Source organism: Dermochelys coriacea, chromosome 5 (genome assembly GCF_009764565.3).
Source record: "Dermochelys coriacea isolate rDerCor1 chromosome 5, rDerCor1.pri.v4, whole genome shotgun sequence".
Classification (NCBI taxonomy): Eukaryota; Metazoa; Chordata; order Testudines; family Dermochelyidae; genus Dermochelys; species Dermochelys coriacea.
The window spans coordinates 81,090,452-81,234,630 of NC_050072.1; the positions used below are offsets into that span (position 1 = coordinate 81,090,452).

Genomic DNA, 144,179 nt, shown 5'->3' on the forward strand with positions numbered 1-144,179 from the left:
GGAGATTTATATACACACACAGAGAACATGAAACAATGGGTTTTATCATACACACTGTAAGGAGAAAGAAAAGGAGTACTTGTAGCACCTTAGAGACTAACAAATTTATTAGAGCATAAGCTTTCGTGAGCTACAGCTCACTTCATCGGATGCATTTGGTGGAAAAATGGGAGACAGGCCAGTCCTTGCTTACAGACAGCCCCCCAATCTGAAGCAAATACTCATCAGCAACCACACAACAGAACCACTAAGCCAGGAACCTATCCTTGCAACAAAGCCCGTGGCCAACTCTGTCCACATATCTATTCAGAGGACACCATCATAGGGCCTAATCTCATCAGCCACACTATCAAAGGCTCGTTCACCTGAGCATCTACCAATGTGATGTATGCCATCATGTGCCAGCAATGCCCCTCTGCCATGTATGTTGGTCAAAGTGGACAGTCTCTACGTAAAAGAATAAATGGACACAAATCAGACGTCAAGAATTATAACATTCAAAAACCAGTTGGAGAACACTTCAATCTCTCTGGTCACACGATTACAGACCTGAGAGTGGCTATCCATCAACAAAATAACTTCAAAAATAGACCCCAATGAGAGACTGCTGAATTGGAATTAATTTGCAAACTGGATACAATTAACTTAGGCTTGAATAGAGACTGGGAGTGTATGAGTCATTACATAAAGTAAAACTATTTCCCCATGTTATTTCTCCCCCCCCCCCCCACCTCACCTCCCCACTGTTCCTCAGATTTTTTTGTTAACTGCTGGAAATGGCTCACCTTGATTATCACCACAAAAGGTTGTCCTCCTTCCCCCCCTCCTTCCTGCTGGTAATAGCTCATCTTAAGTGATCACTCTCCTTACAATGTGTATGATAAAACCCATTGTTTCATGTTCTCTGTGTGTGTATATAAATCTCCCCACTGTATTTTCCACCGAATGCATCCGATGAAGTGAGCTGTAGCTCACGAAAGCTTATGCTCAAATAAATTTGTTAGTCTCTAAGGTGCCACCAGTACTCCTTTTCTTTTTTGCGAATACAGACTAACACGGCTGCTACTCTGAAACATGCCATTACATGATGTAATTGAATAGGACTCTTTCATTTGACTGTTTATCAGATCCTACCTGTATTTTATCATCTTCCATCCTCTCATCCTCACTCAGACAAAGAATCTCCATTAATAGATCCTCCCCTAAGGGATGTCTCTCTCCGAACCACCTTCTTCTCCACACCTTTTGGCTTTCCCCCACCCCTTAGTTTTAAAACTGCTCTACAACCTTTTTAATTAAGTGCCAGCAAACCGGGTCCATTTTCATTTAAGTGGAGCCCTGTATAGGCTCCCCCTTTCCCCAAAAGTTTCCCCAGTTCCTAATAAATCTAAACCCCTCCTCCCTACACCATCATCTCATCCACGTATTGAGACTCTGCATTTCTGCCTAACTGGCCCTACGCGTGGAACTGGAAGCATTTCAGAGAATGCTATCATAGAGCTTCTGGACTTCAATCTCTTATTTAGCAGCCTAAATTTGGCCTCCAGGACCTCTCTCCTATCCTTCCCTCTGTCATTGGTACCTAGATGTACCACAACCACTGGCTCCTCTCCAGCATTACACATAAGTCTATCTAGACGTCTCCAGAGAGCCGCAGCCTTTGCACCAGGTGGGCAAGTCACCATGCGGTTCTCCCAGTCATCACAAACCCAGCTATGTTTCTAATGATCGAATTCCCCACAATTATTACCTGTTTCTTCCTAATACTTGGAGTTCCCTCCCCTGGAGAGGTATCCTCAGTTTTTAATTTATGCAAGTGCAACAAGAAAAACAGCATCACATTCATATTCCTGATCTTGATTCCCTACCTTTCCATTTGTCATCCCTTCCTATTAGACTCCATAGCTGTATATATTATACAGACCAAAAATAAAGGAACCTAAGGAGTATTGTGAAAAATACAATAAAAACATTATAGTCAAATAAAAGACTGGGAGGGAGGAAGCTACTTGATATGACTAAACACTGATTAAATGATCATTTTCCCCAAAAAAATTATGGAAAACCAAAAAAATTTCAGCCTTGTGGTTTATTTCTTATCTCCTCAAAGGAAGTTTTAGTTTTGATAACTACCAAGCTTCTTGTACATTTACAAATTTGGAGACATGTAGATTTAGGACCAAATCCTACTTACACAAGATGTTCCATCGAATTATTGGAATTAGTAATACAAGCAAGGTAAGCATGATTTAGCCTTTGCTAAACATCATGCAAAGTGCTAACCCTTTCCTGTATGGTACAGCATTATTGCGGCCCGTCACAAGTTCTGAAAACTGAAGCAAGCATTTATGTAAAGAAAAAAAAAAAAAGAAAAAAAAGAAAGGACAAACAACCAGGTGTAACTTTGTCCTAAATGTCTTGTCTTCAGACCTTACAGTGACAAGCAAATTCTTTTTTTAGTTTATTTTTGTTGGTATAGAAAATCAGAAATTAAAAGGAGCCTGCAAGATGGGGCCATTAAAGGAATTACATTGCCCAATGAATACCATTTAGCTTAGAATCAGTGCTAGTACTATTAATTTCTACCTTTTTAATACACACTTTAGCTAGCACACGACCCATACTGTGTAACAGCAGTTACACCCCAGGGACTTGAGATTAACAGCATGTGCTACGAGTGGTTTATTTTACAATTGCTGTGAAATAAAAGCTGATGGAAATGAGCCACTGGTGAATTACTTTGCCAGAAAAATCAACAATATTTTTATCACTGTGGAAAAGCTTACTTTTTCTTTCTTGGTTTAAAAAAAAAAAAGGATTGTTTTCTTTATTGTTAACAGAAGGATATAGTTAAGGGGAAAGTGTAGGAGATAGGAGAAAAAGATATTAGTCAATCTTGCAGTTCATTGTTTTTTTGCAGCTTATCTGAATAAATTTTACCAACTAAATCTCTAGGTCACAGTTAATTAAAACATAATTTGGGCATAAAAAGCAACAGACTCAAATGGAATGAAAGTTATTTTCCAGATAAACTATAGTCCGTCAGCTCTTTCTTCTCATTAAAGAAACATTAAAGCAGCTGCTATGCCAGTAATATTTCCAGAGTGCTGAAGAGGGGAAAAAAATAAAATCTCAAAGCAGATGTGTATACATGCCTATGCGTGGGGTGGGTGTTATATACACACACACACACACACACACACACACACACACACATCCCGATGAAGTGAGCTTATGAAAGCTTATGCTCAAATAAATTAGTCTCTAACAAAGGAGTGCCACAAGTACTCCTTTTCATTACTAAGGGGCTTCTGCTGCTCCCATCCAAGTCAACAGTCAAACTCCCACAGACATCAATAGGAGCAGGAATTGGCCCTAATATGTAAAGAGTCCCTGAAATTGATGAAAATGGACATTTCAGTTAGGGAAATTTAACAAAACTCTCTCATACAGGAATAGTGCTTTAACCTTCAAAGATGTTTTACGCAACAGAGGTCCCATTTGACTGTCTCTGTGGCTGCTCATCGAAAGAAATATCCTGTGTCATTTTTCTAAAAGACTAGGGGATAGTCCTAGTTTCCTGTCCAACATTTTCAAGTAGATTTGATTAACTAAGGCTACATGGTCATAAACTGAATTCTTAACATTGACTATGCTTGCTTAAACAGTCATTGCACTAACAATTGCTTTGAAAAATATTCTGAGATATTCAGAATATGAAAGGCATTGTAAAACTGACCAAATCTGGTAATCTGAATTTACCATACTTTTCACAGTACAGCTTAATGGACCACTTCAGGGATGGCTGTCTATGTTAGTAAGACTTCTGGTTCATAACGAACAAAGCAGCACATATCTTAAGTCATTAGAGGATATTTCCTGTTAGTTTTATGCAGGCAGCAGGCTAGATGTATCATTTTTATTTGTGAATTTTTTTAAAAAAGTGTTGTTTCAAGATTTTGAAGACAGCAGTTGGCTGTACTTCTGAGTTCATTTAAAACTAGCTAAAATGCTTTGAGTTCTCTCTCGGAGGAAGACGCTTTTCAGGGACTATATTTTCCTCATGTCTTTAAAAGGAAGGTACTCAGATACTACAGTGATGGGTGGCATTATAATATCCTAAGACAGATGTTGATATGAATTCAGGCTTCAGCACAGGTGGCTCCTACTTGCAGCAATGAATGGGTATTAATGCGATAAACTAAAAGAAAGATCAAAGTCTGGAAGAAGAAGCAAACAGCTCGTATGGAAGTATGTTAATTTGAGTACCTTGATTCTCGTCATAGAGATAAGGTAAAGCTCAAATCAAACCCCATTCATAACAAGAAGAAATGTTTCCAAAGAAGCCAGTTTTTTCAAAAGTAAAAAGAAAAGCAAATATAAAGAGCTTGGTGTCCGGGTACACCACCGATACAGCACGGTCATTTTGCTGCATCATGTTCAGCTTGTATACATCTGAATCTCATTGAGTTTCCAAAAGTGCTGAGCGGAAATGGATAAGCACAAAAGCACACAGGTCATATAAATTCTATTCTCTACAGACATTGGCAAGGTAGATTTAAGTGTACACAGGTCACATTTCTTTGATGGTGTATTCCAAATCTACAGAGTTTCATGAAAGAGGGATTCTTGTTATATATGTCCATTACAAGCAGACAATGTCAGTTTTCCTAACTAGTGGAGTAAAAAACCGCTAGGAGAGAGAGAGAGAGAGAGAGTGTGTGTGTGAGAAAACTGAAGCAGACTAGATGTCAAAGTAAATGAAATTAGATTTAAGTTGTATTGAGCATAGCAAATCCCACAGTGGGGACGGCTGAAAGATATTCTGTTATCTCACATTATCTTGCAGCTAATCCATTGGAACCTCTATGTAATATAAAATATCATCTCAGGAAAAAGGGGGGAGGGGACTCTTCTTGTAAAATACATGCAGGTGAAGAGACATTTAACTTTAAAGTATGTTGAAATTTTGAAGCAACACTTCATGAATCCTGACATCGATTTTTGTGCTAAACTTGGTAGTAATGCCTATCTCATTATAACAGTAAGGATAAGATTTCACTGGCACAGAAGAAGTCCGGACGTTCAGAATTAAGGTTATAGAAATAAGCCATTGAAACCCCTGTAAACAGGAGCTAGGAATTAAAGTAGCATATCCCACAAACATGGAAAGAAGTAAATTCTGGTAAGAAACAGTCAACTTCAAAAAGCATGTGTTCCACAGATGTCTTCATTTTTCTGGTCTTCTATCCAAACACTATTCATTAGTAAATTCATGCTTCATAAGTGACTGTTGTGCACAGTTAATTTGATGCTTGCAGTTGTGGAAAACATCCAACTAACAGCTAGAAATTCAAGTATCCACAGATAGCATAGGCAGCAGTAACTCATACCTTCTCACAGATCCCAGCCAATATAGTTCAACAGTGACCTGATGTGGAAGAATAGTTAACTTTCAATGCCTGTTTGCCAAGTTTGCCAAACAATGCCAAGTGTCATGGTGTTTTTTGTGAAGCAGACAACTAAAAACAAAAAACAGGCACTCATGTACACTAGCTGTAAAGATAACTGATTAAAACTAAAGATTTTAATCTTCACCTTCATCAGCAAAAAGAGCCTTTTCAGGATTTGCACATCTTGGCCGTAGCTGCCTGTTGCCACTGATTGAAATACTAGGGAGGCACTGAAATGCCTGAGGAGGTCAGCAGCTCCCAGTGAGGTCCTTAAAAATTAAGTTATTCTACAAGCAAATTGGCACAGAGCTCAGTCATTTAAGCACTTCAGGATTAAAGCTTTATGCACATAAACCTTGAAGAGTTTACTGATTTACCTCTAAGTCAGTTTACCTCTATACATTCTGAGGAATCCTTGGTCACAGCAACAGGACTGCCCACCTGCACATCAACTCTTTTCTAGGAACTCCTGCATATAAAAACTTTATGCCCCAGGGACTTAAGTGGTGCATAGGTCTTGTGCTGGTCCTACTGCATAGGGGTAAATTTCACCCTCATTATTTTAAGATTTATACATGAATTCCTAAAAGCCTTCTGCTTAGAAAATTTGATGTGCTCAGCACAAATTTTCTTGTGCCAAGCCAATTTTAAGTGTCCATGCTCAGATTTCTTTTTAAATAAAAAAAGAAAAACAAAAAAAATCTCATTAACTTGCAATTGAGGTTTCTGTAGCGAATACAGGAAAACATTCATATATATCAAAAATGTTACAGCTAAAATGATTACGTGCACCTTGAAACATGGAAAGGGGCTGTCAAGATAATTTACATAATTATATTCAAGTTTGTCCAGTTAACAGAAATATTGACAGGTGAAAATTAATCACTCATTTCACATAAAAACCTAGTTCTGAATCATATGAAAGACTAACAGTTTTTCAATATATGCCACACCAATAATTATAGAATTTACGTAGCCCATGATATGTATATTTTACTCATGTGCATGGTGAAAGAGTTCATTGGTGTATCTTGTAGTTTAAAGAAAAGGCTGTCATTGCAATGAGTATAGTGATTTTTTACATGTAAAGATGGCTGATAACTGAACGTACAAACTGTATGGATAGTGGAATGCATATGTAAATGATTTTATCTAGTCATTGCTATTATTTTTAAGTAGTATCACCTAAATTTCATCCCCATCCTGCCAAATTTCCTTTTAAAGAAAAGTGTTTTTGTTCTTCCCTACCAACAAATGGTTCTTCTGAGCCAGCCTGAGATCAATGTCAAACATGCTCTTGCCTATCCTCCCTCTTGTTTCTCTTGGTACTTACATCTGCTTCCTATCCCTTCCATTTCAGCTTTGCTGATGCTTTTTTTCATAATACACTTTTAGTCTGTCGGCCTGTGTCTTTTCTTAACTTATGCACACAAGTACTAATTTAACTTTGTCTGAAAGCAATTGGGGTAAAATTTTCTAAAGCTCGTAAATCTGTTGATTTTCAGTTGGAATTGGGATCCTAAGTCAATTAGGAGTTTTGATAATTTTACCACGGGACTTACAGTTTTCAAAAAAGTGCCCAAGTTCAGGTATCTTATAGGGGCCTGATTTTCAGAAAGTGTTGAGCATCCACACTTACGAAACCCAGGTACTTTTGAGATGTCTCAGGTTTGGCACCAAAAAGCTGAAACAGCCAAAAATTACTAGCCACTTTTGAAAATTTGGGCTTATATTTTTTAACTTTCAAATGGACAAGAAATAAAAGTTTCTGGCTAGAACACTGGTGAACCAGAATTGGCTTGAGTTTGACCAACATATTCTTCTCTAATGAACCTGGTTTCTGCTTTCCTAACTATCCTCCCACAAAAACCAGCAACACACCCAAAGAAATATTTTTTTCTAGATGAGATGGACAAAGATTAGATTTATCACAACATGGAGCTAAACATGACTTTTCATACCTAAATGAATCCAGAACAGGATTACCCAGATCAACAGAGCATTAGAGCAAAATAGACTGGAATTGACCTCAATAGACTTTTAATCAGTTTTTTCCTTGTATATCACACCTAAACTAGGTTTCTAATAATCCAGAACCAATAAAGGAGAGTAATAACGCAAGGTATATATTAGAGAAATCTGTTAAAGGCAGTCCTTTGCTTGTCACACCAAGAGGGCTTGTTAAAATTGTGTATCATAACCACCAAAAAATTAGCATCAACCACCTTATTTTTACAGCTCACAAATTGAAGAGGAAAACAGTCACACACTTTCAAGAAACATTAAGAATTTATTTTATGAAAATCACTTTCTGGACAAAGACTCAGAACATATATGGTCGGTTGCTTTCTTTACAAATAAGTTTTTGTAGCACTTTTTAGTCTGCCTGGGTCTTAACTATCTTTAGTAATTTTGTATCATTGTATCAAATTTTGCCACCTCACTGTTTACCCCTTTTTCCAGATCATTTATGAATATGTTGAATAGAACTGGTCCCAGAACAGACTCCTCGGGGATGCCACTATCCATTCTGAAAACTGACCTTTTATACCTACCCTTTGCTTCCTATCTTTTAACCAGTTACCAATCCATGACAGCACCTTCCCTCTTATCCTGTGGCAGCTTACTTTGCATAAGAGCCTTTGGTGAAGGACCTTGCCAAAGGCTTTCTGAAAATCTAAGTACACTATATCTACTGGATCCCCTTCATCCACATGCTTGTTGATGCCCTCAAAGAATTCTAGTAGATTGGTGAGGCATGATTTCCCTTTACTGAAACCATGTTGACTTTTCCTCAATAAATTATGTTCATCTATATATCTCACAATATTGTTCTTTATTATAGTTTCAACCAACCAGTTTGCCCAATACTGAAGTCAGGCTTACAGGCCTGTAATTGCTGGGCTCACCTCTGGAGCCCATTTTAAAAACTGGCGTCACACTACCTATCCTCCAGTCATCTGGTACAGAAGCTGATTTAAATGATAGGTTACAGACCTCAGTTAGTAGTTCTGCAATTTCACATTCGAGTTCTTCGGAACTCTTGGGTGAATACCATCTGGTCCTGGTGACTTATTGCAGTTTAATTTATCAATTTGTTCCAAAACCTCCTCGAATGATACCTCAATCTGGGACAGTTCCTCAGATCTGTCACCTAAAAAGAATGGCTCAGGCTTGGGAATCTCTCTCACCCCCTCAGTTGTGAAGACCGATACAAAGAATTCATTTAGTTTCTCCGCAATGGCCTTATCATCCTTGAGTGCTCCTTTAGCACCTCAATCATCCAGTGACCCCACTGGTTGTTTAGCAGCCTTCCTGCTTCTGTTGTACTTTTTATGCTATTGTTTTTGAGTCTGACTAACTGTTCCTCAAATTCTTTTTTGGTCTTCCTAATTGTATTTTTACGCTTCATTAGCTCCTTTCTATTTTCCTCACTAGGATTTAACTTCCATCTTTTTTAAAAGGATGCTTTTTACCTCTCACTGCTTCTTTTACTTTGTTGTTTAGCCATGGTGGCTCTTTTTTGGTTCTCTTACTATGTTTTTTAATTTGGGGTATACATTAAAGTTGAGCCTCTATTATGGTGTTTTTAAAAAGTTTCCACACAGCTTGCAGAGATTTCACTTTTGGCACTGTACCCTGTAATTTCTGTTTAACTAACCTCCTCATTTTTGTGTAGTTCCCCTTTCTGAAATTAAATGCTACAGTGTTGGGATGCTGTGGTGTTTTTCCTGCCACGGGGATGTTAAATTTAATTACATTATGGTCACTATTACCAAGTGGTCCAGCTTTATTCACCTCTTGGACCAGATCCTGTGCTCCATTTAGGACTAAGTCAAGAACTGTCTCTTCTTTGGTGGGTTCCAGGACCAGCTGCTCCAAGAATTTAATGTGTCAAGAAACTATCTCTGCATCCCGTCCTGAGGTGACATGTACCCAGTCAATATGGGGATAATTGAAATCCCGCATTATTATTAATTGTTATTATTATTAAGTTTATTTTATTAGTCTCTCTAATATCCCTAAGCATTTCACAGTCACTATCACCATCCTGGTCAGGTAGTCAGTAATATATCCCTACCGCTATATTCTTATTATTAGAGCATGGAATTTCTATCCATAGAGATTCTATGGTACAGTTTGATTCATTTATCATTTTTACTTCATTTGATTCTATGCTTTCTTTCACATATAATGCCACTCTCCCACCAGCATGACCTGTTCTGGCCTTCCAATATATTTTGTATCTTGGTATTACTGTATCACATTGATTATCCTCATTCCACCAAGTTTCTGTAATGCCAATTTAATCAATATCCTCATTTAAATACAAGGCACTCTAGTTCACCCATTTTATTATTTAGACTTCTGGTATGGTATATAGGCACTTTAAAAACTTGTTTCCTTTTAGCTGTCTGCCATTACACAATGTAATTGAATTGGACTCTTTTATTTGACTGTTTCTGATCAGAGCCTGCCTGTATTTTATCATTTTCCATCCTCTCATCCTCACTAGGACAGCGATTCTCTATTAATAGATCTTCCCCTAAGGGATGTCTGAACCATGTGTTCCACCGCACCTGTCGGCTTTCCCCCAACCCTTAGTTTAAAATCTGCTCTACGACCTTTTTAAAGTTAAGTGCCAGCAATCTGCTTCCATTTTGGTTTAGGTGGAGCCCATCCTTCCTGTATAAACTCCCCCTTTCCCAACAGTTTCCCCAATTCTTAATAAATCTACACCCCTCCTCCCTACACCATTGTCTTATCCACACACTGAGACGCCGCAGTTCTGCCTGTCTAACTGGCCCTGTGCATGGAACTGGGAACATCTCAGAGAATGCTACCATAGATGTCCTGGACTTCAATCTCTTACCTAACAGACCCGTTTTCCTCATCTATTTATACTTCAAACTCATTAGGGCAGGGACTGTCTTCAACAATGTATGTACAGCACACGGCACAATGGAGGCCCAATTTGTGGTGAGGTCTCTTATCAATAGCGCAATACAAATAAAAAGAAGATGATTAGGTCTAGGAATTTCAGTTTGGCCCAGAGGTGAATAAGGAGCCAAGGAAGTATCTGAGCAGTCCCTAAAGTTTGCTGTATAACTGAAAGTGTTTAGTGTTTCTTCAAGCTGAATCAATGTTAGCCTGTGGCAAAGTGAAACATTTCTCACATTTTTTAATTCCAATGAAAAACAGTTGAATCTAATGTGATTGTGCATTGATATACTTAGCAATGAGACTGCTGCAGCATTTTATTATCTTGGCAATAAGCCTGATAAGATACTATGACAGCAATAGATACACTCTGCTCTGGTTCTTTTTTATGTATTCCCTCTATTAACAAAAATCAAAACAAATGTGTTTCCAAATTATGGTGTAAGCCATTAAGGTGATCCAAAGGGGTGCCTGCAGCCATGACAGCTTGTACTGTGATCTTGTCAGATCTCAAAACTTAAGTATTGGACTGGGACAGGAAACACCCTCCCCCCCACACACACATGGAAATCAGTAGGTGCTTCAGGAAATGGGGATGGTAATTCAGTGGGTGATGGTCTTCTTCCTAATTTTGTTAAACTAATACCTCAGCATTAAACCAGTATCTCCACAAGGAGTTAGAGAACACTGTGCAGTTGCAAGTGTGATTTTCCTGGAGTGGTATAAAACCAATGTCCTGACTAACTGGGTCACAAAAGATCCCATGGCAGTTCTGGCAGGGGAAGCGGGTCTAGCCTCAATGTCCTGGTCAATTTTCATCTTGGATACTTGCAATATCTTAAACTATAGCCCCTGGAGTTTTAGTTGGACCCATGATTCTTCCCCCCCCCTTTTTTTTTAACCTAAATTGTTTTGTATTATATTACCATTTGCTCTTAAATGCTTGCCATGTTTCATTCCAGATATGTCTGCATTTCAATATGGGAAGCAGAGGTCGTACATAGGAATTACACACATCTTCTGTGCCCTAGTAACATAAGAAGCTTAATGTTTCTATTATTTCTAAATTACTGAACCTTCAATTAACGATTCACATGCAATGAAAGTAATATAACAATTTTTATGTATGTATTTGCTTTCCATAGGACTGTCAACTAGCAGGTATATTCTGTATTTTATACCACACTTTATACAGAAGGAATACTGAAACAACAAATTTAGCTAAGTGTTTTCAGTTTCATCAGAGAAACAGAAATAAAAGCCTGTATATTTGAAGGTTTTCATAAGAGTAGTTACAAGCTCTTTGCAATACTTTATAATACGCTGAATAACTTTAATCAACTGAGTCTCACCCTCCATCTTTGACTTTTTTTTTTGTTTTAGTCACTTTGAGATTTAAAACAGCAGCCAGATATATAGACTTTCATTTATCAGCTGCTTATGAGACCTGGAATGAGGAAAAAAAGTCAGCAGATATTGAAGATTGGGGAGGTGGGGGAGATCCTAGACTGTTACATTTTTATCATGCAGAGGTTTTGCAGTGCCTCATTATAAATTCAAGCTAATGCACCCCCACCCCCTTCTTCCAGCACCCCTCTTATATTGTCACCAATACAAAAGGAAAGGAGCTGAGCTGTTTTTGTCAGTTCATTGAGCAATTTAATTCTCACAAGTGACAGTTTAGAAAAAAATGCAGCCACACTGTTTGGTGAAGATCATGACAGAGATTAAGCAAGGAGAGTATTTCATATGGCTGCATAAGCATGAATGGGAACTTTATGTAATAGGGAATACAACAAGTAATCTTGTAGGCCTGAAATGTAAAAATGATATGGAGCTTGTGAAATGTATTCTAATATACTGAAGCACAGTGACAGATGATGTTAATGTACAACCAGAAGCATGAAAGTAATCTCATCCTGAAAACAGAACATTCTTACTTATGGGAATGTTTCAGGCATGCTTCTATTAAACATTAAACAAACATAATGAGGTTTGTTTAAAATTGTACTTGCCTCCTATAGACTGCTAGTGCTTTTGCAGTATTGCTTTCAGTTTCACTGGAGTGCTATTGATCTAGATTAACCGTTTACTCATTCGTGTGTGCTTATATGTGAAGTGAAGTTATAACCTTTTGTTCAGTTCCCAAGGGTTATTTTATTATCTCAAGTCCTCCCGGCTGCTGAAAACTTTGTGGTTTCAGATCACAGGAATAGAGCTTCATTTGGCTATTTCACAACAGTGCATATGCTGTAGAATGCTGGGATGGTTTTCTGCTCAAGCAAAAAGCAAGACCTACTATTTGCACTGTAACAGCATGGCACCCACTTCTCACAAGCACCCTCTTATGGTCAAGTGCCTCTAATCTAAAAAATCCCAGGCCTGGTATCAGGCTGTACCCCTGGAGCTTCCTCCCTGGCCTGGAGACAATGGTTTGCCGTCTCTGGTATGGTCTTGCTCCAGCTTTCTACCTTGGCCACTAAGGAGTTCAGATCCTCTTCTGGGGGTTTATTGCTGACCAACAGCAGGACAGTTTCCCAGTGGCCTATGCAGGGGACCAAGGCCTGCCCATTATTCCAGATTCCAGCCCAGGGATCCTAAGAGTACCAGCCACACACCACCATTCCCCTTTATCTAAACTGCTTTCAATTCCCTGGGCCATTTCCCTACAGCTCCAGCCTTCATTGATGTTTCACCCTGAGCTCTGAGCTCTTCAGTGTTCAGGCCCAGCAGTCAGCCAGGAGCAGTTTCTTGCTTCCCGACCAGCACTTAGCTGTCCATGGTGCTGCAGTTCCCTTTGGCCAGTCAGGCGCACCATCTGCTCTCCTCCAGCTCCAGCAAGGAACTGCCTGTGGTCTGCAGATCAGCTCCTTTTGATGTGACCCTAATTGGCTGCCTCTGTGATTGGCTGCTTCCTGTGCAGTCTCTCTAGGCTGTTCAGAGGACTTAGCTCCACTGCTGCTTTCCTGGGACAGGTGTGGCAGGACCCTGAGGCCTCCAGCAGGGGCCTCTGCGCTTAGTCCACCTCGTCACGTGCACACCACTTTAATAGCTCTGAAATCAATGCTTAGTTACCATCAATGTTTTGGAATACACCTCTACTTGACTTTTATCTAGAATATATTATTTTTAACCTACATTTTTGACATGGACATAGAAACAATAAAACACTATAGTATGATAAAGTTGTGTCCTTCAAAATTAATTTTAAACTATTACCCAAATGGGGTCACTATTCCAAGCTACCCAGCAGGGTTGTTCCAGTGCAGTCCTCAATTCCTTGAGTACTATAAACTTAACAGTAAGTGTAAAGGTCATGCCCCTTCTATACACAGTCAGGCCTGCCAAGGAGTCTGATTGGAAGCAACATTCCTGACTCCCTCCACAAAAGAGGTAAGAGAGGAGATCATGGCATCCACATGCCATGAGAGACAGTGGCTTACCCCCTTATCTTGCATTGCTTTGTGTAGGACCAGTGCCCAGGCAGGGTAATGAGCTACATGGACCTCAGTCAGATCCTTTCTAACTACACTGGACCTGCCAAATTTGTGACAATTGTAATTTCAATCCCAAAGACCAGACATCCAGGACACAGGGTAGAAAGTGAACACCCAAACAACAATCTGCCTATCATGCCATAGAGTAACAATCCCTTCCAGACCCCCAAACTGGCAATCAGCCTAGCCCCCAGCATCTAAGGAGATCCAGAAACTAGATTAAAGTTGAGAAGTGTATTACTGAAACCGGGAACCCAATACAGATTCTCACCAAGACTGGAAACAGTAGCAACCTTCCAACCCTTCCAGGCAGGAGCCACTCACCCAGCTCCTTTACCACCTCCACCACCCAATAATACCAGTGGAGGCAGAGAGGCTCCAGTGCTGAAAAAACAGCATGCAATATCTTCCCTCCCTCTTGTAATGCAATAAAGGCAATTGGGAGAGATGGGAGAGTGGAAAAGTGGAGGCAGCACATATAAACTCTGCCCTAGCTGCTCCTTGATGAGCTCTCTTCCCCTTCTACCCAAAGGATGTCTTCACTGCTCTTGGCCCCATCAAATGTGCAACCCAGCTAGCAAATTGAGCATTTGTTCAAAAAATTGATCATATGAAATACCATAGATGGTAGGTCATCAGGAAAGGCAACAGGAATCCATAGACTTGTAAGTCTACGGATGTGTGTTCTGAAAAGCATTTCAATGTTTAAGTGATTGCAGCTCTTCTGGCTATTTTACAAAGATAACTGTCTTCTTCACCTCAGTAATCTGTTTTGCTGGCCAAGACAGGTTGCAACAATACCAGGTGTGCAGGTCTCCCACACATCTAAACAGAACCTTAACATCAATACCAAAACTTTGACTTTTGTTAGAATACCTTAGCTTGTATTAAATACATTTCATATTATACTGTCTCACACTGCATGGCAGTTACAATAATGAAAGTATTTTCACAATGTGAGGCCACTAAGAAAGCCCATTATGAAGTGTTGGTTATTCAGTAGGTAATCTTCATTCTGGGTCAATACTCAGCCAACACGCCATCGCTATAGAAAGCTGCACTATGCTTCTGGAGGGTGCAGTCATAAAAACCAAGACATAAAATCAAGGTCACAACTATTGCTGAAAAAGGTATTGGCATCAAAACTCAAAAAACAAACCAAGCCTTGAGTTGGAGATTCACAAACCCCAGCTCACTTAAAAATTCTGCAAATAAGGTTGTTCCTTAGGGCCTGATCCAGTGTCCACTGAATACAATTAAGAGTAGAATTCAATGTGTCACTATTTTTCTTAACTACATGACAGCTATACACTTGCAAGCTGTGGTGGCATTTCTACATTTAACTTTCAGACCAAGCAGTCAAAACCAATTTTAAATGTATTTTTAAAATTAATAGAAAATAAAGCAAGCCTGAAGTGTTACACCTAGTGATTTTATTCCAGATTAAAACAGAATTCTCCAAGAGCACATTGATGGCAAAAACCTTCTAACTACAAGGCAAGATAGTAAACAAGGCTGGTTGGAAAAAAAGACAGTCTTTTTATTCAGATTCTGGAAGGCCTAACGGCCACCCAGCAAGGAGCCTTATTATTCCTGCTGTTCTCCAATAGACCCAGGTGACAGGAAATCAAAAGGTCAGTGAGTAGTATCTAAGGGGAGGGGAAGAAATAAGATGCTGCCTCTATCTTAACAGGTTTCAGAGTAGCAACCGTGTTAGTCTGTATTTGCAAAAAAGAAAAGGAGTACTTGTGGCACCTTAGAGACTAACACATTTATTTGAGCATAAGCTTTTGTGAGCTACAGCTCACTTTGTTAGTCTCTAAGGTGCCAAAAGTACTCCTTTTCTTTTTTGTCTCTATCTTGACATCTTTTAGACGTGTAAAATTTAATGTTGGTTTGCATTATTTGGATGGTAATTACACAGAAAATGAATGATAAACATGTGATAATGAGATAAGGTAACACAAAGTGTGCCCCTCAATAATGCAGTCATAAGGAGAAGAGTTTGAAACAAGTACTCTGAAAAGAAGTTATCAAAAATGTCAGGATTTAAAGAACACAATGAAAAGGATTGTTGTGTTTTGTGTGTGCTGTAATGCTGATGTTATTTACACTAGGTTACCAGTTGACAGTAAGTCAGCATGGTGACAAAACAATAGCTTATGTAAAACAGCCATTTAGCCATGTATTTGGGTTACATCCGATGAAGTGAGCTGTAGCTCATGAAAGCTTATGCTCAAATAACTTTGTTAATCTAAGGTGCCACAAGTACTCCTTTTCTTTTTACAAATTTTAAAATGTTGCAGATTAACTTATTTTTAGTATCATTGAATGACAAAAGCCACTTATGACAAAACCCACACACTTTTTTTTAAAATAAAAGACAATAGATGTGATCAGTTATAAGGAAAAAAACTATATGACAGCATTTACTGCTTAAAACATAGGAACCCTCATTTAATAAGCTACAGCAACAATTTATTGGTTTTTCCTCTCCCATTGATTTGAATGACCAAACTCCAATTGACTTCAGTGGAGGCACTATAGGATCCTTTTATGTAGGAAAAAAAACTATTGAACCTGAATGCTAGATCTATTTCTGACTGTTGAGAAGAGAAGTCATGCATCTTGGAAAGCTTAAAAAAAAAAAAGATAGAGGAGTTCCTAGTCACTTTGCAGCTATCGCATTTCTTGGTGGTGTGCTCTATGCACCCTTGAGTGATAAGGGCATTGAAACAGTGCTTTCTAACCTAAAATATAATAAATTGGGTAGATCCTCAGCTGTTGTAAATCAGCAAAATTCTGTTGACAGGGCTATACTGAGGACTTGTCTACACTAACTTTTAGTTCATGGCAAACTGAAATGTGAATCTACACTGTATTAGCCTGACATACACTGTCCATCTGGACACTGCTGACATGCATTACCAATTAATATGCTTTGATCTAGTCCTCTTTGAAACAGGACTAGATCAAAGTACATTAAGAAACTGGTAATTCATGTCATCAGGGTCCAGATGAAACAGTTAAGTGTCAGGTCAGATTCACACTCCAGCTTGTGGTGAATTAAATGTTCATGTAGACAAGCCCTCATTACACCAGTTTAGGATCTGGATAACCAGTGTGTGTAAGAAAGGGAACTGTTTTGTCAGTTAAGCATCTCATGGGCAATTACTACAGACCTAGGTATTTTTCCAATTTAAATGAAGAAACTGTAACGGATTTAATAAAATCATTACACAGAATTTTATTTTCAAACTTGGATATTCATTTCCTTTTCTTTCCAGTTTTGTTCATTGTAATGATGACATGCCAATGTAAACTAAGGGCTATTTTCCCCCTCTCTGAGTTTTAGGTGGCTGGATCCATGAAGTCAATGATCCATGGACCCTGCCCCCATTAAGTCCCTTTCACTAGTATATTTGGAGATATGCTACCCTGTTCAATACACAACACACCTTATATAGCTGTTCTGCCCATAAATCATCTTGTGCAGCCCCAAAAGAGAGCTTAAGTGATATGGAGTGTCTTCTGCTGGCCCATCACAGCAGCATTAATTTCACCCTGGGTATCTGATCCCAGCAAGTATTCCAAATGCAATTCTCCATAAGGGCGTGGGGGGAATCAAAAGCATACATCAGAAGTGTCTAATAACAAAAAGCATGCCAAATTAGGGAGAAAATTTAGAGGCCAGTTTGGCATTTCTGTGAAAAGTGTGCCCCTTCATGAATATTTTGATATCAAAGCCCAGTCTAGGTTATCCATTTGACTTAGTAAGGAGAAAAGGTTTTTTAGGTTGGCTATAGCTGATCATCTAAAATAGGATGAATCTGGAGCTAAACGATATCATTTCTTTCAGTGTTACCTTTCTTCATCTACCAAAACTGTATCCCTTACACATCTTAAAATTCCTTTACAATCAACAGCTATATTTAAAAACTATTAAATAGCTTCTACAAAACAATACAGGAGTGTGACACTTCACGGTCATCCCAGACCTGTAAGGAGTTGTGTGACCACCTGCCCTGCAATGCTGATGCCTTAAGTACTATGTTGCTGTGGCTCACAGCCCTGGCACCAATAGCCACCCAACATACATATAGGTCACACACCAGTCACTTTTTGCAGGATGATCCCAACCACCTCCCAGTCCTGAACTTCCCCAAAACCATCTGCCCTGCAGTGTCTAGCCCTCTCCTGGAATGCCCACAGAAGTTAAGTTTGTTGCTCTTTAAAAGAGCAACAAACTGGCCTGTTAGCCTAACTGGGCTAACTTCAATCATTGCACTGAATTGGTTAATAAAAAGTGAAAACAATTTTATTAAACAAAAAGTCGTAGGTTTAAGTAATACCAAGTATAAGGAATAAAGATAGAAAGAGTTCCAACCACACACAAGTAAAGATATGCTTCTAAGATGCACAGTTTTAGCAAGTTACAATCTTTTCCTAAGAAGGTTTCTCTCTATACTCAGTTCCTAGAGACTTCAAACCCCCTTTGGTTGAAGGGCCAAGCATTCTGTGATTTCAAGAGATCTGGCCCCTTGAAACTCCCCCAGTGATGGACATCTCTCCCCTTTCTTTTTATAGCCAAGTAACCCTTTGAAGTGTGTTTTTTTTTTAGAAGTAAGCCCAGATAAAGTTCCTTTTTCCAGCTGGGTGTGGACGCCAGGCTGTCTGGTGCAGACTTCATGCTGTCTTCTCCTCTGCTGGTGACTTTTAACAATGTAAATTATCTCTTCCTGCAACCTCTGATACAAATGAAGGGCCTGTTGAATTTGGCTACACCTGGTTTGGGATGGAGGCCTCTTTTTTTTTTTTTGTCGGATGACATGTTTATTATCTTGCTTGGACGTTAAACACCTTTTAGTCACAGACTTTAAAGGATAAATATCAGTGAGTATCTATAATTGCTCATACAGAGTTAATGCATACATTTCACAATGATATCAATCACCAGTGTGTGATTGGCTTTTTCTAAATTACCTTTCTCAACATACTTTTATAATACAGCAGTATTACGTATACAACCAGTTGATTCAATTGCCATCATTTGAGGTTCAGATCCCCACTCACTAAGTTGATGGCTTTGTTTACCTTTTATGGAAGTGTACCTTCATTGTCTCTGCCTGATGAACAGGCTGGTCCGACAAGCAAATACACATTCGTTTGTCTAAGGCAAAACGTGCCTATGAATTGCTTGCCAAACACATTTTAAGAACATAATCCTAGCATATATTTATAACTTTGTACGCACCCTGTACATTCATCATGCAAGAATATTAATGATCTGTGAATTATTAGTTTTCCCACTGCAAACTTTTTGGTATAGACCAGGGGTCTCAAACATGCAGCCCGCCAAGATCCCCGCGCACTCCCCTCCCAGAGTTATTTCCTGCAGGCCGCCAAGCTCCCCTCCCCCTGCTCCCCCTGTCCCCAGTGCGCCACGTCCCCACTCCTCTACCTACCTCCGGGCACTTAGCACTCTCCAGGAGGGATGGGGGAGGAGCTGCGTGCTCAGGGGAGAAAGCGGATAAGAGGCAGGGTGGGGGCGTGGATTTGGGAAAGGGGTTGGAATGGGGCGGGGAAGGGGTGGGAAGAGGTGGGGCAGGGCCACAGGGGGTGGAGGGTGTCATGATGCGGCCCTCGGGCCAATGTACTAGTCCTCATGTGGCTCTCCTAGTAATTCGAGTTTGAGATCCCTGGTATAGACCATGACAGTGTTGGATGTCCTGAGTATGTCAGGCCCGATAAGAGTTGCTGGCAGAGTAGTGAACCCCCAACAAGCCTCTGTCACAGTGAATGAGTGAGAGGCTCAAACACACAGCGCAATGGCAAGAACATAGGTTATGATTGTTACCATGGGTTTATTTTGTGGGAAAATTAGTCAAGTAAGAAAGCAGCAGCAGCTGCCGCAAAGCCTTTTTCAGAAACAATGTAATCCATGTTAGCAAATACTTGTCAGTCAAAAAAAGCAAATCAAGACACTTTGCAAGTTGAAATTTCACATTAGACAGCCTCTTAGTTATTCCAGATGCCAACATATTCTAATTCAAATATGCAGGACAAAATGCCAAGACACAAGAGCTTGATTCTGCAAGGAGATAAGCACTTTCAGAGGATTCAGTGGAATCAATAGCTCTCAGCAGCTTTCTAATGATGCTTAGCATCTTTCAGGACTGGGTACTTGTAGTGAGGCGGTGTGGTCCCTTCCGGACACTGGAGTGGGCGGAGCTAGGGAGCTCTGAGACCGCCCCTCAGAGGGTCAGGCGGTGCCCTGGAAATATAAAGGCTCGACCTCGGAACTCACTGGGAAGACTGCCATGGGGAGGCCAGATGCCTCTGACCTGTCCTGTGCCCACCAACTGGAGGAATTGCCAGGCCTTTCCTGCACCAGCTACCCAGAGGAGTTGCCGAGCCTGTCCTGTACCAGCTACCCGAAGAAGTTGCCGGGTCTGCCTCTCGCCAACTACCCCGAGGAACCCATGGTGATGGACCCCCCGGAGGACACCACCGTGACCCAGGTACCACCAGAGGGGGAGTCTGGAAGTAGCCCGGGGGCTACCCCTAGTCTGGCTGCAATACTGCCAGAGCCCATGTCGGTGTGTTGCAGTCAGGATCCCCACTGACACAGCAGTGGGTCTTCTGCCGCTGCTAGGGCCCTGGGCTGGGACGGCCTGCGTCCCCCCTGCAACCCAACTCACGGGTGGCAGTCTCCCGCTGTTCCAGGTCCTTTGGAGGCCTGAGCTTTTTGCTACTGTTTGTACTGCTACTGCTCAGCCCCTGCCTGAGGGCCTGAGCGCCTGACTCATTGTTGCCCTACCCTGACCAAGGGCCTGGGCTTACTATGCTTATTTCAGTTGCCTCAAGGGCCGCAGAGGGAGACTCCCGTGGCTGGACCACAAGACATTAATAGTGTGTCGTGAGGTGGTGTGGTCCCCCGCCACCCCAGACCACTGCACAAGCAGATTTTCCATTTTAAAATTATATATCTCCACTAAGTCACAGTGTGATGTATGATGGGGTTTGCTACTTTGACAGCCCTTCCTACATTAATGATCCTTGCTTATTGGGACTGTGCCATATTATGATTTAATACTCTTTGGCAGTGGTTAATATATGCGTCTGCATTGTATATCATATTCTAAGTTGTGGAAATCCACTGCCTGTTTTCTCAAAGTGGAAAAAAAAAAACATTCTGAATAGACTCCATTCTAAACTTAAGGTAGTTCAACAGTTTTAATCTTTTCTTTTGTATCCCAGAGCATCTTTACAAACACAGGGAGGAGTAGAGTGTTGCTGTTCCCAGCCATTGCTTGTTCCTCCATTCAACCTGGCCTGGTCATGTCTCTGTATACAATGTCCCGATCACTCAACCAATGGTCACCCTCTAGGTCAGACTGACCTTGATTATGTTTTCATTATTTTCTTTAGCACTATATTATCTGTTTGTATTTTGCAGTGTCCTCACCATCTGAATCTTTTCGATAGCAGCAAATCCTGAACCTTGATTTCACATCCAATTCTCTTAATTTCAGAAAATGGAAGGTGTGACATGGAATCATTTTAAGACAAATTAAGAACAAGTCCACTATCTCCATCTTTTGTGATGCCTTTTTCATTTAACGTCGCTGCTTCCAGACCAGAATAATACTGTTAGTACACTGGTTTGGTATTTTTTCCACTTTGGTATCAAATGTAATATTTTTATCAGTCCATAATTTTATCAATTTCTATGCAGTATTTGTAGCTAAAGCACAGCTCCTTTTAATCACATCCTTGATGGAACTATCAGCACAGATCAAATTTCATAGGTACACAAGATTCTACTTCTGATCATTCTTCACCAGTGCTGCATTTCAACACTTTGTTGTCACTTTTCCAAGACGCAAGCTTTGTCTTCTAGACAGTTACTGAGAATTCAAGTGAACTAGACAAATTTTCCAAGGTAGCAAAGAGCATCATTAATTCAAACCTCTGCCATTTGTACCATGTCTGTATAAATGAAGGATTTTAAATTCTAGATCATCTAGCTTATCTAACTTTTTAATGTCTGGTTTAGGAATATAATGAAAACCATTGGTGATTCCATGCCCCCTTGTCTTATACCAAATTTTGATTGGAACCAGTTGCTTAATGTTCTACCAATTCTTTTGGCATTACAGGAGTCTTCAAACACAACTTTTATAGTTCCAGTTATCCTCTCTGAAACACTATCTACTTTTACTAATTTGCATAAAGCTTCTCTCCAAACCAAATCAAAGTAAATGAAAACAGCAACTTCTTTAGTCCTCCCCACCCCACCCCCCACCATCAGATGTCAGTGCATGAATATCAGGTCGATGCAACTTAAGCCTGGTCTGAAGCTGCACACACGGTTCCTCATCTACTTCTTCTAAAACTGGTCTTAATCTGTTGACAATTACTTTCATCATGATTGTTCCTTATACAGATAAGAAGCTTATCCCACTAGTTATTCAGTTAGCAGGATCTCCTTTCTTCAGGATTGGCACAACTACCACCTTCAGCCAGTCATCTTGCTCCCAACTTTCTTGTTTAATTTTTCTTAATGCTTTGATAGCACTTGTCTCGCCAGCTTTTGGCAGCTCAGCCATTATATTGTCTGTTCCTGCAGCTTTCCCACTTTAAACAGCTTCATTGCTCTTTCTATTTCCTCTTCTGATGATGGTTCAGTGCTGATATCCATTCTGCCTTGCAATCTGTCCTGTTCATCTTGTATGACTAGACTGCTTGCATTTGGAGGATTCCGCACTCTCGAAATCCTCCTTTCATACTCCCAGCACCTCACCTCCTTGGCAGTTGTCATCACTTCACCAGTAAGCTTTAAAAAAAAACAAAACAAAAACAAAACAAAAAAAACACGACTTGCTTCATTTTCCTGCTTGTTTTCATACAGCTTAACCTTTATATAATCAATCGCTTTCGTCTTTTGTTTTCTTGTTTTGTTGACAGGGGCGCCATTTCAGCTTTTGGTAGAGTGGACAACTTTAACCAAGATTCCAGGGGCTATAGTACTGACACAAATAAATTTTAAAAAAAACAACCAGCTAACCACCACCACTATCAGGCAGACTAACTACTTTAAACCTTGTGGTACTTCAACAATTTGGATGATGCACAGGAACAATATTTTATTGCACCCTAACTCAAAGATTGTTTCATAGTACCCCACAACTGCAGCACTTTCCATAGCAGCAGTTTTTGTATTCTTACTGCACTTACTGATTTAAATTCCAAATTTAGTAGAAGTGTAATATATACCCGAGGGTCATTAAAGAGGTCAAAATATAAAATAAAATCTTGTAGCAGTAAGATCAAAAGTAAAAATGAAATAAGATGGATCATATTCTGTTCTCATTTACACATCCAGAATAATAATAATGTGGTCAATTTGGTTTTTGACCATCTGGTGAATTCCATTGTGCATGTCTGTGAGGAAACCAAAGTTTCCATTAATCAGACTGTGCATCTCACAGCAAGTTCTTAACCTTTCCCCTTTATCGTTTGCCATTCCGATACGATGTGGTCCAACACTATTCATTAGTTTAACATGTCCACTCCCAATCTTTGCATTAATATCTCCCATTATCAGGATCATATGATTGAGAATCTCATGTTCAGTGCTATCCAACTATCCCCCCTGCCTCTTCCGCTGCTTTTATTGGTGTGGAAGAACAGATCACACTTCTGCATAATGACAGGTTTCAGGGTAGCAGCTGTGTTAGTCTGTATCCACAGAAAGAAAAGCAGGACTTGTGGCACCTTAGAGACTAACACATTTATTTGAGCATAAGTTTTCGTGAGCTACAGCTCACTTCATAGTTAATTGTAGGCCATAGTAAAAACTTTGCTATTACAATCCATTCAGACACCAGTTTACACTGAAATAACTCTTCTTTTGTCCACTGCTGTAGTAATCTCATCTCTGCGTTTCACTTGTCCACAGGAATGTCCAAAGTTAAGTTCAATTTCCAACTGTCAATTAGTCTACATCCAGCCAATGTGTTTTCCGTATGTCAGCAAAGGAAACGTGTAACCTCTTTAATTCTTTTTCTACCAGCTCAGTCTGGCCTGTACCAAATAAAGTCCTAACATCCCAGCTCACAATGTGTAATATGTTTAGAAGTTACCAGAAATCCATGACCATATCCATTTGTGAGGCTTGATTGACCTGGGTCAAAATCTGTATAAATCAGTGTGGCTTGCGGTACTATTTCTATAACAAGTAAGTGTTGGATGTAATGGCTAGTTAAACCAATTCACCTTATCCAGCTCATGGAAATGCTATGTCAGCCTGCTGGCCTACTAGCAACAGGTGTCAGCAGTTCCACCCTAGAGAAAGAGGAGATTGATTAGGTTTGCCCCCTAACCAAGCATTTGCACATAACAGGACTCCGTACCTTTATATATTATTTCTACCTTCAGATTATGTCCCCCAGCTGCTTCCTTTCCCCAACCACCACCACCACCCTATCTTAGAGGGATTATTATTTATTTGCATCATCACACCACAGAGCCCCACTGATAGACTTGTACACCTTGCACTAGATGCTGTACAAACATAGAACAAAAAGATGCTCCCTCCCCCAGGTTCCAGTACCTCTTCACCACAATTTCCTGTGTACCAGTTAGTTGAACTGAAATCTGAATTACACAAAACATTGCTTTCAGATGAGTGGTTAAGTGTATTAGGACTAAATACAAAGATACAAGCAGATCATGTGTTAGAGGAGACCAGCATTCATGGGGGCTAACAAACAAATAAACAGTCAGAGCTGCTCAAAATTATGAAGGCAACTAATTAGTTGCAGTCTGAGCACACTCATGAGGAACAATATCAGTACATGAAAAACAAGTTGGTGGAAAGCAGAGAGACATTACAAAATCTTGATCATTCAAAGAAATTAATACAACAGAAGGTACAACTGACAGCACAAACAGGTTTGCTATGAAAAATATTGGGTAACATCACAGACTAATTGAAGTTAGTGTCAAAGTTCCCATTGACTTCAGTGGTGCCAGGATTTCACCCATGATAATAAATATTTTTTTAAAAAACAAAACAATTAGGTGCATGTGTGTGTGTGCGCACGCGCAAGTGTGCATGCGAACAAATTTCCTCAGGTACTATATCTGGTATTTTGGGAAGGAATTTGTTGTGCAAATTGCTGCCAGGCACGCCAGCTAGACCAAGTATATTTCTGCTTCTCAACATGATGCTAGTGAACTAAAAGCAGGAACTAAGTCACTCGAAAGGTTATTTCATATACAAGCGAGCCCATTGGCAGTTTCTCTCCTTTACATTGGAAGTCTCACAGAGAAAGTGCTGCAGAGGCTCCAGCAGATGTACTGAACTGTGCAGGCTCCTGCCACTAATTTTGTTTTTCAGTTATTTTGCTGAAGAAAGCACTGACTGTTCGGGAGTTTTATAACAAGTCAAGCTTTCTGACAATATTTATATTTTTTCTTTCCTGAAAACAAGTTTGACTACACAAATCCTGACAGGTTTCAGAGTAGCAGCTGTGTTAGTCTGTATTCGCAAAAAGAAAAGGAGTACTTGTGGCACCTTAGAGACTAACGAATTTATTAGAGCATAAGCTTTCGTGAGCTACAGCTCACTTCATCGGATGCATTTGGTGGAAAAATAAAAAAAGTTTTTTTTTCTACCAAATGCATCCGATGAAGTGAGCTGTAGCTCACGAAAGCTTATGCTCTAATAAATTCATTAGTCTCTAAGGTGCCACAAGTACTCCTTTTCTTTTTTCAGATATTCTTGTTAACTGCTGGAAATAGTCTACCTTGCTTGTCACCAGGAAAGGTTTTCCTCCTTTCCCCTCCCTGCTGCTGGTGATGGCTTATCTTAAGTGATCACTCTCCTTACAGTGTGTATAAACCCATTGTTTCATGTTCTCTGTGTGTGTATATCAATCTCCCCTCTGTTTTTTCCACCAAATGCATCGGATGAAGTGAGCTGTAGCTCACGAAAGCTTATGCTCTAATAAATTTGTTAGTCTCTAAGGTGCCACAAGTACTCCTTTTCTTTTTACACAAATCCTAGGTATGTTTTCCTGAAAAGTGGGCATAGACATACAGCTGTGCATCTTGCTGCTATTAAAGATTCCCCCACCTCCCAATTACTGTATTTAACAGTCTCCACTATTAAGTTTCAGAACAAATCATGCCAGCTGGCATGATTTTTCTTTTTACCTTTAAAACCAGCCTTACTGGAAAATTATAGAAAAGGGTGTATTGTAAGAGGATAAATCTACATTCTGACTTGAAATAGCCCTGCTATTTCAGTCTCAGGCCTCTCCAGTGAGATGATTTTGTAGTTAATTGGTAACCTCAAGTGTACACGTTTATGCTTCCTTCCCACAAAACCCATGCTATCATCCTCCAATGCAGACTGTTAGACTCCCAATCCAATCTTGGCCCACTGGATTCCTCTAAACCAATGCCCTACTGTTGTAATACTTTGTTTTGCCTGCGCTGATAGGCCTCATGCTTTGATTACTCCTATACAGCAGCAGGTACAAAGAATGATTCACTTGTGCTGAGGTTTACTCCTATACAGATAGCCATAAAGAAAAGGAGTACTGGTGGCACCTTAGAGACTAACAAATTTATTAGAGCATAAGCTTTCGTGAGCTACAGCTCACTTCATCGGATGCATTTGGTGGAAAAAACAGAGGAGAGATTTATATACACACACACACACAGAGAACATGAAACAATGGGTTTATCATACACACTGTAAGGAGAGTGATCACTTAAGATAAGCCATCACCAGCAGCAGGGGGGGGAAAGGAGGAAAACCTTTCATGGTGACAAGCAAGGTAGGCTAATTCCAGCAGTTAACAAGAATATCAGAGGAACAGTGGGGGGTGGGGTGGGAGGGAGAAATACCATGGGGAAATAGTTTTACTTTGTGTAATGACTCATCCATTCCCAGTCTCTATTCAAGCCTAAGTTAATTGTATCCAGTTTGCAAATTAATTCCAATTCAGCAGTCTCTCGTTGGAGTCTGTTTTTGAAGCTTTTTTGTTGAAGTATAGCCACTCTTAGGTCTGTGATCGAGTGACCAGAGAGATTGAAGTGTTCTCCAACTGGTTTTTGAATGTTATAATTCTTGACGTCTGATTTGTGTCCATTCATTCTTTTACGTAGAGACTGTCCAGTTTGGCCAATGTACATGGCAGAGGGGCATTGCTGGCACATGATGGCATATATCACATTGGTAGATGTGCAGGTGAACGAGCCTCTGATAGTGTGGCTGATGTGATTAGGCCCTATGATGGTATCCCCTGAATAGATATGTGGACAGAGTTGGCAACGGGCTTTGTTGCAAGGATAGGTTCCTGGGTTAGTGGTTCTGTTGTGTGGTGTGTGGTTGCTGGTGAGTATTTGCTTCAGATTGGGGGGCTGTCTGTAAGCAAGGACTGGTCTGTCTCCCAAGATCTGTGAGAGTGATGGCTCGTCCTTCAGGATAGGTTGTAGATCCTTGATGATGCGTTGGAGAGGTTTTAGTTGGGGGCTGAAGGTGATGGCTAGTGGCGTTCTGTTGTTTTCTTTGTTGGGCCTGTCCTGTAGTAGGTGACTTCTGGGTACTCTTCTGGCTCTGTCAATCTGTTTCTTCACTTCAGCAGGTGGGTATTGTAGTTGTAGGAATGCATGATAGAGATCTTGTAGGTGTTTGTCTCTGTCTGAGGGGTTGGAGCAAATGCGGTTATATCGTAGCGCTTGGCTGTAGACAATGGATCGAGTGGTATGATCTGGATGAAAGCTAGAGGCATGTAGGTAGGAATAGCGGTCAGTAGGTTTCCGATATAGGGTGGTGGTTATGTGACCATCGCTTATTAGCACCGTAGTGTCCAGGAAGTAGATCTCTTGTGTGGACTGTTCCAGGCTGAGGTTGATGGTGGGATGGAAATTGTTGAAATCATGGTGGAATTCCTCAAGAGCTTGTTTTCCATGGCTCCAGATGATGAAGATGTCATCAATGTAGCGCAAATAGAGTAGGGGCATTAGGGGACGAGAGCTGAGGAAGCGTTGTTCTGTCAGCCATAAAAATGTTGGCATACTGTGGGGCCATGCGGGTACCCATCGCAGTGCCGCTGATTTGAAGGTATACATTGTCACCAAATGTGAAATAGGTATGGGTCAGGACAAAGTCACAAAGTTCAGCCACCAGGTTAGCCGTGACAGTATCGGGGATACTGTTCCTGACGGCTCGTAGACCATCTTTGTGTGGAATGTTGGTGTAGAGGGCTTCTACATCCATAGTGGCTAGGATGGTGTTTTTAGGAAGATCACCAATGGACTGTAGTTTCCTCAGGAAATCGGTGGTGTCTTGAAGATAGCTGGGAGTGCTGGTAACGAAGGGCCTGAGGAGGGAGTCTACATAGCCAGACAATCCTGCTGCCAGGGTGCCAATGCCTGAGATGATGGGGCATCCAGGATTTCCAGGTTTATGGATCTTGGGTAGCAGATAGAATACCCCAGGTCGGGGCTCCAGGGGTGTGTCTGTGCGGATTTGTTCTTGTGCTTTTTCAGGGAGTTTCTTGAGCAAATGCTGTAGTTTCTTTTGGTAACTCTCAGTGGGATCAGAGGGTAATGGCTTGTAGAAAGTGGTGTTGGAGAGCTGCCTAGTAGCATCCCACCATCAACCTCAGCCTGGACCAGTCCACACAAGAGATCCACTTCCTGGACACTACGGTGCTAATAAGCAATGGTCACATAAACACCACCCTATATCGGAAACCTACTGACCGCTATTCCTACCTACATGCCTCTAGCTTTCATCCAGATCATACCACTCGATCCATTGTCTACAGCCAAGCGCTACGATATAACCGCATTTGCTCCAACCCCTCAGACAGAGACAAACACCTACAAGATCTCTATCATGCATTCCTACAACTACAATACCCACCTGCTGAAGTGAAGAAACAGATTGACAGAGCCAGAAGAGTACCCAGAAGTCACCTACTACAGGACAGGCCCAACAAAGAAAACAACAGAACGCCACTAGCCATCACCTTCAGCCCCCAACTAAAACCTCTCCAACGCATCATCAAGGATCTACAACCTATCCTGAAGGACGAGCCATCACTCTCACAGATCTTGGGAGACAGACCAGTCCTTGCTTACAGACAGCCCCCCAATCTGAAGCAAATACTCACCAGCAACCACACACCACACAACAGAACCACTAACCCAGGAACCTATCCTTGCAACAAAGCCCGTTGCCAACTCTGTCCACATATCTATTCAGGGGATACCATCATAGGGCCTAATCACATCAGCCACACTATCAGAGGCTCGTTCACCTGCGCATCTACCAATGTGATATATGCCATCATGTGCCAGCAATACCCCTCTGCCATGTAGATTGGCCAAACTGGACAGTCTCTACGTAAAAGAATGAATGGACACAAATCAGACGTCAAGAATTATAACATTCAAAAACCAGTTGGAGAACACTTCAATCTCTCTGGTCACTCGATCACAGATCTTAGAGTGGCTATACTTCAACAAAAAAGCTTCAAAAACAGACTCCAACGAGAGACTGCTGAATTGGAATTAATTTGCAAACTGGATACAATTAACTTAGGCTTGAATAGAGACTGGGAATGGATGAGTCATTACACAAAGTAAAACTATTTCCCCATGGTATTTCTCCCTCCCACCCCACCCCCCACTGTTCCTCTGATATTCTTGTTAACTGCTGGAATTAGCCTACCTTGCTTGTCACCATGAAAGGTTTTCCTCCTTTCCCCCCCCTGCTGCTGGTGATGGCTTATCTTAAGTGATCACTCTCCTTACAGTGTGTATGATAAACCCATTGTTTCATGTTCTCTGTGTGTGTGTGTATATAAATCTCTCCTCTGTTTTTTCCACCAAATGCATCCGATGAAGTGAGCTGTAGCTCACGAAAGCTTATGCTCTAATAAATTTGTTAGTCTCTAAGGTGCCACCAGTACTCCTTTTCTTTTTGCGAATACAGACTAACACGGCTGCTACTCTGAAACAGATAGCCATGAAAGTTTATGCAACACTGATGTCCTATTTTGAAGGCTTAGTAAGAACCTCAGTGTTTGGACCTTTTCTGGCTATTTGCAGACAACATTTACTCTTAGGTTGAAAACTCTTTACTAGTTATATTATCAGTTTCTAAAAGAAGTGCAGTACTGCTGACCAGGAGCATTTCTACAAAAAGTTAAGTGCTTACACATTCAGATAAGCAGAGGTAACAACATCTGGTCACTCCCAATAAGTTTACAATTTTCACTACTATTCTGTCCTATCCCTACCTCTTACTCCATGGGAGTCTATCAGATTCACTGTTGGGCTTTGGGTTGCTATTTAGTTTGAATGTCATGATACTCTGGGCCTTGTTAGTAATGCACCCTAGACTGCATATTGGACCACGGACAGGAGTACTTGGATCAATTTCCAAGGACCCTTTTACACATCAATTTGGCTAACTAGCAATAACTTTAAAACATCTCCCAATAATACATATTAACCCGTTCAACTAAAAAAGACTCAAAAATGGCTTTTATAGTTCTTGCAGAGTAAACTTTAAAAATAGGCTTTGAAAGTATAGCTTTAGAAGAAAGAACTCCATAAAAGCAGAGAAGAAAGTCAAAGGAAAAAAATCTCTCATATTTGCCAAATATTTTCACTGTCTGAGTACCAATGGACCATTAAGCTCGACATGGCAGCTGGAGGATTCAAAATTCAGTGGCTAAGAATTGAAGAGCTTCTGGGCTTCCCTCCTAGGAAAGGATTTTTCTGCTTGCAGAAGAGGCCCAAAGCCACACAATTAGATCTGGGTGAATAAAAAAGCTGTCAAACATTTATTTGATCATTTGTAAAATGTTTTCTTCTTCTGTAAAATTGATCCATTACAGTAGGTAAGAAAGTAACAGACACGTGTGTACAACAACACATTGTAGCTGGACATGAAGCTGTGCAAAGTCAACCTCTTTAATCCAAGAATAACATGTCAAGTTCATACACCTTCTTTTACAAAGATACCCAAAGCATTATGTTATGTAATACCATTGCAAATGTGTCATTTTCCCCATAAGAATCAGGCCAATATACTCTTGCATTTCTGTCTGCTCTGTTTATTTTAGTCACTAACACATACATGCTTCTCTACCTTATCAACCAACCACGACATGCTTAGAACAAAATTGTGTCTAATGTCTGACAGATGTCAGTAGTTTAACTGAAAACATTTGTATTTTGCTTTTGGAACTGTACAAAAATGTCATTAAAAAGTGATGATGAACCAAATTTTACACAACTGTGCAGCCTCTCCCTGACACCCAAGGTCTCACATGGTAGGAAGCCCATTATTTCAAAACCTTCCAGTCATTACAACATTCAGCACTTAAGTCCATTAAGACAGAAATAGCAGATAAGCATAAAGTAAAGCTGACAAACTGTTTAATAATGTCTTGCAATCCCAGCCACATTTGAAAATCTACCGGGGAACCACAGGGAACTTTCCATGCTAGCAAAAGAGAAAAGTGAATTGCTTTAAGACTGAACTGGTGAAAGAGCAAATGAAGGTTTTGTATACAGCAGAAAAGGCAGATACGCTTTATTGCTACAGTAGTTTTATATTGCCATTATTAGTATCCAAGGTAAAAATAAGGATGGGATAGTATACAAGAAAACTCCTGTTAATAATCACACACTAGTAAGTCAGTTTCTGCTAATCATGTCTTCAGATAGACAAGGTGAGTCAGGTATTATCTTTTATTGGACCAGTTTCTGTTGGTGACACTCACAAGCTTTCAAGATTGCAGATCTCTTCTTCAGGTCTGGAAAACACACTCTGTCACAGCTAAATACAAGGTGAACAGAATGTTTAGCATACGTAGTTAAATGCATTTAAAGGGACCATTCAAAGTGAAGCGGCTCATTAACCCCTCTCTAGTCAAGGGGGGGAAAGGGTGAATAGGTTATAAATTATTGTAATAAACCATAAATTCAGTGTCTCTAATCAGTCCATGATTTTTAGTGTTGAGCAAAGTTATGAGTTTAAGCTCCCAGGCTCATCTTTTCAATGTGTTGTCCTCTAAACAAACCTGCACAAGGACCGAGAGCTCAGATATAGAGTGATTGCTTTGTGAAAACTGTGCATCCACATGACATGGTGTTTTTGTCTTATGTTATTTTTCTGTGAGGGTTCATTCAAGAGCGTAGTGATTGTCTCGTTGCACCCACAGTTATTATGGTAGTTAGTGCACTGGAAAAGGTACACCATATGTTGTGATAGGCATGTGTAGAACCAATGGATCTTGAAAGGTGTGTTGCAGGGTTGTTGAACATTGAAACCCTGGAGATATGTCTGCAGGTTTTGCACCTGCTGTTCTAGAAGGGTGTCCTGGTCTATGGAGACTTCTGTGAGGAGTTTGCTTCTGATGAGCTTCCCCACAGACCAGGACACACCAACTCAGAGGCACCAGACCCTTCCAGAACAGGTGCAAAAAGAACTATCAGAAAATATTACATTCCCGTAAGTAAAATGGTTATGACTCATGATTGACTCAAATCAATCACTTGGTAAGACTGCAATTTTAATGTTCACAAAGAGAACAAAGATTATTTTGACATCAGAAGTCAATAAGCAGTCCATAGCAGTTATGGACTTCTTACATCAAGCTTTAGAAAGAGCTACTCAGAAAAAAAAATTCACACGTGTGTGTGATTTTTTTTATTATATATTTGATATATATTAGTTCTGGGAGAGTCCCATTCTTTATGAATGAATGATAGAATGCCTTTTAGAAAAAAAAAGATTTTAAAAGTAGTGGAGTAGTTGCTTTATGTTGATTCTGCATTCAACCAGGAATGCTTTTGAATGAATGTAAGCCACCACACTAATTTAGTATACTTCTGACTATTTTTGTGCAAGTAATGGATGTATTAATATACAAGCTATTTTTAAAATTAGGAATTTGTCTCTAAAGTTGACTACACACCTCAGATATACGCTAGCCTGTGTATGTTTTTGATCCATACATCTGATGATTAATCACCAGAAGTCCATATTAGTCATGGGAAAGCCTCACAAGACTTAAAGCTGATTCAGGTATCCAAGAGTTCAGATGTTTATTAGAACAATTTCAGTCCCCAATCCAACTGAGATTCCCTACCTTCTTCACAAAATTCTTCCAATGACCAGCTCTGCTTTTCCCTGTTTTTCATGCAAACATCATCTTGCTCCTACATCAGTTTTTAATCTTACGAGCAGTAACTTTTCTGAAAAGTAGTTCATTTGGGATATAATTGCCAGGGAAGTACCATATCATATGCAAGAATGAATGGAGCATTGGCAATAGTACCAGTGGAAAGGGAATCAATTTCAATTATCCACCTACTCCAAGCAGGAGAAGGAAAGTGGCCACTCCCCCAACAACCTGGACTGGAGTGTATTGCATAGTGATGGAAGCTTCCATGTCAATTTAACAACAGTTCTGAAAGATCAGTGTGGAGGATGAACACACACTCAGGCCAGCACTTATCGGGTCATACTAGTTCACCCCCTCTAAGTACCTCTCTGCTTATGGTTATCTGATGAACTTGAAGCTCATGGATTCATCTGCTGAAGTGTATATTAGTAATATGGGCGATGTACATGATGCAATTAGTCATAATGAAATGGCCAAGTTGAGAGAACTGCTAAGCACTGCAAGCCACAGCTAGCTCACACGCAACTCTTGGTGGGAGGAGTACAACTATTGTCATTATTGATTCATCTGCCTAAAAGTTCACTTTTAGCACCAGGAATGCAGCATATTTTATATGAATTTAACCAGATTTAGAAAAAGATTGTTTCTCCACCTAAACAGCTGCTTCTTGATTAATTTGTTTTCTTTCAGAAATTGGTCTGTCTTTCTATGGGGGAGGTGGCAAAGTCTTTGGATGACAGAGCATTTTATTGTAGTTTGTTTTTTTAAAAACAAACTACATTTTCTTAGCAGGGTAAATAGTTTACAAGACCAAACAATACAGTGCACCATCACCCAGCTCCCCTGCTGATGAGAACAGTGTGTCTCAAAAATAAGGAGCACCTTGTAAAGTTGGGCAAACCAGAGCTACTACAGCTATGTCAGAAAATAATTTTATGAAAGAAAAGAGCTCCGCAGGTAAAACTTGCTTTATAGGAAGTTCTTCTTTACAGAAAGTTGCCACTATGTGTCACTTTCTCCTTATCTTTGGAGCAGCTCCACCTTATTTACATGTGAACAGACCTTGGTCTGATCCAGGAGGACAAACTGATCTGTTTTATTAATTTAGGTAAACTATATAGGCCAAAAGAGTCAACGGTGTTAACGTGACACTGTCACTGTCCAACACTGAACCATTTTCCCCTATATATATACACACATACACACATATACACACACAATTATACGAGAGACCTACATTATACAAGGATGTGTGTCTTTCTAAAACACTGGCCACTACACCCAAGACAAAATACAGCATGTGAGCTGGCTTATCATCTGATGTAATAATTGGGCCTGTAAATTTACCCTAATTATGAGCCTAACTGTAGAAAAGTGACAAAAAGTTTATTAAAAAGTGTCATAACAACCTTTATCAATAATTGTTGATGGGAAAAGGTGCAATAGGGATACAGACAATCAGTCTAAACAAAAAAGGTCTACTGCTATAATTCAGGACTATGAATCATATCTGGTAAACAAGAGAAGTACGGACTGGAAATCAGTGGACCAAAATTGCTGGAAGTTATCTTGTTCACCAGTGAGGCTTAACACAGGGACATACTATTCCACTCATCATTTTTTTTTTGGAGTCCTTAAAAGTAAAGACTTTGCAGAAGCTAATACAACAATTGCTGACTGAAAGAATGGGAAGGAGTGAGCTTCACCTACATAGCTGCTACTCCACCATCTTTTCTCAGAGCCTGAGAACCACCATGATATCATTGGGGCTTGTGAGAAGTCCTGGGCATGACAAAAACACCATGTCTCTGTAGAATCTGCTTTAGCCATCCGAGACTGTCTTTTGCAAAACTGCTGAGTATGACTGAACAGGCAAACTAAAAGCAATACACTAAACAACCTGATGCAGGTACAAGTTTGCCAGATCTCAGAGGGCTGATTATACTATGTGCTCTGTGTGCGTTTTTCCAGCAATAAAATTGCAAGTGAAGTCAACACCAGAGACTGAAGCTGCATTATCTTCACTGTACTTTTCTTTCTGTCCTGTGTACGTTTGTCTTGTTTTGTCTTCTAGGAAGTGAGACTCAACAAGTGCAGCTCAACTTTTTTTTTCCCCCATTATTACTATCTTTAATACCATATAAAAGACTGTCAAACAGTGGGTTTTTCCCCTTATAAAAAAATATCTCTAAACTAAACTAAAGGAAAAGGGAACAATGGATATTGTTAAAATGAAAACCTTAATGTTTTACTTTTCAAATGCTGTAGCCTTTTTAACTTTTGTATCTTGGTTTCTTTGCGAAGGTATTAATCAGGCCTGGGTGTCTGTATACCAAGCCCCAAAACCTTGTTTAAAACTGTTTATTCCTGACTCTACAAATCAATCGGCATATGCCCTGAAGCATGATGTTTAATGGCCTGTAACAGTGTGGTACAGTATAACGTTGACCCATCCTGTTAGTAAGTGATGGAGCTATGCAAGAGTGATTGATTAGATACTCAGACTCATTGTAGCAAGTGTGGCTTATTAACTCCATTTTAGAGAGAAGGGAGATGACAATGACCCTGACTTCCAAGTTATAAAATATAGCCATAGAAATATAGCCATATTTCTTAGAAATATTTAGTTCAGGAAATCATAGTAAAAACTAGAGACTGACCAAGATTAAAAAAGCTGCTCTATGCAGGTACTCAAAAGGTACCTTTCCAGCTAGCTAGCTCACTGAGTATTCAGCAAATATTCAATACTCTACATATTACCTCCACCCCAAAACACTCACAGTTTAGGAATGTGTGGGCATTGATATAGCAGTGTAGAGGTGGTCACAGGAAATCCCAGAAACACAGAAAATATAGGTATAGACCTTTCCTTCTGTTATCATTAAAGGAGACAGCCAGTAGCAAATGAAGGCTGGTTCAGGGTGCTAGTCGGGGGTCCATTCCCAGCTTTGTCACATACTTCCTGTGTGACACCTTAGGCAAGTCACTTAAGCCTCTCTGGGCCTCTAGTTACCCCTCTATAAGATGGAGATAATAGTACTACTCTACCTCACAAATGTGAGAAGGGATAAACTACATTGAAGTGCTCAGATTCTTCAGTAATATGAGCCACATAGAATCCTAGGATTGAAAGGGACCTCGAGAGGTTTTCTAATCCAGTCCCCTGAAAGGGACTATCTTTGACAGGTATTTGTCTAATGTCTCTTAAAAATGCCCAATGATGGAGATTCTACAACCTCTCTAGGCAATTTATTCCAGTGCGTAAGCACCCTGACAGGAAGTTTTTCATAATGTCCAACCCAAACTGCCCTTGCTGCAATTTAAGCCCATCGCTTCTTGTCCTATCCTCAGAGGTTAAAGAAAATATTTTTTCTCCCTCCTCCTTGTAACAACCTTTTATGTACCTCAGTCTTCTCTTCTCTAAAACAAATCCAGTTTTTTCAATCTTCCCTCATAATTCATGTTTTCTAGACCTTTAATCATGTTGCTCTTCTCTGGACTTTCTTCAGTTTGTCCACATCTTTCCTGAAATGTGGTGCCCAGGACTGGACACACTACTCCAGCTGAAACCTAATCAGCACCGGACAGAGCTAGGGTTGCCACGTGTCTAATCGCACAAAACCACACACCCTTGCCCCGCCGTTTCCCTGGAGCCCTGCCCATTCTCCAAGGCCCAGCCCCCTGCTCACTCCATCCCCCTTCCCTCTGTCACTCGTTCTCTGCCACCCTCACTCACTTTCACCGCGCTGGGGAAGGGGTTAGGGTGTGGGCTCTGGGGTGGGGCTAAGGGGTTTGAGGTGCAGGAGGGGAGATCTGGGCTGGGGCCGAGGGGGCTCAGAGCTGGGGTGGGGTGCAGGTTCTGGAGGAAGTTCCAGCATGGGACAGGGGTTGGGGTGCAGGACAGGGTTCAGGATAGGGGCTCCGGCCAGGCAGCACTTACCTCAGGCAGCTCCCAGTCAGTGGCACAGTGGGGCTAAGGAAGGCCCCCAGAAGTGGCCAGCATGTCCCTGCAGCCCCTAGGCAGAGGGGCCAGGGGGCTCTGTTCGCTGCCCACCCCCAAGGCACTACCCCCACAGTTCCCGTTGGCCACAGTTCTTGGCCAATCCGAGCTGGCGCTCAGTCCCCATGCTCACCCCTGTGCCTAGGAGCCAGACATTCCAGCTGCTTCCGGGAGCCACACAGAGCCAGAGTAGGCAGGGAGCCTGCCTTAGCCCCGATGCACCGCCGACCATTTTAACAGCGCCGCTAGGGTCCCTTTTTTGACCGGGTGTTCCGGTTGAAAACCAGACACCTGGCAACGCAAGGTAGAGCAGAGGCATTACTTCTGGTCTTGCTTACAGCACTCCTGCTAATACATCCCAGAATGATGTTTGCTCTTTTTTGCACAACAGCGTTACACTGTTGACTCATATTTAGCTTTGATCCACTATGACCCCCAGATTCTTTTCTGTGGTACTCCTTCATAGGCTGTCATTTCCCATTTTTTGGGTGTGCACCTGATTGTTCCTTCTTAAGTGGAGTACTTTGCATTTGTCCTTCTTGAATTTAATCCTATTTACTTCAGACCATTTCTCCAGTTTGTTCAGATCATTTTGAACTTTAATCTTATCCTTCAAAGCACTTGCAACTCCTCCCAGCTTGGTATCATCTGCAAACTTTATAAGTGTACTCTATATGCCATTATCTAAATCATTAATGAAGATATTGATGGACCCAGACCCAGAGCTGATTCCTGTGGGACTGCACTCAATATATCCTTCCAACTTGACCATGAACAACTGATAACTACTCTAGGAACAGTTTTCCAACCAGTTATGCCAGTTCCAACTGATGGTGGAGAAGCCTGGGAAAACAGAGAAGAGGGAAGGAAAGAACCAAGGAAATTTAACATTTATAATTGGCAGTTGTTTTACTGAGGGCGGGGGTATGCAGTGGGGAGAATGCACAAACAAGATATTTACTGACAAAGTGATTAAAAATTAAACAAAAATGAAAAGTCTAAAAGACAAAAGGATCTAGAAAAAATGCTTACTGTAGTTTAAGGTGTAGCAAACACTAAATGCTTTGGAGAACTGATTTAAAATGGGGGATTACTAAATTTAAGAGAGATATGAAAAGCAAATTTTTACATTTTAGTACACAGATTCAAGCTAATTTTTTCCATTTTACTGTATTAAATTAGCACCTGTATAGCAGTTTCTTTAAACTTTAAAGAATTGCGGGGACCCAAGATCTAAAATGATCATTTCCTACATTTATGTGCTACCTCCAAAAGCATGTAGCTAGCAAGTTTCAGCAGCACAATGACAAATATATTCCCAGAGTCATGTTTAATTCAACCATAAAAGACTGCAACCACTTAACACCACCATGCAAAAAAAATCTGATTTGTGCTCAGTCATTAGGAAGGAATTCAGACACCAGCCAATAGGGAGTTGCTGGCAGTGTCCTGAGCTATGTGAATACTTATTCCATTATTTGTTTCTGTTCACAAATTAATTTGTGGAGATCAATCACACAATGTACTGGTTGTCTGGCAGAGCAGCATATATTTAAACAGTTAGTGCTTCATTTCAGTTTAAAAGGACTCACACAAGGATTGCAGGGTGAAGGCTTCCAGAGCCATATTCATCTCATTTGTTTTGGTTCACATTGGGTTCTGCAATCTTTGCTTGGTTCATTTGCTGAGTTTTGCTTCGAGTTTCAGATGTGAACAAAGCAAAGCAAAGCTAATCCTATATCTTGTAGGGCCCTAACCATTCCCTCCCCACCTGGGATCAAATCCTTTTACCTCCAAGTAGACAGGATGCCCTTAGTCATTGCCTGTTTACCTCTGTCTTTCAGGCACTTTCCCTTATGCTTTTGTAAGACTGAAATCTGATGCCCTCATACATGAACCAGGAAGCCCAGAGTGGGACCAAAGCCATCCAGACATTTCCCTTTATTGGTAGAATTTACAAGCAAGCAGCATAGCTCTTTGGGGCAGAGACCCTCTTTGTTCTCTGTTTGTACAGCATCTAGCACAATGTGGTCACAGTCCATGATAAATGAATAATAATGGGTTTGAGGGAATCCATCTGAGCCAAATTTTCAGTTTGTAATAAATCCTGAAGCCAGTCAAGCATCTCATGATTTCATCCACCAACGTTTACACAGCTCTATCATGTTCACAAATAAATGCAAGAGGTTCTTAAATTAGCAGCAGTACCCACATCTATTGATGTGTTAGTTATATTAGTAGACAAGCCCCAAGAAATATGGGTTCTATATAAAACTGGTTGAAAATTTTATAATGGAACAGTTTTCCATCAAATCAGCATTTTCTTACAAAAATCAAAATGTGTTATGGAAATGCATTGATTTTGTTTCAATTAGAGCAAAGCATTTCATTTGGACTTTATCATTTTGTTGGGGACACCAGGCATGGCCACTAGGTAACTCAAGGGGATGGAAGACCCCTCGCTCTAGGCCCAGATGGCCCCCCCTTCCCTTTTCTGCCCGGAGACACTCACAGCGGTCACGCTGAGAAGTTTGCAACAGTGTATTGCAGGCGCAGACTGGCTGGAGCAAGATTAGGTCAAGCAGGACAGGAATGTTAGATAATGCTGAACAAACAACTCCATATATGGGGGAATAGATAAGAGGAAAAAGGGGAACTGGCTGGTATACCGGATTGGCTATATGGATACTCAGGGCAGCTTGCTATTGGGTAAGTATGCTAAAGAATGAATGTATAAAATATGTGTAACTGCTTGCACTGGTGTGCAGGATTTGAGATTGTCGTCTCCCTGTACCGCTTGAAGCTTCAAATAAAACTTTTCTACTTCTCCACCCCGTTGTGATTATTGGGTGACGCGCACCGGGCAACGAATCCAGCTGTTGCTTGCCTCGGGCATTTTGTGCCAGCAACAGTTTTTGGTGTCCCTGGGTGGGCTAGAGACTACAACACAAGCCTTGCCCGGATCCCTTGCGGGGACCGGCAGGTGAGGATTCCAACCGACGCCCAGTGCACACCGGTGTGATTCCCGGGGGCCTCGGAGGGGCATAGCCCAACCGGCCCCGTAGGGCACAACGGTGCAATGCGCCTGATAAGTGGAGAAGTGCCGCGGGCGATGGTGGGGAACCGGTCCTTCGGATAAGGTAGGAACCTTTTGAAATCCGGATTGTCTGCTTTGTTTTGAACCTGGGGATGCCCAGAGTTACTCTGTAGGCATGTAACAGGGACAGAGCTCAGGAGGGAGAGCACAGTGTATGCCCCTAGAGTGTATCCTAGCAAATTGGAAGGTAATTGGATCGGATCAGATGACTAAGAATAAATTAAAATGATACTGTACAGTTGACTGGCCTCAATATCAACTAGAGGACCAGGAGCGGTGGCCACCAGGAGGGTCAATTAATTACAATCCGATCCTCCAGTTACTTTTGTTCTGTCAGCGAACGGGGAAATGGAATGAACATCTGTATGCGCACTTGCTTTTGGCTTTGTGTAATCGATCCGATGTCTTACAGCGATGTAATTTGACTCCGACTGGTTCGGTAGTGGCTAATGTTAGTCCCCAGATCCCCACCTCAACTGTGATGGCAGGTCCGGTGTCCCCTTCGGCCCCCATGCCCCCACCTGATAGGGCCCCTACAGTGGGCTTATATCCTTTACTTACTGAAACTAAGATCTCCCGTACTGGCACAGGTGAGCGTTCGGCCACGACTATGCAGGTCTATACCCATGTGCCCTTTAACCCTATGGATTTGGCTGCTTTCAAAGTACAGGCAGGGGAGTTTTCCACCAACCCGAGTAGGTTTATTTCAGTTTTTGAGGGCTGCCTTAGCAGCTATAAGCTGGATTGGGACAATTGCAACGTCCTCCTGTGCACCTTATTGTCTGAGGTCAAACGACAACAGGTCATGTCCAAGGCAAGGGAGGAGGCACAGAGACGGTACGACCAGGATTGTAATAATGTCCCTGTCCCGGATGAGCAGGTCCCCTGAGTAGACCCCAGGTGGAACCCAAATGATTCTGCGGGTATGACACGGCTTACCACCTAGAAGCAGTTGCTTTTGCATGGACTCCGTCACTCGGCTGTCCGACATAATAATTGGGCAAAACCATATGAGGTAATGCAGGATCTAAAGGAAAGCCCAGGGGCCTTCCTACAGCGTATTCGGGATGCTATTTGACAGAACACCAATGCAGACCCTGATGATCAGGAAACTGAGGCAATCATTAAGGGAATTTTCACGAGCAGAGCAGCCCCTGATATTAAGAGAAAGTTACAGAAAAAAAGAGGCTCTAATGGGCATGACCATGGCACAAATCTTAGAGACTGCAAACCGAGCTTATAGTCTAAGGGAGGCAGAAAAGGAGAAAAAGCAAGTTAGAATGATGGTAGTGGCAGTGCAAGCCGGCACTACGGGAAGTGGCTGGGGAGGAAGGGGCCGTGGACGCAGACGTCCAGGCCCGCAGGAGAGATGACTGGGTCGCAACCAGTGTGCCTTGTGTAGACAAGAGGGACACTGGAAGAATGAGTGCCCAGAGAGGAATGGAAAGGGGGGGCGCCCCTATGATGGCAATGGAGGAACAGGAATAGGGGTGTCAGGGGGGACGGACTGCCCTGCCCCCGGAACCCCGAGTAAAGATGCAGGTGGGAAGTTCGGAAATAGACTTTTTAGTGGACTCTGGAGCGGCACGAACTGCCGTGAATCGACCCCTTCAGTTGCTGGTAGCAGACTCCCTTACCTGGTGGGCACCACAGGCAGAGGCACCAAGTGCCCAGGGTATGCCCCAGCAGAATGCGCTTTGGGAAATATGACTATATCCCACAAACTGGTCTGTCTCCCCGAGTGCCCGACGCCTCTGCTGGGACGGGATCTGCTTTGTCTCCTAGGCGCCACCTTGCAGTTTCCTCCAGACGAAATAACCCTTACCCTACCCCCTGAGAATGCATGGATCATGACCCTAACAGTTGAGCCCTCAGCTGTGCAAGCCCCAGAATGGAGCCTGTGGGAAGACCAGGTGTACCCTCTAGTGTGGGCAGCGGGGGTCCCAGGAAAAGCTACCCATCAAGTCCCTGTTAAGGTTCAGCTCCTGCCAGGAAAAGGCCCAGTGCGAGTTAAACGGTATCCAATTGCGAGGGAAGACAGAGAAGGTTTACAGAACACTATAGATCGGTTCTTAACATATGGAATCTTCTGGGAATGCCAGTCAGCCTGGAACACTCCCATCCTGCCCATACGAAAACCTGATGGCACGTATCGCTTGGTACAGGATCTGAGGGCGGTTAATGAACGGGTTAAAACTCTGCACCCCCTGGTTCCGAATCCATATACCTTACTGGCTTCTGTAGGAGGCCAGTATACCCATTTTTCGGTCCTCGATTTGAAAGATGCTTTCTTCGCTATTCCCGTAGATACCTCGTCCAAGAAATCTTTTCTTTCGAGTGGGAGGACACAAAAAGGGTTAAAAAGCAACTATGCTGGACAATATTGGCCCAGGGATTTAAAAATTCCCCCACCCTTTTTGGCCAGGCTTTGGCCTGGGATCTGGAGGAGTGGAACAATGAGGAGGGGGCTCTTCTTCTTCAATATGTACATGATTTGTTAATTGCTACAGTGGGCCTAACCCCATGCCTCAAAGCCACTGAGTCTCCTGAATTTTATTGGCTTCCAAGGATATCCGGTATCGAGAAGCAAGGCTCAAATTGCCCTCCCAATGGTACAATTCCTGGGGTTCCACATAAGGCAGGGGGAGCATCAGCTTTCCAATGAGAGGAAGGAGGCTGTCTGCCAGATTCCCAGTCCCATTAATCGTAAACGCCTCAGAGCCTTCCTGGGCATGGCGAGGTTCTGTTGGATATGGATCCCGGAATTTGGACTGTGGGCTAGACCCCTGTATGATTGTGTAAAAGGAGCAGATCATGACCCCTTCTTTTGGGCCCCAGAGGCAGACAGAGCATTTAAAATCTTGAAAAGGAAGCTGATGGAAGCTCCGGCTCTGGGCCTCCCGGATCTCACTAAGCTGTTTCAGTTGTATGTACATGAACGAAAGGAGGTGGGCCCTAGGAGTGCTCACACAGTTGTTGGGAGCATGGAAACGTCCCGTGGCCTATTTCTCTAAGCAGCTAGACCAAGTGGCAAAGGGACGGCCAGCATGCCTGCGGGCAGTTGCAGCCACAGCCCTGATGCTGGCTGAAGCTGAGAAACTAACTTTGGGAGGGACAATACAGATATATACCCCTCATATGGTCTGAGCCTTATTGGATGCAAAGGGAGGCCTTTGGCTCACCCAGGCTCAGATGGCTAAGTACCAGGCTAAACTTCTAGAGAACTCTGAAGTCACCTTACAGTCTTGCCCCTCCCTTAACCCCACCACCCTCTTACCGGAGACTGAGGAACAGGAACATAATTGTTTAGAGATCATAGATGCCCAATACTCTAGCCGTCCAGATTTAAAAGATATACCCCTCCTAAATGCAGATCATGAGTGGTATACTGATGGTAGCAGCACTGTGATAAATGGGCAAAGGAGGGCGGGCTATGCTGTCATAACCCTCCATGACACTGTGGAAGCCAAGGGTTTGCCCACTGGGACCTCTGCCCAGCTGGCTGAACTAGTCGCCCTGACCCGTGCGCTTGAACTGCCAAAAGGAAAGCGGGTCAATGTTTTTACCAATTCAAAATATGCTTTTGGAGTGCTACATGCTCATGCTGGCTTATGGAAGCAAAGGGGAATGCTGACAGCTCAAGGCTCCACAGTCAAGAACGGGCCCCAAATCCTCCGGCTCCTAGAAGCCATACAACTCCCTCGGAAGTGACGGTGGTACACTGTAAAGCCCATCAAAGGGAAGATCAAGATGTGGCCAGGGGTAACACCCCGGCAGATAGAGAGGCTCAGCATGCTGCCACCCCGATATCCCCTCAGACTGAGAATGCCCATATGCATGCTCTTATCCCATCCATGAGGGAGCTTCCGACCCCCCTCCCCCAGTACTCTGGAGAGGAGAGACAGCTAACCGACAAACTCGGTCTCCAGGAAAAGGAGGGATGGCTCCATTCCCCGGAAGGGAAGGTCTTTCTACCGAAGGGCCTGATCCAGCCAGTGTTACAGAAATTACATCAAACCACTCATGCTGGCAGGGCAACTCTTATCCAACTGATGGGAAAATACTTTATAACTTCTGGACTCTGACCCCTGGCTACCCAGGTACAGGCGGACTGTTTAGTCTGCCAAAAGAATAACCCCCAACCAGGACATCCAGGGCCACCCGCTGCTCTGGAACCCACTCCGGGCCCCGGACGGGTGTGGCAAATAGATTTTACTGAGTTTCCTCGGACTCAAGGGTACAAATATCTCCTTGTCTTAGTGGATCGATTCAGCGGATGGCCAGAAGCCTTCCCATGCCGCAATTGCACTGCCAGGACGGTGGCCCTTAAGTTCGTTAAGGAGGTCATTCCTCGCTTCGGACTTCCCCAGTGGATGGAATCTGACAACGGGACACATTTCACATCAAAGATCGTCCAAAGCATCTCGAATGCCTTGCAGATCCCCTGGAAACTCCATACGCCCTGGAGACCACAAGCCAGCGGCGTAGTGGAGCATACGAATCAGACCATTAAACGACATCTTTCAAAAGTGTGCCAAGAAGCCTCCCTGCGATGGTCTGATGCCTTACCCCTCGTCCTGCTCCACATCCGTGCTCTCCCAAAGGGTAGATTAGGGCTTAGTCCCTTTGAAATTATGTTTGGGAGGTATGGCCTATGAATGGCACACCGGTTCTGTCAGGTGAGTGGGAGCTGGGTAATGGTTTTTTGTCTCAGTATGTGTGTTCCCTGTCTGCTGTTCTCTTGTCTCTTCACAGGTATACTAAAGACTCCCAGCCTCTTCCCTTAGACTCTCCCGTCCACTCCTTACAGCCCGGCGACTCTGTGCTTGTTCGCACCTGGAAAGACGAGCCTCTCCAGGAAAAGTGGAAAGGACCCTACATCGTCCTACTGATTTCCCATACGGTGGCAAAGGTCGAGGGACACAAGAACTGGATCCATCACTTGCGTCTGAAGGCAGTACCCACCCCTTCATCAGCAGAGCAGTGGACCGTCGACCCCGTTGACTCCTCATCTAGTGACTAGATCTCGGGCTAAAGTTACTGTTTAAGAGACACAAACAGCGGGCACCTTAGCGCCAAAGCGGGCCCACTCAAAAACTGGAAACCCTGGATCGGGAGGACCCCGGTAATAATTAATTGTGTAACCCTGTTATTTTCTATGCTGTTATTTTTAAACTGTGCATATTGGGAACATAATTCCTTTGTTTTACTCGCACACCATGTTGCTACTTTAACAAACCAAACTGATTGCTGGGTGTGTACTCCGACTCCACTTTCCGCCAGAACAGGAGTGCCCCTTGTCATGCTGCCCTTAACCCTAGTAGAATTAACCACCACCAAAGAGCAGGAAAGTAGAAATTGAACGGACTCACCGTTCTGGGATAAGATCTCTTTGCAGCAAGCTACATACCAGGATCAGGAGTATTCAGTTGCAGTACTCACTGAGGGAGTGTTCTGTTTTACCCAAAACCAACCTGATCACTATAGGCATCCTGTGGGAAGGAGCTCCTGTGTTATTACACAGTGGGTCGATGGATATTGGATAAAAACCGAGAGGGGAGGTCAACAGTGTGGATGTAATGGTTCCTCCCCTTTTGGGGAAACTCTTACGAATGATCCTTCCACAAAAGGAGGGTCAGGAAATATAAATTGCCATTCAGTTAATATTTCCACTATAGCAGGCCAATGGTGGGTTTGCAGCGATCCTTATGGTGAGTGCAATTTGAACAGCACTATTAGGAATACCCCCCCTTATACCCCTCGGGAGAATGGGAAGCCCCCCTGGGGGCATATGAATTGTTTGGAAAAGCGGCCTTAAATATCCCAGGAATCCCTCTAAGAAACAGTCCTTACTGGGCCCTACAGGGTCACTATTTTGTATGTGGCCAAAAGGCTTACAAGGTATTGCCAGCCAATTGGACAGGTAGCTGTTATATAGCTTATGGAGTTCCTCATCTTTCAATAACCACCACACTGCCCTAAGGAAAGATTAGGAATACCAGAGATACCTCTGTTGAGCCACGAGAAGAGATCCTGCGGCAACTCAATGCAGCCTTGGAGGGCAATGCTAAGAATCCCCTCGCAACTGAAAAGCTTATAGGGAGCTCCATACTGGGAATTGTGCCACTGATTACCGGGCCAGCCATAGCATGCATAGGCCGCTATATTGTAAGGCTTCAAATGGTGCTTGAAAAAGTAGCCTTAGAATTAGAGGACTCGATTTGTGATCTAGGGTCAGCAGTAGTAACATTAAATAAGGAGGTACAGCAGCTCAGAACGTATTCCCTCCAGAACAGGCTGGCCTTGGACTACCTTTTGGCATCCCAACGGGGTGTTTGTGCCCTTCTCAGGTCCCAATGTTGTGTATATGTAAATAACAGCAGTTATGAGATTTATGATAAGGTGGTACAGACTGAGGCCCATGCCCGAGCCGGAGCACAGGCTGCTTACACTGCCCCCGAGAGTGATTGGTTGCAAACCTTGTTTTCAGGCTGGGGTTTGTCATCTTGGCTTGGTGGTTTATTTAGTCTGTTGAAAAATTTTCTTCCTGTCTTAATCGTACTGATGGTGTTATGTTGTGCAATATCATGTGTCAGAGCCCTTTTAAAAAACATGGTAATGCATTCCCTTCAGGGCTACCACAAAGTGCTTATGCAAAGTCCCCTTATAAAAAGATAAGGGCCCAAGTGAGAAAACTCAGAGACAAGGCTGTTGAGTATTCTCAAAGGAGGGAGTTGTTGGGGACACTGGGCATGGCCACTAAGTAACTCAAGGGGATGGAAGACCACGAGTGTCGATGAAGCCCCCTCGCTCTAGGCCCAGATGGCCCCCCCTTCCCTTTTCTGCCCGGAGACACTCACAGCGGTCACGCTGAGAAGTTTGCAACAGTGTATTGCAGGCGCAAACTGGCTGGAGCAAGATTAGGTCAAGCAGGACAGGAATGTTAGATAATGCTGAACAAACAACTCCATATATGGGGGAATAGATGATAAGAGGAAAAAGGGGAACTGGCTGGTATACCGGATTGGCTATATGGATACTCAGGGCAGCTTGCTATTGGATAAGTATACTAAAGAATGAATGTATAAAATATGTGTAACTGCTTGCACTGGTGTGTGGGATTTGAGATTGTTGTCTCCCTGTACCGCTTGAAGCTTCAAATAAACTTTTCTACTTCTCCACCTCTTTGTGATTATTGGGCGGCGCACACCGGGCAGCGAATTCAGCTGTTGCTTGCCTCGGGCATTTTGTGCCAGCAACAATTTCATCTCTTATAGTAGAAGTTCTAATATTGCTTTGGTAACGTTGGCTAGATATTATTGAAAAATTTTGTTTCAAAACTTTCTGCAAAATTGTGAATGTTTGATTTTTCATTCCAATTCAGGATAAAAGGACATTTTAAAATGTCTCTGTTTCCTACAGAAGAGAAATTCGACGTTTCAACCACCTCTAGTTATACAGTTGACGACAAAGTTCATTAAATTTTCAGAATCCAAATGTGAGCCTGCCCTCTCTTCTGGTGTATGTTCTATGAAGGACCAATCTCTGAAGAAAGCTTGATTGTTACTTCCCAAATATGGGTTCCCATTGCACAGGTTCTTCTAAGATTAGCTGTGTGGAAGCAGCCAACCTCTTTACATCATGCAGATTTGTTGCTGGAGCACATGGCTCATCATAGTCCTGCCTCTTCCTCATGGGCACTGCAGATTGTGAGCTTTATTGAGCACAAGGGAGCCAATGTTTCATTTCAAACTGGAAGACATAAATATGGCTGCTTTAGGTGGGTTGGCATTGCTGCTCAAACTATTATCTATCAGCCCTAATCAGTACCTAGGGAGAAACCAGTGTCATCTGTAGACAACCTATACTTGAAGAAAAATATGTGGACCAGTGAAAAGGCCTTTGATGGCTTGAGTTTTTAGAACTGCTCCTTTTAAAGGTGACCAGCAGTTAGTTAATGAATTAGGAAAGCAGCAAAATAATCCAGATTCAGAGTAAACTCAGGATGCTTGCTGTCCAGACTACAGACGATGGATTGCTATGGAAGCTGAAACTCGCTGTCAAGAAATGGTTGCAGTCCTAACTGTACATGTCCTCATATCAGCAAAAGAGACACACTGCTATTACACAGTCTGCCCAAAAGGTCTTAGGAGACTGCCAACCAAAAGAATAAAATGTATGTGATTGAGAAGAGTGCATTTGTCAAGCAAATATTTCACTGTTGTAGCAGTTCTGCAGAGTAAGTGACAATATATCAAATCAACTTGAAATATGTGAAGTGCTTTCATACATTGAGACAGATATTGTAACTGTATGCATTATGTCTGGGGGACCATACAATATTAAATTTATGAATGGTTTCATTGTAGGCTGTGGACTGTATGCCACTCCAGGGTGCAGGAGGATCGCCCAAGCTCCTCCAGGAACTAAAAGCAGTGGGAGGTGATTGAGGCTAGTCACTAAAATGATACACAACCCCAGAAAGGTGTAAGCCTCCTAGGGTGGCTTACATTTTCTTGTTCAAACTAGGTTTTCCAGAGACCCACAGACAAAAAGCACTTTTGGTATTAAAAAAAAAATAAGTGTAAACTGACACAGGCCCTTTTTTAAAATCAGGAAACTGACATGACCTTTTATCCAAGGGACCCCCAGCTCTTGCAAAAAGATTCGAAGGACTTTGGCTTACTAGGGTCACATAAGACTGATGTGTGACCTCTGATGAGCATTTAGCATGATTATGTTTTCTCTGTAATACATTCGTTCTAAGGGCAAAAGTATTTTGCTTTGTGAAGGCTCATTGGTAACTGATATATGCTGTTGCAGCCCTGGAGAAAGGTTAACCACAGGTGCTGGACATTGGTCAGACCTGCTAGGGAAATCATAGTGAAGTGCAGGGGCACTGCAAGCCTAAACCCTGGTCTGAAGGGAGAGAGAGGTTGGTCTCAGTCTGAGAGAAGTAAAGGCTAGGAAGCCTGAAACTTAAGTGGATGCCTTCGAGGAAAACCAGGAGTCAAGAGTGCAGTTAACCCTGAAACTGCAACACACTGAAGGGAGTTGGTGAGGGCTGGTGGGTTCTGATATTTTCTATAGATATCTTATCTGTTCACCCTCTGGGAACTGGTGTGTGTTTTGTAATTCTCTGCAGAGGAATGGTATTTCTAGGAATTACATGCAGCATCAGAAACATTGATTGGGATGAAGTCACAATAGCCTCACTCCAGAAACACTTCAAACTACAAACTTACACAACTTTCTTCATCCTGGAGGCTAGGGAAGGCTAGCTAAAGTCAACTGACAGATTTCTTTTATTTTTCACACTCCAAAAGTACACTGGTATTAGGACTGCAAGTGAGTGTCTTATATTATTACCACCAGATTAGGTTAGTTTGTCACCTTGATTGATCGGTCCAACAGCCCTCACAGAGAGAGTGCCAATCACAACACATCATTCGTGTTGTTCTAGCCATTCCTTCAGCCACCCTCTGGCCAAGCTGTCAGTGGCACCAGATACCCGATCGGTGTAGCACATTGCAGACCAGAACCACTGAGTTCAAGTGATCTGCCAGCCTCAGCCTCCCAAGTAGTTGGGATTACAAGTGCATGCCACAACACCCGACTCCAGATTAGGCAGTAAAACAAAAAGGAATGGAGAGAATAATCATCCTTTTTAAAAAAAAATTATATTATATATTATTATATTATATATTATATTATATTTTATCTACACACACACACACACACACGCTTCTAATTTGTATTAAAATTAAAACTTAAGCTTTACTAAATACAGTTACTGAAAACATCTGCACCCACCAACATCTTTTTCTACTACTAAAAAAGAAAATGGTATAAGCCCAAAGCATACGCTTAACAAGGAGTTTTGTATGAAAAAATGGCATACTTCAAGTGAGGAGCTTTGAGAGTTGTCTGGTAAAAAATTGCCGTGCTTTTATGTTAAAAGAAAAAGGTGGAATCTTTTCAACAGCTGAATCTGAAAAGCTGTTTACCAGTTGTTGCTGCATCAAATATATTCAAAGTGCATCATATAACCATTAATTGGGTTTGAATCATTCCAGTGTGCATTTGCTGTGACAACAGCATTCGCTTTACAGATCATCCCTGTGTTTATAGAAGAGCTGAAAAATTAACATTTCCTGCTTTTGTCAAACTGAAGCATATTTCAATAGGTCTCAGAAAACATCTAAAGGATTCTTGCATCCTGAGATCATCTGGCTATTATGTTTTCAAGTGTTGTCTCTTCCTGAGCTATAAAACAGACATAGATAAGTGATGGCAGATTCTTTGTAAAACAACAAAAAATTCTGAGAATTTATTACCACACTTTACCGTTTGTGTCAAATATGCACCACATAGACTAGTAATCTCTACAGGCATTTCAAACTTGCACATTATTAACTACAAAGAAAAATGTGCATCTTAGAATAAAGATTCTAGTCTTGTATTTTTAGAATATTGATACCATCCAATTTTAATTTTTTTGAGATTTAATTTTTCTCCTTTCTCAAGGGGTTTTATTTGAGCGAGACCCAGATCAGAAAGAAATAAAGAAAAATATATGGTACGGGCAGGATGAGGCTTAGACAGATGACTTTTTTAACATTGATCATTTTAAGTGAAGTTAAAAAAAAAAACAATTGAGACAAACCAATAAAGTTTGTTTCATCGGTGTTTACAGGCAAAAAATATTGGAGTTGGAGTTGGGCAGGAATTTTTTTAAGACTACTTTTTTCAATAGGATAAATGCAGATTTGTTGAACCCTAAACTTTTTGTGGAAACTTATCACTTTTGACAAAAGTTTTCTTTGGGAAGCTCTCTCAGATCTATAACAGAATTTCTGTGAAAAACAGAAGGAAAAAATCCCATAAAGGTTGCAGGATCTCATCAAGAGGTCACTCTTCAATGGCCCAGTGATCTTCAGCTTTGATAAACTTTCACAGTGGACAGACTGAAAGCAGTCTTTTGCAAGATTTTGAATTGTACAAAGCTCCACCAGGAAACTGGAGATATTCAGGTGTCTTTAATTTATGCTATGGGGAAGCAGACAGAGCATTAAAGGATATTATCATGAACATATTGGTTGTGTCTCTCTCTGAGAAGTAAGCTCTGTAGTGAGTCTATATCGGATACACAAGCCTGACCTGCCAGTACAGCCCTTCAACCTACTGTGTACAAGTAGTACATAACACTTACGTGGTTAGGGCACTCCCCTGAGATATGGGCAACAGATTCAGCTCCTTTCTCTGCCTGATTCTAGATCTCCCATACCTCAGGAAAGAACCCTAGAAACTGGGCTAGAGAGTCAGCCTCTTTCTCTGTATAAATATTCATTGTGCCACAAAGTCAAACGGCTCCAAAAAGAAGGAAGACGGAAGATGGGGGGGAAGAGGAAAGAGTGATTCTATAGCCTGGTGTTTAGACCATTTACCTGGGATGTGAGAGATTTCAGTTTGAATCCCTATTCTCAGTCAAGCACATGATAGACAAGTGCCCTAGCCAGAGGGCTGTTTGCCATTCTGGGGTCTCTTCCCCTCTACCAAGTTTTATTTTTGGCTTTTTTTTATTCCAATGCAAAACAAAAAAACAAATGCTGAAACTTCAAAGTTTCTCACTAAATGGAATTTTTGTTTTCCAGCCAGCTTTACTACGTGTGTGTGTGCGCGCACGTACACACACAGAGTTTCAGGGTCCACGCTCAGCAGTGAAATGAGCTTTATGTTCATCTTTGAGTCCAACACTGATTGAGTATTTATTAGTATTATTATTAGTTGTACTCACAGTAGCAGCTGGCTAAGATTCTCTTGAAATCAGTGTGAATAGTACTATTCATTTACTAAAGGATCAGTGCTTGTCCATAAGATGACTATAAAAAAGCAGTTACAGAGCCAAGAAATTGTTTGTGATACATGGCCAAAAGAAAGTGACAAGAATGTTATAGAACCATTAGGTGATCTTTGTGCATATTCATTTACACTCTTCCAAAAATCCTCCACATTTTCTGCACGCATCAGTGCCTTCCTGACAGACAGTCCTTTTCATATTAGAAAAAGCAATATGCAATGCCAATGTGAAAATAACGACCCAGTATTAGACTGAAGTATTCAAGTATTAGAAGTATCTTTTATTTATAAAAATAACATGCTATATTTTCATAAATAAGGGGGTAATTATTGCCAAGTTGACTGAGCATAGGGCTAAGATTTAAGAGACATTGGTTTTCTTCTGGGTTTTACCACTGACTTGCTGTGGGACCTTGGAAAAGTAGGCTATGCCTCAGGTTACCCATTAGAAAGTGAGATCACAACATTTATCCATTTTTACAAAATGTTTCGAGAGCTACAGACAAGAAGTGCTATATGAGTGCACATTACTTCCACAATAGCTCTAGTTACTATCTAGTTACTCATTAGATATAAATGGGCCTAGTCTTGGACTTCAGTGAGAATACTCATGCGATTGTTACCAATGTGAGTAGAAATTTTAGGATTGAAACCCAACAGAATATGGATTTTTTTAAGTAAAAAAGTAAAAATCCATTCCAGAAGCCAACAATAGTGACCACTTCAAGTCATAGCCATTACATTTGATTTATATCAAATAGGTTAAGGGACCGATTCTGCCAGTCTTATTCATGTTTAGTAGTACCTTACTTCTTGCAGTGTACTACTCAGGGCAAGAAAGGTTGGCAAAACCTGGCCTTAATGATCAACTTAAATATAACTGATTTCAAGTGGTTGCTTTTCAAATTCTTGCACATGAAGAGTCAATGTATGACTAAATTTTTGCACTTCAAAGACTATAGGCCAGAAATCATAGCGTAAATTTGCATAGCCCAATTGACTTTTACTAAGCAATATTATTTACAGTTGCAAAGTACCCATATTTTCAGCTGCGACCTTCAGTTTTACACCCACACAATTTTTAAGCAAGTGTTGTCCCTTCAAAAATGAATGCAGAAGGGATTTTTCACATGCCAAAAGGCACTAGTGTGTGGACAGCTGAGTTGTGTTATGTACACAAAATAATTAAGTGTATTTTTGAGTACCCAGATTTTTGTGCATTCTTGCAGATGAAAAGTCAGAGTGACTGAAAATTTGACCCTGATTAGCTACAAATAGCACAAGTAATTGTTTCTCATAAAGTTACTCTGAGTAAGCACAGTATGAGGTTTTACATAATTTAGCTATGTGAACTGCAAGTCTTCAAGACATGATTTGGTAAGAAACTCATGCAAGATGTTCTGTACCAAAATTACCTAATGATTTGTATTGGACTACACTGCATGAATATTAACCAGCTGGTCCTTTTCCAATATAAACTTTTTAGTTCACTAAACCTAAGAGAAAAAATTAAATTAGTCATTATGATATACATTTTCAACACAGAGGGTGATGAATAAGAAGTCCAATTACTGAGAATTTAAGTTGTAGAGTTGGTCTAATTCCCAAAGAAACAGAAAATTTATCATAGACACTTTAAAAGTTAATGGATTTCTTATTGGTACAGCTCGACTGTGTTATCTTCTATGATGTATAATGAGCTACTCATTCTTCAAGTAAAAGGTGCTCTCTTTCTTTCTATTGAAAGCCACCTGATTCAGCACATTTATTAGAAACACCACAATGACTATACTATGACCTTTAAAATAAACCATTAGACTAAATTTCCCAAAAGAAGTTGCCACTTTTTGCTGTGCACTAAATATAGTAGCTAGTCTTTTATACTTTGCTTCCGAAATACACATTTAATTTAGATTTGGTAAAGCAAGTTATTGTACAGTCAAAAATCCCATGCGATTGGAAATTTATTTACAGATTAACTACTGAACAGCACCAGTACAATGTTTAATATATTTCTTACAGTAAGCCTCAATAGCTTAATAATTCTATTTAATTGCATGAATATATTAAAACTAATCCATGTGTACAGGTTTCAGAGTAGCTGCCTTCTTAGTCTGTATTCGAAAAAAAAAAAAAAAAAAGAGGAGTACTTGTGCCACCTTAGAGACTAACAAATTTATTTGAGCATAAACTATTGCGCTATGCTCAAATAAATTTGTTAGCCTCTAAGGTACCACAAGTACTTCTTTTCTTTTTCCATATGTGTACATTATTTGAAGACCAAAATTTAGCGTAATTCTGTTTACTGTACCTAGAAAAAATTAAGACTTTTTTTGCACACAAAGCATATGCAGTTTAGTTTAGCAACTGATGGTACTACAGAATAGAAATTCAAGTCCAATATATTCTCTGGTCCAGCAAACTGATGTAACGCAATGAAGAAAAGTTAAACCTAAAATGGCCTCCCATTCCTTTGGCAAATAAAGCTTTTATCAAATAACATCACTCGTTTCTTCATGTCAGCTCTGATATTGAATGACAAACTTACTCCTATACCATTATATATTAAGCATGGTACTATATTTTCAATTGCTTTGTGGAATTTTAGGTAGAGTTATTAGAACTGGAAAAATGCAGGATATTGTGAAGGAACATATGTTTTGTGGTACAGGAGCACCAAAAGCAGAGCATAGACGCAACAGACTACTGCTCAGAAAAACTAACCAAAACCTCCCTCTGTTAATGTAAGTAAACCATAAAAATTGCTTGAACAGAGATGGCCCAAAATGATACATCAGCTGCCTCTTGTATCTGATATTTTATTGTATTCGCCACCAAACTCAGTTCATTTCTGCATTTCAGACCTAATTCTTGAGAGACAATTGCTCCCAAATCACACTGGTTGCAAAATGAGTTGCATGTGTTCAATACCAGGTAAGGCCCCTGCTTCATAAAAGCTTCCTACAGTACTCAAAAAGAACCCTTGTGGTGGCTGGGTGCAGCTCAGTCCCATACCAAGTATAGTATAGGTTCTTTAGGACGTGGGGGATTGTGGAGCAGATGGGGCCCGGGACAGATTTAGACATGAACACCATGGTGAAAGTGTTAAAAGTGGTGTTATAATGTAAGTGATCAGTAACTCCCTTGTACCATTAGTATTGCCTGTCTATGTTTTACTTGTGGAGTAATATAAACAAGCAGTATTTTCTCAAGTACTATACTGAACAAGTAGATTAATTCTCACTATGGTTATATTTTGTGCCTACTGCACAAAGGCAACTAGTTAAGCTGGCCAAGACTAAAAAGGCTAATAGCAATTAATATATTTACATCATTTCTCATTGTCCTCCTATAACTTTTTACCTTAAATATTCTTTTGTAACTACTTATTGGTTTATAGAAAATGGAAGCTAAGATTTGTTCTATACTGTATCTGTTGAGAACAAAAGGAATAATTGTGAAACTATGAAATGGGGACCTCCTCTCGGGTGAAATCTTCTTCCCACTGAAGTCAGCTCACCTTCTGTGAAATTAAACTTGATTCATAACAGGAGCAGGTCAAGCATTTCTGCTGTTCCAGTGTTACTAACCACAGAAAAGGTAGTAGCTACTATTAGTGCCACAGCTACATAACAAAGGCACTAAACTTAATCACCAAATTACATTAATTTTCTGTGAATGTAGAAAAAAATTATAAATATTTGTTCAAATTCAAGAGCCAAAAAACACTAATTTCAGTAATTTTTAAGAACTTGTTAAGTTCAGCCTAGTCTTTTAAGGTCCCACTGCACAGCCAGTTAGTAAATCCAAAATAGTCATAATTTACTCACTTGCCCCTGAGATGAGCCATTTGAGGAGCACAGAAGGATAAGCTGTCTTTAGTATGACCATCTTTTTAAATTCTCAGAACTAAGGATCCTATTAGTAAAAAAGGGATGAGATGTTATTGAATAATGTGCTTGATTCATATTCACAAAAGGGAATGGGGAGGATAAAAAGGGGCAGAAAGAGCGGCCCCATGCAGTTCCTTTTGTAGGAACACATTGGTATCAGTGACACTACTAGACACAACGTGGTTACAAGCAGCACAAACCTTTTATGCATGATAACTTCATTGTTACAGAAAGCCTAACCTGTTACTATGACAGCATGCTTTGACTATGACTTTCATAGAGGATAAATCATTTCAATTTAGTCTGTCCAGTTGCTCTGTTATTAAAGCTGACAAGGAAGCAACAGCGAGCATCACTAGAGAAATCACAGCAATATACATCTGTCACATCATAATATGGCAGGATCAGAGATCATCCAGGGGTGTCATAATTGTAATTTCAGAAACCCAAATACTGTTTATGCAATAACATCCACCTGTATCTCTTTAGCTTGTATTTCCAATTTGCTGCCTGTTTGCATCTATTCAGAAATGAAGTATTGCATGTCATTAAATACAGTGTAAATAAGTTAGGCCTGACTGTGAAATATCAGCATGAAATGAGAAACTACAAGGTAAACTCCAGTGGTTGGCATGGCAAGTCCTTCTATTTTACAGCTTGACTGTGGTCTATGAAGCACAGCCGGAATACTGTAATGAGTGTTATGGAGCTTTATGGAGATTTAGAGAACAGGCTGTCCCAGCAACAAATGGAAACATAGCCATGGAAAAGAAAGGCCTTTATTATTTTAGTTTTATGAAGAATTACACGATCATTTGAAAGATAGCAGTGAATGCTTAATTCACCTCTCTAGTGATGTTCACACTTCTAATTTCTGGGTTCATCTTAAAAATGCCAACAAGGGGATCTTATGACCTCTAGGATGGCTGAATAGAAGGAAAGAGATGCAGGAAAGGAGGGGAAATGTCACTGAATGTTGTTTTGTGACTGGTGTTACAGGGAAAAAGCAGTCCTTCTGCATCTACATATACAAGTCCAAATGGCTCCTTTGCTTTCATCTACAAGCCATCTTATTCATGCCAATAATGTTCCTAAGATTTTAAAATAAATTTTACACACAGTATAACCATGAAACTGTTCTTTCTGTCATTGACATACACTAGTTTTCCCCACTTGCTCCACTGTCTTAATAAATGGTGACAATCCTGATCCTAAGCATATGCCACTATTACTGATAGAAGGATAAGAGTGGTGACAAACTTATAACAAAACCATTTCTAGGGAGTGAACGCAATCAATAATAAACCCATTCTAGTGGTGAAGGAATTCAAAGCTACTGGACATCATCTAAAAGTTAGGAAACCAGAAGTAAGTTGGGCTGGAGACAATGGAGGCCAAGTTTGTACATTGGCTTCAGGAAATGTTGAAAGAGACCATGGAATATGGTAGAGGGAGGGAGGTGTTATCAAGATCAGCCAAAGAACCAAGGCATATTGGGAGAGAGAGATTTTTCCATCCCTAAAACATTGAGGGCTTAATTGACAGCAGAGGGTATTATGCAGGCCCTCCACACTAGGTAAGTTTTACCAATAGACTACATACTACTAGTACTCCCATTCTGCACGACTGTACTTTATCTTATCACATTGTACACAAGCTACAGTCCATATTGCACACAAGTGACCAGAAAAAATGAAAAAACTTGCGCTTGCTAGCTTTTGATGCTTTATTATAGCTTCCCAGAATGTTACCCGACAGAGTATATCTGACATCCTTTATTCATCAGTTAGGTATTTCTACTGCTTTTATCACTATAGCATTTAAACCACCACCAAGATGCTAGACAAATCCCCTTTGACTCTACAGCTCCAGGCCATTATGGTTCATTCTGTATTTCTCAAGTTTTTACTACATTGTGGAATCTTTTCATGATATACTGTACATCAAGGATGTATAATGGGGTGTTGGAGTGTCTCCTCCTGGAAGTGCCATGTAGATCATTATAAATCTTTGGATTCAGAGTCTACTTCTTATAAATTTGGGCAAAGGGGATAAAATTATGTCCCTCATTCTTGGTACGTCGCAGGTAACTACACATTGATGCCCATGATATGACTGCTTTGACAAATTGACATTAAAGTAGAGATTGTGTCTCAGCTGTCCAATTCCTGGATATACTCCTTTGTAGATTTAGAAAAGTACTGTAGTGTAATATTCTTTGTCCTTGCATCCTTTCATACAAGGGTCTCAAAGCCTGACACCAACTAGTCCTTAAATCAACCTCATAACACTCCTAGAGGTTAAGTATCATAGCTAGTCTACACCAGGTAGACAAACACTGAACGGTGGTTACATGCTGTGACAACAATCAAATCGCTTAAGTTGAAAAAAGTGGAGATTAAAACCAAGTTTTCTTAACTCTCTCACTACAACTCTGATCACTACAGCACATGCCTTCCAAAACTAGTACTCTTTTATTCTGACTTGGAATAGGTCGATAATGTACATGATTTGGATTTGGCAGTTTTATTTCTACCTATCCTATGACAGTTCCAATGGGGATTTTTTTAAAGATACTTTAACAGTCGTATGCTCATATATTGATGTTGAACAGTTTCCAATGGCATATATGTATTTAAAAACAACAAAAAATACCCTATCCCTGTGCATAATTAGGGTAAAATTACTTTTCTAGCATAAGCACAATCAATCAGCACTAGGTATATTAAAAAAACTAAACAGCAGACATATGAAGTTACAACAATTACACTGACAAATTCCAACAGTATGAAGTAGTATTTACAGTACTCTCCTAAGCAGAGTTCAACTCTTGTAACACAATTCTGAGGTTAGGGAAACTGACATGACACCTTCTCAAGGAAAGGAGACTGTAAGGTTAATAGATTCCAAATGTTTGAAATGCAAGATGTTTTCACTGTGACACTATCCCGCTTTCCACTGTTATTTTTAGCCCGTCCTAAAACATGACACGATGCACAAAGGCAAGTACTGTATTTTTATAGCCAAAACTTGTCTGTGTAGATAAACATGTGATGAATTAACATCAGTAAAGAGGTAAAATATCCTTGTTTAATTCATTTTAAAAAGGAAGAACTGTAATGATTTTTTAAAAATTAAGAAAAATGACAAAGTGGAGTCTGTTGTTCAAAAACCAGAAGTAAAGAAGTCTTGACTAAGTCCACTAATTTCATGTGAGACAGACTGCCATTTAAAATTAAATTGCTTTCCCTGTAAATGTTCAAAGTTAGGGAACTCAAAAAGCCCAGTTAAAAAATAAAATAAAATATATGAATCAAAGCAATACAAAAACTTTTATCATGTAACATCTCTTTTCTAAGTGCATTGTGTGCATATTTTCAATTTTATCTGCACACATATTTTAGAGTCTTTAAATGCAAGAATTCTTTTTAAAATATGCCAAATGAATATTCCCCCTTGTCGCTTGTTTACCAAGGATGTGCTATTTCATGATCATAACCAAAATTTCCTTAAAATATTATTTTCCATAAAAATGGATTGTTATAGCAGCATACATATTTTATACTGCCTCTCTGCTCAGAAAGCTACTGGTAGGATTACTATTCTTTCCTGTGACCAAATATACACATTCAGCTACTAGAGACAAGCCATCTTTCCATGTCCTCTTAAAAAAAAAAAATCTAGTGGTTAACAAAACTTTAGGAGCATACGCAGGTTTAAATGGCAGCATTCTGTATGTGGTTTACATGCACAATGCCATTAGATTTCTACAGTTGAGTGCACATTTACTACAATTGCCCTTCTGCTCTCTGATCTCCACGACAACCCCCCATTTCAGTTACTTATTATTTTGCCAAACCTTAACTGCTAGGGCTGAAGTTTTCCATGCTAAGAAACAACATGTGATCATATAACAGTTAAGACTACTACCATAATCCACAAGGGAGCTGGAGTTAAAGATTTCATACAACCTTAATTCTGTCACTTCCTAACATTTGAGTTTTTGGCTTTGCATTTGTAATTCTTTTAGTGCATCTTATTTTGTATGGAATATTATTCTGTATGTAAACTACACTACAATGGTCATTACTGATACTGTCCACTTTTATAGCAACTTCCATCTAAGAGCTCAAAGTGCCATGCAGACACTAATGAATTAAATCTCATGACATACTGAGGTAGGTTCATATTATTTTTCCTTTTTACAGAAGGGTAAACTGGTTAAATCTATACCAGACCAAGTAATAGAATCCAAGTTCCCAGACTACAAGACCATGCTTTCTTCTCTGTGATGTTTACATATAAACATGCTCAGATACAGCTACAACACTGAAAAAGAACTTTCAGATAGTAATTTCCTTTAATTTAAAATACTCCCCCCCCCACGTCATCAAAAAAGCAATGGTAAGAGACCTTCAGAATGCACGTGTTGGAGTAGTTGAAGGTTTTATTCATTCCTTATTCTAAGAAAGAAGCTAAAACATTTGTGCACTAGAAACTCCCATTGACTTCAGTAGAGTTGTTTTGTGAAGAAAGGATATGGGACCAGGCCCTTAATTTGGAGAGGGCTAATCATTAATATATTCTGTATACCTCATTCCCATATGGGACTTTAAAAGCATGGCCTACAAATATAAGTGTATATACAACTTTCTGAGAGCAGCTTACTCCAATACACAATTCTTACACAGAATTTCCACACACAAAACCCCAGATGTATGTTTAGACAAAGCACAAATGAATTTTGTTCACAATTTAGGTTCATAAAGTGTGCAAAAGTGACTGAAAATGTGCATGTGTAACTGATTTGCACAAAAAAAAAGTGTACGCACAAATGGAGGTCAAGAAGGGACCCTTTTCAGAGTTCAACCCAGGAGAGAGAGGCAACTGAAGCTGATAGCCATTATGATGAATAGAGCATGTGGTGTCCAAAGTGTGGTTTTATTAAATATTTTAACTGCTTAGCAATTTGTTTTTACAAGTTTAAATCTTCTATGGAGCACTGCAAACATGCAATGCCTAGATGTTTTTCTTGGACTTATGGAAGAGATGATGAGCATCATTAACTGGGTTTCTTTTTCACATGTGCATTTGTTTTTAACATGTGTTTTCTATATATTTTATTTTGTTTAATATCTCCTTGAATCTGACAAATGATTGAATTAAAGGTCTGAACTGTTTCAAAATGATGGAGGTTCAAAGGAATCCAGAACTAATCGAAACTGACTTCAGACATTTGTAAGCGAAGGAAAGAAATTTTTGTTTTGCAGTTTCTTTTGCAAAACTGCAACTCAAAGAAACAAATCTAAGTTAATGATGGAAACAGATGGAATGTACACTATATACTTACTTTATGTAATACACTGAGCAGAGTTAACCTCTAACATAAAAATATCAATGAAAGTATATAACAGATATAAATGTGCAATAGTCCCAGGTTTATTCAGCTTAACAATAATTAGAACAATGTCTCGGTCATCTCCATTTTCCACCCAGAAAGGAAAAAAATAAAGTTTAAGTCTTAAGTGTGCTATATGATGCTATGTCAGCTGCACAAGAGCCACTAATCTAATGTAATAAATCAATGTATTGCTATGCTGGGTAATGCAAAGGGAACGTGCTCCCAATGGAGGATATCCAACTCCTGCCTCCTTTTGGATATCTTCAGAGCCAACTGCTCATAGACCACCAAGCTATTTTATGCTTGCCTTTGGGTTGAAGATTATAGGTTTACCCAGGCCTTTAATATGATTTGTCTATGTTAGGTTGAGGATAGACACTGAAATCCACCAGTAAATCAAAGCACTGAAAAGATTGCCAGTTTAAAAAATGAATAAAATAAAAGCACTTAATTGTTCTCACTGTTTCTAGTTTAAATGTTCCAGCCTGCAGATGGAAGAAATGAAGTACAATAGTAGTCTGCATATTGAATTACCTATTTTAATATTAGCATTTAGCATTATTCAGAAACACACCACACACACATTTTTGTCCATTTTCATATAATTGGTAGATATTTTACTTTGGAAAGGGTTAAGTTCCCCCCACCACCTATATGAGTAAACTCATTTTCCTTTTGTATATAAATAGAAACTACTCAACTATAAATGAGAATAAGACTGCCCAAAAAAAAATAATAGACTACTGCGGTAGGGGAAAGGGAAAAGAAGCTTTTCTTAATCCGTATTGCACAGAATGAGCAAAGATATTTAAAAGCCTGCCTCACTTTTTATGCCCAGAAATACTGGGAACAGAGTTTTGAGTGCAGTTTTGTATCTAAAATTATTTATTGACACACTATCACTACAACAACAGAGTTTCCTGGTTGTGGATGAACAGAGGCACTCAGACATCTCAGTGCTGTTAATAGTACCTGAAATTATGCTTGCAATTTGCAGGTGCAAATAAAGGGAGGAGCTGATCTCAAAATCAGGCATCATATTATTTGCATTAAGATAAAGGGCCTGTTATACTAAGCATTGTACATACACATCTTGAGACACATTCTCCACATTCTCTTGTATTCTCTATATACAAGCCATTTTACAGAAGAAGTCACACAGGCAGTCTGACAGAGCCAGGGACTGAACCCAGATTTCTCAAGTCCCAGCTCCAAGGCCTTAACCATAAAGCTATTTTTCCATCCATACCAATAGGATGAATAGAAATTTTGTGGAAGTTTGTTGTCAATGAAATACCTTTGTTTATTATTTTTTTCCAACCTAAATAATTTCAGCCAGCTCTAAACTCAAGAACAGTTTCCCACTCCATCTTGTAGATTTATATAATCTTGGACAAAATTCATCTGGATTGAAAGCCAATTTAGTCAACTCAAAAGATTAAATTTTCACAACTTCTTGTTGGCTTTCTTTATAAATAGGCTAAATGTTTAACAAATTTAAAATTTAAACAGAACGTTCCGTTCATTTTTGAAATGCAGTCTGTGGGTCATTGTTTTCAATAAACTGATTTCTAATCCCAATTGTCCACCATGAAGTTAAGTTTTATAACATTGGCACTGCCTATGATAAGGTTGTGTAATGTGAGCTAAGAATAGGTATGAAATGATCCTTAAAATTAAGCAAAGTCATGTGATAATTATACATAGCCTTCAAACCATGCTTTATGATTTTGAACTTCAAGATATTTTTTTGGTTTAAGATGACTGATCATTCCCATATTATAAACTCTCTCTCAGGTTTGAGGAATACTCATGATGGGTCAAGGATATCTGTATTTTGATTTTGCTTTAAAATAAAATTCTGATTTTCCCCCCACTCTCGATGTATTTTAAGATTAAAATGAAGTTAATAGCGTATGGAAATTAAGATTGGATTATATTGTTGTTCGCACAAGAATTCTTTTGATGCCTAAATTCTCTCATTTTGGGTGTTGGCTTTGTATGTCAATATCTTCAATGAAGTTTAGAACAGATCAATTTGGCCCTGTATATTCATGGCTCTGGTACCTTTTGTAGTCATATATTAAAGGCTAAAGCCATCTTTGCCTTTTGGTGAGCATAACTGCAATGGGTAGAAGGCAATGTATATTCAGTCAAACACATAGGGTTTCAATAAGATAATGGTTTACTGCAATCAGAATCCCAAGTATGATCATTACATCAATCAGCCTTAACCACCTGGAAAACCACTAGACTGTTCTTAGATCCAATTTGCTTTAGTCTGTATGACATGAAAAAGCTATTTTGTTTTGATATTTATAACTCATTTTCATGAACTATTCCACTCCAACTCATTTTCATTCTCAGTTTTTCCTCCAGGAATGAAGTATGGGAAGAACTGTGTGGTTCAGTTATATTTCCAAGTCTATTTGGTGGAATACTTGGATACAAAAAGGGCCTTTCCCACTGGGGTTTTAGATCATCTGAATGTCATAACTGTGGTAGATCATTTTTTTAAACCTTAAATGAGATGAGTATAATTTAAGTAGACAAAAAGCAAACCACTAATTGTCAAAAGACAATAAAATTCTGTTTTGGTAGGTTTCCCAACACACACACACACACACACACACACACACACACTTTCTGTTTTTAAAGTATCATTCACATTCTGGTTGTCATGCATAAACGAACACATCAAGTTAGAGACAAAATACTGGCATTCCACAAAAAGGTTTACAATTACAAATATTAAGCCAGAACAGCTGTGTTGACTTGGAATCCCTTTTTAGCCAGAGAAACTGACAGAATCTTACAATGGGACATTTGCATCTTTAACATCTTAAAGAGAATATTTCTCTAATTTCACACACTTTTTTTGTTGCTGTTGATGACAGTTTTATTGATTTTAAAAAGAAACAGACAAAGGAACAAAACGCATTCACATATCCATACTTCATCTTAGTACCTTCATTTCTGCTATTTTCCCACTGAAATTTCTGACATAGCCATGTGAAGTGGAATGTTACTTTGGGTCTGGGTAACACTTGCTTTTTCTTATCTGAAAGGGAAAGTGGATAATTATAAAAGGGAGGAATTCATGCTGGGAAATTTATGTTTTGGTTTAGACCAAGGAAGTTTTCATTTATTTATTGTTAAGCAGTCCCTAAAATGAAACTATTGGGGATTGGGCACTTCTCTTTCCTTGCTATCTACTGATGGATAAAAGAGGAATGAACTATTCTGAGATGCACAGCATACATACACACCATGGAAAATTGGACACACAGAAGCGTCATGACCTTCCCCACTCAATCTATGCATATGAGGGAGGAAAAAGGGATACAAAAGGGATAGCAGGAGCAAAGCAGCAGCAGGAGGGTTTCTCCTCCACTCGATGCTTCTCCTCAACTGCAAGGCTATATATGATGGGGGTGCGCAGAGGGAAAGGGAGATAAGTGGTCTAACAAGGGGTGGGGTAAAATCGAAACAGAACAGGCCAAGCACTATTGCATCAGTCACCACCCTGATCACCTTTTATATACGTTGCACCTAGAGCTGGCAACAAACAAACAAAAAAAATGGTGACAGCTTTTATGAAAAGTTTGTCTCCCACTGAAGAAATCTGAAAATAGTCATATTTTGCAATGCATTCTAGTTCCAACCTGCTCTTCCCTCTTCACCACATCTATTTGTCTTTTTAGATTTCAAGTTCTTCGGTGCAGGGACTGTTTTCCTTACATGTGTCTTAACACCTGGCAGATATGGAGTGCTACTACCCTACTAAATAATTAGAGCAGGTAAAGAAAACAGGATTTTTCTTTATATTATATTGAAATTCACAAATAAACTAAAAGCAATAGGAGCATGCTGATGTGTTTTCACAAGTAAATAAGCCTAATCCAGTATCTAACAAGGAGTTTCTCAATACATGCTTTGAAATGGAAATGTATGTGATTATTGTGTGATTATTCAAAATTCAAGTTTTAATTGGACACAAGTCACATGATCTTTCTATTCTGACTGGAAAAGTAATTTAAAATCAGGTTTTCAGTGAGAGCAGTCCAGATTAAAATTTTGAAATTTGCTTACCATGACTTCAAATGAATTTCCTATCTGCAAATTCCTTTCCAAAAATATTCCTGATGAAAGCATACAAAAGGAGAATAAGCACATAAAGTCAACTGATTAAAAACTCTGAACACATCTTTGTGAAAAATTGTTGGCAGTGTTCACCCAGCTCTACATGATTTTGATTATAACACTTCTGCCACCCTGGTGTCAACAAGATGAAATGCAATGTTCAAATTTCAAATAGCACTCAGGTCAATGAAGAAGAAGATGAAGATGTGTTTAGCAGATAAAACAAAGAACAAATGGGAGGCCAGATTAGATTACTGCCTGTCAGCAGTGCTAGGCAGTGATTGTCTGCCAGCTGTGGTCACACTAACTACAAACAGCTTACAGTACCAAACCATTACATATATGCCTTGCCAAGACTGCTTGTCAGCTGTACAACTGGCCATTTCCTGCCAACATAGTTCACAGTCTCTCCTCATTTAACAGTTGCCTTGTATTTGCTGACACAGAAAAATGTCCCTCTTTTAACCTTTACACTACGAACTCAAGTAGGTTCCCTACATTAAAAGTGGGAAGGCACTGAAGTATACTTTGGACTTGTCACAAAGTAATGACCTCACTTTGGGGGAGGCCATTCACAATGTCACACATGTGGTGTTGGGTAGTTATACGTTGCAAGCCACTTTTTCAGTCTAATTGGCTGAAATAGCACCATGTGACCATATCTGGCGCACCTTATTGGTGAAATTAGGCTGCTCTTTACAGAAGCATGACTAATAGATTAACATGTGCTCAGAGACATTTTGTTTCCAGAAAACAAAATGGTCAATGGTATAGTGCAAATAATTTTCATGCCACATTATATAGGATGCATATCCTAATTATAGTGCAGCCAGTAGTGATGGATAAACCTGAAATAGTTGTTTTAGATCAGCCTCACTGTTTGGATGCCTATCCTGTGTTTATGCAGCTATCTTAACATTTCACTAATTCTCCTGTCCTCCCATTCCTGTCCTAAGCCCTGCCAACCAGACCCTTCCTTCTATCTTAATGCCCACTTGACTCCTGCTTCCTACATTCTGCTAGTTACCATGATCACAAAAGAGATGCCCCCAGCACACTACTCCTCCACCACATGATCTTCAATAGGCCCCAGATCCCTTGCAGCAGATTCTGCTAGATATGCCTCTCTGAAAAATCTCCAGAACAGGGTCAATAAAACCAGAACCATTATTCTAATTGCTGTCAACTCTGAAGGTTCAGATAGAATGAGAGCTACATCCAAGACACCACTGCATTCAGCTCTGCTTTTGCAGAGCCAAAAATTAAAGCACCTTTTGCAAAACTAGAACCATATCTTTTCCCCCATTTCTGTCCTTAAACCCAACACCTTTTGGACTGTTTTGTGGTGGAAATCCAAGAATAAAGGGATTATAAAGGACATGGAAATGAAGAAAGAAGTCCAATGAAGGCTGTGTTTAAGGCTATAGCCTGAGAGTCTGGACATGTAAGTTCAATTCCTGCTATTCCAAGATATCTTGTGTGATCTTGGACACTGTGGTGGGGTGGTGAGACACTGGCATGGCGCCTCCTGCAGGTTGTCCAGGGAATTAGCTCTTTCCAGCTTCAGAGCGCCCTCCGCTAGTCGATGTTTTGCCCACCGCTGGCCCCCGTGTCCCTCCGAGACCCCGGTGCCCTTCATGGTTAGGGTTCTGCCCCCTGGCATTACTCCCTCAGTCTGGATCTCACCTCCTAGGGGAACCCCCCAACCCCTATCTCTCCCTTGCCTCAGTGGCTACTGCTAGTCTCCATCTAGCCCCTGCTCCCTGGGGCAGACTGCAGTCTATAAACCACTCATCATTGGCAAAGGGGGGTTTGGATCTGCTGCCTCTGCCAATCTCTGGGCTGCCCCTCTGAGCCCCAGTACCCTTTGTGGGCCCTTAACTCGGCCTGCAGCCTGGGGTTTTGCTAGGCTGGAGCTCCCAGCTCCCTCCTTCTCCAGCACTGCTCTGCTCCACTGTAGGTACCCTCCTCAGCTTCCCAGGCAGCCAGGTTCTTCCCTCTCTAGAGCCAGAGAGAGACAGTGTCAACTTCTGGCCCATTGCCCTCTTGTAAGGGCCAGCTGGGCCCTGATTAAGTGGACCACAGCTGTGGCTGCTTCCCTAACCAGCCTAGCTTCCCTTGCTGCAGCCCTCTCTGGGGATGCTTTATCCTATTCTGGCAGGAGCGGGGTGACCACCCTGCTACAGACACATTGCTTATCTCTGTCGTCGGTTACCCATCTGTAAAATGGAGAAAACAATATTCCCCTACCTCACAGGGTTGTTGTGAGAATAAATATATTAACAAGTATGGGGTACTCACATATTACAGTGATGAAGGCTAAATAAATACCTAAGACAGATAGGAAGAAGGGATTTTGAGTTAGGAAGATGGGGAGAGGGGAAATCCAGATCCGAACTGATGTGAACACTGAAAAAGGATGCAGGTTTGGCAAGGAAGGAAAGTAAAGATTCAGCAGATTGAGCTAAATGGAAGGAATAAAAGGTGACAGACTGTGGTTCCTGAAAACTACCTGACTGGTAGGAATGGTCCAATTGTTTCTGGAACCACACCACTACCTGAGCTAAGGGGAAGGAATGAAAGGTGACAAGAGATTATAGTGATTTTTTTTAAACTAAACAAAGCTCCAACATCCTATGGCATCACATCTGCTTCACCTAAGCAGGATTTTCCATTAGTGTTTGTTTCATTTGGATAAATCTCTATATGAGGACCAGTTATTTATTCCGGTCTCAGAGTGTCAATCTTAGCATGCCATTGCCCCATGTGAAACAATAAATGTATATTAAAAAAAAGCTGCCCTCAGATTTCCAAAGCCCATACAAATCACATGGTTAACCCAATCACGTCAACCTTACTGCACTCATGGAAAATGTGCCTCTTTTTCTGCTGTGCTAACACAAAAGACAGCAAAACCACACAACAAAATCTCAAATACAAATTTGAGAATTTATGAAAATAGCAAAAAAGCTTTGACTGGACAACAGGCATGTTATTTTCTTCTTCTCATTCCAAAGCACCTTGACACAGACAGGGAGCTGAACATCATCACCATTCATTCCTGTCCATGACTTGTTCCTCCTTTATCCCAGCCTGGTCATGTCCATGAATACAATGTCCCACCATCTAGTAGTGATCAGACTCTAGGTCAGACTGACCTTGGCTGAGGACACCAAAGACAATTATGCAAACTATCATCCATTTGTATTCTACAGAGTCCCCACCACTATAACCTTTTCAATTGCTGCCAATTCCACTCTAGTCTACTTGCCTTTCAAAGCTAACAAGCTTAGATTTCTCAGATTTGAAATCAGTTTTCTCCTTCTCCTAGACTGGCTTGCCTAAAGAGGCAAAGCAAGCCCTGTCTGCTCCCATTTGAAAATCAGTCTTTCCTCTTCTAGAGAGTTGTTTCATGGCACCACATTCCATAATATTAGTTGCAACCCTTTATGGTTTCCACAAGATGGACTACCTGCATCCACCATGCAGGGAACATGCCTCTGTATTGTTGTATCCCAGAGAGACCAACTGCTATTTTCAGTATTAAAATAGCTTGCCATGATCTGAAGACTCAAAATATTTTTGATCCATCAAAAGAAATGTTATATTTTCACATTTCAGCTTATGACTCAATTCCCACCAGAATGTGCAATATTCATGCAAGCTACTGACACACCAAAAAAGATTTGCTTTTTTAATTCAGATGTCTGCAAGTCACCTTTAGCCTGCATGAGAGCAGTTTACCTCTGTTCAGATTCAAAGAAACACAACCTTCTTTCCCCCCCATAAACCTCACTCTACAAGTCAAAGCTATATAATAATATCTTTCTTCTCTTTCAAGATACAATACATTTTTTTTCCAGTGGAAGAAAAGGTAAATTGGACAGTCAAAAAGAGACTATTGAAAAGGAAGGAAGGAAAACTGGACATTATGTAGAAAGATGTACTACATTATCCATAAAAAGAAAAGGAGTACTTGTGGCACCTTAGAGACTAACAAATTTATTAGAGCATAAGCTTTCGTGAGCTACAGCTCACTTCATGGGCCATGTGTCAACGAAATGAATGAAGAATCACATATTTATCCATTTGTTCTTCTCAGATAAGTACCCCAAAGCCATATATTTTGCCTTATACTGTAACATGTTAGAGCTTGAGTAGCATCCATATTGTCAAATGTTATAGCAGTTCCTAATAATTCCTAGAGCTGGTTGGAAAACCCAAGTTTCCCCAATGGAAGACCTTTGACATTTTTCTACTGAATATTTTAAGGTTTTCTATAGGGGTTTTTGTTTCAAATAGAAAGTCTTCATAGAATAACAGAAACATAGGGGGTGACTCAAGAGGTCATCTAGTCTACTCTCTCACGCTGAGGCAGGATTAAGTATACCAAGACCATCCCTGACATAATTTGGTCTTTTACATTTTTTTCCTTTTCATTTTGAAACATCTTTCCAAACTGGGGGGGAGGGAGGGAGGGAAATGGTTTCATTTCAACCTAATTTTTTTGTGATTTCCAAACCCTAAATTTTTATTTTGCCCATCTACTCCAATATTTTCCTTCCCCTTTTTTAAACTGGACTGTGTGCATTCATCAAAACCCAAAGTTTTGCTTGGATGGGAGAAAAATCAACTGATAAAACCACATTTTCCAACAGGAAAGTTTTTTGTGTAGCCAGGGTCAGGGAGGTGAGAGCCAGGGAGGGGGCACAGGGAGAACAGTTGGGCTCCCAGCAGGGAGCTGAGCAACCTGGTACTCAGGCCCTTCCCACTGTCCCTCTTCGGTCAGTAGAAGCGCTCCTGGTAAGGAGAGGCATCACTGGCAAAAGAGGGAGTGGGGACATTAGCCACCACAGTAATTACGGGAGTGGCTGTAAGTCGACCTAACATAGATCAATTTAGGACTGTAGTGTAGACATGCCCTTAGAGAAATTAACCTCGCAGTCTTCTCAAACCCCAATCCCAAAAGACACTACAAAGTGTGGAATTTCTAAATTAAGGTTTTATTTAGAGATTCCCGACATGCAAAATTAAACTCAAAGGACCTTAATTCAGTGCCATCACCCTACTGAGCATATCTAACCCACACTAAGGGTTTGTCTACAATGAGCGTTTGTTTACGGCAAGTAAGGTGTGAATCTACCCTGCACTAGCCTGCCATGAACTGCCTGTGTGGACTCTACTGATGCATATTCACAGTTGATTAGTGCACTTTGGCCTAGTCCCATTTCAAACCAAACTAGATCAAATGACACAAATTGTTAATGAGTGTCAGTAGAGTGTACAGGGACAGTTCATTTGCTGCAGATTATCGTGGGGTAAATTCATACCTCAGCTTGCCATAAACGAAATGCAGACAAAATCCAACACATTTGTTCTTGGTCCCTCTGGATGGCTGGACCACTCTCATACACACAGTTTTAGGGTTAGAGTTGGTTAGAAATTTTCCAGTGGAACATTTTTGTTGGAGAATGTTGTTGTGTCAAAATCTAAATGGTTTATGGAAGGGTGTCAATTTGTGACATTTCATTTAGAAAAGAAAATCAGAATTGAGCATTTCAGAATGGAACATGTCAATTTTTCATTTCAAAATGTTTCGATTTTTATATTAGATTTCTAAAAGTCAAAGTCAAAATTAAATGTTTTGATCAACCCCAAACAAAATTGTTTAGGGAATTTAGGTTTGCAGGAAATTTTGAAATTTCCCACAAAATGGAAATCCCAAATTTTACCCTGCACTATTATGAATCTTTAAGCTAATGAAATTGACCTTTTAGCTCAAGTACTAGATGCACATTTCTATAAATCCAGAGGTCCCAGATTCAATCCCCCATTTATAAACCCGGGTACTCCCATCAAAAACCTGATTGCTCATCCAGTCAGTAAACAAAAACATACCATGACCTATATATGTCAAATCAAAACTCATCAAAAGCTCATAATTTTAACATTGTATACCTCACAATGAGATGCTACTAGAGAAGTCATAGATCAGTGCTTTGTTTGCTGAACATGTACAAATATTTTGAATTATGATTACATTGTTACAGAAGTACTCTATTTTTGTTTATAACTAATAGATAAGGTTCCAGGAGATGGCCCAAAAATATTCAGCATAGTTTCTAGGTTTTGTCAAATCAATAAAAATGTAGAGTTGTGCACTGCAAAATGGCTTCCCCGGCAACTATTTACAAACAGTTGAGAAATCAGCTATGTGTTCATGATTTTAAAACACTAAAAAGAAGCAAAATTCAAAAAATAACATGTAAAACAATTCACTTAACTCCAGTGTTTCAGAATACATGAAGTTTCCTTAATATGTGGAATTCTACGATATTTGCAATTTGCTTAGTTTCTCTTTTCCTCCAACTCTTTCTGCTGTTTCATATTGAATGGTTGCAAACAAAAGCTTATTCACACAATTGTTGACACATGGCGTCTGGTTACACAGACATATCCCATGATAAAGTGGGAAATAAAGCCAACATCTCTTCTCTTTGATATTTGCTATGATTTTTTTTTAAAATGTTGTGGGTGAATTCAGTGCTCATAAAAGCGAGGGACTCAGAGCTGCCTAAATCCACTTGGTGTGGGTAAGCACGATGCTAGCTTCTATATGAAATGCAGCCAACGAACATCAGTTCTGACTTCCAGCAACTCCCACCACTCTGGTCCTTAGCCACTCTTGATCAGACTGCCAATTGTGTCAAACAACATACTGGAGAAGAGTGAACAGCCTATTGTTAGAATTCCAATTATGTTTATATTTGGTATCCTCAGTCATATGGCATTTGAAGCCCTGAATACAAATATCATTCAAATTCAAAAAACTGTCTTCCCTTCCCTCAGATATTCTCAACTAGTTTAGGTTCTCACCCCTTTCTATCCTTTGTTTTCTTTCCAGGGGAAGGCAGAGGGGGAATAAATAGACTTTTTGTTTCCTCATTCCAGGCTTTCCAGGGATGGACATTCCTTCCCTCCTTATTAGGAATGTTTGGGCAGCTTGCTTCCAAACTCCCCGCCTTGGCATCCTGTAGAGGACAAGAAACCTGCTAGCTTAACCACTTTTTTTTTTTAAATATCAGGAACAGTCTTCTAGTGACTAGTCTTCCTAGACATATGGTACATTTAGAGACACTGGTCCAACTAGCAATCCTGTTAAGATCAGGTGGGAAATACGGTAGTTTCCATCTGCCTGCATGCCACAAGCCATTTCTGAATTAAAAAGGAGTGAGGAGAACAGAGCCTGTTGAGACAGATGAGGAGAGGAGGAGTCAGGACTGCTTAAACAGGTTTTTGCTTGGCCCCTGCAAAGGTCAAAAAGAGATCAGCATTTCCAATGAGATCCTCTACTCCACCCTGTCCATGGAGGCCTGGGGAGGGAGTTCCAGCCCAGGAGGCTTCACTTCCATTGAGAAGAGGATCAGTAATGAAAGTATTGCTCACAAGGGATGGCTGAAGGGACCCGAGGTCAGCAAGAGGGGAGTACCTGACTTGCACCAGGTACTGGTCTGGTGCTGTCAACAGTTGAGGGTGATAAGAAAAAAACATATTTTGCTCCTGAATACTCCCTAAATTATAATGTATTCTGCTTCCTGATTATTGGAGAAAACCAGTGTACTAGCCACTTGAGAGAAAGGCACAAAAATAAGGTTCTTGGTATGAAGCATTTATATATACACTAATTTTTATGCTCTTCAGCAAATGTAATATTTGATTTGTCCCTCCAAACTCTGTAGTATTTTTGTAGTGTGAAATAATTTTACTGCTATTTCAACTTGTCCACATTTCATCCAACTGCATTTTTCTTTTGTACAACCAGGAAGAAAAACATTGAGTAGCTGAATGATTTACAGAAAATTGTGGGTAGAAAATAATCCATTTTGTGGCACAATTGATATTTTAAAATTCCCACTTCTCCTGTAAGTAATTTTTCACCCTGGTCTTTTCTGCTAGAAAAAATGTTCTTGAAAATAGAGATGAGAGAAAAGCCAGACCCATATATTCAGTTTTCCTCCACAACCTTATCTTTTAGAGGTTCAGATAACATAGAACTTATATCTGAAACACCGTGCTGTTGGTTCTGAAAAATTACAGCCACCTTTCTTTTACCTGTCTCTGCTTTCAAAGCCTTTCTGATGGATTGAGTCAAATAAATATTTTTTACATTAGTAAAGGGCAAATGGTAAATTTCCTGAAACATTTGCCAGCATAAATTGATGGGTTTTCTCTGTCCTCCTGCAGTTCACAATACTACACAATACTGTGTAAATTCAATTAGGTTGGTTAAAGGCATTTCTCTTGCTATAAACACTTTTCACTTGTGGAAACATCTGTAGCTCAAACAAGATTATATGCAATTGGTATTTATGGAAAGTCTGAGCATATCAGAAATTAAATTTCAAGTGCTCAGAGTTGCATTTTTAAAAGGTTTGACTTCCTATATAAAAGGAAATTTGCTGACTGAAAATAGTTCCCATCTGACAGCTGTTTAATGGCCTATGTGAAATAAACTGATAATCTCAGTCCATTCCTAGAGGACAGCTATCCATATCCTGAAAACCACCATCACAACCAATAGAAGGACAGATTGTATAATCTGCACAATGGTCTATTTACTGGGGTAGTGAGTGGAGTGCATCATCATCCTCCCAGGTAGAATCTTTTGGATAATGCATCACTCTCCTGTACTGGCTAGCTGGGGAGAAAAGGCCTTGCATCCTATCCACTTCTTACCAGATGGTTTCTTGAACCTCTGCCCCTTAAATGGAACCTTGCTGACAGCCACACCAAGGACTGGGAAGCCTGCAGTGTTGCTCACCTTGCAGTATGCAGGAAGCGATGATGTCTTACTATAGGACAGTCCAATTTAGCACCTCTCATGAGCGTTGAGCTTACTTGCAAGAGGCAAGGGAGAAAAACCTCAGTTGTTCTACAGTTAGTTAAATCTAATACACAAGGTAGATTTTTGCATTAATTTTCTTAAGTAGAAATACAAAGAAGAAAATAAATGCAGAAATGAAATGCTTAGAGATGAGGAAACTACATTTCAAACATCTGAATATAGAATTTATAAAAGGAAAATTACAATAACTATTTCAAAAATACCTACATTTGGATGGGAAAATAGTTATGGCCTTCAATGAAAAAAATGCCACAATTTGCACTCCCTTTGTCTATTAGTAAATAGGTACAGAACATGGCAAGGAACAGGGGATTTGTACAGGTAGGACACATTACAACTTTCTTTTGTTAATCTCTAAATCTGTCCCAAGGCACTCATCTTGTCTTAAGCCCCACACCTCCAGATTCACCCAGACATTTTTCGCAAAAAGAAAAGGAGTACTTGTGGCACCTTAGAGACTAACAAATTTATTAGAGCATAAGCTTTCGTGAGCTACATGCATCCGATGAAGTGAGCTGTAGCTCACGAAAGCTTATGCTCTAATAAATTTGTTAGTCTCTAAGGTGCCACAAGTACTCCTTTTCTTTTTGCGAATACAGACTAACACGGCTGCTACTCTGAAACCAGATATTTTTAAATCCAATATAGTATGTGCCGCATGAACAATTCCTCTTCCCCCATTCATATGAGCATATGACAGCTTCTGTTTTGGCAAACCTTCAAGTGGGATAATTCAAAGAAGGCTTAGTTAGTGATTTTAGCTTTCTGAAATGAAGTGTACTCACTCTACGACACTTCCTCCAACACTGATAACCACTTCTGCGGACTAAGACATTTGTGTAGATCATTTCTGAATAAAAAAGGGATATGAAATTTGAAAGGTATTCTGCTTCTAACAATGGAGAAAATCTTGAAAACCAATACAAGATTTTGTCTGTAAGTATGGATTCCCCCTTACATCTTGCAGTACAAAGCTCATCTAAATATATTGCAGTTTGCTACCAGAGACAACAGCAACAAGCATGACAGAATTATGAACTCTTCTGTATTGTACTTTTGATATTACCCCCCTAACAATAACCTGGCCCATGAAGTTACAGTAAAAACAGAGCAAGGAGGAAATATGAGTAGCTTTGATCTATGCATCTGTGAAAACTGATGTGTTCCAAGTTGAAGACTCTGGAACTAATTCCCCTCTTACACTTTGTGAAACCCACTTGAATTACTACATCTCATATGCAGCTGGAGTAAGAGGTTGCATTTGTGTGTGGCAGGGCATAATTACACCTACTGTTCCCAAACCAAACATTAACTTTTTATTTACCATTCAGTTTCCCAGTCTTTATCTCTGAAACGAAATAGAGGGTTGACTCAGACTGAAGAGCTGGAATCCAAATTTTTATTTCCATTTTTGCTGCTGCTAGTTTCAAATCAAAAGCAAACAGCCTCTAGCCTGAAAATTCGAAGTAGGGCATTTGCCAAGATGAAAGACAGTTTTACACCTGTCAAAAATCTGTCATTCAGCAGAACAAAAAGTGTAAAATAAACTTAGGTGAACAGTAGCCAATATCTGGCAAAAGCCCATTTTCCCAAAACTTTGCTAATAGTAAAGGTTTTTCATTCATGCTTATACTGCTAACAGACTTCCTTATGTCAGTCTGTGGGTAACACAGCTTGATTCTTGAAACTAAGGGGAAAAAGGGTGAGGCAGGGAAGATTAAAGAATTGCACCCCATGTAGACAGTTGTCTGCCTACTTGTCCTTTCATCAATGGTCCTTTTCCTCAACTCTCTGCCTTTCAAACTGGGTGCTTACAAGTACATACGGCACAGACATTTCTTTCCAGTCATTGCATGGTTATTTTGCCACAGTTTCACACAGCAGATGTTCCAAGAGTGTACTGTGTACTCTTCTTTCTTCTGACACTTTTTTCCTTTTTACACAGTTAAACAGTGGATTGTACTACCATTATCTTTTTGATCGATAGGAGGGGGAACGATCCCATACTCATAAGAGTTTTCTTCCCAGCTACTCAGCAGTAATGCTTCTTCTTCCTTGCCTACTTCTTCAGAAATAGCACTGTGGTTAGTGGTTGAAGAAGAAGGAAAAAAAAAGTGTTTCCATCTTTTGGGGATTAGAAAACCCTTTAGATTTCTATATGTCAATTCAGATATGTAAATCAGAAATGGACCTGAACAACTAAAAAGTGGACATAACAGACTTTTAAACTTAAGAGAAATAGCACTTTACTTGATATTTTCAAACTTGTGTGATGATTTTGCTAGTATGTATCCTCCCAGGAATTTCTGGCCAAACAATGAATGATCTGCCACTGTGGGTGGAATAAGCCAGCATGGAGTGCAACTATCCTAATTTTCCTGATGTCATACATGGCACTCATAGCAAGACATGATTTTTTTAGTATATTCATTGAGCTAGAGCCTCTTTCACATGCAGAATGGCATGGAGACAGGGTTAACATTATCTCAATAAATAGTGAAACATTTTGAATTTCTGGCATGATTCTCGGTAGCTGTAACCTGCCAGTTCTTCTGATAAAACATCTCCGGAGTCCATTCATTGATCTCTATTCCCATTGCTAAAACCACTGCACATGCTTTAGATCATCTCAATTAATGCAATTTATTCCTCTCCCTCTTGCCTCCTAGTCTCCAGCAAAACCAATTCAAAACAGACACAAAAAATTCACCCACCTTACCTACCTCTGACCATGTCCAACTCCTCCATATTAAACACATTCACCAATTGCTTCTTTTAAACCTCATATCCTCACTCTTTTAAGATCCAGTCCAATTTTTAATCTATTTATTTGTTCACCTTTGCCCCTTCACATAATCTCTACCATGTGCCTTATCATTGGAGCTGGTTGAAATTTTGGTGAAACTCTTCTCTGTTAAAAATGGCTTTTTGACCAAAACAAAAACTGTTGCCAAAAGTTCTCATTTTGGTCAGATTTGCCCCTAAATTATAAACTGGAAACCTGTTTTTGAAAACCAACACTGCTTACCAGAAACAAAAACAAAAAAAATCCTGCAAGTGGTTTTCAAAAACTGAAGACTTTTTACCGAAGATCTGAAATTTTTCAGGAATTTTTTTTAAAAAGGATTAATATTTTACATGAAAAATTATTAACTTTTTTCACCTGCTTTATACTTACCATCCCTGTTGTCTTGTTTTCAGACCCATTCCTTCAACCAGGCAGGCCCTCATGCCTGAAACGCCCCGCTTTCTTGACTCAATTCCATCTTCTTCAAAACATACTTCTTCCACAAAACTTCTAAAACACTTGTCCTCCACCCTGGAATCCAAAACTCATTTGGACCACCACCAACCAACCAGGACACAACCTTTATAGGCTTGTGTATAACTAAAGCTACAGTATGATTATATTGCTGATACATATTAATCTTTTCTGTTGCAGTGGCATCTAGATGCCTTACTCAAGTCAGAGCTCTATCATGGTAGGCAGTGTACAAACATAGGAAATGACAGTTCCAACCTCATTAAGCTTACCATCTAGGTGTGTGAGGAACAGGCAGGTCCTGGGGAGGGAGGACAGCATAGCAAAAATAAAGTGTTTTACCACAGGTTAGCTGTAGCAGTAATCACAGTAATCACACTTTACCATCAGCATACCCATTATCAGATGACAGTTTTAGCTATGCATTATAGCACAGGTGAGTTTTAAGGAAGGAATGGGATCCAACTGAGTGGGAATTTTACCATGTACAAAGGGCGGCATGGGAAAAGATGCAAGAGTGCTAGTAGGGAAAGCAGGCGACTTTGAAAAGTAGTCAAGCAGGTCAGAAGTTTTCTGACAGACATATTGAAATCCCAGTTGAAATCAGGCAGGTTTCAATTGGAACTCTGCTACCTGGTTTCCTGCCAGCTTCCCTGCCTGTTCCTCATCAGCCAGCCTGGCAGGCTGACTGGAAACCCCAAGCCTGGAAGCTCCTTGGCAGGCCAGGCTCTCAAGGTCCCTGGTTTCAACTCGTTATTGACTTATTAGGAAACAAACATTGTTATATATTTTGCTAAAGTGGTGAAGACAGATTCTTCGCATACTTGGCCTTTAACAGAATGTAAAGTAGGGGAGGGAGAGAGTGAACATATGCAATGTTACTTCACTTGCATGTCACCTTTGAAAATCTGAGTTCTCCAAATCCCAGCTAGGTCATATGTGAAAATCAGTTTGATTATCTGTTCCTAGTCACCATTTGTATTATTTCAACGGGGATTGGTTTAACAATAAGAAAAAGTGTTCACCACCACCTGCTATCCGACTCCTAACCCGGCTATATCACTATGTTCTGCCCCTGTATTTTGTGAGAGATTCTGAGAGTCCACAGGAATTGTAGCACTGCACAGTGTCCCTTAAATATGGAGTGCAGCCATTTCACTCACAAAACCATCCCACAATAAAGCAAAATGTATTACCTAGGTTAATTCACACTAGAACCTAGGTTTCTAGACAGAAGAGGCTAGTGCAGTAAGCACTAGTGAGGCCTATCACCTCCCTTCAATGACTATATGGAATTTTGTGTTTGGAGATTAAAACAAAGAATGGACTGTACAGGATAAGAATTTACAGCTTTTTGCTTAAATGATCATTTAAGATTATTCTGCTAAGGGTATTCATAGCATTTTACCAACATTAGTAAATTAAGATCTGCAACCACCATGTACAGTATTAAGATATATATAGAATTACTGCATCCACCAAAGAGGTGGAGACACCTCTGAGGTGAAATACAGCTATAGAACAATGCACCAAAATAGTACAAATCAGAGGGGAAATTTAGGTAGCAGAATGTGACTATGAGTAGGAAGTTAAGCTTGATGTTATATAAAGTGCCATGATATCTTAATGATCATAAGCGTACAACTTTGAGCCTGCCCTTTCAAGTAATAAAACACTCACATATACCTTGGACACTCCCTGATTCATATATTACCACCAAAAACCAATATATGTTCTTTACCTGTCACCATCATCCTCCCTTCCCCTTCCCAGAGCAATCACTATTGATCAAGTTACAGCTTAACTCTACGGCAAAGAGGACATCTCACTTTTATATTAAATACCGTGCATATTTTAATACTCTGTAAACACTAAGTAGTTGTCAGGAGTTCAGATATACTGCTTAAGCAAGAGACTACCTTCAGTAGTATAATAGCTTATCTGCTGGTTCACCAGCACCACTTTCAGCAGCACCCAGCGGTTCATTGCAAGGAGTCTTCTATTCAAGTACTAGCCCAGCCTGACCTAACTCAGTAAGTGAAATCTTTGAATAAGAGTTTGTAGGATTGAAGTCTATGTACTGTATATCAGAAGTCAGTACCTGAAAAGTTGTTTTATTGAATTATGTTAATAAATATTTGAGAAGAGTTGAGCAAATCTTTTCAAATTTGAGATACAAATATGCCAGACAAGATATTACTATATTTCTTCCATAGAATCTGAGCCTTTGTGTTAAGCTCTTTGACAGAATTTTCTTGTTACATTCATGGATACAATGGAGAAGGTAGAAACTCAGAGGGCCAGGGGGATCCTTGCTCTTCTGAAGACCTATCGAAAATTGAGGTATCCTTTTAAATAATCAGAGAAACCTGGTGACTTCAGTATATCATCGTGATAAGGAAAATATTTCACTGCTCAAATTGTCTGGCCTAGATTACTTTAAAGGGGACAAATAATTTCACAGCAGAATCAATTGCTGAAGTAGACATAGCAATATAAAGCCACTTCTGTGCCTCTTTGTTTAACCTTTCCAAGTGCTTCAGAAATATCTCCCATTCCTCCAGGCTGAGACAGTACTGCATAAAGATTTTGGAAAGACTTGCCAAATTTCCCAGCAATTCTAGACAAATAGAATTAATATAGCTTTTAGTTGTTCTGTTTTAACTCCACAGCCAGAATTTTATCAGCTTCACTGCCCCATTCATAGAAGGTGAGTCTATTAAGTCATAGTAAAAGCTAATCATCATTCACTAAGCAAATGCCATTCCTTACAATGGGCAGAAGTTTAGATTCAGTTCTATTGAAGTGTTTTGATTTAGAAAAGATCCTTTACGGTTGCTTTCTGATATCACAACTTTTTAATATATTGAAGCTGTTTCTATTAGGTAACTTCTAATGTGCAACAATGAGTCCCACAAACTCTTGAGAGATTCCCTGGTTATCTTCATAGAGAAACAAGTGCAATGCACCAGCACGAACTGGCAACCTCCACTCCTAAGCATCTTTTAATGCGACACCCAGTTTTTCCAATACAAACTTTGTTTCAACAAAAGATAATGTTCAGTTCAGTCAGACAACAGATTTTTTTCACTGATCTTTGAGACAGATTTATGGTCCTTTCTAAGAATGACTATATTGAAATGTATTAATTAAAGCTAAGAAATACATAGCTGAATTGAATAGCATTCCTTATAGGTTTTGGAGTTCCAATATACAGCAAATGAAGCTGCCATAGACCAAAAATTCTTGTGAAAGACATTAAGCAATAGGCTGTCTGCAGGCCAGGAGCTTTTGAGCTTGTAGCTCTACATGCTTGTTTGACTAATTATGTTTGAATTTTCTCAAATATAATCCTTGAAAACTAAAACTCTTGATTGAACCTAGTACTTTAGGAATCTACAAAAAGACTCATGAGAATTGTTTCGCTGATTCATGAGAATTCTAACAAAAGTCACAATACTCAACAAAAGCTTGAAGACAAATACAAGGGTAACAATTTCAGTTTAAAACCTGAGATCTCACTACAAAACTGAAATCTTGAGAAATAAGAAAACATGACCATCAAAATGACAAAACTAAATATGAAAGTGCATTCCAGCAAAGCTGGAGTCAGAACTATGTTCTTCTTCAAAAAGCTAAGACAACCAAACAAAGAAGGGATCTTAAAACATTTTAAAAATAAACCTAAAACTTAAATTATCTCTATCTGGCTAATCTGAAAATGAAAACTACAAACTTAAAACCCACTTGTTGTTCTACACAGAGACTTCACAGTTGCCAACTTTCACGTGGTAAATAAGTACTCTGACTTTCACAATAAGCCAAAAATCAAGCTAATCCCATTTCAAAACAAGGCCAAAACAATCCAATCCTTAAGAACCGCAACACTCTATGTGAATAGATCCCCCCCTCAGTGTGCAGTCTGGGACTGTGATGGGCCCCACTGTGCACCTCTGACTCTCTCCCCCGTTGTCCCTGCTAGCTGATCAAAAAAAAGAAGCAACAAGCTACAAGCCAAAACTAGCCAACAAGCAACTCACAAGCCAATTAAGCCAAAAACAAGCCCAATTTCTGCATTTTTTTCCCACAGGTTTGGTATGTCTAAGAGACTTCTCTAAAACCAACTGCATTTTTTTCAAAAGGCAAAGAGATGGATAGAAAAGGAAAAAACTTTAGAGGGTCATATTTACACTGAACTACATACACCTTCTAATGCTACTGTGAGAATCCAAGGAAACAAAAAGAATTTATAGAAACTTTATAGCTTGAAAACAACCTGCAAATGAGAAAAAGCCCAATCCAAAAAATGAAGAAAAAGGAAGATAAATTGAATAATAGTGAAATAATTAACTCCGAAAAACCAGCTACTAATCCACAAAAAGCAATAATTTTAACAAAAAAAAATCAAATCAGATTTTTTTTAAAATTAACCATCAACAAAACCACACAAAAAAATCTAGAAGAAGAAAGATATCTAGTAGCCATATTTAAAAAAAAATTCTAAAGAGTATGGAACAGATCCTCAGAACGGCTAAATTGTCAATTGAAGTAAATGGATCTATGAAAATTTTCTCTAGCTGAGATCTGCCCCTAACATTATAAACATGTGGGGAAACCATTTCTAACAGAAGGCCTTTGATATTACATACTCTGATAGTATGTAATTCTGAGATTTGTGCTTAGCTCTTCAAGGCTTGTTTGGCTTCACAGAGTTCAAATAAATTGTTTGAAATTGAGTTTGTTTTTAGGTGAGTTGCTACGTCACCTTTAATTGGAATTGAAAGTAGACCATGAAGATTTTTAGCGCTGTAGCATGATTGAATTGTTTTATCACTAACAGTGGCTACATTATAAACAGCTCTTAAGAATTCTTCCAGAATTACACTCACCTACAGAAAGCCTATCCTCAGGAGAACTACCCAGAGCTTGTTGTAATAACAGCATACTTAGGACTATATTATTCTAAGAGCAGGGCAGCTACCTGCTCTGTTCTTATATTGGGATTGTTAAAAGAGGGGAGCTACAGCAAAAGCTCCACCTGTGTTAGACTAATAACTCCACCTGTGTTCATCACTAATAGAGGTAAGGTTATAAAAAGGAGTGTGGAAAAGGTATTAGAGTTAGCTAGTATACTCATTTTTTAATGATAGTGAAGATAACATAGAAAGAACTAGCGAAAATATTACTAGCTATTGTATAGTTTGTTCCAAGAGACCAGCACTATCATACTAATTATAAAAGTTATCTATGAGTTGTTTTGTTTTTTCTATTGCCTATGTGTTTGTTTTCATTTCTGTACCATTGTTCGTTTGCAGCATTAAATGTCCCTTCACTTAAGAAAATGACAGAACTATCCCATTTCTGTTTGTACTACAAATACAAGAAGAAAAAAATGGAGACAAAAGTCTAAACATCTTTCAGGCTAAATTATAACTGAGAGCAAAAATCTGTCTCCTTGCAAGCATCCAACAGGCTCTCCATTCAGTCACTGTCTAGTAATGGGGCATCGCATGCAAATGCATAGCATATGGAATTCCTTACAGATTTTGTGAGCTAATTCCTAGATGAAAATCACTTATTACCAAGAAAAAAAGGTAATGAAGAGTCAGGATTAAATATCCAAACATAGAAAAACCAAAATAGGCTGGGGGTCAACAATCCCAAAACACACATCTTTTTATGCAAGTACAAAGGAGCTGAAGTAGATTGAAAAACTAATTAATAGAGTGAAAGGGTAAATGACTTTAACTGCTACTTGATTTCTCTCTAAAAAGTGAGTACTATTGACCTGTTGCTGAGAGAGGCTATCCATGACCAATGACACAGAATATTAACACTCTGATGGTGTTAATAGCTTCCTCCTCCCTTAGGCTACATGTCATGGTACCACTCAGTTTTAGACCTGGCTGGAAATTTTCCAGTGAAACACTTTCCCATCAAAGAATGCCAATTCATCTAAATCAAAACATTCCAGGGAGATGGTTGATTTTGACAAAGCTCTGATCAAAACCTGTCTCATTTTCTGCCAGATCTCCCTCCTAGCTCTATGCCAGCCAAAGCCTCTAGGCTCCCTGATTTAACAGACCACCTGGTAGGCTGATAAGGAGCCCTGCATGCCCTGACTCCTAAGCACAAAGGCTCCTTGATTCCTTCTCAGCTTGCCGGGGGGATGATGTGGAGCCAGGAAGCCCTAGAGGGCTGTTTCCCAAGTTCCCAGGCTTGGGGCTCCTGCAGCACAGACTTCTATGGCTTCCAAGGTCCACAGCTCCAGGACAGCCTGTCAGGTGGACTGCCCCAGAGCTGGTGATCACCAGGCTTCCAGGGTCCATGACTCTGAGGCAGCCAGGCAGGTGGACTGCTCCCAAGTCAGGGATCCCGGAGTTCATAGGGTCTGTGGCTGTGAGGCAGCTAGCTACACAGACGGCCATTGAATTGGAAAACCCAGGACCTCCACTATCCATGGCTCTGGGAAGTCAGCCAGGTGGAGAGTCCTTAAGCTGTGGACTCCAAGCCTTTTGTAGAGAATTTTTAAATGTTTGGTTTCTGTTCCACATCAGAACAACCTCAAATTTCAAAAGGCGCCACAAAATGAAAATTACCTTTCTCTACACAGTTACTGCATAGTTTCTGGCAATCAAGTGCACATGGAAAGGACAGGACAGGAATATTCTCTGAACTACAATACTAATGGGAGCAGTCCTCTCAAACATGATCCTTGTAGCTCAGCAGTTCTCAGACTGCTTTCCACACAGCAGTTGGTGGTGATCCACTTATATGTTGCTGGCTCCACCTCCTTGGTTCTAAAAGGTGAGGCCAAGTAGAGATGAGAGGCATCTTGAATGTTCCTTACCTCACTGGATCCTCTGCAAGTCCCACAGTTCTAAGCAGATCCATGAGCTATGGGGTAGAAGCCTCAGGTTACTTCATAGGTGGAGGGCAAAAGACATCCTACCACCTCACAACAGAAAAATGATCAGAAAACGCCAGGAACTAAAATAATGGAGTTTTATCTTTTCTGTGCAACTTATTTTTGCATAGGAGAGAATGGGGCTGTGAGAAAGGACATTAGGGGATGGGCTGAAGAGAATTAGAAGATACATTAGTGTAGTTGGTGGTGCCACTGATGTATAACATGTAAACCTGAGTTTCCCTCAAGGGACACGGTCTTCCTGTCCCATCTTCCCTCTATCAGACTCCCCTTTCCATGCCTATTCCTCACAAAGATATGGTATGGGACATTAGGCTCTAGCTTCAGTGTACATAAAGCACACTCCCACCAATCAGATTGTACAGACTAGATTTAGAAATATAAAGCTCAACTGAGGGAGGGAGTGACAAGATTGCCAAAGGCAGAGGAGAGGTTAAACAGCACAGCATCCTCTCTTCTGAGGGAACCCTTTGTCAATAATATTCAGCACATTTAAGTACACAACCCAGGTGAGACGAAACAATCACAGAAAGATCCAGAGGAGACTCTGGCTTCACCTTTTGTCTCATGTGATCATCTTTTGGCCCGGAGAAGAGGTTTGCCCAGTTGATTCTTTTGCATCATTAAGTGCCAACATGGTAGGATCCTGTTCAATCATCTCTTCACCAAGCCTGTGGAGTGAGTACATTTGTTACTATGAATAACATAGAAATTCAACAGAATTTGAAACCAGATGAAAAGGCCGCCTCTTGCTATTTTACTGAATAACTACATCAATTTCAAACATGTAGAATCTTGTGGTGCAGCTATATGCAGTGAAAACAGGTGATGTTCAATACTTTCCTTCATCCAGTTTTACCAGGACTGGATGTCCTGGTTTAAGTTTGGGTTGGCATACTGATAGCCATGAAAGAAAGCATGAGGTCTCTGCTTTGGCCTCCTTCACATTCTCATCCTTTAAACAGGTTGCTTAAAACAAAGATTTACTTGTAAGGCTCATAAGCAACTGAACTGAAGTTACTCCAATGATTGACATGGGAGTCAATTGCTCAACAGAGCTAGTGCAGGGCATTTTTGTTGCTGTATTTTCTTAGCAATCCATGACAGTTTCTGCACAAATCCATCAGAGTGCGAGTTACAGGGGCTGTAAAGTAACATGCTTTATCCCCAAAGCTTGAGTTCAGAGCTAGCATTCTTCTGGGATGCCAAAATAAGACAAGATGCCTTTTAACTTTTGTATGGCCTGTGACTAGTGGGTCTAGTGAGATGTAGAATTTCTACATATCTAGAAGGTTAGTGAATGTATATTCCCTTCTTCAAACAGATCTAGTGCTATTCTTTTCCAAAGCCTATCAAGTAATGCTGGATTCTTTACATTGTATTCTGCTGGCCATCTGTAGGACTACATCTTGTGTTTTAGGTCCTGACCTATTCTGGATCACAACAATAACATGCAAGCTCGTTCCTAACATTGTGTGATGTCCGGTGGCCCTTATATAGTTCCAATTGGTCATCCTGCAAGAACTGTTGCACTAAAAAACAGTTCTAAGCAATCAAATCATCATTTTTGGATGTAATAGTTCATAAAGTTCACAGCCTAGATGTATATAGTAGTTCATATAGTTCACAGCCTAGATGTGGGACCTCTGATAAGTAACTGGACAAATCATGTCTTAATGTCTTTGATACAATTTTCAGTTGTGTATCAGCACCAGTTGGTTTTGTTGTAGTATACAGTTTTCTCTACTTAATGTTAGTCCAGGAACCTCAATTGCCTTCATAACATGCATTATGTTGAAAGAACAAATTGTTCTTTTCTTTCTGCGTCACTGAACCTCTTCAAGTCAATTTAGACATGGATGTACCAGTTGAATATTTTCTTTTCTACACGCACTATGCTTCTTGCAGGGTAAATTCCTTTTTCATTAGCTCATTTTGCCATGTCAGTTTCATCACTGGTTTCATAGTTAGCTCAAACATTATTGTTATTAATATTGTGTTAGTATGTAGGGGCCTTAATCTTGGATCAGAGACCATTGTGCTAGGTACTGTACAAACACATTACCCTTCATTTTTCTGAAGGTTCCTTGTTTTAAATCCCAGCTACTAGACACTTTCTTATGTGTTCTTCCTTACTGATACCAATCGATCAGATCTGGCCATTAGGATGTGGTTAGATGAACACCCCATGCGCGGCAAGTGAGGGTGTCAATCTACAGCACATGAGCCTGATGCACAACTAAATATCCACACGGACCCTGCTGCAGCTCATTAAAATTTCCCTAATGCTCTTTCACCCACTGATGTTTCAAAGCAGAGTAGATCAAAGCACACTAGAGAACATTTATTGTGCAGCATCAGGGTCCACATGGACAGTTAGTGTGCAGCAGCCTGGTGTAATGTAGAGTTACACCTCAGTTTGCCATGTAGTGGGTGTTCATCTAGACAAGTCCCAAGAAAGGTCTCCAAACTTTCTACATAACTGTACATCTTTGTACATAAAAGCATGCCCTTCGTGCACTGCATTGCTTTTTGGAAGAAAATACTCAGACTTTTAAAGAACAAGGTTTACTGAGGAAAGAGATAAAGTTAAGGCAAATAATTTATAAATATTTTCAGTAACATTCCCCATGCATAAGTTAATGGCAGATCTGTGTATCGCCTCTCTTTGTTTTAAGCTATATTGCAGTTTTGGAATCTGATGAAGGGCTCCTTACATTCAGGCTATTTCATGAGTTTAATCAAACTGGAAGTCTTGTGGTGCGTTTAACTTTGGCACTTTCTTATTTATTCTGGTCAAAGTGAGTCAACTTCTGACACTACATCACGTGACAATGGTTAAAAAAAAATTACAGGAAGAGTTGCTTTCTGCAAACACTGAACAAGGAATTTTAATAGAATCAGGAAACCAGTATTAGCCCTAATGTTTTTCTACTTCTGTTTTGCTCTCGAGCCTCCATCTAAAACATCCTCCAGTTGAATCCTCTTTCCTGAATTCCTGCTACAGATTTAAAGAAACACTACTCATACTCAGACTGAAGCTTTTTTTTAAAGTTTTGAGTTATATTTTTACTTGTCTTAAATATTAATGTTGTATATATTATTTCATGCTTTAAAGAAATTGATTGCACCAATAATCTACTCTTAATTGATCTTTAAATTTGAATGAAACTAGATGACACTTGGCAATTGTTTTGGCATAACACCATTAAGAAGATATTGCTTAAATTAGGCCAATAGGTCAGGGAGTGCTATAATGACACTTTTTAGAATCAGCAGGTTTACACATTAGCATGCTGCTTCGTTGTATTGGAGGTAGAGAGAAGTAGTATCCTTTCAGAGATGGGGGAGGGAAAAGGGTTTACTATAGGAAAAAGGTATGAAGGAGGGGAGAACAGTTCCTTTGTGGGGAATGAGTAGGGAAGAGGAAGAGTGACAGAAAGAAATAGGATGGCAGGGTTGAAGAAGCATCAGTTTTGAGGGCAGGGAACCTATGTTTAAAGAAAATTGCATTTGTTTTGACCCAACCAAAATTTCCCTGGGCCAAATATCACAAATTTTCTTAGTCATGCTCCAGCTATCTCTATTGTATCAAAGAAGCGTTGTCTACCCTTACTTTGTGTTGCCGTGTTACTCACTGAATTCTGACTCAGTTATTTAATGATATGAAATGCAAACTTTTTTATCAACTCATTTTGCAAAATATTCTGGCTAATTAGTGTGTGTGTGTGTGTGTGTATTTTAAACCACAAGATTTTGCAGCTAATGTTACAAGAAGATAAGGGCAAGTATCATTAAAACTGAGGAGAACAAAGCTATGGTAATGAGGAGAGTTCAATTCATTCATCAAGGCTCTGTCAGTGATGAAAGGAGTAAACTGAACCTACCTTTCTTTTATAGATAACAAAGCAATTACAACTTGTAAAGTAATACAGAGAAAATAATAATTTAGTGGAAAACTGAGAAAACAACAGACTGTGGAAAATGCAAAGGAAAACAACTTGTATAAAAAAGATAATTCACTATATCAAAACTTAATGAACAGATAACATGTAAAAATGTCAGGATGCATAGCAAGAGAAAATGTAACTTAAAATAAACTTAATTGCAAAGTAACAGAGGATAAAATAGGCAATACTGGAGTGTGCAAAGGGATGGGGTAGTGTCAGACTTTTCTACATCAGGTGAGAGCAGCCAGAAAGGATTTACAATAACACACTGTAGTATTTTGTGTACAGGCATTCCAGTCATGCGGGAGAAGGGGCATAGCTATAGCTCATTGCACTCCAGCTATTCTCTGGGGCTGTTGTAGCCCCGGGAGAGGCAAAGTTGCATTTGAGGATCCTCTAATTTGTGCCTGTGACCAGCCAAGTATACCAGGCATTGTGAAGATGGATTTGATGCCTCCAAAGCTTTTTTGCACCAAGTTCAGGAAAGGAGAATTCCATAGTGTGGGATTCTCCTTGCTTTACAGCACTGTTCAGTCACTGAAGTGCCCCTCTGTATTTTATACTGAAGATTAACTGTTGGAGCATCCCTTAAACCAAGGCAGTGGCTAGATGAAATTGGATGAAATTGATAACAAAAAATTCAGGACTATTTATTTGCGGTTTTCTATGATTTTGAATCACCCCTTAGGCACATGCAAATATGGAAGAATTCACCTTGCCTCGAAATTTATACTTGAGAATAGTGAACAATCTGGATCAGGAAGCAGTGGTGGCTTCTGAAAGCCACACAGTGCTGGGCAGTAAGCAGAGGACTGGAAGCCAGGAATTTCTGAGCTCTACTTCCATGTTCTGGCAGTATAAAGTGGCCTTAGGGCTTGATTTTTCACTTACACTATGTAAGTAGTAATAAAGCAGATAAATATGGTTCCCATTTTACCCATGGGCAATTTGAGGCTCAGCATGGATGGTGGGTTGCATCGGCTGAGGGGAGGCTTTGCCTCCCCAAAAAGCCAGAGGTGACTCCACTACAGGTCATGACTGCTCCCTGTGTGAGGCTCCAGTCCTCCAGATCCAACCAGCCCCAGTGGAGCACTGGCTCCAACCAGCCCCCCAGCAATTCGCTGGGGCTGGGGCTGCATACCACTTGCCTTCCCTCACTCCAGAGCTGGGGAGGCTGAGGCCACCGACCGCCTACTGCTCCTGGGAGGCTGAGGCCATGCACCATGTGCCTTCCCACTGCTCCGAAGCTGGAGAGGCTGGGACTGTGCCCCGCCCATGATCCCGGGCTGGGGAGACTGGGGCCGTGTGCTGCCCATCTTCCCAGTGCTCCTTTGGGGCTGGGGGGCTATCAGCAGGACTTGACCGGTGGCCGCAGTGGGGGCTCTGGGGGCTAGCCTCCTTCAGCCGGCAGTTCATGCGCCACCCATGAGGCTCAGATGTTGAGTAACTTGCCCATGGTCACACAAGTTGAGTGATGGAGATCCAGGTCTTCTCTAGTGTTAGGCCATGCCTAATCTCCTAAACCAGGGTTCCCCTTCTTCCATTTGGGGAAATTTCTTAACACTTGGATCAATTTCCATTGAAGTTAGTAGGAGTCTCTTCATTTACTTCTAAGGAAATCAGAGTTTCCCTTTAGCTTCTATGTGACACTTTCCCAATCTATAAAATGGGACAACGGTATTACCCATACAGGTAGGCAAATGACATCTGAGAGTAGACATGAGTTAAAATTCCTGTAGCCAGAGACAGGAAAATATCAGACCCCCTGTCACAGGGTTCACTCACTGCAAGCAGCACCTCCTGCTGGCCCAACTAGGAATTAGCTCTGCCAGCTTGCACTCTTCCTCCACTGTTGTCTTCATCTGTCTTGTCTCACTCTGCTGCTCTGCTAACTCCCCAGTCTGCAACTTCCATTCTGTGGCTTGGCCTTCCAGCCATGTCACTAAAGTTCTCCCCTTCCAGGGAATTCACAGTCTTTCCAGATCTGTTGTCTGGCTGCCACACTTCCAACACCCTTGCCACTCCCCAGTGACTGATAGGGGAACCCCGACCTGCCATCTACACTGAGTTCCAGCCCAGACACCCTAGAACAAGCAGCCACAGTCCCACCTCTTGCTAGTGTTTCCCTGGGCTTCTGCCTACATATTGGACTCCCCCATCCAGGTTTACCAGCCTCCAACTCTCTCCACTCAGGGAACAACCACACACTACTTCCCTATAGACTTTTTCAGTAGCAGCCCTCTTCTCTGGTGGGGGCTACATAGCTTTAGAACAGGGGTGGGAAAACTACGGCCTGCAGGCCAGATCTGGCTCCTCGGGGTTTTGGATCTGGCCCACAGGATTGCCCCCTTGGTGCCGCAGGCTCCGTGCCGCTCTCAGAAGTGGCCAGCACCATGTCCCTGGTTCTTGTGGTATAAGGAGTAAACAACACTTCATTATTTACTTTCTCCACACCCATCATGATTTTATAGATCTTTATCATATTCCCCCTTTAGTCATCTCTTTTCCATGCTGAAAAGCTCTAGTCCTATTAATCTCTCTTCATCATGGAAGCTGTTCTATGCCCCTAATAATTTTTCTTGCCCTTTTCTGAACCTTTTCCAATTCTAATATATCTTTTTTAAGATGGGGTGACCACATCTGCATGCAGTATTCAAGATGTGGGTGTACCATGGATTTAACTAGAGGCAATATGATATTTTCTGTCTTATTATCTATCCCTTTCTTAATGATTCCCAACATTCTGTTAGCTTTTTTGACTGTCGCTGCACATTGAGTTGATGTTTTCGGAGAACTATCCACAATGACTCCAAGATCTCTTTCTTGAGTGATAACAGCTGATTTGGACCCCATTGTTTTATATTCTACAAATACATTAGAAGCAAGAGGAAGACCAAGGACAGGGTCTTTACTCAATGAGGGAGGGAAAACAATAACAGAAAATGTGGAAATGGCAATGGTGCTTAATGACTTCTTTGTTTTGGTTTTCACCAAGAAGGTTGATGGTGATTGGACATCTAACATAGCGAATACCAGTGAAAATGAGATAGGATCAGAAGAGGCTAAAATAGGGAAAGAACAAGTTAAAAATTACTTAGACAAATTAGATGTCTTCAAGTCACCAGAGCCTGATGAAATGCATCCTAAAATACTCAAGGAGCTGACTGAGGAGATATCTGAGCCACTAGTGATTATCTTTGAAAAGTCATGGAAGATAGGAGAGATTCCAGAAGACTGGAAAAGGGCAAATATAGTGCCAATCTATAAAAAGAGAAATAAGGACAACCCTGGGAACTACAGGCCAGTTAGCTTAACTTCTGTACCCGGAAAGATAATGGAGCAAATAATTAAGCAATCAATTTGCAAACATCTAGAAGATAATAAGGTGATAAGTAAGTCAGCATAGATTTGTCAAGAACAAATCATGTCAAACCAACCTGATAGCTTTCTTTGACACGGTAACAAGCCTTGTGGACAGAGGGGAAGCAGCAGACTTGGTCTATCTTATCTTTAGTAAAGCTTTTGATACTGTCTCGCATGATCTTCCCATAAACAACCTAGGGAAATGCAACCTAGCTGGAACTACTGTAAGGTTGGTGCAAAACTGGTTGGAAAACCATTCCCAGAGAGTAGTTATCAGTGGTTCACTCATGCTGGAAGGACATAATGAATGGGGTCCCACAGGGATCAGTTCTGGGTCTGGTTCTGTTCAATATCATCTTCAACTATTTATATAATGGCATAGAGAGTACACTTATAAGGTTTACGGACGATACCGAGATGGGAGGGGTTGCAAGTACTTCGGAGGATAGGATAAAATTCAAAATGATCTGGACAAAATGGAGAAATGGTCTGAAGTAAAAAGGATGAAATTCAATAAGGACAAATGCAAAGTATTGAATTTAGGAAGGAACAATCAGTTGCACACATACAACATGGGGAATTACTGCCTACAAAGGAGTACTGCGGAAAGGGATCTGGGGGTCATAGTGAACGACAAGCTAAATATGAGTCAACAGTGTAACGCTGTTGCAAAAAAAGCAAATATCATTCTGGGATGTATTAGCAGGAGTGGTGTAAGCAAGACACGAGAAATAATTCTTCCTCTCTACTCTGCGCTGATTAGCCCTCAACTGGAGTATTGTGTCCAATTCTGGGCACCACATTTCAGGAAGGATGTGGACAAATTGGAGAGAGAGTCCAGAGAAGAGCAACAAAAATGATTAAAGGTCTAGAAAACATGACCTATGAGGGAAGATAGAATAAAATGGGTTTGTTTAGTCTCGAGAAGAGAAGACTGGGGGCAGGGTGACATGATAACAGTTTTAAAATGCATAAAAGTACATACAAGAAGGAGGGAGACAAATTATATTCATTAACCTCAGAGGATAGGATAAGAAGCAATGGACTTAAATTGCAGCAAGGGAGGTTTAAGTTGGTCATTAGGAAAAACTTCCTAAGCATCAGGGTAGTTAAGCAATGAAATAAATTGCCTAGGAAGGTTGTGGAATCTCCATCATTGTCTAACCTGCTCTTAAAAATCTCCAAATACTTGTCAGGAATGGTCTAGATAATACTTAGTCCTGCCATGAGTGCAGGGGACTGGTCTCTCAAAGACCCTTTCAGTACTATGATTTTATATGTATAGTTGGGATTATGTTTTCCAATGTGCATTACTTCGCATTTATCAACATTGAATTTCATCTGCCATTTTGTTGTCCAGTCACCCAGTTTTGTGAAATCCCTTTGTTACTCTTCACAGTGAGCTTTTGACTCAACTATCATTAGTAGTTTTGTATCCTCTGCAAATTTTGCCACCTCACTGTCCACCTCTTTTTCCAGATCGTTTATGAATATGTTGAATAGTACTGGTCCCAGTACAGACCACTATTTACTTCTCTCCATTCTGAAAACTGCAAACTTTATGTAGGCCCCATCTGTTTCTACACAGGTGAGCCTTTCCTTAATTAGCTGCCTCAAGCCTAAATCTCCCCTGCTTGCAGCCTAATTAGCTCATTGGGCTCTCCTGACCTAATTTAGTTCTTGCAGGGCTAGTGCGTGAAGTCCACCCCCCTTTAACAGATCAGAGAACTGAGACTCAGAAAGCTAATTTGTTCCATTTTGCACAATGGTCTAGTGCAGATATGGCCAACTGGCAGCGGGGGTCCACATCCAGACCTCCAGATCATTTTATTTGGACCTCCAAAGCTCAGCTTGGGGCAGGTGATCAGGAAGCAGGCAGGGCATCTTATGCAGGAGGGCCCTGCCTGCACACAGGCACGAGCTTCATGAGACACTGTGGCGAGAGATATAGGCCAGACTGAAGAACCAGGCCTGGATTTGCAGGACAGAGCCACCTCTTTGGGGAAAGTGCAGGGCAGGTTCACTCCAACCCTCTCCACATCCCAGCATCACATCCCCGCCACAGGCTGGATCCAACTCACATATCCAAATCACACAGATGACTGGAGCAGGACCCAGCTTCCCCCCCCGCCCCCACATTACAACAACACCCCCACCCCTCAGTGTCACAACACTGGCCCACCAAAGGGTTTTAGTATTTTTTTGTGTCGCTCTACTGCCTTAAAATTGCCCATTCCTGGTCTAGTGAATTAGATGCAGGAAAAAGTCCGGTGACCTGGATTCCAATCCTGTTTCTGATTTTAATTTGCTTTGTGACTCAGCTGTGCCTATTTCCCCATTTGTAAAACTGGGCTAATGATACTTATTTACCTCATAGGGCTCATGTGTGTCTTAACTATGTAACGTTTGACAAATGTTATCTGGAGTGCAAAGAATTATTAGTGACAGAGTGGCGGGGGAATAAACTTTGCTCCCAGCCCACCAGGTTTTTAGGGTTCCTCCCCACCAACCCACACCAATGCAGTCAAATGGCTCTTTGACTTTTCAAAAACATTCTGATGGTGAAAAGTCACAGGCAAAAGCTCACTCAAAACACTGAAATTTTACCAATTGGCTCTAATTTCACAGCAGTTTTGCAAATTCAAAAATAGGCACATAAAAACCTCCACATGTGTGGTAAATATTTTGCCCCACTTTAATTGCCAGGAGAGACCTTTTTGGTGTAGGTTGGAGAGGATCTTTAGGTCAGTAGTTCTGACTATCACAGATGATAATATGTTTTTCAGAAGGACCAAAAATGTCTTATAAATGGCTGATAGACAAAATCATGTTTATCTGCAAAGCAGTCCTTAGGAATACAGCACTTTTTCATGTCAGCTTCTTTTTAAAAGCCCAATAAATACTATATATTTTATTACACGGAAAAATTATATGCTACACTCTGTTTATGTTAGCGGAAGCACTGGTTATTAGAAAAAACAATTCATTAACAATCCTTAACTACAAAGTCTAGGTTTATAAATAGGGCTTAAACATAGTAATAATACAAATAAACATATCCTTAATAAACTCTTGACCCATTAATGTGAAAGACTCTTGTGGGAAAGGAGGAACAAGAATAATTTGACACATGAAACTGGCTCATGACTAAGGAACGATAGTGTAGGCAGCTTTACAATTACAGGACAACATGATGGAACAAGTTGCTGTTTCCACATGCTTCATCTTCCAGCCTCACTTCAATGAATAATAATTGGTTTCTGCTATATAATTTAAGAACCAGCAAGATATTGTTTAATGCTGCTTCTAGCTATGGTAAAAATGAAACTTTCCAGCAAACACTGGGTCATTTCCTTTAGGAAAGGAAGGTGCCTGGAATACAGTGCTTTGACAGTAGACAAGAATTTAAAAAAATATGTTTTGTCATATGCATTTGTCAAATACCTTTAGTTAAAGAAACCCTTTACGAATGCCAGAAGGACAGAGCAACATTTCCATACGTTAAGACAGTTTCAACTTTAACATTCTCATTTTAGAGAGAGGGAGAGTAAAGCTGGTGACCCAAAGGTCAGATCCAGATCACAATTGCCCCCAAATTCTGGGGTGATCAGATCCAGGTTTTACTTGAACCTATTATAGCAAAAGGAGCAAGCTGTGAAGTTCAATTGCAAACCCCAACTTTTCTAGAGCTTGGTGTGTTTGGATTTACACTTTTGATTCTGGTTTAAGCTCTTGTTTTTACAAGGTCTTAGATGTGCAGGAAAGCTACCTCTAGTACAGTGCATAATACTAACAATTGCTCAGAATGAAAGCTAAGAAGAATAGCATGGATATGAGATACTGTATATAGAGGAAAAATTTTGGTAAGGAAATATTCCTTGTGAAAATCATTGCTGCCATTGCAGAGTCTAATCCTGTGCTTTTTACTCCAGAAAATTGCTGTTGACTGCCAGTGAGAGGTTTGTCTGAGGAAGAAGAGCAGTGCTGAGCCCAAAAGAAATGACATGGAGATTTTTCCTCAGCCCACACACACACAAAAAACAGTCTGGTGAAAATAATTACTGTTGTCTAATAATACTGAGTCTCAATATTCATTTTTATTTTTAAAGAGAAATGCAAAGCATTACAGAGCATCCTATGAAACAAAGAATCGCTATTTTTCCGCTTCACAGCTGAATCCATTGATAGCTAAAAGTGTAAGGCAGTGGAGATAATTTGAAAATGAGGACAGGCCACACACACACAAACACATGTATACACACTTTGATTTGTGCCAACTTCAGAACAGGAAGGAAGGCTTTGTTGCTGCTGCCAACCTTGTAGCCAGATTTTCCCTGTTGATGGAGTTTAAAGCAGTACATTTATTTATGGAGCTGGAGGGAATGGCTCTAATTAAAATAAAACATTTCATCCATCTTAGATCCAAATACACTTTCTAATGAAGCCATCACTTTGGATTTGATTTTGTTTGCTAGAGCAAAACCATTAAAAGGAATGTCTGCTGTATTCCTGACTATGAATAGTATACTACAAATAATGCTTATGTTTGTTTGCTTTTATTTGGTTCTGAGGGTTTGGTAGAAGTAAAAGTTAAAGATTAAGAACTTCTCTTTCCAAACCATAAACACTCATCATCCTCAACCTTCAGTTTCTAGTATGATAGTGAATTAACTTGTTTCTCACAATGTAGCTATCACTAAAGAGGCAAAATGATCTGTTTTTGAAGAGGGTATATGGGGGGACTATTTAAGGTCTGTCTGATTAACCAGTCTTCTGTAGAACCATGTTAAGCTCACTGTAAAGATGGGGGAAATTTTAAACCACTTACAAAGATACTTTTTCTTCCTGTGCATCTCAGGTTGTATCATTAAATAAACATTGCACTCTGGCTGTACATAGTGAATATTATTACAGCAAAATAAAAAACAGATACACTTGAAATCGGCTTACTGGAAATTAAAAGTGTCTAATGCTGTATTACCTGTAAAATTGTGCATACCAGTCTGTTAGTCCCAGTGACTCTGTTTCTTTAAATAAGGAGTTTCTGTGCATTGTCTGGTTCCTGTCTCCTTCCACATTCCATATGTCAGCTTTCTAACTATTACTTGAGCTAATCTAAAAGAAATAACTTACTTATTCAGGAAAAGTCTGAACATTTCACTTAAGATTACATTTCTCCCTTTCCATGTCAAGAGTGATAAGCAAAACCCAATTCTCTGAGCAGAGAAATGATAATTTAAAGAGAAAGAAAATACTCTTGACATTTTAACAATAACAAGTTATTAATATAATTCACTTCAGTTAAAAGAAAGTTGAATACATTTACAATGCAAACTGAATAAAGGTTAAGTGTATTTTGTGTTCTGCTCTGCATTAAATATAAATATCTGTCATATCAAATCCTAGAGTAGTTGTAAGCACCCTTTTAAAAATCCATGTTTCTAACAGAAAGGAAAGCTATTTGAAATATCCCTTGTACAAATGATAAAATCCAAATCAAGCAGCAATAGCTCAAGGAAAGCTGCCACAGCTATTCCTGGTAGAGCTATCCACATACTTGCAACCTCACAACCCCTGTAATATAATTTATACTGCTAAGATCCAGTGACCCTGCCACAGTTCTATTAGAACCAGTTCCCTGAGACTATGTAATGTAAAACAGACCTTTGTCTTCTTTTTCACTAAGATGTGTCACTTGCTTCAAGTGGTATCTTATATATTCCTCTCTATGAAAAACATATGTTTACTTATGAGAAATATTTAATCAGGAAAAACTTAATTGAAGCTGAAGTATAATTTATAATAGTATCTTGAAAAGATACACTCAACAGTTCTTAAGATGACTACAACAGAGAAATAAACAAAAATATCCAAAAATTAGTAAAATATCCCGTATTTTTGTATGGTGAGTTCAATAAAATTGGCCATTTGAAAAATCTTGACTTCCTTACATCTTGGGATTGAAAACTCCATTCTCTTGACCCAAATAGACTCTGGCCACCTTAATAACTGGCCCTCTTGAGTCTTTCCTATGACACTTGTGGCAAGATAGCACTTGACATGCTCTTTGAAATATTAACTGCTTCCTTAGGTTTCCTGTATAATTTATGCCCAAAGATGTGAGTCCCCAAGAGGGCAGGAAATGAATGGTTTTAGGCACTGCCTTTTATAATGATCACAGTTGTAATCAACATTCTGCTCTAATGTTCATGAACTAACAGTGAGCATGGCTCATCGTTACCAATAACATTCTTGTTGCTCTGACAAAGCAGCTGCTCTGGCTCACTGGGGTCTTAAATTGTTCTGGATTTCAGAAGTGCCTTTAAGATGCTCGAGCTCCAGGCACTGAACTCTTTAATTAAAGGGCTGAACTCTGCCTGATACTTTTTACTTCAATAGAGAACAGAAATCAACACTGGTTCCCTCCACAGATGTCCAAGCCTCAAGCATTCGTTATCTGTATCCCACTCAGATACTAACAAATGAATAAATATAACCGAATAAAGTACCTTTTTCAAAAGCACTTCTTCAATAGCATCAAAAGATCACACTCTTTAAAATGAGTGGTGTAGAGAGACTACTTCTACGCAGATTTGAGACTCACAGGCAGGAAGGGAAAAGTGCTTCATGAAGACATATTCTGATATGCTGAAGCAATCTATTCAGCGTTCGGGCAGGGGTTCTAGGAGAAAGTTGGGGAGAGGAAGCAGGCCAAGGAAAGGGGAGAATATCAAGAGCAGATAAGAGGAACAATAGTGATTAGAATTCAGTTGCAAAACAAATGTAGATTAAAAATGGAAAACGATGTTAAGATAAAAATGAAGTAGCAGCAAAAGGGAATAAAAAGCAGTGTTTAGCTTTATTATATGTTAGCGCATATTAAACTGTTGATGAAAAGCCCTGTGTTTCATACCTTGTTGTCTGAAATGTATACCAATAGTAAAAAGAAAAGGAGTACTTGTGGCACCTTAGAGACTAACAAATTTATTAGAGCATAAGCTTTCGTGAGCTACAGCTCACTTCATCGGATGCATTTGGTGGAAAAAACAGAGGAGAGATTTATATACACACACACAGAGAACATGAAACAATGGGTTTATCATACACACTGTAAGGAGAGTGATCACTTAAGATAAGCCATCACCAACAGCAGGGGGGGGAAGGAGGAAAACCTTTCATGGTGACAAGCAGGTAGGCTAATTCCAGCAGTTAACAAGAATATCAGAGGAACAGTGGGGGGTGGGGTGGGAGGGAGAAATACCATGGGGAAATAGTTTTACTTTGTGTAATGACTCATCCATTCCCAGTCTCTATTCAAGCCTAAGTTAATTGTATCCAGTTTGCAAATTAATTCCAATTCAGCAGTCTCTCGTTGGAGTCTGTTTTTGAAGCTTTTTTGTTGAAGTATAGCCACTCTTAGGTCTGTGATCGAGTGACCAGAGAGATTGAAGTGTTCTCCAACTGGTTTTTGAATGTTATAATTCTTGACGTCTGATTTGTGTCCATTCATTCTTTTACGTAGAGACTGTCCAGTTTGGCCAATGTACATGGCAGAGGGGCATTGCTGGCACATGATGGCATATATCACATTGGTAGATGCGCAGGTGAACGAGCCTCTGATAGTGTGGCTGATGTGATTAGGCCCTATGATGGTATCCCCTGAATAGATATGTGGACAGAGTTGGCAACGGGCTTTGTTGCAAGGATAGGTTCCTGGGTTAGTGGTTCTGTTGTGTGGTGTGTGGTTGCTGGTGAGTATTTGCTTCAGATTGGGGGGCTGTCTGTAAGCAAGGACTGGTCTGTCTCCCAAGATCTGAGAGAGCGATGGCTCGTCCTTCAGGATAGGTTGTAGATCCTTGATGATGCGTTGGAGGGGTTTTAGTTGGGGGCTGAAGGTGATGGCTAGTGGCGTTCTGTTGTTTTCTTTGTTGGGCCTGTCCTGTAGTAGGTGACTTCTGGGTACTCTTCTGGCTCTGTCAATCTGTTTCTTCACTTCAGCAGGTGGGTACTGTAGTTGTAGGAATGCATGATAGAGATCTTGTAGGTGTTTGTCTCTGTCTGAGGGGTTGGAGCAAATGCGGTTATATCGTAGAGCTTGGCTGTAGACAATGGATCGAGTGGTATGATCTGGATGAAAGCTAGAGGCATGTAGGTAGGAATAGCGGTCAGTAGGTTTCCGATATAGGGTGGTGTTTATGTGACCATCGCTTATAAGCACCGTAGTGTCCAGGAAGTGGATCTCTTGTGTGGACTGGTCCAGGCTGAGGTTGATGGTGGGATGGAAATTGTTGAAATCATGGTGGAATTCCTCAAGAGCTTCTTTTCCATGGGTCCAGATGATGAAGATGTCATCAATGTAGCGCAAGTAGAGTAGGGGCATTAGGGAACGAGAGCTGAGGAAGCGTTGTTCTAAGTCAGCCATAAAAATGTTGGCATACTGTGGGGCCATGCGGGTACCCATCGCAGTGCCGCTGATTTGAAGGTATACATTGTCACCAAATGTGAAATAGTTATGGGTCAGGACAAAGTCACAAAGTTCTGCCACCAGGTTAGCCGTGACAGTATCGGGGATACTGTTCCTGACGGCTTGTAGTCCATCTTTGTGTGGAATGTTGGTGTAGAGGGCTTCTACATCCATAGTGGCTAGGATGGTGTTTTTAGGAAGATCACCAATGGACTGTAGTTTCCTCAGGAAATCGGTGGTGTCTCGAAGATAGCTGGGAGTGACAGTTGGAGAACACTTCAATCTCTCTGGTCACTCGATCACAGACCTAAGAGTGGCTATACTTCAACAAAAAATCTTCAAAAACAGACTCCAACGAGAGACTGCTGAATTGGAATTAATTTGCAAACTGGATACAATTAACTTAGGCTTGAATAGAGACTGGGAATGGATGAGTCATTACACAAAGTAAAACTATTTCCCCATGGTATTTCTCCCTCCCACCCCACCCCCCCTCTGATATTCTTGTTAACTGCTGGAATTAGCCTACCTGCTTGTCACCATGAAAGGTTTTCCTCCTTCCCCCCCCTGCTGTTGGTGATGGCTTATCTTAAGCGATCACTCTCCTTACAGTGTGTATGATAAACCCATTGTTTCATGTTCTCTGTGTGTGTGTATATAAATCTCTCCTCTGTTTTTTCCACCAAATGCATCCGATGAAGTGAGCTGTAGCTCACGAAAGCTTATGCTCTAATAAATTTGTTAGTCTCTAAGGTGCCACAAGTACTCCTTTTCTTTTTGCGAATACAGACTAACACGGCTGCTACTCTGATACCAATAGTAGTAACAGATCTGTGATTGTTTATTTAATCTACAGATCTGTTTTCTCTTATCATTGTGTTAAGTAGGAGATTATATTTTAAAAGGTAGGGAGGTGAGCCAGCACTCATTGAGGACAGATGTATTTTGTGTGCTGCAGCTCTCCCAGTGTAGCAGGGACTTGGAACATTACCAACATTAGCAAGGTTTTAAAAGTCACCAAGTCTGCTCAGAAAACATCTGCAGAAGGCAGCTGCACATGGACAATGCCAAAGAGTAAGGAGAAAACAAGCCAATAAATTTTGCTTTTTAAATCAAAGGCTGCTGAACAGCCATTTTTTGCTGGGAGAGATACATAAAACATCTTCTGTCATGAAGATAAAAGAACAGGCTGCAATGAGTACAGCAGAGTCTTGTTGAAATGCCAGTGAAAGCAGCCCTCAGTGGGAAATGTGACAATGCAATCGTAAGAGAGACCAATGCAGAAACTATTTTTGATTGCTGAGACAGTGCACCCATTTCTATGTCTCCACATGAAACAATAACTGGCCACTAAAGGCAAATCCAGCCAACTTCTCTGCAACTGAGGAAGCACCTTCTCATGAGGAGAAATTAATAAGACTGAGACTTCAGCTTGGAAAAGAGACAGGGGGGATATGGTAGAGGTCTATAAAATCATGATGGTTGTGGAGAAAGTAAATAAGGGAGTGCTATTTACTCCTCCTCATAACACAAGAACAAGGAGTCATCAAATGAAATTAGTAGGCAACAGGTTATAAACAAACAAAGGAAGTATTTCTTAGCACAATGTACAGTCAACCTGTGGAACTCTTTGCCAGAGGATGTTGTGAAGGCCAAGAGCATAACAAGGTTCAAAAAAGAACTAAAGTTCATGGAGGATAGGTCCATCAATGGCTATTAGCCGGGATGGGCAGGTGTCCCTAGCCTTTGTTTTCCAGAAGCTGGGAATGGGCAACAGGGGATGGATCACTGGATAATTACTTGTTCGGTTCTTTCCATCTGAAGCACCTGGCATTGGCCACTGTCAGAAGACAGAATACTGGACTAGATGGACCATTGGCCTGACCCAGTATGGCCATTCTGGAGTTCTTATGTCAGCAACCAGTGCATGGGTGATCAGACCCAGTGGTCAGAGCAGTGGCAAGGGTCAGAGCCAAAGTCTGGATCCAAGCAAGGTTGGGAACAAGACAGACACAGGTGTGATCGCAGCTGCAGGTGTAAGCGCTGAGCAGCTGGCGACCTGCTGCCAGTAGGCTTGAGAGCACACCTGCTGGTTCCCCTCAGCCAAGCTGGCAGGTTGGCTATAGCTAATATGTGTTTGTTAGTCTTCCTGGAAAGCTCAGCTGCAGGTCTTCTATCCTCACACCTTGGCAAAAAATACCCAACAGAGTAATCCTGTGCAAATGGGGCGGGGTGCGTGAGGAGGTCATGCTAGGGAAGGCAATGTGTAAGGACTGAAGTATCCTCTGTGGAATGACTGCCAGCCATTCCACGTCATTCTCCCAGGACACATCTTCCCAGCACCTGATCTCATGCTAGACACTGGGCTCTGGATCAGGTAAAAAAAAATCAACTTTTCCTTTAAAAAAGTGGCCATTTGCTAACAGTTGTAAAGCAGATATCACATTTTTCCCTCTTCTACTTGGAACAGAAACAACAGCAGGATCTCAGCAACCATTTTGTGGTAAGGTAGCCCATGGTATATGACCCATGGTACATTTTAAGGGTAACCATTCTCTACATCCTCTACAAAAAAGATCAACACATCAAAATAAGGATCATGTAAAGCCAAATAAGGACTTGTTCAATAATTGGCCTCCCACAAAGTGAAGAATCAAATGATGAGTCACATTTTTTGGGAAAGCACAAAAGTGCTCAACTTTAAGCATGTCTAAAGTTAAAGCAGTTTCCTAAGTGTTTCTGTGAATGAGAGCAAAGTCACTGCGTTGGATAGATAATTGATGATGTAAAGGGTTTGAGGGGATTCCCATCTGCGAGGGACTCATGAATTAAGAAGTACCTCAGGGGTGACAGAGTTAATTTCTGTTTCTTCGCTCCTTCTCAATCATGATAGGTTACAAATTCTGAAAGTAGCTTGGGTATATTTAGGTCACAAAGGCTTGTAAATCTTTTGAGCAATTTTAATGATAATTATATACCATGTAGACCAAAGAACACTAGCTGTAAAGCTGGCCAGAGGATGACAATCCTGTTTTATGACAGCTTCTGAGGTTTCCAAATTTGTTTTCATTCAGCCATGGAATGAAAACAAAAGCTTTCAAACATTTTCATGAAATGGAATTCTGTCAAAATGTCCATTTTCTGACTGAGAACTTGACCTTTTGGCATTCTTCTCTCTCCCTCTCGTTAAAACTGACCAGAGAGTCCTGGATTTTGAAAACTAATCCTGTCAAAAAAACTTTGTTGAAATAGATACATCTCTGTGAAACATTTTGGCTTAGACACAACAGCATATTTTGATGAAAATACATTTAGTGAAAAATGTCTCAACCATCTCTGTTAGCTAGCTACTTGTACACACATCTACCTCATTTGCACATGCAATCAGAGTGATAACTAATGTGTGCATTTTTAGCACCGTATTCTATTATTGATCATTTGGTTCTTAGTGTCATGTCAACATTTGACCTTATTAATAACATCATCTCATGTGCATAAAAATGTAAATTGGTGACTGGGTTTTAAATTAAACCAGAAACAATGGTATAATATTACAATGAAAATAAGTGACCAAAATCTGAATTTAGAGTGGTGGTTCTGGAGATGAAAGGTACTTCCTATTGTAGTTCTTTACAAACCATTCCGTGACAATGGTTTGACAAGTTACCACTCAGGCATAATAAAGCCAAACCATGAAAACCATAAGCTTGTCATTTTTTATCATAAAACATGATCAATTGAAATGAAAACTTCAAATTGGTCTGCATAAGTCTCCATTACCCAAAGACAACAAAATGTCGTTAATGACCTTAACAGTAATTGGGGTTGTACTGTCATATATTATAAATAATGGAATTACAATGTCATCTTATTTGTTATTCGATTCACCCTGCATGGCCTTCTATTACTCAGAGAACTATATGGCCAAAAACCTGTCCATGCTTCTAAATAACATTCAGCGAGGCAGCAAACACTTCTTTCCTTTAGAATCAGTTTGTAACGGTAATTTTTTTAAAAAAACTGAATAATTGCTAGAATAGACAACACATTTGCTTGCATTTAAAATAGCTTAGGATCTCTTTGCAAGGTACTGAGCACCCACAATGCACACTGGTGTCAATGGTATTTTCCAAATTTACACCGATCTGAGATGGCCATTGAGTAGGGTCAGATGCTCAGCTACAATCCCAGACATTATGGGTTCATGTCTCACTTGATATCATTGTAGGAAGTAATGTGTAGAATGTATATTTTAAGTGTTGGGATATGTGAAAAGATGCACCTGATGAGGTAAACAACTGAGTTAGCAAACTAATCTTAGTGCTAGGTAGAAAAAGTGTTTATACAATATATAATGAATAGCTTTGTAACAGTGTATTTAAAGAGAGCACCTGAACGTGGGGGCACATTTGCATTTAATCCTATGCTGTGCCCTGTTTTGGTTGACTGATCACTCACTGAAGCAGCAAATAAATGGTATATCTTCTTCAGCACAAGAGTCTGTCTGTGAACCTGTGTATTCTGGGTGGCAGAGAAAGGACCGGTCAACTCTTATACAGAAAGGCTGCTTCCAGTCCACCCAGCTACAAATGGGTACCTGACCTAGTGGGTTAGGCAATCAAAGGTGGTCAAACATGGTGCTAGCCATATTGCTCCCATGTGTATCATTGGCTACAGAAACTGACATGTCAGCCAACTGTGGCTTGGGTTGCATTTGACTTTGATGAGATGCCCTGTGTATTTAAGTAAGCAATGGAGAATGAGCCTATAGCTGCAAGGTGCTGAGAATGGTGGGTGTGAATGATAATTTTAGCAACAGTATTTTGATTATCTGAGAGGGGAGGTTTGTGGGAGAGAAGTAACAGCTTACTCCATGAGTAGTTCCACTGAAGCCACAGTAAGATTAGAGGTGGCAGAACTGAACTGCTTGTATTTAATTTTATAGCAGTACCGATTAAAAATGTAAAAACATTTTGGATACATTTTGTAGAAGACATGCTATACAAAATAAAGTTGTATGGTATATTTCCAGTTCCTTTTTAAAATTTAAGATCAATTTCCCAACAGCATAGAATGTTGACAGCATGTACGAATAGAAGCCTAATTAATATTATTGATCTCCTCTAAATCCCACCGGCAGAAAACCACTTTGCACTAGAAATAGCAGTAGTAAAAAAATATTTATACTAAGTAATGACTTATAATCCTCTGCACCATTAAAAGAGCTTCTTAAATAAACAGTTGTGGTGTCATGCTGTGAGAAATACACTAGCCTCACATCTCTCGAGATGCTGTGTTCAAAAGTGCCTTGAGTCCAAATGTGCCTTACGTCACAAGTGTTTGATTGGCTCAACCAGAGCTTTGTAAAACTGGGGAAAATCCCCTCAAAATATAATTTGAAATTATTATCTATTCATTTTGTAAGAGCGTACACCAGGGGCGGGAAAACTTTTTGGCCTGAGGACCGCATCGGGTTCTTGAAATTGTATGGAGGGCCGGTTAGGGGAGGCTATGCCTCCCCAAACTGCCAGGCATGGCCTGGCCCCCGCCCCCTATCGAACCCCCCCTGCTTCTTGCCCCGACGGCCCCCCGGGACTCCTGCCCCATCCAACCCACCCAGTTCCCTGAGGCCCCCCAGGGACCCCTGCCCCATACACTCCCCTACTCTTTGTCCCCTGACCTCCCCGGACCCCCAGCCCCAAACTGCCCCCCATCACCCCATCCTGCCCCTCCGGGACCCCTGCCCCTATTCAACCCCCATTTCCCGCCCTCTGACTGCCCCAACCCTGGCCCCTGACCACCTCCCGAACTCCCCTGCCCTCTATTCAACCCTCCCTGCTCCCTTACCGCACTGCCTGGAGCACCAGTGGCTGGCGGTACGGCTGTACAAGGACAGGCAGCCGCGACATGCAGCACAGAGCACCAGGTCAGGCTGCGGCTCTGCAGCTGCGCTGCCCAGGACCTCGCAGCCCCGCCACCCAGAGCATTGCGCCGGCAGCGTAGTAAGCTGAGACTGTGGGGGAGAGGGAGTGGCACGGGAGGGGCTGGGGGCTAGCCTCCCGGGCCAGAAGCTCAGGGGCCGGATGTGGCCTGCAGTTTGCTCACCTCTGGCATACAGCCTCAAAATGTTGGGTTTTTTGTAAAATTTTGGCTGAATGGAAATTTTTGGAATGGAAATGTGGAAAATTGAAAATTCACGAGTCAAAAGGCAACAGAATCTAGTGATTTAAGCCTCAGTGGCAGTAACTCCTGAGTTCTCTTCTCATCTTTGTTACTGACTGTTCTTAATAGTTTGCACTTACATAGAACTTTACAACATTTAGGTAAATAAATAAAATAATATTATCCCAATTAGAGAGACAAGACAGATGAGGTAATATCTTGTATTAGACCAACTTCTACTGGTGGAAAGGTACAATCTTTCAAGGTCTTCCTAAGGTCTGCTTCCTAGATGGCAGGAGAACTGCTGACTCCGGGAGGCTAGACTCCCACCCCTTCCGCCCAAGGCCAAGCCAGCACCCCCAACCAGAGCCAAGAGCCCCCCACCAGGACCGCAGGCCCCCACCCCTGACTAGCGCTCCAAGCCCTGGAGTGCCAGGACAGCAAGCAGCGCGGTTCCCACCTCCAGAGCCCCGGGAGGGCAGGCAGTGCGGCCCCCAGCCCCGCAGTCCCAGGAGGGCGGGCAATGCAGCCCCAGCTCCAGCCCAAGCTGGGGCCATGGCACAGGGGAAAAGCCGCCCACAGAGCAGGAAGGGAACTGGGGGTGGAGTATGGGCGGGGCCACACCTGGCTGTTTGGGGAGGCTCAGCCTCCCCCAGCTTACAATACCGGCCGCCCATGGTCTGCTTCCTTCCTCAGACCTGAAGAGCTCTGTGAAGCTCTAAAGCTTGTGCCTTCCTACCAGCAGAAGTTGGTCCAATAAAAGATATTACCTCACCTGTCTTGTCTCTCATTTGTTGGGACCAACATGGCTACAACACTGTGAACAATTATCTCAATTACACAGATGAGGTAATGCATGTGATCCAGACTCTTTGCTCCTTTCAGGCAGCTCAAAAAGGCTGGATTTTTGGCAGTAGAGAATTCCTATGTTGGTGGGGATCTCCTCACAGATGTACAGCCAACAGAGATGGCTCCTGGCTTTGCCTGTCATACCCTTCTCCCTTCCTGGTACAGGGGACAGGCTGGGAAAAACCATGGCATGTCAAGGGCAGGCACGGGGGTGCAGAAGAGCTAAGCCATGCTTCCCCGTTGCTCTATGAACATAAAGGGTGTTTCTTCACTGGAAAAAAGGTATATTCTTAACTCAAGTTAGCTAATATCAGGTAAAATCCTACTGAATACAAGGTATTTTCGCATAAGTTAACAGAATGAATTAAAGATGAGAGGGGAGCCTCGGGTTTACAAACTGCCTTGTCTTCACTAGGGTTTTACCTTGGGTTAGCTAAATCAAGTTAAGAATACACTTTTGAGGACTTTATGCCAGTGGCATAAGCTGAATGAGCCCCTAGGTGGGGGGCCAGGCCAGCACAGAATCAGAGCGCCATAACCAGATACCAGGTGGTTGCTCCTCCTATCTCTCCTTCACCAAGCAGAATCTGGACATAGGGGAGGAATGAGCCCTGAATTTCATATAGATAATCTGTGTCTTGTGACAAATGAGCTAATAATTACTGGAAAGGGCTTGTCAGTTACAATGAGGTAGAGGGAAGCTTGCCTTACCATGGAATCTCAAAGATTGCCTGGGATTTTTACTGAGTGAAAAATTCTACCTTATTATGCTCTAAGATATTATATTAGCAATAAATTGACTTCTGAACTAGTGGGAGGGTACCTTAACATGCCAGGGTATTTTCCTGGTAGGGCCTTTAAGGATTGTTTACAGCAAGTCACATTTTATAAAGGCTGCAGCCAAAAAGCTTTTAACTTTTGCATTAAAGCTTTTCCATTAACAAATTGCTACTGCATTCAGCCACTGTAAGCTGCCAGTTATCCCTGGGGTTCCAGCAGCTCACCTTGAACCCCTTTATTTTCATGCTTTGCTATCCAGTCCGCTTGATCCTGTGATCCAATGGCTGCCAAGATCTACCATCTTACTGTTGGAGGTCCCTCTTTGATGAGCCAACGGCATGGGCTTTGTTCACTTTGGCCCACAAGTTTTTGATGTCATTCTCTATCCATGTGGCTGCATGCTGATACATACACTTTCTACTGGGCCTTGTTTTGCTGTATCAAACCCTGGAGACAACCAAAACTGGAGAAACTGCAAGCAGGGTGGGACTGAGGACACTGAGCAGAGGGATCTGAAAGTAGACCACTCCTGGTCAAGGTTCAGAGCATAGGGAGATGATAAAATAGTACACAGAACTGGGTGGCCACCGAGCTTGTGGGAAGGAACTGGAGGACCATCATCTATTGATTGTTGTGACCAACCACTGATGTACATTTTCACTGCAGTTATCTCAGGTTAGCAATATGGGGATAAGCTAACTTGGGGTCTACCATATACCTCAAGGTGTGATAGCTGCCTCACCATGTGACACAATTAGTGGCTTAGTGACATGTGAACATGCATAGAATCATAGAATCATAGAATATCAGGGTTGGAAGGGACCCCAGAAGGTCATCTAGTCCAACCCCCTGCTCAAAGCAGGACCAAGTCCCAGTTAAATCATCCTAGCCAGGGCTTTGTCAAGCCTGACCTTAAAAACCTCTAAGGAAGGAGATTCTACCACCTCCCTAGGTAACGCATTCCAGTGTTTCACCACCCTCTTAGTGAAAAAGTTTTTCCTAATATCCAATCTAAACCTCCCCCATTGCAACTTGAGACCATTACTCCTCGTTCTGTCATCTGCTACCATTGAGAACAGTCTAGAGCCATCCTCTTTGAAACCCCCTTTCAGGTAGTTGAAAGCAGCTATCAAATCCCCCCTCATTCTTCTCTTCTGCAGACTAAACAATCCCAGCTCCCTCAGCCTCTCCTCATAAGTCATGTGCTCTAGACCCCTAATCATTTTTGTTGCCCTTCGCTGTACTCTTTCCAATTTATCCACATCCTTCTTGTAGTGTGGGGCCCAAAACTGGACACAGTACTCCAGATGAGGCCTCACCAGTGTCGAATAGAGGGGAACGATCACGTCCCTCGATCTGCTCGCTATGCCCCTACTTATACATCCCAAAATGCCATTGGCCTTCTTGGCAACAAGGGCACACTGCTGACTCATATCCAGCTTCTCGTCCACTGTCACCCCTAGGTCCTTTTCCGCAGAACTGCTGCCGAGCCATTCGGTCCCTAGTCTGTAGCGGTGCATTGGATTCTTCCATCCTAAGTGCAGGACCCTGCACTTATCCTTATTGAACCTCATTAGATTTCTTTTGGCCCAATCCTCCAATTTGTCTAGGTCCTTCTGTATCCTATCCCTCCCCTCCAGCGTATCTACCACTCCTCCCAGTTTAGTATCATCCGCAAATTTGCTGAGAGTGCAATCCACACCATCCTCCAGATCATTTATGAAGATATTGAACAAAACGGGCCCCAGGACCGACCCCTGGGGCACTCCACTTGACACCGGCTGCCAACTAGACATGGAGCCATTGATCACTACCCGTTGAGCCCGACAATCTAGCCAGCTTTCTACCCACCTTATAGTGCATTCATCCGGCCCATACTTCCTTAACTTGCTGACAAGAATGCTGTGGGAGACCGTGTCAAAAGCTTTGCTAAAGTCAAGAAACAATACATCCACTGCTTTCCCTTCATCCACAGAACCAGTAATCTCATCATAAAAGGTGATTAGATTAGTCAGGCATGACCTTCCCTTGGTGAATCCATGCTGACTGTTCCTGATCACTTTCCTCTCCTCTAAGTGCTTCAGGATTGATTCTTTGAGGACCTGCTCCATGATTTTTCCAGGGACTGAGGTGAGGCTGACTGGCCTGTAGTTCCCAGGATCCTCCTTCTTCCCTTTTTTAAAGATGGGCACTACATTAGCCTTTTTCCAGTCATCCGGGACTTCCCCCGTTCGCCACGAGTTTTCAAAGATAATGGCCAAGGGCTCTGCAATCACAGCCGCCAATTCCTTCAGCACTCTCGGATGCAATTCGTCCGGCCCCATGGACTTGTGCACGTCCAGCTTTTCTAAATAGTCCCTAACCACCTCTATCTCTACAGAGGGCTGGCCATCTCTTCCCCATTTTGTGATGCCCAGCACAGCAGTCTGGGAGCTGACCTTGTTAGTGAAAACAGAGGCAAAAAAAGCATTGAGTACATTAGCTTTTTCCACATCCTCTGTCACTAGCTTGCCTCCCTCATTCAGTAAGGGGCCCACACTTTCCTTGGCTTTCTTCTTGTTGCCAACATACCTGAAGAAACCCTTCTTGTTACTCTTGACATCTCTTGCTAGCTGCAGCTCCAGGTGCGATTTGGCCCTCCTGATATCTTTCCTACATACCCGAGCAATATTTTTATACTCTTCCCTGGTCATATGTCCAACCTTCCACTTCTTGTAAGCTTCTTTTTTATGTTTAAGATCCGCTAGGATTTCACCATTAAGCCAAGCTGGTCGCCTGCCATATTTACTATTCTTTCGACTCATCGGGATGGTTTGTCCCTGTAACCTCAACAGGGATTCCTTGAAATACAGCCAGCTCTCCTGGACTCCCTTCCCTTTCATGTTAGTCCCCCAGGGGATCCTGGCCATCTGTTCCCTGAGGGAGTCAAAGTCTGCTTTCCTGAAGTCCAGGGTCCGTATCCTGCTGCTTACCTTTCTTCCCTGCGTCAGGATCCTGAACTCAACCAACTCATGGTCACTGCCTCCCAGATTCCCATCCACTTTTGCTTCCCCCACTAATTCTACCCGGTTTGTGAGCAGCAGGTCAAGAAAAGCGCTCCCCCTAGTTGGCTCCCCTAGCACTTGCACCAGGAAATTGTCCCCTACGCTTTCCAAAAACTTCCTGGATTGTCTATGCACCGCTGTATTGCTCTCCCAGCAGATATCAGGAAAATTAAAGTCACCCATGAGAATCAGGGCATGCGATCTAGTAGCTTCCGTGAGTTGCCGGAAGAAAGCCTCATCCACCTCATCCCCCTGGTCCGGTGGTCTATAGCAGACTCCCACCATGACATCACTCTTGTTGCACACACTTCTAAACTTAATCCAGAGACACTCAGGTTTTTCCACAGTTTCGTACCGGAGCTCTGAGCAGTCATACTGCTCCCTTACATACAGTGCTACTCCCCCACCTTTTCTGCCCTGCCTGTCCTTCCTGAACAGTTTATAACCATCCATGACTGTACTCCAGTCATGTGAGTTATCCCACCAAGTCTCTGTTATTCCAATCACGTCATAATTCCTTGACATCACCAGGACCTCCAGTTCTCCCTGCTTGTTTCCAAGGCTTTGTGCATTTGTATATAAGCACTTGAGATAACCTGTTGATCGCCCCTCATTCCCAGTATGAGGCAGGAGCCCTCCCCTCACAGACATTCCTGCCTGTGCTTCCTCCCGGTATCCCGCTTTCCCACTTACCTCAGGGCTTTGGTCTCCTTCCCCCGGTGAACCTAGTTTAAAGCCCTCCTCACTAGGTTAGCCAGCCTGCTGGCAAAGATGTTCTTCCCTCTCTTCGTAAGATGGAGCCCGTCTCTGCCCAGCACTCCTCCTTCATGGAACACCATCCCATGGTCAAAGAATCCAAAGCCTTCTCTCCGACACCACCTGCGTAGCCATTCGTTGACCTCCACGATTCGACGGTCCCTACCCAGGCCTTTTCCTTCCACGGGGAGGATGGACGAGAACACCACTTGCGCCTCCAACTCCTTTATCCTTCTTCCCAGAGCCACGTAGTCCGCAGTGATCCGCTCAAGGTCATTCTTGGCAGTATCATTGGTGCCCACGTGGAGAAGCAGGAAGGGGTAGCGATCCGAGGGCTTGATGAGTCTCGGCAGTCTCTCCGTCACATCACGAATCTTAGCCCCTGGCAAGCAGCAGACTTCTCGGTTTTCCCGGTCAGGGCGGCAGATAGATGACTCAGTCCCCCGGAGGAGAGAGTCCCCGACCACCACCACCCGCCTTCTCCTCTTGGGAGTGGTGGTCGTGGAACCCCCAACCTCAGGACATCGCATCTCATGCCTCCCAACCAGCGGAGTCTCCTTCTGCTTTCTCCCCCCAGACATATCATCTGGTCCACTCTCCGCAATGGTAGGTGTGGAGAGAACATGAAAGCGGTTAGTTACCTGTGTCTGTGTTACTGGAACCCGGACATTCCGCTTACCTCTTCTGGAGGTCACATGTTGCCAAGCTTCTTCACTGGCCTCTTGGCTCCTCTGTGCAACCTGCTCTATATCTTTAGAGCTTTGTGCCCCTAGAAGCCTATCCTGAGTTTGGTCCAGAAAATCCTCAGTCTCTCGTATACAACGCAGGGTCGTTACCTGTTGCTCCAGACCTTCAATCTTCTCTTCCAATATGGAGACCAGCTTGCACTTTGTACAGACAAAGTCGCTTCTGTCCTGTGGAAGAAAGACAAACATGGCACATCCAGTGCAGGTCACAACAGCTGAACCCCCCCCTTCCATATCACCTACCTACTATGAGCTTCCTCAGAGATGTTGGCAAGATGTAAGCCTCACTGGGCTCACTCCAGGCGAACTCCCAGGCAAACTCCTGCTGTGAGCTGCTCTGCTGTCCCCGCTGCTCAGCTGGTTCGCGAGGCTCTGGCTATTTTTAAACAGCCAGGCTTCCCTGACGCAAACACACAGACACCCTAATGCCCGCCCCCTGCAGGCTAGCAGCCAATCAGACACTCACTCAGGCTCTCTCCCTGCCCTCCCAGCAAACTCACGCTCGGATACTTCCTCAGCAAGCAAACACACACACTCGGATACTTATCAGTCCCAGGCAAACTCCTGCTGTGAGCTGCTCTGCTGTCCCCGCTGCTCAGCTGGTTCGCTGCCGCTCAGCTGGTTCGCGAGGCTCTGGCTATTTTTAAACATGCAGAGCATGTTAAGGAGAAAGATCATGGTTGAACCCAGATTAAACTTTCAGTGAAGACAAAATCTAAGAGGTTTGCCCAAGGTCATCCAGGCCTTGTTTGCAATGGGGGTTTTTGGAGCCATAATTCCCAGTTGGTGCAACCTTCTCACTAGTGGTAGCACCAGTGGAACAGTTTTTTAGTCTAGGTCACCAGAGTTTTAAGCAGTCTGACTACACCCAAATGAGGGCTGAGAAAGCTGCAGCTCAGATTTCTTTAAATTATAAGTAGAGCTATGCGAATAACAGATTTTTTGATTTGCTGGCCGTTTTGACAAATCATTTTAAAAATACATTTGGTATCAACCCTAAGCAAAAAATATGAATTTTTTTTGGTGAATTGAGAAGTACTTTGCTATGACTATTGGAACTTCATTATTCCTACTAGCTCCCCAGTCCCCCAGAGAATTCTTGCTTCAAAATTAAGGTTGTACATACTATATAAAGTCCAACTTTATCACTTCCTGAGGTCTGAAATGCATTTACTAATGAACTGTAAGTTGACTGGTATCAACTTCATCCCAAATGTTGGGCTGTTTTTTAGGCTTCTGCTATTAGGACTTCTCAGTCTGAGACTAGATTCCTTTGCCCAGAGGATCATTCCTACCACCCCTATATAATGGATAGAGTTAGTGAACCACATCTGCCACAGTAAGTCAACTCCAATGAATTACCATCTCCTAACAGGGTTCGAGTGCCTGCTAAGTGCCCTTGAAGGTATATAAGTCTAAAGAAATAACAACCTTATTATGGGTTAATAGAAGAATCTTGCCACCCAGTTATAATCCTCCAGCATAAAACAAAGAAAGTCAAGACCTGATGTTTCTAATATAAAAAAAAAAAACTCAGAACTCCTGTCCCTTCCTGCCTTTTTTTCTCCTCAATAGACCACTTCCTATAAAAAAAATTGTCAAGGACACGTAATGCAATTTTTTTTTAGCAGGCTTCTTATACTAGCAAGGATTAAGCCTCACAGATTTTTTGCTTTGTTCAGATATCTGATGGTGTTGTAGAATATTTTTCAACATCTACATGCACCAACCAGGTGAACTGATCAGATGAAATGGACTCAAGTGCCAGCGATATGCAGATGAAACATAGCTTTACCTATCCTTCACCACATATGACTACACCACCAAGATGGTCCAGTGCTTGGATGAGATCAGCTCTTGAATGAAGAACAGCTGTCTGAAGCTGAACCCAAGCAAGATTGAGGTGATACTGCTCAGAGGAAAGTACTTTGAAAAGCTTGCAGCCATGGTGCACTCTCCATTGGTTGGAGTTACGCATCCTCACTAGGTCAATTCAATCCATAATCTAGAAGATTTGATTCCTTGCTGACACTGAGCTTTCACATAGCACCATCTGCAAATAATGCTTTCTACCATCTCTGGCTAAGAAACTCCACCCCATCTTAGCGGATGAAGACCTGGCCTAAATTATTCATGCATCATCTTTAGTTTCCCAATCCTCATCTGTAAAATTGGAATGATAGTGATGCCCTGCATCACTGGGATGTTGTGAAGAAAAATTCATGCCTTTAAAACATGGAAAAATATTACATTCCAGCTTGCCAAGAACTGCTCCTACCACTAGACAAATTGATATGTTGATGCTGCTGATCAAAACAACTTTTCTTGTCCATTTTGGTTAGATGCCCATTAAAAAATGTTCATATTTCTCCATCTCTCCAATATTTCAACGCTAACCATCTGAAATTCTTCCATCAGCAAGGGAAGTTGTACCAATCCTTCAACCCTAGTCAAGTGTTAATTACATGGATTTAATCTATAACCTATTCATAAGCAATGTGTTGAAAACATTCTTCCAAATTTTTGCCTGCTAATAAATTATATTACATTATAGTATTTCTGCACCTTTTTTTCCTCAATGGAATTCCCTGATCAGAGAGAGCACAAGGATGCTACCAATTTCTCTCTTTAATCAAATCTGAATGCTCACATGATTTCTCTGGCTTTTTGTTGTTAGTGTGGCCTGCACACTGTATTACTAAACTTCTCTATGTCCTTTGTAAAGTAAGATGAGATTTCTTGAATGATAAGGTTCTGTATAGATGCTAAAGTTGTTACTGCAGATGTCTTTACAAAATGTCTTGAGAACTGGGAAGTTGGGAAACCAACTAGGATAAGAGAATTATAACTTGAACCTTCATTATAACTTGATTTAAACTGTGCCTAACAAAAGACAAGGAAGTGTGGTCTTATGGATAAGGCAGCATAACACACTACATAAGAGCAGCGATCAAATCCCAGCTGTGTCAAAGCTGTCTTATGTGACATGGGCATGCTACTTAGGGCCAAATTTTCAAAATATGTGGGTGCTGATAGGTGCTTAGTGGTATTTACAAATATGTCTAAGCAGGTTAGGTATTTAAATCAATGGGAGTTATGTGCCTAATCTGCTTAGACACTTGGAAGATCCCACACCTCCAATCTGCATTGCTAGGTACATAAATACCTTTTGTAAGTCTGGCCCTTAATCCCTCTCCTTGCTTTAGTTTCCCAGTCCCCATCTGTAAAATGGGGAGGATAGTGCTGCCCTATGCAAGTGGGGTGTTGCAAGGATAAATTTATGAATATGAAGGCTCTCAGATAATGCAATGGATGTTTTGGATAGATTGTTTCTCTAACAAGAGTATGGGAAATGATGTCAGTGCAAAGCAGGTTTGTTTTTATTATTCTACCCTGTTTGAAAATGTCATGTGTTATTCCAATGAGATTTTTGAGTTAAAGGTGAAAGGAGAGTTTGACTAAAAAGGAAATTTTTCTCTGACTATCTCACACCCCCACTTAGGAGATAGAGGGGGGAAGTTTGAAAACACACACACACACACACACACACACACACACACACACTTTGTACAAAAGAACACCACTTCTCACAGGCAGTGAGGGTTTAGTTCAGCTACCTTTATAAAAATCCTATCAACAAACATTTCAAATGAAATTACTAGGATGCTGTTTGAAAAAATGCCATTTATGAGGGGAAGAAATTTAAAATCTCCCATAAAAATAGTTTTTCAGTGAAAAAAATGAAACTGAACATTTTTCTGATTTTGAAAGCATTTTGAATTTCTGTTAATTAAAATTTTCAGTATGTGAAAACCAAATCCTAAAAATGATACTGAAAACAAAACCCAATTTTTTTTTTACTGAAAACCAAAATCTTGTTTGTACATCAAAAAGCTATTTTTCATTAAAAGAAATTTTCATGAAAAAATTTCAGTAAGCTCTAGAATTTGTATTTATCCACCTGTGTTGAAATTTTCTTGCAAATAAGGTCCCAAGTAAAATTCTTTCCTAACCAAAATTAATAGAAAAGAGATTTTTCTCTTTCACAATTTATCTGCTCAGTCAAAAAATGGCAGCCTCCTTTGAATAAGATTTTTCATTTTTATTGTAACAGGAAGTTAATTTGGAAAAAGATAGACATTTACATAGATTTTGAAACATGATGTAATTATTCTGAAGTTTGGGGGTTTTGAAATCACTCGAATATTCCTTAAAATCACCAATTTTATGATTTTATATTTACAAAATTGTAGATTTATGTAAAATAAAGCTAAATAGCTCATTTGTCAATTCCTCTTTTTGTGCCCAAGACAAATTCAGAATTAAGTCCAAATTTGGAACAATATGCCAGATATTGCTGCTTTTTACATTGGAGTAAATCCTCTTATTGACATAGGTGTTACACCAACATAATGAGAGCAGGAACTGGGTCATCAAATTTAGGTGATGTTTGGATGTAGAATTTGGTGTATGACCATTTTATGGCCAGTTGCAAGAACCAGATTTAGATAAGGGTTCAGATTTTGAAATCCCTACATGGCCCATCAACTTTGAGGGATTTTGGATCTAAGAATGCAGCTTGAGCCCTTTCCATTTGTGACACATGGCCAGAAAGGGTTAAGCATCTTGCTGGATAAATGACCCAAATTCAACCCTTAGAGACATATTGTTAGAGAATGTTTGTGTTTTTGTGTGTTTACAAATATGCTGTTAGAAATTAACAATGTAATCGAGCAGTCCCTATCTGTGCTGGATTCTGTTAATTCAGAGATCAAAAGGAAATATTAACATTTAAATGAACTGTAAACATAGTGATATCACTGTATTCGTCTCTCTTTGAAATGTACAGCAAATCCCCTACGAACGGTGGAAATCAGGCAATTGCCTTATGTTAATCCATGTAGCTAATTACCTGTGATGCTTGGGAAATAGGTCCACTTCAAAGTCTCCATGATTGCCTATTGTTCGCCTAAGGACTCCGACCTGTCAAGAGAACGCCTGGAACTGTATAAAAACCCCTTGGGTCCTGATCCTTTTTATCTCAGTTGTTTGATGCTTCATTCAGGGCAAGCTTAAGTCAAAAGGCTGAGATCTCCAGAGTCCCATCTGGATCACCTTTAATATGGACGTTGGACTATCACCTATGGACTGATTCTGAAAGAACTGTTTGCAACTACACAGTTCACCATCTCTACTGTAAATCTGATCTCAGAACTATACTCATGTCTGTATGTATAATCTTTTAACCAACATTCTCTCTCTCCTCTTTTTTAATAAATTTTAGTTTAGTTAATAAGAATTGGCTGTAACCGTGTATTTGGGTAAGATCTGAAATATTCATTAACCTGGGAGGTAATGTGTCCAATCCTTTGGGATTGGTAGAACTTTCTTATATGATGAATAAGATTTTCAGTTATCCTCATCATATTTGACTTGGGTGTCTGGATGGAGGCGTGAGGCTGGGTTGCTTTAAGGGAACTGTGTTGTTGGCTTCTGGGTAACCAGTAAGATATTATAGAAGCTGTTCTGTGCTGGCTTGGTAAATCTAAGTATTGGAATATCCACCAGCTTTCGGAATTGTCTGCCTCATTCTTTGCAGTTCACCCTAATTGAGTAACCTCAGTGCGGTTCCCTTGGGATCCCAGTCGCACCATTCAAAAGTGCAAGTTGCATGATTCATTGTTATCAAAACTATTACATGCTGTCTCAGAAATTAATTTGGGGGAATTTTTTAATCATTCGATGATTGGTTGAAAACTGTTCACTGCCATTGGCAATAAGACAGGATGAGCAATACACTACAGCTCAGTGATTGAAGATTTTCAGCTTTTGGACTTATATACCTTCCACTCCCATCACAAACAGTAATCTGCCTGAACTGCATGCTCTGTTGTATCCAATCATTTAAACAGAATCATAGGGCCTGATTCCAATCTCACTTACACCAGTATAAATCAAGAGTAAGTCCACTGAAGCCAATAGTGCCATACAAGGCCGTCCCTAGCTATTCTGGGGCCCTACGCAGCCCCCCCTTGGAGGGGGCGGGAGGGGCTGGCCCCAGGCCTCTGCATGGGGACAGGGCTGGCTTGGGGGGCAGGGGGGAACCACCCACCAGCACTCACCGGTGGCGCGGCTGGGGCCAGGCCGCTGCACTTCCCGCTGCCGGTGAGTGCAGGCCCGGCCCGGCCTTGCTTCAGTCCTCAGGGGAGTGGGAAAAGGTGGGGCTGGGGCGGAGCAGGGCAGGGACTTTGGGGAAGGGGTGGAGTGGGGTCGGGGCTGAGGCAGAGCAGGGGCAGGAAGAGGCAGAGCTGGAGCTGAGCAAGGGCTGGGGCCATGGGGAAGAGGCAGAGCAGGGGTTGAAGCAGCACTCAAATTTCCTAGTGCCCTATGCAGCTGCGTACTTTGCATATGGGTAAGGACGGCCCTGGTGCCACACCAGTGCAAAACTGGTGTGAGACCTGAATCAGGCCCCCTTAGCCTTTCAGTCAGTGGTAACTGCTTCATGTGTTTTGCACAGCTGTACTGAGCTCTTTGTGAGATTAATGACTCTGTTGCTATGGCCTGTAGTTTTGATATCTTATATTTTATATGTTGGCTTGCATAGCTTTATGCTACTAATCAGGAGATGTGATGTGAGAATAGCAGTGTCACAGGTCTGTGACTGCTCTTTATTCAACAAGGTAAGGTCATCTGATTTGGTGAGGATTCTGAACTGTTTTTAATATTAACTGTATTCAAATGATTTCTTGCACTGAGCATGTATATGTTCAAGGGACCGTCCCCTCGTAAGCAGTTTCAATTCATCTGTCTCTTGCATTATAATCAGGGAAATGGTTTGCATTCTTGACACAAAATGGACAGCATCCCAGAAATTCACTGCCTGCCAGAATTTAAACTTCCCACTGCTCATAATGGAAATCATGCAGGATTTCTAACCAATTGCAATAAATGTTGCTCTGAATTAGATGTGCTTTAATTTACCTTGACCTTTGCATCTCTAGACACCCAGTTGGAACTCTGCTGTTAATATTAACTGAGGCACATAGTACTTTTATCACTTATTAACGGCCCTACTCAACAGAAATTGAATTTCCACAGCTGCCAGCTATGGAAGTATACAGAGTTCTGAGGCTGAGTACCCATAAAGCCTGATCCTGATGCAACAGCCTTCCTGGCCACTAACTGCTTTCTCAAAAGCTGCTGCACCACCATCAGCCAGCCTTGCTCAGCCCCCTAATACAGAACCATTAATGCCCGTCTCCAGATAATGACCATAGTGTATGTCAAACTCTAACCATGTAACTGGACTTCAATAAGCATTCTCTGAGCATGAGGCCTCTCCAAGACTGATGAGTCCCATGCTTGCTACTAATCTGGTATGGATATATTTTCTTCAAATGAGGCTCAATATGAAGAATATTGATTAAAGGCATATTATGCTCTACTGAACTGGTAAGGAATAGTAGAAAACTAAGTCATAAAATGGCAGGGGGGGAGTTGAACAGTTTCACCAGCAAGGAATATGTTGAAAAAAAAAAAGTGAACACCATTCTGGGATGTATTAGCAGGAGAGTTGTAAGCAAGACACGAGAAGGAATTCTTCCACTCTATTCTGCGCTGATTAGGCCTCAGCTGAAGTATTGTCTAGTTCTGGGTGCCACATTTCAGGAAAGATGTGGACAAATTGGAGAGAATCCAGAGAAGAGCGACAAAAATGATTAAAGGTCTAGAAAACATGACCTATGAGGGAAGATTGAAAAAATTGGGTTTGTTTAGTCTGGAAAAGAGAAGACTGAGGGGGACATGGTAACAGTTTTCAAGTACATAAAAGGTTGTTACAAGGAGGAGGGAGAAAAATTGTTTTTTTTAATCTCTGAGGATGGGACAAGAAGCAATGGGCAAGCAAGGGAGGTTTAGGTTGGACATTAGGAAAAACTTCCTGACTGTCAGGATGGTTCAGCACTGGAATAAATTGCCTAGGGAGGTTTTGTGGAATCTCCATCATTGGAGATTTTTAAGAGCAGGTTAGACAAACATCTGTCAGGGATGGTCTAGATAATACTTAGTCCTGCCATGAGTGCAGGGGACTGGACTAGATGACCTCTCAAGGTCCCTTCCATTCCTATGAGTCTATGAATGTCAGAATCTGGCTCTTACGCCTCCTTCAGTAGGCACTTCTGGATGTAAAAAACACAGTTCAGTAGAAACTCCACAAAGACATCTGTAGAGCTGAAGATGTTTCCATGGGCCATTTAAGTTTTTTGATGAGTGTCAGGACTTGGTAGAGAACAAAGATCTGCTGCTTTATGTACAGTAGCTACACACTGCTGAAGAGTTGCAGATAATTTCTGATAAATAGGAAAGTCAGTTAAAAATAATTGTTAGGAATATTTGTTTCCTGGTGTAATTTTATTCATTAGTCTAATTTTCTTAATTCTTTGGATAAAAGAAAGAGTAGGTTATTAAAACTTCATAGGAAGAACTTTAAATAACCTCTTATTCATAACTGAGAGTTGGACATGAAGAAGGGGATGTGGGCTGAGAGGTTAACTTTACTGCTAGTCTGTTTTCTATCCTAAATAAATATAATATTTCAGTGACTCTTCAAACTCATACTGTATATTAAGTTACATTAATGTTAATATTCACAGATTTTAAGAGCCAAACTTACAAAATGCAATTAAAGAAATTCAGAGCAAAATTTAGTCAAAAAATTTACCTAAGGTATAAATTCTGCTATTGCATCTGTGTAGACAGACTACTGTGCCTACATGGAAGCACTGGCATTGGTGGGGCTCCTTGCAAGCCCTAGAATTCATCTACAATAATAGATTTGCAGAACCTTCCACCTAAATTAGGATTTGCAGTTAGAACCTTACTCTCACAAATAGTCTTTGCTACTCATGTGAGTAAAGGTTTGTAGGACTGGGCCCAACATTTTTTTTAATCTGCATAAGAGAAATGAATTAAATCTAACAAAATTCAGTACTGAGCTGCATGTGAATTGAATATTTTCATTATATTCTGACTTTCTGCACAAGTACCATGCACATATCCTTTCACATGCACCAACAAACCTTTTAATTAAAGATGAATAAACTAATTCAACTGCAGACTGACCTGACCTTTCACATAAAACTTGAATCAAACAAGAACGCTTTTTTTCGGATCAAAAGTATTTGATTAACATTTGTCAGTTTCACTATATGTGTGTGTGTAACTTCCAGCACCATGAAGGCCTTCACTATGGAGATACTACCACAGTGCAGATGCTGTTTCCTAATAATAAATTTTTATGTTCCTCTTCATTTCCTGGTCTCATCTAGTACCAGAAGCAGAAACAACAACATACTGCAAGATAAGCTGTTCTCCTGTAGCTCATACTCTGCCAAAACTGAGATATTCAAAATCCATCTTGAAAGAATGCCTGATTCCAAGCTTCCCATATTTTGTTTATAGCTAGTTTCTTTTTTATAGTAAAATGTTATATAAACTGTGACAAAGTTCCTCCTCTACCTTGGTGGGTCTTGCACTTATTGGCAGATTTGCTCACCTTGGAGCTTCATGGCAACCCTCAGTCCAGGTCAACTCCTCCTGTGTCTGACCAGGAGTTGGGAGGTTTAGGGGGAACCTGGGGCTGCCCTCTACTCCAGGTTCCAAACCAGGGCCCTGTGGTATGCAGCTGTCTAGAGTGCCTCCTGGAACAGCTGTGCGACAGCTACAACACCCTGGGCTACTTCCCCAGGGCCTCCTCCAAACACCTTCTTTATCCTCACCATAGAACCTTCCTCCTGGTGTCTGATAATGCTTGTTCTTCTCAGTCCTCCAACTGTATGCGTTTTCACTCTCAGCTCCTAGCACCTCTTACTCCCAGGTCCTTACACACACACCACAAACTGAAGTGAGCTCCTTTTTAAACCCAGGTGCCGTGATTAGCCTGCCTTAATTGATTCTAGCAGCTTCTTGATTAGCTGCAGGTGTTCTAATAAGCCTGTCTGTCTTAATTGTCTCCAGAAGGTTCCTGATTGTTCTGGAACCTTCCCTGTTACTTTACCCAGGGAAAGGGGACCTACTTAACCTGGGGCTAATATATCTGCCTTCAATTACTCTCCTGTAGCCATCCAGTCCGACCCTGTCACAAAATCTAAAGATGAAAATGTTTACTTGGTTAATGAGTTTGTATCTATGGAATAGAGCAGATGAAATGTTAAATGCAGACAAAATCTACCAGAGCCCTGGTTAACATTAAGCAGACCACTTTCGATTGAGAGAAGCTATTTTTGGTGTTATACTATTGATAATTCTGGGGTGAGGAGTGTGTGCATGTGGGTGGGGAGGAGAGTACCTAGCTCAGTGGTGCTGTAACCAGACTGGGGACAAGTAAGAGATTCAGGGATACAATAATAATGATGTGAGAAGAGACTTTACTCTCCAGGCCCTGAGTAATCAGAAGCACTGGAAGATCAAGAAGCAAACAGAACAGGGATATGGGAGCCAAAGCACCCACCGTTTTTTTACTAAGAAATTGTAGCAATTCTGAAAATAGAAATAATGAGCAAACACTGTACAACAGGGGCCAAAAGTAAATATTCTAGAGCATTGGTTCTTAATGCTAGTACTGGGGACTCAGCCATGCTGCCCAGCCCATATTGCTAAATGGGAGGTGGGATGCCAGTTAGACTAGGGAAGGGTTCAGGGTTGGGGAGGGGGCAGCATGGAAAAGGTTCTAGAATAAACTTTTTTGTCCAAAGAGGAGAAGCACACCAAAATAGATCTCTATTTTTTTATTATTATTAATTTAGTCCATTTTTGGACTATACTTTTGTTGTTAAAGCTTAGAGCAACATCTGAACTTTCAGAATCTGCTAAAAACTGAATCAGCTAACTTTCTGAGGTTTGTTTATCATAACTTTGTTTGAGCTTCTCCTGACAGTTAAATGGGATTTCTCCAATAGAATGCATTATGGGTGGTACATTCACATCACCTCAGTGTGGCATTTCCATTTTGGTATACGAACACATCCATGTAGTTTTTGATCTAAGATTGTCTTTGTCAGAAATGCCGATTCATTCATGTAGCTTCAGCTTTCTATTGGTGTTTATTCCAAGGAAAAGCTAAGCAGTTGAGGAACAAAATGAAAACAAACAAAAAACCAGGGCTTCTTGAAACATTGCCGGTCCTGTAAATTGGATTTGATCTTTTATTCAGATTTGAATAAATTTTCTCCAGTCTGGCAGATTCTCCATCCTCACTCTAATCTCTAGCACCCTCTTCCTACTTTTCATAGATCTTGCTTTTTCTGCCTCACTCCCTGGCCCTTGATCAAGAGGCAGTGAATGAAGGTGACAGGCTGAAGGTATTTAAAATAATGAATGGAAAAAGAATGAGAAGAAGAGAGAATTTTATAGAAAGCAGCTGAAACTTGGAATGACTATCCAACTAAACCTCTCTAGGTACTGGCATGGCCTCAATCACGATAGTGTCTGCTCACCACACAAATATGAATGAAATTATCCTTACAACCGTCCTGTGAGGTAAAAAATGTGATTAGCCCCATTTTATAAACAGGTATTCAGATGCTGTAGTTGTTGGGGTCATAAATATACATTGATAAAAAGCACAGCTGATTTACTTATGTAAGATCACAGAGGAAGTCTATAGTAGAGCTTAACCTAGATCTCTCGAGTCCTTGCCTAATGCCCTAACCACAAGACCATCCTTCCTCTCTAAGCTTTTGAAGTTTGTCTATCCTTCTAGTCTTTTTCTATTAGTGAGGTGACCAAAACAGCTGACTTAAAAGTAAAAGACACTGTTTCTAGAGTGTGTCAGACACTGTAAGCGTCTTCTTCCTAATAACTCTATTTTAAAACCCCCATAAGCCCTCAATACTCTTTTGATTTTTTTCTAGTGGATCATGTAAGGCTGGTTTATCATAAACACCCAGTAGCAATGTATTTACCTGATCCCTACTGTCTAACTTGAATTCTATAGAGATGCTTGTTATAATGATTGAATGCTACATAAAGTCATCTCTTGCCTCCTCTGCTCACATTATTTATTTATGAAGATGCCTTTCATGTCTAGGTTGATGTCTGTAACTCTTGATTGCAGCATGTTTTTCCATAGTCTGCTTTCTCCCTCATTTACACCTGGTGTGTGAGACCATCTACAATACCAGTTAGTCTCAGCAGAAAGTGGTAAAAGATGTAATGTAGGATAGAAAAAGAACTCTCTGTCCTCTGAGTCCACAAAGAGAATACACAATGGGCTTTGCAATAATTGCTGTGCTGAGCTAAAATACTTGAACTAAAATCCAGCTCAGAGGTAGCCCACCAAGCCCAGAAGATTCAGTACAAAAAAGGAAATCTGTGGTTTCAAAACTTTGAGGAGCTGTTTTGTGTTTTGCTTTTTCCACTTTGTTCCCCCTCCTTCTCTGAGCCACTGTCTGCTAGATAGCCAGAGAGAGGAGAAAAAGTGTCCTTTCTTTCACACAATGCTAAATCACACTCCCCAAAAAGGTTTTCCAGAATAATATTTTTTTCTGTTTAGAAACACTGGGTGTTCTCTTCTGAAGATACTCAGATCTGTGGTTTATGTAACACTGTTTTATTTTGGTTTCTTGTTTCTCTGGTAGCAGAGACAAGTTGAGGCCTAACTAACCATTAGAAATAGGCCAAAATAGACAGGAATTAAAAGAAATACCACATAATGGATTTCAGAATACTATTCTTAGTCAAACATTTTTTTTTATTTTTTATTTTTTTTACTTTCAGGCATCTTGCTGGGTTAGCTGCTCTAGTACTGGTCCAGAAGGGGGCCTACATGCAGCCTGTCCAATTACCTATTAATGGAGGGTCAGATATCAGCACTAGCAAATAGGGGCTTGTGCATCATCTGATCACCAGTAATAAAGATCCTGCAGAACAGAATTTGCAGTGGAGTATTACAGGTAAATGAGGGCAAAATGTGGCCTTGCAATTGAATCTTAATCAGCCATTCTCTTGGTGAGTTAGCCAGAACCAAATCCCATTCCCTGTGTTGATTCTTCAGGTGTAACAACCAAATTTTTCTAGCAAAATAAGAAGCTATGAATTTGAACAGGGGGAAAATACTAAAATGGAACTATGGCAGTCTACACTATTGATTTCACTGGATCTATGCTGGGTTGCACTAGCTGAGGATTAATCCAGGGTTTAGGTATGTTGAGTAAGAAGGTACCATTTTAATGGAATTGCTCTGTTAGAGTAGAACATTCTCCATTGAGCAATACATTTTTGTCCCCTGAGCTCCCTGGCGCAAAGAGCAGGTGCAGCCTGCTCTGCCCCTTGTGCTTGGCCCAATCAACCAGCCAGCACAGAATGTGGGGCAAAAACATGATCTCCCTGTTCTCTTGGTGTCTGTACATACATATGAAAAGAGTAGTTCCTGAAACTCCCTGAGCTCAGAGAGTGCCATTGTGACTGGCCTTTGCACCTATACGGGGCCCATTACCATTTGGTCCAATAATTTCATCTCTCATCTAAAAACATCACAGCTGGAAACTGAGGTGTGTGTGGCTGGTGAGAAAGAATAGTAGCCCTCTCCCAAAAGTTAGAGAGAACTGGAGGCAGACCATAAGCTACAATTAGATACTATTAAGACTGCTCATGGAATGCCAGCTATAAGGTGGAGTTGTTGCAATAACATAGCTCCTAACGGCAGAGAAAAACTGCAGAGCAAGAAGATAACAGAAAACAAATGTACTAAGCAGAAAGCAAGGGCATCACTGGTTAAGGAATTGTTACAGTGAGAGAGAGAGAGAGAGAAAAGTTCAGAAGCTGATGGTCAGCATATGCAGCATGGATTGCTTACAGTAGTTCTGCATGTCTGGAAAACACATACCTCAGGACCGGCAGACTGTTTGACCAGTCGGTCATCTGGCTATCAGACTGATTTGCTATATGACATTTCTAGCTTACGACAGACTCTCTGTTCTGATATAAATAAACTGGCCCTCTGAAAATCACTTGCCTACTAAAACTCATGGCCCTTTAAGATTTCTCATGTTGGGCACCCAAAAGTTATAGCATCCAAATCACTAATCACTTTTGAAAATTGGTGACACTATTTTGACATAAAGCTTCTGAGAATACTACTATATGTTGCTGTAGCTGGGTGGTTTGGTCAGTTAGTAGGCCTAGTGGTCTGGTCCTCCGACTCCAGTCTTCCTATCAGTTCAGGGTGTTCTGGCCGTCTGGATGAGGTCCCAGCTCTACTGGCCTCTTTGCCAGTAACCCAGAAGTCTGCCTTACTTGGGGCTAAGAGTAACAGCTCCAGGGTGGGTACAGGGACCTTGTATCGGGTCGCAGCCCAGGGGCACGCAGGCAGCCTAGGTTCGTCCAACCCTGAAAGTTCAGCGGCATGAGACAGCCTAGGTTTGTCCAGCTCCTTGCTCTTGGGCCACTTCCCTTGGGCCACTTCCAGCCACATCTTGCATCTCAGTTTGAGGTGTGGTGTGTGCAGCCCTCTTGTGCCTCTTGCTGGCTCTCCCTCCCTCTGGGGGAGTAGTCAGGGTGAGGGGGACTCTGCCAGATTCTCTCAATAGACACTTCTGCTGCAGCAACAGAGCAGTGCTCCTCCAAGGCAAGGCAAGGTAAGGCAAGGCACCACTATGTTTGCCTGGGGCTGTTGAAGTTCCTTTCATATTGGACTTCTCCCTAGGAGCATGCTTGTCAGTGCTTAGGGGTGGGGCTTTCCAGGCCCACTACTGCTCCAGCTCTTCCCCTGCCTCAGCCTTAGTATGGGGTTTGTAAACCTCATCACAGTTGCGTCTCAGGTCACCAAGTTGTTCTGAATTCCGATACCTATGCAGAGATTTTTCGAATTGGTGGACACTTCAAACACTTGAAGAGAACTACCAGCATTAACCTCCAAGTGCCATTTGCTGAAGAGGCAGCAGCTATACAAAAGACTCTCTCTTTTATCCACAGTTCGTACCAAGGGCCAGATTTGGTGCTGCACTTCTCAGTTTTAAGGAGCTATTGAACCTCCCAGATTCTTGGATACATAGGGACCGGTGTGATCCCCAGCATAAATTTAGAGCAGCCCTAAAGGCTGCTGTGAGGGCTTGTTTACACTGAGTACTGTACACCTGAGGGATGTAAATTAAAATGGGCACCAACGTATCTTGCATTAACTGTCCTGCATGGACTCTGCTGGCACACACTAAAAGTTCCCTAGCATGTGTTGACATGTTTGAAACAGGAACTTTTAGTGCACACCAGTAGGGTCCACTAGGACCAGTTGAGGTGCAGCACATTGATGCACATTTACGCCCCACAGTGTGCACTTCCATACTATGTAGACAAGACCTAACTTACATGGCTGCCTATGGCCTGTTCTGCAGAGCAAAATGTTGGATTGCAGAGTGCACCAGCAGTTCCTTCTACTCTAGCCAATCGCTGGTATGCCCCTCTTCCCAGGTGCCAGTGTAGTGCCATGGGTACTGCGTTTGTGTTGGGGGAATTTCCCGTGGGACTGCTCTGCCCCTTTTTTTAGCCCAAGTACACAACTGGAGTTGCATACAGAGGCTGTAGCGTGTACCAGAATTTGGCCGCAAGTCTCAACCAACGGTACCTATCAGATTAGGGGAGTTTCACATATTATATGACTCCGACCTGAAATTACTGTAGTACAGTAGGTCATTTCATGGAGGTCTGTAGGGTTTTCATGCATCCTGGGTGGGCTATCATTATCATATTTATTGTACCTTATTTACATTCCTACAGCAAGTCAGAAACCATTAAATGTACCCAGACAGGCCAACTATTTGTCCCAGCTGAGAAGAGCTATAAATGCCACTGATCTACAAACATATGACTGACACATTGCAGTATTTTGGACTTCCAGCTGGGCCAACCTAAACCAGTTCCTTTTAAAAACTGAGCCTAGATTCCTCTTTAAATATCACCAGATACAGTAAAAGATGGTATTAGATCTTTCTGCAGTGCAGGGGGTATCCCAATTGAAAATGAATGTCATTAATATCACATAATGAACATCAATCATACCTCTTCCATTAACCTTATGTGCCAGCAAAATAAAATAAATTAGCGTATGTAATTATGCAGAGTTAAAATGCTTCCTTGTGAAATTCTTAATGTTATTTTTAACATCATGGGTGGTAGGTTATAATCAGTTTATGTCCAAGATGTTCTCTCTCCCAGACATACATATCTGAAATTATTCTTTTGAATAAATTTTGTTGGATCTCTTATTGATTGTTGTCAAAGACCTATCAATTCTTGGTAATGGTAAATGTTTTTCTTAACCTGAAATTCAAAATGAGTATTTTGTTATAGAAATAGATAAAAGGATCAGTCTACCTTGGCAGGGTATTTTCTTATACTGTTTTCCTTTGAATTTTCAAAATCTTGGAGAAGGGAGAGTCTTCGAGGGAAAGAATTGCTTCTCTTTGTTAAAAGAAAAGGAGTACTTGTGGCACCTTAGAGACTAACAAATTTATTTGAGCATAAGCTTTCGTGAGGTACAGCTCACTTCATCGGATGCATCTGGTGGAAAATACAGAGGGGAGATTTATATACACACACAGAGAACATGAAACAATGGATTTTATCATACACACTGTAAGGAAAGTGATCACTTAAGATGAGCCATCACCAGCAGCGGGGGGGGGGGGGGAAGGAGGAAAACCTTTCATGGTGACAAGCAAGGTAGGCTATTTCCAGCAGTTAACAAGAACAATTGAGAAACAGTGGGGGGTGGGGGGAGAAATAACATGGGGAAAGTTTTACTTTGTGTAATGACTCATCCATTCGCAGTCTCTATTCAAGCCTTCAAATCAGCAGCACTGAGATGGGTACCCGCATGGCCCCACAGTATGCCAACATTTTTATGGCTGACTTAGAACAACGCTTCCTCAGCTCTCGTCTCCTAATGCCCCTACTCTAGTTGCGCTACATTGATGACATCTTCATCATCTGGACCCATGGAAAAGAAGCCCTTGAGGAATTCCACCATGATTTCAACAATTTCCATCCCACCATCAACCTCAGCCTGGACCAGTCCACACAAGAGATCCAACCCATTAGACAGAGACAAACACCTACAAGATCTCTATCATGCATTCCTACAACTACAATACCCACCTGCTGAAGTGAAGAAACAGATTGACAGAGCCAGAAGAGTAACCAGAAGTCACCTACTACAGGACAGGCCCAACAAAGAAAATGACAGAACGCCACTAGCCATCACCTTCAGCCCCCAACTAAAACCTCTCCAACGCATCATCAAGGATCTACAACCTATCCTGAAGGACGACCCATCACTCTCACAGATCTTGGGAGACAGGCCAGTCCTTGCTTACAGACAGCCCCCAAATCTGAAGCAAATACTCACCAGCAACCACACACCACATAACAGAACCACTAGCCCAGGAACCTATCCTTGCAACAAAGCCCATTGCCAACTCTGTCCACATATCTATTCCGGGGATACCATCATAGGGCCTAATCACATCAGCCACACTATCAGAGGCTCGTTCACCTGCGCATCCACCAGTGTGATATATGCTATCATGTGCCAGCAATGCCCCTCTGCCATGTACATTGGTCAAACTGGACAGTCTCTACATAAAAGAATAAATGGACACAAATCAGACGTCAAGAATTATAACATTCAAAAACCAGTTGGAGAACACTTCAATCTCTCCGGTCACTCGATTACAGACCTGAGGGTGGCTATCCTTCAACAAAAAAACTTCAAAAACAGACTCCAATTAGAGACTGCTGAATTGGAATTAATTTGCAAACTGGGTACAATTAACTTAGGCTTGAATAGAGACTGGGAATGGATGAGTCATTACACAACGTAAAACTTTCCCCATGTTATTTCTCCCCCCACCCCACCCCACCCCCCACTGTTCCTCAATTGTTCTTGTTAACTGCTGGAAACAGCCTACCTTGCTTGTCACCATGAAAGGTTTTCCGCCTTTCCCCCCCTGCTGCTGGTGTTGGCTCATCTTAAGTGATCACTCTCCTTACAGTGTGTATGATAAAATCCATTGTTTCATGTTCCCTGTGTGTGTATATAAATCTCCCCTCTGTATTTTCCACCAGATGCATCCAATGAAGTGAGCTGTACCTTACGAAAGCTTATGCTCAAATAAATTTGTTAGTCTCTAAGGTACCACAAGTACTCCTTTTCTTTTTGCGAATACAGATTAACACGGCTGCTACTCTGAAACTTCTATTTGTTGTAATTGTCCTGATCTCTACTTATCTTCCAGAAAACAATCTTTAAAAAAATACTAAGGGATGAAAACACATTTTAAAACAATTTTCTGTGTGCATTTGTGAATAGCCTGATGTTTTAGTTTTTGTTTTAAAATACATTTTTATTCAGCCATATGGCATAGATCTTGTAAATTCCACCTGCGGTTTGACATCTCTTTCTTAAAGTGGGAAAAAGCTTGTTGTAAAGCCCTGATGGTGGAATAATACTTCAGCATATCAGAGACTAATGCCATAATTTACTCTGTCAACCTCAGTCTGTTTAATAGATACAATCTTCAAACAATGCCCTTCCTGTTCTGTACAACACTAGCAGGGGGGAATTACAAAACAGGATGATGTCACTGCAGTGATAGTTTGACATCCTACCATAAAATAGTTTAGATAAATGATGCAATTTGAAGGATCAAATATTTGACTGAAAATAAATGTTTCATTTTAACCACTTAGTTTAGCCCCATGACTGTTCACTTTCCATGGCAGCTCTAAACTTCACTTCAGGATGGTTATATGGTTCTACTACTCTGCACAAGATGGGTAGCTCATCAGTAGCAAACATACAACTATTTAATTGTTTATTTAAGGCTAAATTGTTACCGCCCTTACTCAAGCATGCAAGGAAGTAAGGCAAAGCATGATGGGGAAGCAGGGTCTTCTTGCCCAGTACTTCCCTTCTTGAGCAAGTGAGTAGGGAGGGGACAGAGACAGGTAAAGAGTGGGAGGAGCCATGGCTCCATCTCACCTACTCTTCAGCTGGAGCAGCTGGCCAAAGAATATGCTGCTCCACAAAAAGGAGTGAAGGAACTTATTCCTTAGAGCAAGAGGTAGCAACAGGAAAATGGTAACTGAGTCACAGTTCAAGCTCTGGTCTGCACTGAGGAAGTGTAGCTATATCCTTGCCCTACTCAGGACAGATTTTAAAGATAAAATCTCATCCTTAACTGTCTATTTTGAGATAATATTTTCAAGTTTCCTAGTCCCTGCCTCCCCAGGGTGAGGGTGGGTATTGGCACTCAATCTGACATCTGAATAAGAATATAACAGAGAAGCTGTATACAGTAACTCAGCTGCTATACATGGAGGCTAAGCCCAGAAAGGACCTGCTTTAGGAAAACAAAAGGAGACCAATAGTGCATGGGAAAGGAACGAGAGCCAAGAGAAAGCCATTGGCTAAACAACAAATGAGGGAGTGGGGTGGCTGACAGGACTTGTAAAGAGCCATGATGAGAGCAGCAGAGAAAGGCCCTTACTGAGTGACCCCAGGACAGCTGCTGAGAATTAGTTCATTGCCAGGTGGTGGTGGATGCAGCAGCAGCACTCTCCCCTCATCTACTCCAGGGCTTAAATGCTGGACCCACTGAACTTGCTAAGAGGCAGGATTTCTGACTCTTGTAGAAGTAGAACCAGTGGCGTATTAACGCCTAGGCCAACAAGGCCTAGGCCTAGGGCAGCAAATTTGCAGAGGCGCCAAATTTATAATAGCAGCCAGAGGCAGCTGCTTCCCCCAGTGCCGGTTTGCACTCTCCATCCCCAGCCCCGCCCCAACTCCACCCCTTCCCCGCCCCCTCCCTGCCCCTATTGGTCCCCTTCCCCAAATCCCTGCCCCAGCCCCGCCTCCTCTCCTGAACGTGCCACATTTCCCCCTCCTTTCCCCCCTCCTTCGCAAAGCTGTTTCGTGCACAAGCACTGGCAGGGAGTGGGGAGAAGCAGGACCCAGCGGCGCGCTCAGGGAAGGAGGTGGAGCGGAGGTGAGCTGGGGAGGGCGTGGCGGCAATTATTTCTGGGCTTAGGGGTGGCAAAATCATTAATCCGCCACTGAGTAGAACCTTCCCATGGCAGCCTCCTGACCTAAGCAACTTTACACCTCAGAAGGCGGAGATACCCTGCTTCCCCAGAGGAGCTCAGCCCTCACTCTTATTCAAGAAACTAAACTGACATTTTTGTCTAGAAGAAAAAATTGTGTTATTTTTACAAGGGTTTATGGCTTCCTTTGAGCCTGTGCAGTTGGGCTTATGGTAACACCTGGCTTTACAGTGATGTGCACGAATGAAAATACCATCTTGACTCTCAGATCAGGAATCACATTTGTAAGTCTATCCGTAAAATAAAAAAATAGATAGATCCTTTGAATTCCCCTCCTGCACCCCAAACCCCTAATCCCCAGCCCCCCCCAGAGCCTGCACCCCCAACCAAAGCCCTCACCCCCTTCCATACCCCAACTCCCTGCCCCAGCCTGGAACCCTCTCCCACACTCTGACCCCCTCATTTCTGGCCCCACCCCAGAGCCTGCACCCCAAGCCAGAGCCTGCACCCCCAACACACCCCATCCCCCTGCCAAAGCCCAGTGAAAGTGAGTGAGGGTGCGGGAGAGCGAGCGACGGATAGAGAATTGAGTGAGTGGGGCCGACGCCTTGGGGAAGGGGAGGGGCAGGGGTGTTCGGTTTTGTGCGATTAGAAAGTTGGCAACCCTAGCTTCCTGGTGTCCAACTGAGAGAAACAAGTGAAATGGCTGTGTCATGATCAGTGGAACTAGAGTCAGAAAGTCCATGTTTCCCAGTGGACTGTTATTCACAGGACACCAGAAGAACATGGCATGCAGGGAGTTGTTACTGAGTCGCTTCCACCCTAAGGACAGAGTAGTCCAGAGGGTTTAGTAAAGTTTCACTTGTTCAGTTTAACCTGCATTCAGCTTCTCTTTGTGAACGAAATGTGATGGCAGTGTCAGAGCTGTGAATTCTCTACAGTGCGGCAGCTGGCTGTGGGAGCCTTGCAACTCAGTCCAAAGACCTGGATTTTGCAGACAAAAACCTAGCCCAGTGATGGAGCCGCTGAAAGGAGGAGTTCCAGCTGTGCACAGCCCATGCCGTGCAGGATGATGATGACAACAGCAGGAAAGTGAAGCCTGTTACTTTACCCAACTGTGGAACAAGGCACAGAGGTAGTCTGCGGCACTTGGGAGTACCAGTTCTGGAGCAGCAAACCTGGTAAGGTAATCTGTTCTGAAATACTACCAGCCAGGAGAGCCACTGACATTCCAGTAGCATGATCGGAGAAAGGATTGGACATAGTTCTTTTGAAGGAAAGTATTGGACGTAGCTCTTTTGAAGGAACAGCCAGTCACTTATTCCAGCAGAGCCCTGTTGGAGACTAAGCAAGGATATCCCAAAAGAGAAAATGAGCTTCTTGCTATGTTATTTGGAGTGCAGTGATTCCATCAGTACATCTATGGCTACCTGTTATTAACGTAATAAGACCACAAACCCCTAGAGACAATCATAGCAAAGCCTAGTCTTACAGCATGCTGCAAAGAGATTGCAGTGTATGTTGATGCACCTCCAGCACTACCTAGGAGAAAAATCAGATTTTGTCCAGGATGATTACTGGTGTCAGCTGACATCCTGAGCATGTATAACCGGTATCAATGAACTGGGTGAAGGGGATCAGGATACAGTGCAGCATATTAATGGATTCAATCTCCCAGTTTCTCATAAATGCCTTCTGTTCCTTTGGGTCACTCATCTCTCTTGCGTATGTCACCTAGTATGACCTGGGGGTCATATGTTATATGCAGTAGCTGTAGTTGTCAAAAGGATATTAAGTGGTAGCAAATGGTAGGGTGACTGCTTCCGCAATTCCAGATGGGAAAGGAAAGGTCTGTGCAGCCATGGCTGGAAAGGCAAGTGGTTCACTGTACAATCTCTCTCCGTTAAGATGTAGTCCGCACTACAAAAGTAATTCCTTGTTCTATACTTCTGAACTCCAGTAACTTAGAATTTTGCATTAGCTTTTTAAACGAAACTTTGCGTTTGGTTAGGCTATAATGTGTGCTTGTCTATTTCAATGTAAAATCCTTTAAGTGGAAGATTAAACATTGAAGTTTAACTTCAAAAGTATTTTGACTACACATTTCATTTTATGAATTAAATGGAATAGTTAATATTCAGTTTGAGTCATACATGTTTATTAGGCATAACACAAAAAACAAGTAAGTGTTAGAACATAATATCTCTGTTAACTCTGTTGCTGGTTTGAAATATATTCACTTTTGGAAAACACTTTACAAGCAGAATTGTGTTAGAAAGCTTTTGAGCAGAGGGAATAAAGCTTTTAAAGTCATGCCATGTCACAATACACACAATCATCTGGCATCTTAAAATTAGAAATGTGTTTCTTTGCAATTTGAAAACCTTGCTAATCATTCAAATAGCAACTGTTTTCCCACAGCCTCTGGGAACGGCAATAAGGAGAATTCTTGCTCAGAGTTAGTGTAACCTTGGAAATGTCTGTGGGTGTTAATTATAAAAAGGAATTACCAAAAAAAGGACAAAGAACTGTGAACATGTATGTCTTAAAGAAAGTTACCTTTAATCTTTACACTTGAGCTGGTTTTCACATGAACTCTCTTCCAATCCTTTTTGCAATGGCAAAGGAGCAAGTCCTCCACTATGACTTATATTGTAGGTACTTTAAAAACAAGAGGAAAAATTTTGCCAATATGGCTACTCATTCTCTTACTACCAGATAGTTCCACCTCCTTCCGTACAGCTCCATACACCACTTTTAGAGTGGAGGAGTAAGACCTATGCCACGCTCCCATCTAATGATCAAATATATTCATTACAACTAAACATTGCTTTTAAAAACAAAACTGATCAACTCTCCTTCACTCACCTACTTAATGGACAACTGAGGACTGCTAGACCTTAAAGAAAACATGCCTTTCTAGTTGCAAGTCTGTATCTTCCTCTGTGCAACAGAATTTTGCGAACTGCTAAGTGCATTCTCAGGCACTGGAAAGCTGCAGTTAGCGTATGTGTAATTATGTCAATTGTACAGAAATCATTCCAACCTAGGAAGCTAGAAAGGAAGTTACAGTAAACAAGATAATGAGATACAATAGGGCTTGAACAATGGGGCAAGAGAAAAAAGGAAAGATTTTAGGGCTGTCAGAAAGACAATAAAATCCACTTTAAAAATTGCCACCATTGAACTGAGATAATTGCTAGAGGTCAAGGAAACAGAAGAACCTTAAATTATAAGCCACAAATATTCCATGTTAACAGAAGAAAAATCTCACTGTTATTAGTCGACTTTTATTCCAGAAATAGAAATCTTTCCTACATCACTTTATCTTCATTTTTCTAGTTAAGTCATTACAACAGAACTTTGGTAATTCCTGCCAATGACTACTCTGCAAACTACTAAATGTTATGAATTAGCAAGAAAATTTACAAACAAGAAGGCAAATAAATGAATACATTAATTTGTGCTGCATTGTATTTTAAAATTGCAGTGTAGTATTAATGACACTACCACTTTATCATACTGTCATTTGTTTTGGTAGTCTTAATATAAGATCTCACTGTAACACTGTTAAACTCTTGTGGAAAGGTCAGGAGACTATAATGTGTGCAACAGGACAGTCACGTGTGTCAGTATTTACTATTCTTGTGTAAATGTTTGTTATTGGTAGTGCAACTACTAGTTTTACTTTCATAAATACTAATATGGTTAAAACACAAAGAGTTAAAGTTAACGCACAAAGTTCTAGGCGTTTCTGAATACCAAGAAGCACGGCCAAAGAAATGGACCAGTAGAAATTCTGCAACTTATATAGCACTGGAAATTACAATTTCTTTATGTTCATAGACTAGAGCAGCAGTTCTCAAACTTCATTGCACTGCAATCCCCTTCTGAAAACAAAATTACTACATAACGCTAGGGAGGGGGAGGACAGAGCCTGATCCCCACTGCCCGGGGGGTGGGGTGGAATTCGGGCTTCAGCCATAGGTCCCAGCAAGTCTAATGCTGGCCCTGGTGACCAGATTAAAATGGGGCATGACCCACTTTGGGGTCCCCACCCACAGATTGAGAAACACTGGGCTAGAGGAACCTGTGAGTTTATAGTGGGCTACTTACTAACTCTAGCCTGACTAGTATTACAGCTTCAAAAGAGGAGCTTAAGTTGCCCCCTTTAAAATTTGCACAAACACTGCAAACACAGAGAAGTAATTGAACTTGCAAATTACAGTGACATGAAAATAATATTTATTAATTTTTATACATTTGAAAGTACATAGGGCATAACTAGTCCCTGCTAACAGGAGCCAGGGATCCAGTTCTGTGAGGACATCTGCTCAGAAGAACCTCTCAGGTTCAGACTCAATGCTTGAGAGGATGGGTAAAGGAAGGATGAGAGTTACAAAAGTAAAAGAGCAGGAGGTACTGCTCTTGTTGCACGGGCATCTTGCTGCCTCCTCTTTTAATAAGTCATTATTTTTATAAGTTAATGTGATATTTATAGTTTAAGAAGCACAGTCAGAGTGATGAAGTGGTGTTCAGTGATAGAAGAAATGGAGAATGAGGTTGCATGGCACACAGGAGAGGATATTCCAGGCTGAGAGAAATGGGGAAATATGGCTTATAGGAAGCAGTTCCCCACAAAGCCTCTCTCTCTTTTATTTATTTATTTATTTAAAAACATCATTTGTTATATCCCACAATACTGAAGAAAAAGGTAATCTGCAGCTTGGTTATGGCTTCAGCCAGGCTTTTGGGTATTCCCAGGTTCTGAGAGTGATGCATCTGGTTGCTTCCTCCCCTCTGGCATCTCTGCAACCCAGTCACTCCCTTTTCTTGAGGGCATGCTGAGCACTGAGGAAGAAGAAATTCTACTAGCCTATGTTCTTTCACTTCCTAGCGTGGAAGATGTCCTGCCTTGATTGATCCTTGAGGAATGATCCATTCTGCAGATGCTTGAATGTTGCTCTCTCTGCTGGAGGCAGCGGGCTACTGACACAAATCTTAGTATACAAAGTTGATATGGAGAATCTAATGATCTCTGCTGAGTAGAAACAATTAAAGCAGAGACTAAGCCAAGGTGAGTCACTGCTTGTATATTCAAGAATCCAGCTGCATGTGCAGTTACCCAGTTTGCTCAGACAGATGAGTATTTTGCATGCACGGTTACCTATTTGCACTGTAATTTAGGAGCAAATGTGCAGTGTTTTTGTTCTTCCTGTTTGTGGTGTCATAACTTTCTCTCTTTGAATGTTATGACAGTATTGTATTGATCCAGAGAGCACTTCCAGCTTTGCATTCTCAGCACTAGTTTTGCAAGTTCAAAACTATGAGGGGAGGAGGGGAAGTACCAGGGGCACAGTCAGTGCAGTATGAAAGTGGGGGGCGGGGGGAAGAAAGCTTTTCTTTTTGAAAGGCTGATGAAGGTGAAACCCTCAGGGAGTTTTCTGAGCAAAGATTCTCTTTTAAGAACCAGCACATCTTAAGTACAGATCTCTGGAGATGTGACATCACCATTTCATTTCATGTTCAAGGTCACTAAAATATGCCGAAAATAAATTTGGAATGGGAGGGAAACTGATAAAGCCAAATAGCAAAGTGTAGATCTAACAAGAACAACAACATTAAATGCAAGTCTAGTTGTTTGATCACATACACTCCTTATTCTGACATTCTTTTGATATAACATGAGGATGTTACCCATAGGGACCCATGTGGATCTTTACATGCTAATGCTCCTTGCAATAGCAAAGGCCTTTCTAGGAAGAAAAAAAGGGGAGGAGGCCTGTCCATTACATCAACATTGTCTTAGTTTTAAACAGCAAATTCTCCCCTCCACAGTTCACACATGCACTAAACATAATAAAAGGTGCCCGTGCACTCTATCCTCAGAGTGAGCTAGAGTAAAGCTGGGAAGACAGTAAAACAGATTTAGCTGAACCTGCAGCAAACTCACTTTTCTTTTATTCCCCTCAGGAGTTTACAGGCTGTTGATGCTCAATTTATTTAAGCATTTTTACATGGGAGATAGGAAAGACTGCTCAGGAAGAAATGCACAGATAAACAGTAAAAGTGACAGAGCTGCTTCGCTCATTCTGCCAAAGAGTGCAGGCAAGCGTTTAAAAGGGAATCTAATTAAGAAAATTGACTGGCACTTGGTTTCATTGTTGGTCTCTTGGAGCAGGAGAAATCAATCTAGCTCAGACTTGACAGCAGTGTAACATAAAGGGCACTCTGCAAACTACTAACTGGCTGAAGACTAAATTCTGCATTACACATTCACATATGGCTCTGTGAGCATTGAATTAGAGAAATAGTCAAGTCAAATGTAGAAAGCCTTTGGGCTCATGGAGTAATTGACTTTTGTGGCCCCTACACACTGTGACCTCTCATAGGCTACTTCAGTGTTTCCTTGAAAATAGATTTCAGAGTAGCAGCCGTGTTAGTCTGTATTCGCAAAAAGAAAAGGAGTACTTGTGGCACCTTAGAGACTAACAAATTTATTAGAGCATAAGCTTTCGTGAGCTAGTGAGCTGTAGCTCACGAAAGCTTATGCTCTAATAAATTTGTTAGTCTCTAAGGTGCCACAAGTACTCCTTTTCTTCTTGAAAATAGAATAACTGAGCTAGTGCTTTGGTGCCATACAACAGCTTAGTGAATTAAGATCCTGATCATCCTTGTCTGAGGAGTTTACACATGAGGGTAAAGCCATCTCTCTTGAGGAAGTAACATTCATTATTCACTTAAGGTTCACCTTTACTACAGGAGCCATTCCTAAGCATGGGGATATTTTTTGTTTCTTTTCATATCATTTTTTCACCTACACTTTACAGAGAGTAAGTATATGTGCATGTTCAGTATATAAAGGGAAAAAGGGAGAAATAGAGATCTTCTTGTGTTCACTTTAACAAGTAAGGCACTCAGATACCACAAAGATGGGTGTGGAATAAGAAGCTGGAGAAACAGAGAAAATAGACAAATAAATATATAGTTGTATCTTGATGTGATACAAGACTGTTCTTGGCATAAGTTAGGGATGAATACATCACTCACAGGTTGCAAAGCCACAAATAAATTATGTATAACCCAAACATGCACACCAGCCCATAATACAGTCTTGTATATGTTACATACAAGTTTCAGAACACTGTTATAGAAAAGTTTTAGAATTTGGGGGAAAGAGAGGATTATTTTCCTGTGGTTCCAAAGTCAAGCATATTTGTTACTGTAACACCAGTTGTTCAGGGTTAAAAAAAACTTCTAAAAATATCCTTGTTACATTACATCCCCATATTCTTCATAGAAATGTTATGATATGAAAAAATATGGCATAACTGAGATGTTTTATGCAAGATGGGTCATGTGAGGTATTATTGGACAGGTTATAATTTACTGAATGTGATTATCCAATTTGTATGCACATATCATTTCTGTATCTGAAGTTAGGAATATTGACTATGTAAAAATTACAGCTGGCTGAGTACTCCACCAAACAGAATACAATCAGCCTAGATGGGCCATTAGGAAAAACAATGGGTCTTTGAAGATGCTGATCTCCCATCTTCCTGGAGTTCCTTCCTGTGGACATTACAAATAAGCCTTGTCTCATGGTTGCTTTAACTCTGCAAGGTCATGTGATGATGTCACCTGATATGAAATACCACGTTGGACACTGCTGATACTTTTCCACTGAAAAAGGTGGTTGGAGATCAAATAGGGAAACAAAAGATTCCCACCTTATATAAATCCTCTTTAAGGCTGGAGAGTGAGTTAATCGAGGTCACTGGTTCTTCAATGAATCCCCGCCCAGGATGACTGATGTAAACACTTAAGACTGATCTGGGGAGAAAGGACTGGGACCCAGCTAAAACAGGAGTATAGCCTGTGAAGAGAAATACCTGGAACTCTAAGCTATAGAAACTCTGCAACCTACCTAAAACAACATTTAGGGTGAGAAATTATTATTTGTAACCAGTTTCTTTAGTGAATGAAGCTTAGGTTGCATGTTCGTTTATTTTGCTCAGTAGTCTGCTTTGTTCTGTTTGCTATCTCTTATAATAACTTAAAATTCATCCTTTGTAGTTAATAAACTTGTTTTGTTTTCTAAAACCCAGTTTGTACAATTCATAACTGGGAGAGGGTAGGCAAAGAGCTGTACACATCTTCCTCCATATTGAGGGAGAGGGTGATTTTCATGAGCTTACGCTATATAGATCTCTCTACAGCGCAAGACAATATAATTTTGAGTTTACACTCCAGAGGGTGTGTGCACAGGAGTGCTGGGCAATCCCCAAGCTGCGTCCTCCCACAGAGAGCTGATGGCAGACTGTGTGTGATTCTACAGCTGGGTGTGTCCCTATCTCTGTGTGTGCTGGAAGGGGGCTTGAGAGCCTGACACAGCAGCACAGAGTGGGTGGGACCCAGGCTGGTGGGGCAGGCTGGCTCATTGGGACCCCAGCACATCAGGTGGCACCCCAGAAGGGGGATCCAACCCATCACAACCCTAACATAGGTTTTTATAGATACTAATAGTAATAGTATAGTAGCACCTGAATGCCACAACCAAGACTAAGTCCCCATTGTCTAGGCCTTGTACAAATATATAACTTTATATTTATATAAGAAATAAATATAAGTCCCTGCCTGAAAGACTTTGGAATCTAAATGGACAAGACAGAGAAAGGGGTAGGAAAATAAGAATGGCCATCCTGAGTCAGACCAATGATCCATCTAGCCTTGTATCCTCTCTTCTGACAGTATTCAGTGCCAGATGCTTAAAGGAAATGAACAGAACAAGGCAACTATTGAGTGATTCATCCTCTCTTGTCCAGTCCCAGCTTTTGACAGTTGGAGGTTTAGGGACACCCAGAGCATGGGGTTGCATCTGTGACCATCTTGGCTAGTAGCCATTGATGGACCAATTCTCCATGAATTTATCTAGTTCTTTTTAAACCCAGTTATACTTTCAGCCTTCACAATATCCCCCGGCAATGAGTTCCACAGGTTGACTGTGTGTTTTGTGAAGAATTACTTCCTTATGTTTGTTTTAAAACTACTGCCTATTAATTTCATTGGGTAACCACTAGTTCTTATGTTATGTGAAGGGATAAATAACACTTCCCTATTTACTGTCTCCATGACGTTCATGATTTTATAGACCGCTATCATATCCCCTCCTTAGTCACGTTTATCAGATGATTGGTCACAGTCTTTTTAATCTGTCCTCATATTGAAGCTGTTCTATCCTCTAACCATTTTTGTTGCCTTTCTCTATACCTTTTCCAATTCTAATATTGTATGTGGTTTTTGAGATGGGGCAACCAGAATAACATGCAGTATTCAAGGTGTGAGTATACCATGGATTTATATAGTGGCATTATGGTATTTTCTGTCTTATTATCTATCCCTTTCCTAATGGGTCCTAACATTTTGTTAGCTTTTTTAACTGCCTCTGTACATTGAGCAGATGTTTCAGAGAACTATCCACAGTGACTCCAAGATCTGCGTGGTATCAGCTAATTTACACCTCACCATTTTGTAGGTATAGTTAGGATTGTCCCCCATACATTATTTTGAAGTTCAATGTTCATAAGTGCATCTGCTAGGAGTAGAGTGGCTTATTTAAGGTCACACAGCAGAATCAGTGGGAGAGCTAGGAACAGAACCCATGGCTCCTGAGTAACCATGCAGTGTGCTAACCATTGGACCACAGTGCATCTTAGTCACAAGTGTAAAATCTGTTATCTCTAGCAGTACAACAGCTGGAGATTGATTCAGAAGAACTGACACCCACCCTTGTCCATGGGATAAAGTGGAAGTTTCTAGTCCTGTGTGGTAAGAAATGTCAGACTTTAAACCCATGAGGTGTTTTTGTTTTTTTACGGGTACGCTCTATCCTGAAAGTTTGCATGCAAGGCTTTAGTTTCCACATCTCTAAAGGCGAGTGGAAAGCTTTTTAAAATAAATTCTTGGAGATTTCAGTTTCTTAAGAATAGATATAATATTGTGGTGGTGCCTAAGAGTAGATGTATTACTGTTATTATGGTAGCATCCCACTCAATGATTGCAGCCTCATTGCACCAGGTACCATACAGACATACAGCAAAAAGACAGCTGAGGCCCCAAAGACTTGAATTACAAGTAAACTTTTGTCTTAAAATATAATCTTCTATGTTATAAATTAATAGATTTTTAAGTCCAAAAGACCATTAAATGGTCTAGTCCGATCTCCTGCATAGCACAGATCAGAGAATTTCAACCAGTATTTCCTGCTTCAACCCGTAACTTCTGGTTGAGCTACAGCTTTTTTTTTTTTTTAAATTTTAAGAAAAATATCCTAGTTTGATTTAAGAATGTCAACTCATGGAGAATCCACCACATCCCTCGGAAAATTATTCTAATACCTTCACTTAAAAACCATGCATCTTATTTCTACCCTGAATTTGTCTAGCTTCTGTTTTCAGCTGTTGGATCTCGGTATGCCTTACTTTATTTATCTGTCAGGGCCCTACTTCTATGTTCCCCTTTCAAGGATTGCATTAGTAGACTGGCTGGAAAACAGAATTTCCCCCCTATGAAAAAATGTTGAGAATTCTCAGAATTTCCCCCCTATGAAAAAAATTATAGAATTTTCCTCTGGGATTTTTTTTTAAAAAAATCCATTTTGGGGAGAACCAAACCCAGAAAATTTTGGCTTGCTCCACGCTCCTCGGTTTGCAGACAGCTGCATCCCAGAACTACCCGCTTCCTATGGAGTCAGGCAGTGAGGGGAGGAAACTGCCCAGGAAGTTGAGGAACTAGCCCCTCAAAGCAGCTTCCACTCCATGGTGCTCAAGGAACTGGAGGCCTGGGAAGTTTGGTGGTAGCTGACCAGGAAGTCAGGGAACCCAGGCTGGCAAGCCACCAGACTGCCTGCCAACTTGCCTGACTTGTGTCTATCAAAAGTTTCATGTGAAATGTGTTGATTCTGAAGTCAGCATTTTCTGACAGAAAAAAAGTGTTCCGTTGGAAAATTTTGGCCAGCTCTATACATTAGTAATCTAAGAAGTCCAGCTCCCTGCTCTCTTTAGGTGACAGTTATATCAGCTGCTGCATGACAAACTCAGAACCTTGTGCCCCAGACCTTTAGTCCTAATGGAAAAAAATAATTCAGTTCACCTTGAATTCACATTGGATTTCAAAACACACACATCAAAGACCAGGCATGTTTAAGACCCTAGATCAGAAGAGAATTACACATGCAGATTTAAACAGGTTGAGGGTTTTGAGCATTTTAATTCTCAAAGCCTGCCAGAGTTCAGTAAGAAAGCTTTTGTGAAAGTGATCTCTAAAGAACAGACAGACCTCCCTCTGCAAATGCAGCT

At 41.1% G+C, this 144,179-nt stretch overlaps 1 long non-coding RNA gene across 2 annotated transcripts; it reads right to left on the reverse strand.

Moving 5' to 3' along the window:
- Positions 1–21,261: 21,261 nt before the first annotated feature.
- LOC122460398 lies at positions 21,262–82,639 on the reverse strand. 2 transcript variants are annotated; one of them, XR_006281676.1, is made up of 4 exons: positions 82,573–82,639; positions 65,466–65,515; positions 24,173–24,241; positions 21,262–22,730 (listed from the first exon to the last, which is right to left on the reverse strand). It is a non-coding gene; the product is annotated as an uncharacterized LOC122460398 (long non-coding RNA). The 2 variants fall into 2 exon arrangements; XR_006281677.1 differs by lacking the exon at positions 65,466–65,515 and having other exon boundaries at positions 82,573–82,636.
- Between the last annotated feature and the right edge of the window lie 61,540 nt (positions 82,640–144,179).